Source organism: Hypanus sabinus, chromosome 17, assembly GCF_030144855.1.
Source record: "Hypanus sabinus isolate sHypSab1 chromosome 17, sHypSab1.hap1, whole genome shotgun sequence".
NCBI lineage: Eukaryota > Metazoa > Chordata > Chondrichthyes > Myliobatiformes > Dasyatidae > Hypanus > Hypanus sabinus.
In genome coordinates, this window is record NC_082722.1 from 886,001 (window position 1) to 989,868 (window position 103,868).

Sequence of the window (103,868 nt, forward strand, 5' to 3'; positions counted from 1 at the left end):
CCTAACTATAAAGTGCTCTATTAGTTCCGCCATCCTCTTCAGTTTCCTAACCTTCTGAGTAACAGAGCCAGACTCAGTGCCAGAACATAGCCACTGATGCTTCCCCCAGGTAGATCACACCCCCCCCCCCAACAAACAGCATTCAAAATGGAGTACTTGATGTTGAAGGGGACAGTCACAGAGGTCCAAAGGTCACCGAGCTGCAGCTCCAGTTCCATAATATGGTCTTTAAGGAGCTGCATATCGATCAACCTGGCACAGATGTGGCCATTGGGGAAGCTGGTATTCTCCCAGAAATCCCACTTCTGATACCCAGTACAGAACACTGGCCCTGTAGACATACCCCCTTTTCTCTCAAGAGTTATATAAGAAAAAGGAAAACAGAAATAAGGAATGAATTTACCTACTTACCTTGCCTCTATTTGCTCTTGCCTCTTAAGCCAAAGCCTTACTAGTCTGACTCAGACCACATCGATAATGACCATTCCACTAGACAGTACCCCTCTTTTATGAAAACTGAGTTACTAGAGTTCTTCACCAGATTTATGCGGGAATGCTCCTACTGCACCTGCACCATACTCCAATCAAATGATTTGGCCTCTACAGCCATCAGTGGCAAAGAATTCCACAGATTCACCACTCTCTGACTAAAGAAATTCCTCTTCACCTCCATTCTAAAAGGGTGCCTCTCTATTCTGAGGATGTACCCTCTGATCCAGACTCTCCCACCATAGGAAACAAACTCTCCACCCTATCAACGCATCTCAGCATTCAATAGGTTTCAATGAGGTCACCACTCATTCTTATAAATTGCATTGAGTACAGGCCCAGAGCAATCAAATGCTGTTCATATGACAAGCTTTCAAACCCAGAATCATTTCTGTCAACCTCCTTTGAATGCTGTTCAATGTCAGCACATCCTTTCTTAGATAAGGGGCCCAAAATGGCTCACAGTACCTCAAGTGAGGCCTCACCAGTGCTTTATAAAGCTCCCTTTATTCCCACTCTTTGCCTCCTGCCATTCAGCCACTACTTTATCCATGCTAATGTCTTTCCAATAATACCATGGGCAAAGTGTGGCACTTTGTCAAAAATCTTCTGAAAATCCAGGTGCACAGCATCTACCCATTCCCTTTTGTTTATCCTGCTTGTTACTTCTTAAAAGAATATTCCAACAGATTTGTTAGCAACAGTTTCCCTTGAGGAAAACATGCCAATTACAGCATATTTTATCATGTGCCTTTTGTAGTTGCTCCCTCTATTGTGTTATTTTTAAAGCTTCCCACTAATTTTTGTTATTATATGCTTTCTTTTTGGCTTTTGTGTTCACTTTGACTTCTTGTCAGTCACAGTTGTGCCATCTTGCCTTCAGAATACTTCTTCCTCTTTGGTACGTATATATCCTGAGCTTTCCAAATTCCTTCCAGAAGTTCCAGCCATTGCTGTCTGCCATCATCTGTCTTTTTCCACTCAGTTTTGGCCAGCTCTTCCCTCATGTCTCTGTAATTCCTTTTACTCCACTGTAATACTGATACATGTCTTTAGCTTCTCCTTCTCAGATCACCAGGTGAGTTCTATCATATTATGATCACTTGCCTCTAAGGGATCATTTACCTTATGCTCTCCAATCAATTACATTTCATTGCACAACACCCAATCCAGAATAGCTGATCCCCTTAGTGCAGGGGTCGGCAACCCGCGGCTCTTTCATCTCCGTGCTGCGGCTCCCAGTGGTTTGTTAGTTTTTGAAATGTAATTCAAAATTTGAAGATTATGGTGATCTTGTACAATCTATATAAAACGTTGTGGAGACCCCATTTCCTGGCACATCCGAACCAGCTCACAATTAGCCACCGTTCCGGCTAAGGGAGATAGCCTACGGGGGTTTGTGAGTACATGTCTTTTGGAGCATCCGCGCCCACGGGGACGGGTTGAGGGAGGCTTTAAAGCAAGGCTGTTTAGTTCGAATAAAGTTATCTTTGACTGCAGTGTCATTATTTTAGCGCTGCGTGTAGCACACCGCTACAACGTGTTTTTTTATCGCTATTGATATACATCACCACTGCCAATGCCTATGCCTGACACCCGCCAGTGCGCGCTTTCTTTTAATTCTTCGATCCAAGGTAGGCTAACTATGGAGTAACCTTCAACAAAACTTTTTTTCGGAGTTCAAAATGTTTTTGTTGCATGCAGAAATGTAATTTCGTTTTCTCTGCAGGAGTTCATCAATTTTATAAATGCAACACATTATAGTTTGTTTATACATAGCATAAAGGCAAAAAAAAACATTGTATGCAGTGTTATTTCATTTTAAATGTCAAACAGGTTTTGTGGCTCCCAGTGTTTTCTTTTCTGTGGGAAATGGGTCCACATTGGCTTTCAGTGGTAAACGTTGCCGACCCCTGCCTTAGTGGGTTCAACCATGAGCTGCTCTAAAAAGCCATCTTATAAGCATGTTAGAAATTCCTTCTTGTGATCTAGCACCAACCTCATTTTCCCAATCTACCTGAAATTGAAATCCCCAATTTCTAGCTCACGTTATATTTTTAGACTACATTCTTACTATTGCTTGGGTATACAACTCCCATCAAGATCTTTTTATCCTTGCAGTTCCCTAGCTCCACTCATAATGATTTAACATCTTCCAACCTTATGTCACTTCTAATGATTTGATTTCATTTTTTTTAACCAACAAAGCCACACCACTCCCTCTGCCTAACTGCCTGTTCTTGCTATACAATGTGTATCCTTGGACCTTAACCTCCCTGCTAAAATCTTTCAGCCACAGTTCAGTGTCCACATCATACACGGCCATCTGTAACTGCTACAAGTTCATCTATCTTATTCCATACACTGCACATTGTCCTGTATTCATTCTTTTTGTCTGCCTTCTACATTGCAACTCATCCTGTTGATTGCAATTTTGCCCAATCATCAGCCTCTCCTTGCTAGCAGTTTGTCAACCAACTACCTCATCCTCAGTACTAACACTCCAGTTCCCATCCCCCTGCCAAATTAGTTTAATCTCTCTGAAAACAACTCTAGTAAATCTGCCCACAAAGATATGTATCAATGCTCTGCCTAACTGATCAATATCTAGCTGTAGCTTCCTCACACTCACACCATTTTCATGTTTTACATCCAAACAAGAGTCTTAGCACTGATCCCGGTGCGGGACCATTGCTCACAGATTTCCAGACAGGATGGCATCCTTCCAATATACTCTGCCTCTTATCACTGAGCTAATCCTAGATCCAATTTGCTGGCTCACCTTAGACCTTGTGTGCCTTAACTTTCTGGATGAGCCAAACATGCAGGACCTTGCTGAACTCCACATATTTAAAATCCTGTCTTCAATATTGTTCGTTTGTTAAGTGCAATGACATGTGATCATGATCTTTCCATGACCATGATTGTTCTTAGCAAATTTTTGTACAGAAGTTGTTTGCCATTACCTTCTTCTGGATAGTACCTTTATAAGACAGATGGCCCCAGCCATTATCAATACTCTTCAGAGATTGTCTGCCTGTGTAATTGGTTGCACAACCAAGACTTTTGATAATGTACCAGCTGCTAATATGACCATCCACTACTTGCTCCCATAGCTTCACATGATTAGGGGGTGGGGGAGAAGCGCAGTTAAACAGGTGCTATACTTTGCCCAACAGTGACCTCCTGGCTAGCAGAGGGAAGGAATGCCTTTTGTAGAAATGTATCTCCACCCTGCCACCCCATATATTCTATAAATAAGTGAGACAGGATTTCTCATACACAAAGCCACACTGACTAACCCTGGTCAGTCCTATCTTTCCAAATGAACTTAACTCCTGTCCCTTAAGAACTTTCTTCCATAATAATCCAACCACTAAGACGTAGCTCACTGGCTAAATGTCTGAGTTATTCCTGTTATCCTTCTTAAATAAAGCTCACCCTTCAGTCTTCTGCTCCCTCATTTCTGGCTATAAAAGCTGCAAAAATCTCCATCAGGGCCCCAGCTATCATTATTATAGCATTCTGGGACAGATTTCATTGTACACTGGGCGGACTTTCTCTACCATTATATGTTCCAAAACCTTTGCAGACTCATTCCAGCCCATCCTATCAAAATAGCCATTCACTATCCTCCATGTCCTTTTGTTGGTGAAGATAAATGAGAAGTGTTTCTGGATTAACATTGTGTTTAACTTGAAACAAAAACTGAGGGTCACCTTCATTCTAATTCCTGCTGGTCTTGAGCCAACACTTAAAGGGAATTATGACAACTGTGAGGAAGTCATGCAGTAGTTGTTAAATGTGAGCCAGTGTTTAAGCTAAACCTTGTGATTGGCCAAAGTCCAGAGCCCACACTTCCAAAGACTGTTCACTTTATTAAGAAAATAGGAGATATTTGACTGAAGCATTCATAGAATTCTTATTCGAGTTCCATCTTGTTCCTGTGCCAAACCAACTACAAGTTGCAAATAACAAACAAGAGAAAGTACTACACCTGCCCCTGCACCCTCCTTCCTCACCCTGCACCCTCCTTCCGTTCAGGGTCCCAAACGGTCCTTCCAGGTGAGGCAACTCTTCATCTATGGGTCTGTTGCAGTCATATACTGTGTCTGGTGCTCCCGGTGAGTATATCAGTGAGTCCCAACATAGACATGAAGACTGCTTTGCCGAGCATCTACTCTCCATCTGCTAGAACAAGGAGGATCCCCCAGTGGCCACCCATTTTAATTCCACTTCCCATTCTGATGTGTCCATCCATGGCCTCTTCCACTGTTGGGATCATTTGCAGGAACAACGCCTTATACTCCATTTAGGTAGCCTTCAACCTGATGGCATGAACACCAAATTCTCAAACTTTGCTTCATCCCTCCCCCTCCAGTTTCACCTATCACCTGGCATTTCTCTCTTCCCTCCCCCCACCTTTCAAATCTACTCCTCAGCATTTTTTCTCCAGTCCTGCCAAAGAGTTTCGGCCTGAAACGTTAACTCTTTTTCCATAGGTGATACCTGGCCTGCTGAGTTCCTCCAGCATTTTGTGTGTGTTATACAAGTTGCAAGAGTCAAGAGGTGTGACTGAATCCTTCCAACCCTGTCTGTACAAATTCTCCCTTCAAAACGAAATGTGGTGATTGTTTCATGAATTCCAAGCAGCTGTTGTGCCAGTGTAGCTTCTGTTATTGGGATGAGGGGTGCAGTGATCAGACTCAGACCCTTCAGAGTGGAAGATCAGGCAAAAGTGAAGCTGATAAATTCTCAGTAGCATACATAGTGAACAAAGTGCTGAGCATATTCATAGCAAATACTTTGGAGAAAATCATGACATAGACCAGGAGGGAATGGGTGGCGCAGCAGTTAGCATAACGCTACTACAGCACCAACTGAAAGATTGGAGTTCAATTCCCACAACTGTCTATAAGAAGTTTGTACATTCTCCCTGTGACTGCATGTGTTTCCTTCAGGTGCTCCAGTTTTCCCCCATGTTCCCAAAGACATATGGTTAAAATTATTTAGTTGCAGGCATGCTATACTGTCGTTGGAAGCCAGGCGACATTTGCTGGCTTCCCACCACAATCCCCGGACTATGTTGGTCATTGACACAAAATGACACATTTCACTGTATTTTTCAATGTACGTGAGACAAATAAAGCTAATCTTTAAACCTAAATTGTGGAAACATCATGCCGATCCCTTTGTCATGGGAGACAAGTGGTGGAACTAGCAAGGCATTCACATTCTCTCCTCCAGCAGAAGAACAGTAAGGAATAAATGACCATTTATTTCCCCACCCCAATAAACCCCCAAATTAAGATCACAATAAACCTAATCTACTCGCAGTGAGACAATAATTTCTGTCTGACTGCATCAAGTCCAAAGCTTCACTGATTTGGTTGAGGTGAGAACAAAACCCAACAGTTCTGATGGATGGAAGAGATTCACCCTGATGGGTAGACATTCAGCAACGGATCCATCAAAGCCTTCTTTGAACACATCAGGCATCACTGAGAGTCTTGTTTGACAGCAGGATTTGTTCACCAGGCTTGAATGCAGGCATCCCCATGTATGGACAACTCGCACATCGAAATGCATCGCCCAGATAACACTGCAAAATCAAGTAACAATGTTAGAGCTCTCCTCTTTCCTAATGGACGGTGTATGCAAAGAACGCCACATGCAGTGAGGCCCTCGGGCAGCTCTCCCAGTGTAGAGTGCCCTCTTGCTTCAAATTAACCACCATTATCACTGTACCAAAAAAAGACCAAAGTAACAACTGGCATCCTGTCGCACTCACCTCAATAATAAGCAACTGCTTTTAAAGGCTGGTCAAGGATTACATCTGCAACTTGTTACCGTCCAAACTGGACCCCCTACAATTCGCCAAACGACACAACTGATCAACAGATGACGCAATAGCCAATGCTCTACATACCATCCTTATACATCTGGAGAAGAAGGATGTCTATGTGAGAATGCTGTTCTTGGACTACAGTTCAGCATTCAACGCCATGGTTCCATCCAGGCTTGATAAGCTCAGAGACTTTGGCCTTGATCCTGCCTTGTGCAGCTGGATCCTGGACCTCCTGTCAGATCGCCAGAAGGTTGTATGAGTGGGCTCTCTCATCTCCAACCCTCTGACTCTCAATACAGAAGCCTCTCAAGGCTGTGTACTGAGCCTCCTCCTTTACTCCCTACATACACACAGCTCCAATCTGCTAATTAAATTTGCCAAGGACACTACATTGATTGGCCTTATCTCAAACAATAACAAGGTGGCCTACAGGGAAGAAGTTATCTCTCTGACACAGTAGTGTCAAGAAAACAACTTCTCTCTCAATGTTGCAAAAACAAAAGAGCTGATTGTGGATGACAAGAGGAGTGGAGACGGGCTAACCCCTATTGACATCAATGGATCTGCGGTTGAGAGGGTAAACAGCTTCAAGTTCCTCGGCATCCACATCACGTGGTCTGTACACACTAGCTGTGTGGTGAAAAAGGCACAACAACACCTCTTTCATCTCAGACGGTTAAGGAAGTTTGGTATGGGCCCCCAAAATCCTAAGAACTTATGGGACCTGCTCCGACGGGATGGTTTGCACATGAACTGGAAGGGGACCAACATCCTTGCGGGTAGGTTAACTAGTGCTGCTCCAAGAGGTTTAAACTAGATTTGCAGGGGGAGGGGAACCAGAGTGTTAGAGCAGATGATGAGGTGGAGGAGGATAAAGGTCATGTGAGGACTGCTTGTGTGGACAGAAATCAAAGATTTGTATGTGATAGAAATGTTCCCAGATGCCAAACTGTACAGACTGGGGAAGAGGCATCTGGCTCTCAAATAGAGAAAGATAGGAGACAGCGTGAGGGAGGATAGGCAGGTGATAGAGAAGGGACACGCTCAGACCGAAGATTTGGGATGTCTCTATTTTAACGCAAGGAATGTTGTGAACAAAGCAAATGAGCTTAGAGCGTGGATCAGTATTTGGAGATGTGATGTGGTGGCCGTTACAGATACTTGGATGGCTCAGGGACAGGAATGGTTACTTCATGTGCTGGGTTTTATATATGTTTTAGAAAGGACAGGAACTGAGGCAAAAGAGGTGGGTGCGTGGCACTGTTGATCAGATATAGTGTCAAGGCTGCAGAAAAGATGGACATCATGGAAGGATTGTCTACGAGTCTCTTTGGGTGGAGATTAGGAACAGGAAGGGGTAAATAACTTTACTGGGTGTTTTTTTATAGGCCGCCCAATAGTAACAGGGATATCAAGGAGCAGATAGGAAAACAGATCCTGGAAAGGTGTAATAATACGAGTTGTCATGATGGGAGATAATAATTTCCCAAATATAGATTGGCATCTCCCTACAGCAAAGGGTTTAGATGGGGTGGAGTTTGTTAGGTGTGTTCAGGAAGGTTTCTTGACACAATATGTAGATAAGCCTACAAGAGGAGAGACTGTATTGAATTTGGTATAGGGAAATGAACCTGGTCAGGTGTCATATCTCTCAGTGGGAGAGCATTTTGGAGATAGTGATCATAATTCTATCTCCTTTACCATAGCATTGGAGAGAGATAGGAACAGTCAAGTTAGAAAAGCATTTAATTGGAGTAAGGGGAATTATGAAGCTATCAGGCAGGAAATTGGAAACTTAAGTTGGAAACAGATGTTCTCAAGGAAAAGTACTGAAGAAATGTGGCAAATGTTCATGGAATATTTGTGTGAATTTCTGCATAGGTACATTCCAATAAGACAGCAAAGTTATGGTAGGGTGCAGGAACTGTGGTGAACAAAGGCTGTAATAAATTTTGTCAAGGAAAAAAGCTTACAGAAGGTTCAGAGAGCTAGGTAATGTTAGAGATCTAGAAGATTATAAGGCTAACAGGAAGGAGCTTAAGAAGGAAATTAGGAGAGCCAGAAGGGGCAATGAAAAGGCCTTGGCAGGCAGGATTAAGGAAAACCCCAAGGCATTCTACAAGTATGTGAAGAGCAGGAGGATAGCCGTGAAAGAATAGGACCTATCAAATGTGATGGTGGGAAAGTGTGTATGGAACCAGAGGACATAGCAGAGGTACTTAATGAATACTTTACTTCAGTATTCATTATGGAAAAAGCTCTTGGTGATTGTGGTAATGACTTGCAGCAGATTCAAAAGCTTGAGCATGTAGATGTTAAGAAAGAGGATGTCCTGGAGCTTTTGGAAAGCATCAAGTTGGATAAGTCGCCGGGCCCGGAGAAGATGTATCCCAGGCTACTGTGGGAGGCGAGGGAGGAGATTGCCGAGCCTCCAGCGATAATCTTTGCATCATCAATATGGACGGGAGAGGTTCCAGAGGATTAGAGGGTTGCAAATGTTGTTCCTTTATTCAAGAATGGGAGTAGAGATAGACCAGGAAATTACAGACCAGTGAGTCTTACCTCAGTGGTGGGTAAGTTGATGGAGAAGATCCTGAGAAGCAGTCCTTATAAACATTTGGAGAGGTATAATATGATTAGGAATAGTGAGCATGGCTTTGTCAAGGGCAGGTCGCGCCTTATGAGGCTGATTGAATTTTTTGAGGATGTGACTAAACACATTGATGAAGGAAGAGCAGTAGACGTAGTGTATATGGATTTCAGCAAGGCATTTGATAGGGTACCCAATGCAAGGTTTATTGAGAAAATAAGGAGGCATGAGATCCAAGGGGACATTGCTTTGTGGATCCAGAACTGGCTTGCCCACAGAAGGCAAAGAGTGGTTGTAGACGGGTCATATTCTGCATGGAGGTTTGTCAGCAGTGGAGTGCCTCAGGGATCTGTTCTGGGACCCTTACTCTTCGTGATTTTTATAAATGACCTGGATGAGGAAGTGGAGGGATGGGTTAGTAAGTTTGCTGATGGCACTAAGGTTGGATGTGTGGATAGTGTGGATGGCTGTCAGTGGTTACAGCAGGACATTGATAGGATGCAAAACTGGGCTGAGAAGTGGTAGATGGAATTCAACCCAGATAAGTGTGAAGTGGTTCAGTTTGGTAGGTCAAATATGATGGCAGAATATAGTTTTAATGGTAAGACTCTTGGCAGTGTGGAGGATCAGAGGGATCTTGGGGTCCGAGTCCATAAGACACTCAAAGCAGCTGCGCAGGTTGACTCAGCAGTTAAGAAGACATATGGTGTACTGGCCTTCATCAATCGTGGAATTGAATTTAGGAGCCGAGAGGTAATGTTGCAGTATATAGGACCCTGGTTAGACCCCACTTGGAGTACTGTGCACAGTTTTGGTCACCTTACTACAGGAAGGATGTGGAAGCCATAGAAAGGGTGCAGGGGAGATTTACAAGGACGTTGCCTGGATTGGGGAGCATGTCTTATGAGGATAGGTTGAGTAAACTTGGCCTTCTCTCCTTGGTGCGATGTAAGATGAGAGGTGACCTGATAGAGATGTGTAAGATGCTGAGAGGCGTTGATCGTGTGGATAGTCAGAGGCTTTTTTCCGGGGCTGAAATGGTTGCCACAAGAGGACACAGGTTTAAGGTGCTATTGAGTAGGTACAGAGGAGATGTTAGGGTTAAGCTTTTTACTCAGAGAGTGGTGAGTGCGTGGAATGGGCTGCCGGCAAAGGTGGTGGAGGCGGGTCTTTTAAGAGACTTTTGGACAGGTACATGGAGCTTAGAAAAATAGAGGGCTATAGGTAAGCCTGGTAATTTCTAGGGTAGGGACATGTTCGGCACAACCTTGTGGGCTGAAAGGCCTGTATTGTACTGTAGGTTTTCTATGTTTCAACGTTTAACTTTCTACAGTGACACAACTGAGAGCATCCTGACTGGCTGCATTACTGCCTGGGATGGGAACTATTCCTCCCTTAATCACAAGTCTCTGCAGAGTGGTGCGGACTGCCCAGTGCATCTGTAGCTGTGAACTTCCCACAATTCAGGACATTTACAAGGACAGGTGTGTAAAAAGGGCCTGTAGGATCACTGGGAACCCAAGCCATCCCAACCACACACTATTCCAGCTGCTACTATTCCGGAAACAGTACCGTAACATAAAAGCCAGGACCAACAGGCTCCGGGACAGCTTCTTCCAACATGCCATCATACTGATGAACTAACACTGACTTGAGTGTACTCTATATTACATTGACTGTTCTATTTATTATAAATTACTATGATTGCACATTGCACATTTAGATGGCAACGTAAAGATTTTTACTCCTCATATATGGGTAGTATGTAAGAAACAAAATCAATTCAATTAATAAGAGTAGCAAGACCATACAGAGGAAGAAACATAAGGACAACTTTGGGAACAATGAGAAATTATCATTGGTAATGATAATTGGTAATGATCTTCCAAGAAATAATAGATTCTGGAATGGTTCCAGAGGACTGGAAAATTGCAAATATCACTGCTCTTTACGAAGAGAGAGAGGCAAAAAGAAGGGAAGTTATGGGCCAGTTACCCTTTAGAGGTGGTGAAATATTGGAAGTCCATTATTAAGATTGAGATTTCTGGGTACTTGGAGGTATGTGAAAAAAGTAGGCTGAAGTCAGCATGGTTATTTTGAGGGGAAATCTCGCCTGACAAATCTATTGGAATTCTTTGAGGAAATAACATAAAGAGATAAAGGCGAGTCAGTGGATGTTATTTACTTGGATTTTCACAAGGTCTTTCAGAAGGTGCTGCACATGTACAAAATAAGAGCCCATGTAATTACAGGAAAGATACCAGCATGGATATAAGATAGATTGATTGGCAGGAGGCAAAGAGTTGGAATAAAGGGGGCATATTTTGGTTGGATGCCAGTTACAAGTAGTGTTCTGCAGGTGTTGGTACTGGAACTGCTTCTTTTCATGTTATATGTCACCAATTTGGATAGTGGAATTGATGGCTGTGGCCAGGTTTGCAGATGATACAATGATAGGTGGCGGGGCAGTTAGTGTTGAGGAAGCAGGGAGTCTGCAGAAGGACTTGGAAAGATTGGGAGAATGGGAAAAGAAGAGGCAGATGGAATATTGTGTAAGTAAGTATATGGTTATGCACTTCAGTAGAAGGAATAAAGGCAAGGACTATTTTCAAAACGGGGGGAACATTTAAACATCAGAGATGCAAAGGGACTTGGAAGTCTTTGTGCAGGATTCTCTAAAGGTTAATTTACAAGTTGAGTTGGTGGTAAGGAAGGCAAATTCAGTGTTACCATTCATTTCAGGACTAGAATATAAGATCAATCATGTGATGCTGAGGATTTATAAGACATTGATCAGACTGCACCGTGTATTGCGAGAAGTTTTGGGCCCCTATCTAAAAGATCTGGTGGCATTGGAGCGGGTCTACAGGACATTCACAAGAATGATTCTTGGAATGAAAGGGTTAACATATGAATAGCATTTGATGGCTCTGGGCATGTACTCGGTGGAGCTTAAAGAATGAAGGGGAGATCTCAGTAAAATCTACTGAACATTGAAAGGCCCAAATAGAGCGGATGCGGACATGATATTTCCAACAGGAAATGTGCACGACAGTGAATAATGGGGGGCCATCAATTGTCACTCCCGCCAGCTGGGAAAAGACCTGTTTATTCCACCAGTAATGAAAAGCAAACTGCTGCAGGACCTCACTGACTATTCCTTTGTCTCCGTAGATCCTGCTTGACTCACTGAGTTGCTCCACCAGATTATGTATTGCTCCAAGTTCTAATGACAGCAGTCCCTTCAGTCTCTATTTATTCTCTCTGTCTTCTGTGTGATAAATCATCAACCATTAACACACTTTCCCCAAGTACTGTCAGCAGCTATCTTGTGCACCAGCTTTTAGGTGGCACTGGAAATCTAAATGCATGACAACTCTCCTCATTGCGCCCTCCAAGATTAGTTCTTAGGTAATTTTCCTCCTCTCCATCCTTATTCTTGATGCACCTATTTCTGGGACATTTCATGGAAAACACTAATATTACAGTATTTGAAGGGATAAGCACAGAACAAGATTGGGTACAGGATTGATTCTCGTTTCTTAATACTTCAGAGGGAAGGCTTGGGCACTAGTTCAAGCTCCTGCCATCTCTTTAGATAACTTGGTGAAACTCACACTTCCACATGCCGACTTCACCTGGAAAGTCTTCACATCTTTGAGTTCTTTCCCTCCTAACTCCTCTGCGAGGCCACACGTGCTGAAAAAAGAGCAAGTTACACAGTGTACATACAGGCTCCTTTGCTTTAACAAGACTTGCTACAGCAGGGTGATAGCGAAAGGCTCCAGTACATGTCCAGTGACCATATAGAGAATACGTTGGGAGTGGGAACATGGGTAGCTGTGGGGTGGTATAGGGAAGGACCATCAAATATTTGAAGACTATGTGTTGAGGGTAGAGTCAGAGTTGTACAACACAGAAAGAGATGCTTCAGTTCACCATGTTCATGCTGACTTTTTAGGTCCATCTACAGTTGTCCATATCCTTCTATGCCTTGCTTATTCAAATAACTGTCTAAATGCCACTTAAATGTAGTGATTGTATCTGATTCAACCACCTCCTCTTACCCTCATATCCTCTTAAAAACTCCTCCTCTTACCCTGAACCCATATCCTCTTGTTTTTAAAACTACTATGGGAAGATTCTGACCATCTGTGCTTCTCATGCATACCTCCAGCAGGTCAGTCCTTAGCCTCATTTGCTCCAGTCAAAAAATAAACACCGCCTACTCAATCTCTCCCCATAACTACAGCCCTCCAACCCACGGAACATCTTTATTAATCTCCTCTGCGCTCTCTCCAACTCAATCACACCTTCCCTACAGTGCAATGAGTAGAACTGAAGGCAAAACTTCAAGTGAGGCCTAACTAGTGTTTTGTAAAGTTTCAACATAATGCCCCAATAATTATATCCTGTGCTCTGATCTATGAAGGCATGCAAGGCATACGCTTTCTTCATCTTTCTATTGACCTGTGTTGCTACTTTCAAGAAACAATGGACTTAGAATCCTCTGTCTCTAGGTTCATTAACATTTCTTGGTGCTAAACTATTGACTGTATATGTCCTACTATATTTGACATTCCAAAATATACTTCACATTTGTCAGGATTGAATTCCATCTACCAATGCTCTGCCGAACTTTCTGTCTGATGTATATCCTACTGAAGTGTAACACAACCTCCTTGCTACCTATAACACCATCAAGAATCCTTAAAACCACAAGATATACCTTTGGAGCAGAACTATACCATTCTGCCCATTGAGACTGTGCCATCATTCAATAACAGTTGATATTTCTTCTCAAACCCATTTTCTCACCTTCATCATTCAATCTTTAACCACTTTACCAAACAAGAGCCTCTCAATCTCTGCTTTAAATACACCCAATAACAGATTCCACAACCCTCACAGGCAAAAATTTTCCACACATTCACCTTTGGGTGAAGAAATTTCTCTTCATCTCAGTTTAATAGACTTTCCCACTAGTTTATGGCTGAGGCAGTCATCATATAAGAAACACTTGGATAGGTACATGTTAAGGGCAGAGATTAGAGGAATATGAGCCAAACCCAAGAAACTGGGCACCTGGGTGGTATGGACTAATTGGGCACAGGGGCCTACAATTGTGTTGTGTTGCTTTATGACCCAATAATGGAAACATCTTCACTATACCCACTCTAGTCACCAGAACAAACTGATGGATTTAACACTCCAAATCTGGATCATACTACCCAAGATGACCATCCTACATTACCTCTCTCCTTCCTTAAGCAGTAGTGTCATAGTTGTAGTTTTCTAGTCCCCTGGAACACACCCTGAATTTCACTGTTTCTTGGAAGATCACTACGAATGCCTCCCCAATCTCTTCAGGTCCCTCTCTCAGAACTCTGGACTGTAGTCTTATCTAGTCCAGCTGACTTATCCAAATTCAGGCTTTGCAGCTTCCCCAGAACCTTCTGCAAAGCATTATGTTAACTGCTACACTACTGTGTTGTCTCTGACTTCCTTTATCAGCTATGGTGTCTTAGTGTGCTTCTTCTTGTGATGAAATTTTGCTGTCTCTTCAGAAATCCCTGCCACTGCTGCTTCATCATCTTTTCTGCTATAGTCCACTTCCAATCAACTCTGGCTCGCTCCTCCCTTATGTGACTATAGTTAACTTTACTTAACTCTAATAGTGTTACACCAAATTGCAGTTCCCTCAATCAATGTGAATTACATTATATTATGATCTCTGTCTCTTCAGGGTTCCTTCACCTTAAGCTCCCCAATTGTCTTCCTAACTACACAACACAGAATTCAGAATTGCTGCAAATCCCTGTGGTACACCACTGGTCACAGACTTCCAATCTAAAAAGCAGTCCTAGAAGTAATTGATTTAATATCAGAGCTAAAGAGCTCTGTTGTACTGTTTTATATTCCATCTCCCAATTACTATTGGGAGGCCTAGATTAAACTGATTGAACTTTCTCTTATTCCTAAATGCTACCTTTATGGACTCGTTGGACCCCTCCAGAATATCGCAAGACTTGTTATGTTCTTTCTAATCAAATGCGTGACTCCCCTTGTCACCTTTGAAATTTCTAAAACCTGGAACATTGAGATGCCAGTCAATGCCCTTCTCTCTACCGTGATTATAATAATATCATAAACCAAATTGCTGATCCAAGCTCATGAGACTTACCCATGAGATTGTTCATAAATGCTACAGAGCCTACTAGCTCTGAATGCTCTTCTTACCTGCAAGTTTGATCACAGGAATTCCCCTCTATATTCAGATCAATTTTGCCTTCTGCTATAATGCTTCCCTCCCACCTACCAAATCAGCTTAAACTCTCCCAAGTACCATAAACAAACCTCCTTAATAAGATATTGGCAATCCTCCTGTTTAGGTGCAACCAGTCTTCGTGCTTACCCAAGAAGTGAATCTACTGATGCTCAAATCTAAAGCCCTCCTTCTTGTACCAGATAAGTACGTGTTAATCTGTCCTATCCTCCTAATTACCATATGGCACAGGGAATAATCCTGAGGGTACGATCTTAGGCTACGTCCACACTAGACCGGATAATTTTGAAAATGCCAGTTTCGTGTAAAAACAATAGACGTCCACACCAAGTGCTTTTGAAAATACCTCCGTCCACATTAAAATGGGTACTTAGGCGAATTTCATCCTACTGGGCATGTGCAGGACGCATCTACAGAAAAAAAAGCAACATTTGGTGCCGAACCTCGCAGTGAAAGTCCACGTTTGTACAGTTACAGACTAGAAAAACTTAAAACAAAATTGCTAAACAACAGACAGCTTGTTGCCTCTTACACCAGAGAACTTAAAACTAAAAAAACAAATACTGGAGCGTATGGAGGTAACCAACAGGGAGTTCACGGACAGTATGACCTGGATGACGACAAACATTGAAAAACTGAATAACTCTGTTGCATTAATGAAGCACCTTGTTAAATGCATAAAACATGTCTGCATCAGTGTTATCTTGTATTTCCATACTATGTTACAGTAGGCTGTTGCACATCTATTGTCAGAGATTTGCATAAATAGGTAAACCACCTTCATACAAAGCAAGGACAGAAAACAGGGCAAAGTGAGTATGCTTATTTATTTAGTAAGTTATGGGTCAAAGTATTTGGTGCGTACATTTCTAACTCTTCTGGCTTCAGTCTCATTGCTGTCTGTTGTGTGGGGGTTGCGTTCAGGAAAACAATGAAATGCGGCCATCTGTTCCGGCATGTCATGACAGCGTTTCTAGAAATCTCTGCTTACCCCGTCCACACTACTCTTGCCCAAGCGGCATTTTCAAATTTAAACACTCCGGAGGGCGCTTTAGAAAAGTTCCGTTTTTGGGGGAGGAGAACACCGTTTCAGTGTGGACGGAGGGTCAAAACAAAGAGAAAAAGCTTTGGTTACGGATTTATCTGGTCTAGTGTGGACGTAGCCTTTAAGTTGCACTCTTTAACCTTCTACCCAACTCCTTAATTCACTCTGTAGGAACTCCTCTTCTTCAGAATGTTCTGTACCAGCTCTATAATAACCATATCCCTGGCACCAGTGAGCCAACATATCATCCTACAGACCCACACTTGACCACAGAAACATATAAAGCTGAGAGCTTTGGGGGTAAGAGGGCAGATGAGGAGTGGAAAGGTAATAAGGGAGTGAGGCACAATTATGGGTAGAAGTGCATTTCGTGAGCAGGTGTTTCAAGGGTTAGGGTTTTAATATGATGTGGTGGAAGTGAGACAGTGGCGGGGGGGGGGGGGGCGTGCAGGATGTGTAAAAAGATAGGGGTGGCCAGTGGCAGTGCACGTAAATAGGGATATTGCTAAAGGCCAATAGGTGTCAATTCCTTGGCCATGGAACAGGGAGTACAAGAGCAAAGGAGGGAGAAGAGCTTCCCATGGGTGAGGGCAAGGATTAAAAAGATTCTGAGGAGGTAGTAAGAGCACATTGGGTTGGAGAGGTAGGTACGTGAAAATGAAAACCAGAAGGTGCAATGTACATCAAGTAGATATGTCAGCAGGGAGGTTCTGGGCAGGGGTACAATTAGCTGGCATCACAGACTACCAGGCAGACAGTTCATATGGTCTCTGTACCACCTCAGGGTTTTGGGTGTGAGCTGAACACTGACCAGTTTTTACAGGCCCGCTTCTTTTTCTTGTTGTCTCCACAGCTCATAATACGGAGCGAGGCTGGGTCAGGCTTCTTCAAATCATTTTCATCCAGCAGCTCATCAGAGTCAATAAGATCCTGTGGAAGAAAAGGGAGGGGAGAACTGATGTCAATCCTCACAGTTCTTCAAGCTTCTTGGATATGCATAAACACCACCACTTCATAGTTTCTATGGTAAAGACATTAAAACCTTGAATGACATCACATGTCCACGGTAACAGAAGTTGTTCCAAAGGGCTGCCTGAGTGGGCAAAGTTAACAGGTTTCTCACCCTAATAAACATTAGTGAAGCAGATAAGATAGGGAGTGGGATGAGTGGGGCAGTGGGTAAGGGGCCAAGAGACAGGAGGAAGGGCCTCATCCTGTTTTCTACTTAAGACATTAGTAACAAAATGCAATGTGAACTCTGGCTGTTCTCCTTTCCCCTGAAAATATTCTACACTCAAAGTTCAAAGTAAATTTATCATCAAAGTACATATATGCCACAATACATAACCCTGAGATGCATTTTTTGCAGGCAATCACAGTAACTACAAGAAACACAACAGAATCAATGAAAGATGCACCCAACAGGATGGACAACAACCAATGTGCAAATCTAAAAAAACAAATAGTGCAAATACAAAAATAGAAATAACAATAATATTTTTAAGGTTATACTTTCATCAACAAAAACAGGATTCAGTACTCCACACAAGGATATGCAATTCTGATAAGTATAAGAGCACAACTCAAAAAAATAAACAAATTATCACTATTGAAGAAAATGTTAACTAATGGAAGAGATCCCCATGATCTGAGCAGACGAGATGTTGACAAGGAAGATGTTGACCTGGCTTAGAGTTGGAGACTTCTACCCAGAAACAGGATGCCTTGTGGCAATACAGGACCAGCTGGTTAACACAAAAACGATCAAAGGTACATAATAAAATACCACCAGATTCAAGATGATATATGCAGAAAATGCCACGAGAAACCAGAAACAATCTAGCTCGTTACATAGAAACATAGAAAACCTACAGCACAATACAGGCCCTTTGGCCCACAATGCTGTGCCGAACATGTCCTTAACTTAGAATTACCTTGGGTTACACATAGCCCTCTATTTCTGTAATCTCCATGTACCTATCCAGGAATCTCTTAAAAGAGCCTACTGTATCCACTCACCATTCTCTGCGTAAAAAACTTAACCCTGATATCTCCTCTGTACCTACTTCCAAGCACCTTAAAACTGTGCACTCTCATGTTAGCCATCTCAACCTTGGGAAAAAGCCCCCGACTATCCACATGATCAATGCCTCTCATCATCTTGTACACCTCTATCAGGTCACCTCTCATCCTCCGTCGCTCCAAGGAGAAAAGGCCGAGTTCACTCAACCCATTCTCATAAGGCATGCTCCCCAATCCAGGAAACATCCTTGTAAACAACACACACAAAATGCTGGTGGAACACAGCAGGCCAGGCAGCATCTATAAAGAGAAGCACTGTCGACGTTTCGGCCCGAGACCCTTCGTCAGGACTAACTGAAGAGAAAGATACTAAGAGATTTGAAAGTAGTGGGGGGGGGGGGGGGGGGGAATGCAAAACGATAGGAGAAGACCAGAGGGGGTGGGATGAAGACTGGGAGACCATTTCACTGAACACCTACGCTCGGTCCACCAGAGAAAGCAAGATCTCCCAGTGGCCACATATTTTAATTCCACGTCCCATTCCCATTCTGATATGTCTATCCATGGCCTCCTCTACTGTCAAGATGAAACCACACTCAGGTTGGAGGAACAACACCTTATATACCGGCTGGGTAGCCTCCACCCTGATGGCATGAACATTGACTTCTCTAACTTCTGTTAATGCCCCTCCTTCCCTTCTTACCCCATCCCTGATATATTTAGTGGTTTGTTTTTTCTCTCTTTCTGCCCATCACCCTGCCTGTTCTCCATCTCCCTCTGGTGCTCCACCCCCTCCTCCTTTCTTTCTCCCGAGGCCTCCCGTCCCATGATCCTTTCCTTTCTCCAGCTCTGTATCACTTTCTCCAATCACTTTTCCAGCTCTTAGCTTCATCCCACCCCCTCCGGTCTTCTCCTATCATTTCACATTTCCCCCCTCCCCCCACTACTTTCAAATCTTAGTTTCTTTCTCCTGACGAAGGGTCTCGGCCCAAACGTCAACAGTGCTTCTCCTTATAGATGCTGCCTGGCCTGCTGTGTTCCACCAGCATTTTGTGTGTGCTGTTTGAATTTCCAGCATCTGCAGATTTCCTCGTGTTTGCTCTTTAAACATCCTTGTAAATCTCTTCTGCACTCTTTTTGTAATGAGTGTAATTCTGTAATTACACATCCTTCCTGTAATGAGACAACCAGAACTGAGCACAGTACTCCAAGTGGGGTCTGACCAGGGTCCTATATAGCTGCAACATTACCTCTCAGCTTTTAAACCCAATCCCATGATTGATGAAGGCCAATACACCGTATGCCTTCTTAACCACAGAGTCAACCTACGCAGCACCTTTGAGTGTCCTATGGACTCGGACCTCAAGATTCCTCTGATCCTCCACGCTGCCAAGAGCCTTACCATTAATACTATTAATTCCATTAATTCTGCCATCATATTTGACCTACCAAAATTAACCACCTCACATTTATCTGTGTTGAACTCCATCTGTCATTTCTCAGCCCAGTTTTGCATCCTATCAATGTCCTGCTGTAACCTCTGACAACCCTCCACACTATCCACACCCCGCCCCCCCCCCCCCCAATCTTTGTGGGATCCTGTAGCAGTTTAACTTAATCTGATTAGTTATACAGGCACAATCAAGTGGCAAACATCATTCACCAAAACCTTGCTGAACCTTTATTACAAATAGGACAATTCATAATAACCATCCAAATATAATATTACAGGATAAACAAGCAAAAACAACTTACTTAATGGTTACAGCACTTCCAAACACACATACCATATAGTAATGAATAAGATGAAAAACACCAGAAATATGCTTATTTAAAAAAAGGAAATTGAAAGAGAATGGAACATGAACAGGGTATACATTGTTCCAATAGTAACATCTACAACTGGTATCATCTCAAAGTCACTACACATTAAGGCCTGCACACAATATTTATGTAAATCTTCAGAAAGCCACAACACTAAGCAGCACTAGAACAGTCTGAAAGTTTCTGGCAATTGAGAAATGTGTGCTTGGCTCTGCCTGTATCACGGGTTTTACCAGCTTGCGCTGAGGGAAAAAAAAAGCAATAAATGTCGAGATCATGAGATGAAGAGTCCTTGAAAGTGAGTCCATAAGTTGTAGTAACAGTTCAGTAATGGGATGAGTGAAACTATCCCCTCTAATTCAAGAGTTTGATGGCTGAGGGGCTGCTCCTGAACTTGCTGATGTGGGTCCTGAGGCTCCTGTACCTTCCTTCTGATAGTGAGAATAGAGCATGGTGGGGGTCCTTGATGAGGGATGCTGCTTTCCAGTGACAGTGTTCCATATAGGCGTTCTCAATTGCTGACACTGAAGTGAGAGGTTGTTCCTATTGCACCACTCAGCCAGATTTTCAATTTGTCTTTTATCTGCTGATTCATCAGCACCTTTGATTCGCCAACAATTGTGGTGTCATCATCAACCTAACACCAGAGTGACAACCTTTGAAATTCATACCTGCAGGTTGGACATGCAGCTCAAGCCTCTGGAGAACTAGACAATGATATCACTGCCCTCCTCTCCCAATTACCAGACATGTAGTTCCAGTCAGGACAAGGGCAGGAAGATCATCTATGTGCTTGCCCCAATGCTGATTAACAACCTGCGCAGTCACTAGAACTGAAAAGACACCCAAGCGGGAAAGCACTCAGAATGAAGGAGTTGAAGTTGGAGACTCAGATTCCACTCACGGTGAGGAGATGGGCAGCAGGAATATGTCCCTGTGGGGAAAAGAGAGGGTGGCATGAAGGTGCTGGGGAAAGAAGCAGCTGGGACAATGTATAAAAAGTAGAAGGATGAGGCAGCAGAGCATGTGGGGTGAAAGGGAGTGTGGAGTTATGGAGAGGGGAGGTGTTGTGAGAGGAGTGGGAGAGAGAGAGGGGACTACTATTTAAACTACTTGGAGACAACTATTTAAATAAAGTAGGGATGCATGATCAGGTAATGTGTTTGAGCTTGCATGATGTGGAACCACTGGGCTTCCTGCTGATCACATCTGCAGCAAATGTTGGCTGCTCCAGGAACTCAGGCTCAAAGTAGATGACCTGAAATCTGAGCTTCAAACTCTGCAATAGATCAGGGAGGGCAAGAGTTACCTGAGCACTGTTGCAAGAGGCAGTCACACCCATTAGGTTAACTGCTTCAGAGAAGGTCCATGGCCAGGGACAAGTGGGTACAATTGTGAGTGAGGCAGGTAGGGGAATCATGGAGAAACTTCAGCCCTTGAACTTGCCAACAGGTCTGAGATTGTTATTCCCTGCCAGTATGATAGGCTCTAGGAAAGATGAGCAGCTGAGCTGTGGCACTGTGGTTCAGGGAGCCATTCAAGAGTGGGGAGAGAAGAGAAATGTAGTTACAATTGGGGATAGTACAGTCAGAGGAATAGACACAATTCTCTATCACAAGGATTGAGAGTCCTGAAAGCAGTAATCTCTGCCAAATGTCCAGATTCAGGACATCTCATTTGACTTGCAGAGGAATGTGGAATGGGAGGGGAAACAATTAGTTGTAGTTCATGTGAGTAACAATGGCAATAGGGTTAACAAGGAAAGAGGTTCTATTGAGAGAATTTGAGCAGCTAAGGACCAAATTAAAATGCATAACCAAAATGGCAATAATGTTTGGACTGTTACCTAAATCACTTGGTAAAAGATCGGTCTGGGTTAAGTGGGTTTGAATTTGTGGGATAGTGGTGCCATTGTTGGAAGGCAGGAAGCTGTTCTGATGGGGTCCTGGTGAATTACATAACTAGGACTGTGGATAGGGATTTAGATTAAATAGTAGGGGTGGATTCAGAAGCTTGGAAAAGTGAGAGAGAGGTGGTGAGGAAGGCAAATGCAATGTTAGGATTCATTTCAAGACGTCTAGAATGCAAGAACAAGGATGTGATTCTGAGACTATAAGGCACTGGTGAGGCCTCACCTTGAGTATTGTGAAGTGTTCAACTCCTCATCTAAAAAAAAGATATGCTGGCATTGGAGAGGGTTCAGAGGAGGTTTACAAGGATGATCCTGGGAATGAAAGGGTTATCATTTGAGGAACATTTGATAGCTCTGGATCTGTACTCGCTGGAATTTAGAAGGATGAAGGGGGATCTTACTGAAATCTTTCGAATGTTGAAAGGCCGAGACAGAGTAGTTGTGGAAAGGATGTTTCCCATGGTGAGGGTGGCTAGGACTAGAGGGCACAGCTTCATGATAGAGGGGTGTCTATTTAAAACAGCAATGCAGAGAAATTTCTTTAGCCAGAGGGAGGCGAATTTGTGGAATTTGTTTCCACAGTCAGCTGTGGAGGCCAGGTTGTTGGGTGCAGTTAAGGCAGTGCTTGATAAGTTCTTGACTGGACATGGCATCAAAGATTACAGGGAGAAGGCCGGGGAGTGGGTTGAGGAGGGGAAAAAAGCATCAGCTATGATTGAATGGTGGAGCAGACTCAATGGGCCAAATGGCCTAACACTGCTCCTATGTTTTATGATCTTATGCTCTAACTGGGGAAAGGATGGAATCACCCATCCTTTCAGGACATCAGCTGAAGCCTGTGGCATCAGGAAATACATTTCACCTTTTAGTTATTAATACTGAGGTCAAGCAGCGATAATTGAAGAATACAGAAAGCAGGTTTTAATGATAGTGATTAACTTTGATCCAAATATTAACCCTATATCTCCCTTGACAGATAACCCTGACCTGCTTTCCAACATTTTATTCAATTAGATTCCTTTATTGTCACATATTGTACACCAATCTGCAATGAAATTCTTTGTTAGCAAAAAACTCAGAGTACACATAATGTAATAATAATAAATACAAAATAGAATGGTGCAAAGAATCAAACAGGGAAAGGTAGTGGGGACTGAGGAATCTCACCACATTGAACAGAGAAAGGTAGAGGGGACAGAGGGATCTCACCACATGAACAGGGAAAGGTAATAGGGCTGAGTGATCTCACCACATTGAACAGGGAAAATAATGGGGACAGAGGGATCTCACCACACTGAACAGGGAAAGGTAGTGGGGACAGACGGATCTCACAACATTCAACGATGAAAGGTAATAGGGACAGAGGAATCTCACCACATTGAACAGGGAAAAGTAAGGGGACAGAGCGACACACACAAAATGCTGGTGGAACACAGCAGGCCAGGCACCATCTATAAGGAGAAGTACCGTTGACGTTTTGGGCTGAGACCCTTCGTCAGGACTAACTGAAAAGAAAGATAGTAAGAGATTTGAAAGTAGGAGGGGGAGGGGAAAATGCAAAATGATAGAAGAACAGAGGGGGTGGGGTGAAGCTGAGAGCCGGAAAGGTGATTGGCAAAAAGAATACAGAGCTGGAGAAGGGAAAGGATCATGGGTCGAGAGGCCTAGGGAGAAAGAAAGGGGGAGAGGATTACAACAGGGAGATGGAGAACAGACAGAGTGATGGGCAGAAAGAGAGAGAAAAAAGGGGGGAAAAAACTAAATATATCAGGGATGAGGTAAGAAGGGGAGGAGGGGCATTAATGGAAGTTAGAGAAGTCGATGTTCATGCCATCAGGTTGGAGGCTACCCAACCGGTATATAAGGTGTTGTTCCTCCAACCTGAGTGTGGCTTCATCTTGACAGTAGAGGAGGCCATGGATAGACATATCAGAATGGGAATGGGACATGGAATTAAAATGTGTGGCCACTGGGAGATCCTGCTTTCTCTGGCGGACAGAGCGTAGGTGTTCAGCGAAATGGTCTCCCAGTCTGTGTTGGGTCTCACCAATATATAAAAGACCACACCAGGAGCACCGGACGCAGTATACCACACCAGCCAACTCACAGGTGAAGTGTTGCCTCACCTGGAAGGACTGTCTGGGGCCCTGAATGGTGGTGAGGGAGGAAATATAAGGGCAGGTGTAGCACTTGTTCCGCTTACAAGGATAAGTGCCAGGAGGGAGATCGGTGGGAAGGGTTGGGGGGGACGAATAGACAAGTGAGTTGCGTAGGGAGAGATCCCTGAGGAAAGCAGAGGCGGGGGGAGGAAAAGATGTGCTTGGTAAAGGTGGAGAGGACAGAGGGGCCTCACCACATTAAACAGGGAAAGGTAGTGGGGACAGAGGGATCTCACCACATTGTACAGGGAAAGGTGTAGGGAACAGAGGGATCTCACCACATTGAACAGGGAAAGTTAATGGGGACAGAGGGATCTCACCACATTAAACAGGGAAGGGTAGAGGGGACAGAGGGATCTCACCACATTGAACAGGGAAAGCTAATGGGGACAGAGGGATCTCACAACACTGTACAGGGAAAGGTTGAGGGACTGAAGGATCACACCACATTGCCTGGAGAAAAGTACTGGGAACAGAGGGATTTCACATTGTCTAGAAAGAGATAGTGGGGACTGAAGAAACACACCACATTGAACAGGTAAAAATAGAGAGTTCTGAGGAATCTCACCACATCGTCATCATTCATATCAGTAGCTGACAAGGTCCAGGCCTTTGCAGTATTGGGGTCCAACTGTGGCCTCTCTGGAATAGCAAATTCCATCAGTTAGTTCAACTGCCTGTGGATACTCTTCCTACCGTCTTTTGAAACAATAAAGCCAGACACAGTACCTTGCATATATACAAACTTCATGAACAGAAGAGGGAAGTCTAACCCACTGCTCTCACTTCTTCAGTGAGCACTCTTACTTTATCATTTTCACACTCACAGAACACCCTATGAAGTACCCCATTTGTGATAGGAGCTATACAGAATTGTAATTGTCCTATGGAGTACATTGTGACAGGTATAGCTGAATTTCACTTATTCTGCATGTTTCCGATCATGGTCCCAGCCTACACTGTGGGCTGCTAACTCTGCTCACGGATCAATCAGCCAACTAACGCAACAGTTCGAACATGGTTTAATGACTTTCAGTGGTGATCCTGTCCACCTTGCTATACCGTATATACTGTGTGATTAGATCAGTTCTTCCTCTTCAAACACTGTCAGTGCTATCTCAGCTCTCTGGCCTGTGCGAGCTCACTACCTTTCTCGACGTGCATCACAGTGGATCTAACGACAAGGAAACTGGGTGTCTGAGCCAAGCCGTAGTGAGTACAGTCAGAGGCTCTCACGAAAATTCCAAAACTAGGAATGAAACAGATGCAAACTCTTGAGCTTGTTCCTGTGCTGCACTATGATACATTTTAACTTCTGCCTTTTCTCAGTTACAGTGACAATTGAGAGTGCATGGACACAAACCTCTTTAAATGGACATGAAAGAGCCACATAGAAAAGGAACATCCGAAACATGCATTCACACAGGCAGAACCCTCAGCCAAGAAGGAGTTAGATGCATTAGTGCACAACTGAGATTGATTTGGCACAATTTCACTAGATTTCAGCATCTTGTATCACAACAAGAATGGCATTTGTTCTGTGAATGGATTTAAGATCAAACTTAATAAACTCTACTGTGGTTAACTCAAAGCATGAAAACATGACACTAGCAAACACCCAAACGACAGTGCAGAAGGAGAGATATCTCACAAACTGGGAACTGCATTCTGATCAAACCTGCGCTGGATTTAAACACAAGAGATTCTACATGTGGGAAAAATCCTGATGAGGGGTCTAGATACAAAATGTTGAACTGATTATTCCCTTCCATATATGCGGCCTGATCAGCCAAGCTCCTCCAATACAGGTTTCCCCCGCTATCCGAAGGTAAGGCATTCCTATGAAACAGTTTGTAAGTCAAAATGTTGTAAAGCGAAGAAGTAATTACTATTAATTTCTATGGGAAAAATTTTTGAGCGTTCCCGGACTCAAAAAATAACCTACCAAATCAAACCAATTAACACATAAAACCTACGGAGAGAAAAAATCAGGTATGAGCTCAGTCTAGCCAGGAATATAAAAGGGGATAGCAAAAGCTTTTTTAGCTATGTGAAGAGAAAGAAGATAGTTAAGAACAATGTTGGCCCCTTGAAGAATGAATTGGGAGAAATTGTTATGGGAAACAGGGAAATGGCAACAGAATTTAATGCGTACTTGAGATCTGTCTTCACCAGGGAGGACACAAGCAATCTCCCAGATGTATGGATGGGCCAGGGTCATAACATATCAGAGGAATTGAGACAGATTGACATTAGGAAAGAAACTGTGATGAGTAGACTGGTAGGACTGAAGGCTAATAAATCCCCGGGTCCAGATGGTCTGCATCCGAGGGTTTTAAAAGAGGTGGCTCAGGAAATTGCGGATGCATTGGTAATCATTTTCCAATGTTCCTTAGATTCAGGATCAGTTCCTGAAGATTGGAGAGAGGCTAATGTTATCCCACTTTTCAAGAAGGGAGAGAAGGAGAAAACGGAGAACTATCGCCCTGTTAGCCTAACGTCAGTCGTGGGGAAGATGCTTGAGTCCATTATTAAGGACGAAATAGTGGCACATCTTGATGGCAGAAATAGGATTAGGCCGAGCCAGCATGGATTTACCAAGGGCAAATCATGCTTGACTAATCTGTTGGAGTTTTTTGAGGGTGTAACAAGGATGTTAGATGAGGGTAAGCCAGTGGATGTTGTGTACCTAGATTTTCAGAAGGCATTCGATAAGGTGCCACATAGGAGATTGGTGAGTAAAATCAGAGCTCATGGCATTGGGGGCAGGGTTTCAACATGGATAGAAAACTGGTTGGCAGATAGAAAGCAAAGGGTAGCAGTGAATGGGTGTTTCTCGGACTGGCTGGAGGTGACTAGTGGGGTACCACAGGGCTCTGTATTGGGACCACAGCTCTTTACGATTTATGTCAATGATTTAGATGAGGGCATTGAAAACTATATCAGCAAGTTTGCTGACGATACTAAACTGGGTGGCAGTGTGACATGCGAAGAGGGCGTTAGGAGAATACAGGGAGACTTGGATAGGCTGGGTGAGTGGGCAGATACTTGGCAGATGTCATTCAATGTGAATAAATGTGAAGTTATTCACTTTGGAAGCAGGAACAAGAGGGCAGAGTATTGTCTGAACGATGTAGAGTTAGGTAAGGGAGAAATGCAAAGAGACCTAGGAGTCCTAGTTCACCAGTCAATGAAGGTGAATGAGCAAGTGCAACAGGCAGTGAAGAGGGCAAATGGAATGTTGGCCTTTGTTACAAGGGGAATTGAGTACAAGAGCAAGGATGTCCTTTTGCATTTGTACAGGGCCCTGGTGAGACCACACCTGGAATATTGTGTACAGTTTTGGTCTCCAGGTTTAAGGAAGGACATTCTGGCAATTGAGGAAGTGCAGCGTAGATTCACTAGGTTGATTCCTGGGATGGCAGGGCTGTCTTACGCAGAGAGATTGGAGAGATTGGGCTTGTACACGCTGGAATTGAGGAGATTGAGAGGGGATCTGATTGAAACGTTTAAGATAATTAAAGGATTTGATAGGATTGAGGCAGGAAATATGTTCCAGATGTTGGGAGAGTCCAGTACCAGAGGGCATGGATTGAGAATAAGAGGTCAGTTATTTAAAACAGAGTTGAGGAAGAGCTTCTTCTCCCAGAGAGTTGTGGAGGTGTGGAATGCACTGCCTCGGAAGACGGTGGAGGCCAATTCTCTGGATGCTTTCAAGAAGGAGCTAGATAGATATCTGATGGATAGGGGAATCAAGGGATATGGGGACAAGGCAGGGACTGGGTATTGATAGTGAATGATCAGCCATGATCTCAGAATGGCGGTGCAGACTCGAGGGGCCGAATGGTCTACTTCTGCACCTATTGTCTATTGTCTATTGTCTAAAATTACATGAACATATAGTAAAAGCAGGAATGATATGATAAACATACAGCCTATATAAAGTAGAAATATTGTATGTACGGTGTAGTTTCACTTAACAAAATCAGGAAGACAGCAAGCCAAAATCGATGTGGAGAAAAAGAATTGGCACGTACACGCAAGCACACGTACATGCATACGCACACAACTGCCCGCACTAGGCTTCATGGTCTTGGTAGTCTTTCTTGGGGTAAACACACGTATAAAGCAGGCATCTTTTTATCGTAAAAGCAAAAATCCTCTTTGGTTAGCGAAAACAGGTACTAATGTAGGTCTTTTGTACAGTGAGCTGTCGTAAAGCGAACCTTCGAAAAATGGGGGCCACCTGTATTTGTGTGTGTTGCTGCACCTATGCTGGCTGAACATTGACCCTTCATCTTACCAGTGCCATGACCGTTAGCCTCTCATAAACTTAAACATGTAAAATGATCCTTCCCCTGCCTGCTAACCGACACTCACCTGGTGCTGGGTTTATTTTCTTCACAAAGGACAGTGAGAGTTGAGAAGAAGATCCGATTTCAAAGTTTGGTTTCTCAGCCTTTACTGCCAGTTTTATGAGGTTGCCACCTGGAAAGCCAATGGCTTGGTTCATGGAGCTCAGCTGTTCAGCAGTTAAAGGCTCCTTCTCAATCTGTGTCAAAGAGGCAGAGGTATAGTCATGGCTGAACAGGATGCAGAGTGGAGCTAGAACAATCCATAACAAATGAACTAGTACTGAAGCCAAGGACCACTGCTATTGATTTAGTGAGCATGTGTACTTTGAGCACTAGCAACCAAGTGACATGGTTTTATTTCTGTAAGCCCCGCCCCTCCAAGTGCTTCTTAAATGATATTATTGTACTTACTTCAACACCTCCTTTGGTAGCTCCTTTCATATATTCATCATCCTCTGAGTGAAGAAGTTACCTCTCAGGTTCCACTTAAATCTCACCTCTCTCATTCTATGTCTATGCTCCCTAGTTTTGGACTCCTCCAAATAGGGGAAAGACTGTTACAATCCACCTTATCTATGCTTCACATTATTTTAAAGATTTCTATAAGGCCTTCCCTCAGTCTCCTGTGTTCCATGGAATAAAAACCTAGCCTGGCCAACTACTTCATAGAACTCAAGCCCTCTACTTCCAGTAATATCTTCATAAATCGTTTCTGCACTCTCCAAATTAACCACACCTTTTCCATTACAGGGTGACCAAAACCAAACACAATACTCCAAGTGCAACCTCACCAGGGGAGACATCCGAAAAATATTAAAAAAGTGAAAAGGAAAGGGCTCGTTAAAAACCAGGACTGTAACCCAAGCAAAGCCATGAATTTAACCCAAGTAAAATACCATACTAAACTTTCCAAAAGACTGGGCACAGATTCTGAAGTTAAGGAGCAAACCTGTGATGTACAAAATGTGACTTACATATATCATCTCCCCTTTCATCCAACCCCTCAGCGGCTTAAGGCCTCTCATTCACATACACCTCCACTTCTCATAATGCTTCCGTGGGAGCTCCCCTAGCTCCTCCCTCAGATCTTCCTCTCACTCAATAGTAACCCAGAACATCCCACCCTGAGCCATTTCACCCCACATCTCCTACATTGAACCTACTGCCCTTAGACACCCCAACCTTATACATTGTATGCCATCTCTCCCTATACGAGATAATGCTCTCTTCAATAATACTCCAAGCTCACACTTCTCGCCTCTGCACCTCCCAATTGCTCTTCAAAACTGCTCTCTTTTCAAAGACACCTCATTCCAAAATTCCTCCCCCCCACCCATGACATTGCTGGCTCTCCCCAGCATGGACCAAGATGCCAATTTTATCACTGACTAGACAAGTGATAGTACCTGGGCTCAGACGTACCTCACAGACCTCTGTAAAGCCAGCCAGTTTCAGCAGAGAGATGAGCTGTGATGCAGTCTTCAATCTGCCGTTGTCACCTAATATGAATGCAACAGTATATTGGGTCAGGGAGTGGTGCTGTCCACGTTAATGACTGTTATACTACTCCTAGGACCAGGTTATTAGTTTAACCCTTTTCTACCATGTGTTGATACTTGAAACACTTGGTGAGAGAATGACCACAGACTTACAAAAACAGAGTGAATACCCAACAACAGGAACCATGTTGAAAACTCAAATGTCCTGGCTCACTGTCCTGGCGTCCCTACACAACAATAGTATGGAGAGTCCAATGTGCATGATCGCAAGAGGATTGTAGATTCAGCCATCTCCATCAAGAGCATAGCTCTCTTCACCATCGGGGATATCTTCAAAATGCAGTACCTTAATTAGGGGGCGCCATCATTAAAGAGCTTCAGCATCCAGGACAATTGAGGAAGTCACATATTTAACATTTTAGGAATAGTTTCTTCTCTTCTGCCATCAGATTTTTGAATGATCCATGAATAGTATCTCTTTTGCACAATTAATTTAAGTTTTTGTAACTTCAACTATTCTTTATGTGCTGCACCATATTGCTGCTATAAAACAGCAAACTTTGCATCATAATCAGTGATTATAAACCTAATACTGATTCTGAAATATTGCTTGCTCTGACAGGAAGACTGTTAATTACAACATTAATCAGAATGTGATATCAACACTGTGCAACGCAGGTACACTGAAATAAACGTCAACATAGCAATCACTTTCCTTCCACACACATGGACACCTGGATCCTTTGTTTACAAAGAATCTCAACTTTCTACTGAAAATTAATCACCTTACATTTTTCAACATTATAATCTATCTAGAACTTCCTATTCATTCACCAAACTCTGTGAATATTCCTTTGCAGAACCCTTGGGTCCTCCTTAAAAGTTTACTTCCCCACCCCAGCTTTCCAAGTGTCAACATTAGGGGGACAGACAGGATATTCTGTGACTGTAAAAGAGATGTCAGGATGGTGACACCTGCGGGGTGCCAAGGTCAATGTCACCTCAGAGTGGCTGCAAAATATTCTCATGGGGACTCAACTCTCAGCACATCACGGAAACCAGCATTCCCCCATGGACTTTGTCTGCACTTTTTGGTATTTTAGTAAAACACCCAGCGTAATCAAAGCTCCCATCTACCCAAGACATTCTCTCTTCTCTCCTTTCCTATTAGACAGGAAGATACAAAAGCCTAAAAACACATATTACCAGGCTCAAGGACAGCTTCTATCCTGCTATTTTATAAAAATTAAATGGTTCCCACGTTTAATAAAATGGACTTGGTCTCACAATCAGCCAGATGTTGTGATACAGGTAGAAAGGGAGATGCTTTTTATCGACTACAGCTCAGCATTCAATACCATCATCCTTTCAAAACTAATCAATAAGCACCTAGACCTTGACTTCAATAACACCTTGTGCAATTAGATCCTCCATTTCTTCACTTGCAGACCCCAGTCAGTTTGGATTTGCAGCAACATCTCCTCCACAATCACTATCAGTACAGGTTCACTACAAGGCTCTATGCTTAGCCCCCTCCTCTACTCACTTTACACTTATGACTGTGTGGCTAAGTACAGTTCCAATGCCATATTCAAGTTCGCTCACAACACCACTGTCATAAGCTGAATCAAAGGTGGTGATGATACAGCATAAAGGAGGGTGACTGAAAATATGGCTGAGTGGTGCTATAACAACAACCTCTTATTCAAGGTCAGCAAGATCAAGGAGCTGATTATTGACTTCAGGAGAAAGAAATCAAAGTTTCATAAACCATCTACACTGGAAGATCAGAGGTGGAGAAGGTCAGCAATTTTAAATTCCTCGGTGTTATTATTTCAGGGGACCTGTCCTGGGCCCAGCATGCAAGTTCAATTACAAAGAAAGCACAGCAGTGCCTCTACTCCCTTAGGAGTTTGCAAAGATTCAGCATGACATCTAAAACTTTGACTAACTTCTATAGATGTGTAGTGAAAAGTATATTGATTGGCTGCATCACAGCCTGGTATAGAGACACCAATGCCCTTGAATGGAAAATCCTACAAAACTAGTAGATATGGCCTAGTCTATCAAAAGTAAAGCCCTTCCACTGAACACATCTACATGAAACATTATCGTTCAAAAGCAGCATCCATCTTCAGGGACCTCGAACACCCAGAAGATGTTTTCTCCTTGCAGCTGCCATCAGGCAGAGGTACCCATACCACCAGGTCAGGAACAGTTATTACGCCTAAACCATCAGGCTCTTGAACCAAAGGAAATAACTTCACTCCATCATTGAAATGTTCCCTCAACCTCTGGATTTATTTTTAAACACTCTTCATCTGATGTTCTTAATATTTTTGGCTTATTAATTATTTCTTTTTTTGTATTGGCACAGTTTTGTCTTTAGCACACTGGTTGAACACCCAAGTTGGTGTGGTCTTTCACTGATTCTGTTACGGTTATTATTCTATTATGGATTTATTGAATATGCTAGCATGAAAATGAATGTCAGTTGCATACAGAGACATATATGTACTTTGATAATAAATTTACTTTGAACTTGAACTTATGTTCAATGGTTAGTCCATTGAACTTAGTCAGCTGGAATGTTAAGGGTTTGAATCATCTGGTTAAAAGGGGAGAGTGTTCTCACATCTTAAATAGCTTAGAGCAGGGGTAGTCTTTTTACAAGAAACACATATTCGTCACTCAGATAATTCTTGTCTTATGGCACGATGGGCAGGACAACACTTTCACTCAACTTTTCAAGCCAAGGTGAGGGGTGTTTCAATTCTTATAAACAAAACTGTTTCTTTTGAGCTTCATAATATCGGATCCTAATAGTCATTTTACTATTATTTCGGGGAAACTTTATAATACGCGGGTGGTCTTAGCCAACCTTTACACTTCTAACTCGGATGATGTAGGGTCTTTTGACCGTTTTTTTTCTTCATTGCCAGAACTAAGTTCCTACTTTCTTATATTGGGTGGTGACTTTAACTGTTGGCTGGATCCAGTTTTGGACAGATCTTCTTCTATCCCTAGACAATTAAGTAAATCTGCTTTATTTATTCAATCTTTTCTTTCTAAGTATGGAATATCTGATATTTGGCATATTTTTCATCCACATGAAAGAGATTACTCCTTTTTCTCACAAGTTCACCATACATTTACTAGAATCGACTATTTTTAATTGATAATCAATTGATCCCATCCGTCCGTTCTTGTGACTATAGGAGTATATTGATTTCAGATCATGCCCCACTTACATTGTCCACAGTTCTCCCTAGCCTCTCTCAAGTAAATAAACACTGGCGTTTTAATCCGACCTTGTTGTCGGATAATGACTTTGTAAAATTTATGGAGGATCAGATAACTTCCTTTTTAAATACTAATGCACTACCTGAAGCCTCTAGTCAGGTGGTTTGGGACGCAATGAAAGCATATCTAAGAGGTCAAATAATTTCCTACACAGCAAATTTGAAAAGAAAGACTCACAAAGAACGTTTAGAACTGATCAATCAGATTAAAGCTATAGACCAATTATACACCCAGGTCAAGGATCCAGAGTTATATAAGAAAAGAATGGAACTTCAAACTAAATTTAATCTTATTTCTACTTATTCGATTGAACGCCAACTTTTGGGCAGTTGGAGTAAGTTCTATATTCACGGGGATAAATCTGGTAAGTCCTTAGCTAACCAACTTAGCAAAACAACACATCACTAAAATTTGAATGAGTAATGGGAATATTAGTGTGGATCAGTCTGAAATTAATGATACATTCAGGAACTTTTACTCTCAACTTTACACCTCTGAATCCTTTAATGGTAATACTACTGTTATGCAACTTTTAGATAGTTTAAATATTCCTAAACTTCCTTCTGATCTTAAACATAAATTGAATGAGCCATTATTCTTAGAGGAAATATCCTCTGCTATTTCTGCTTTGCAGCCTGGTAAATCTCCTGGTCCTGATGGGTTCTCTACAGAATTTTATAAATCATTTTCCTCATTGCTCTTATCCCAAATTAGTTTAATTTTTTCTGATTCTCTTAAACAAAATAAATTGCCTGCATCATTTGATGAGACTTGTATCATTCTTTTAGCGAAAAAAGGCAAGGATCCATTAAAACAACAACACACACAAAATGCTGGTAGAACACAGCAGGCTAGGCAGCATCTATAGGGAGAAGCGATGTCGATGTTTTGGGCCGAAACCCTTCCTGACAAAGGATCTCGGCCCGAAACGTTGACATTGCTTCTCCCTATAGATGCAGCCTAGCCTGCTGTGTTCTACCAGCATTTTGTGTTGTGTTGTTGTTTGAATTTCCAGCATCTGCAGATTTCCTCGTGTTTCCCCCAAGGATCCATTAGAATGTGCTTCATACAGGCCAATTTCTCTATTAAATGTAGATGCTAAAATTTTAACTGAAGTTTTGGCCCGTAGGCTGGAGACTATTTTACCCGTAATTATCTCTGAGGATCAATCTGGCTTTATTAAAAATCGCCTTCCCTTTTTCAATATTAGATGTCTTTTTAATATTCTATAATCATCTTCATCAGGGACCCCTGAACGTGTTATCTCTCTTGATGCTGAAAAGGCGTTTGATCAAGTGGAGTGGCACTGTTTATTTGCAGTTTTAGAAAAATTTGATTTTGGATATAATTTTATTAAGTGGATTAAGTTATTATATTCCCATCCAATTGCATCAGTTTTGATTAATTCCCAGCATTCTCAACTATTTGATCTTAAACATGGCACCCAACAGGGATACCCTTTAAGCCCTTTGTTATTTGATCTGGCTATCGAGCCATTGGCAATTGCGTTTCGCAGTTGTACTGAACTGAATGGTATCTGGAGGGGCGGTTTTGAGCACAAAGTCTCTCTATACGCCGATGATTTGTTACTTTTTATATCAAACCCGACCACCTCCTTACCTTTGTTGTTTTCACTTCTCAATAAATTTAGTCAAACTTAATCTACATAAGAGTGAACTTTTTCTGATAAATAAGGAAGCACAAGGATTAGAATTTCACAATCTCCCTTTTAAAGTAGTAAACAATTGTTTTAACAACACACACAAAATGCTGGATGAAGGGTCTCGGCCCAAAACGTCGACAGCGCTTCTCCCTATAGATGCTGCCTAGCCTGCTGTGTTCTACCAGCATTTTGTGTGTGTTGTTGTTTGAATTTCCAGCATCTGCAGATTTCCTCGTGTTTGCTCAAACAATTGTTTTACTTATCTTGGTGTTATCGTAACAAGGAACTATAATCAACTGTTCGATGAGAATTTCAATAATCTTTTAAATTTTACAAAACAGAGATTAGCACAGTGGTCACCTCTCTCCATGTCTTTAATTGGGCGAATTAATGTAATTAAAATGTATATTCTCCCTAAATTTTTATACTTATTTCAATCTTTACCTATATTTATTCCCAAAGTTTTTTTTGATTCTTTAGATTCTATTATCTCGTCATACCTATGGAAGAGTAAACAGCCCAGACTCAATAAAGCTCATCGCCAAAAGCCTAAAAGAGAAGGTGGCTTGGCGCCGCCTAATTTTCATTCATATTATTGGGCAGCCAATATTCGTAATATTATCTTTTGGTCCTACTTTTATAATCAGTCTGTTTGTCCAACATGGGTGGCAATGGAATTAAACGCTTAAAAGAAATTATCTATTCCAGCTTTACTTGGATTTGTTCTTCCTTGCCAACTGCCAAAATCTATTATTAATCCTGTAATCAGGCATACTCTGAGAATATGGGCTCAATTTAGAAAATACCATGGACTTTATAGTTTTTCCCTCTCCAGTCCTAGTCTATACAATCATTTATTTCAACCGTCTATGCAGGATTCCACATTTCAAGACTGGTGTAGGAGAGGTATCAGGTGTTTTGAAAATCTTTTTATAGACAATCGGTTTGCGTCTTTTGAACAGTTGTCTATAAAGTTTAATTTACCGAATACTCATTTTTTTTTTAGATACCTTCAAATTAGACATTTTATTAGTCCTTTAATACCACATTTTCCTGAACAACCTGATAAAACTGTTGTAGACTTGCTTCTTCAAATGAACCCCTTGGGCAAAGGTGTAATTTCTACTATTCGTGTTAAATTTATGATTCTCAGATGAGCCATTTGTGATAAAATTAAAATTGCTTGGGAGCATGACATAGGTTTTTCTATGTCCGACAAGGTTTGGGATTCAATTCTTAAATCCGTCAATTCAATCTCTTTATGTGCTCGTCATTGTCTCCTGCAGTTTAAAGTCGTCCACAGGGGTCATATGTCCAAGACCAAATTGGCGAAGTTCTATCCTGATATTAGTCCCTGGTGCGACAAATGCAAAGGAGGTGAGGCCTCCCTTTTCCATTTGTATTGAGTCCATCCTACTCTGGAAAAATTTTGGAAAGATGTTTTTAAAATTTTATCTTCTATATTAAATTGTCATTTGGAACCTGATCCTTTGATCCCTCTTTTTGGTATTCTTCGAGACCCTGACAAGCATTTGACCCTGGCTAAACAACAAACATTGTCTTTTGCCTCTCTTTTAGCCAGACAAGCAGTACTCCTTAAATGGAGAGATGTAGTTCCCCCTACCCATGCTCAATGGCTTAGGGATATTATGTCTTGTTTAAATCTCGAAAAGATTCACTACTCACTTTCTAATTCAGACATAAAAGTTCCACAGGGTGTGGGGATCTTTTCTCGAATATTTTCATAACTCTCACCTAGATTGACAGGTGTTTGTTCTTTCTTCCCTTGATAATCGGACCCTACATTTACAGCTTTTTCTTGACTTTTTTTTATGAATCAGGTAGCAGGCTGCCCCCTCCTTTTTTTTATTACAATATATAGTTCTGGGGTAATAGAAGTGTTTCTCATATAATGGTTGGCTTGGAGTTGGATAGGTGATGGATTGGGTGCTTTTCTTTCTTTTTCTCTTTTTTTTCCCTTTTTTACTATGGGTGAATTGCTCATTTGTTAAGACATGTATTATTGTTATTTTTGTTATTTTCTTTTTCTTTTCTTTTCTTCATTGTAGTTTGTAGAAAATTATAAATAAAATATTTTAAAAAAGAACTTGAACTTTGATGTCATAGAGAGATAAAAGCCCCAATCTGATTTTATTTGACAATTCATAATTTTTATCAGAAATCCAAATATCCTGCATAAGCTGGGTATCCCTCATCACTCTCCCTCTGATAACTGTTCTTGTAAACAGTTTCATTATTTTAAACCCAGTTTGACCTTTTAGTTTCCTGTTGTTTCCTCTCTAATAGTGAAAAGTATGAGTGTTACATTTTTACTGTCACAAAACATACAGCAAAAGGTTAATCTGCCTCTCTGAGGAGAGGCATTGAGTTGCCCTGAAGACTACCATTCGCAACTCAGTCCTAATGGACTGGCACCAATACTAGTACAAGCCACATGATGGCATTGGGGCTTTTTCCATCGGCTTACCAGTTTTGATTTAGGTGCTGGAGCACAGATGTTCATTGTAAAATTTCACACTTTAATACAAAACTGGAGCCTACAAACTACTTTTCCAACAATACCCTTTCACTGCTGATAGGTCCCTCTGCTATGTCTCTGCCATTTCCCCATATTCTGCTTTCATCCTTCCCTGCATCTTGGACCTACAATGGAACCACAAAAGGACCCAGATCTCATATTGTGATCTCCTTGCTTTATGTACAACAGACCAAACCCTGTCTTTTACACCATCCATTACCACACCACTCCTTACCATTACCAAGCGTACTTGATATCATTGGCAATGACCCTGCTATCCTATCTACCTCCTTCGTCACCATGTGACTTGCTGCCTCCGTTTACCTTGCACAATCATTCCCCATCATTTAATGCCCTTCCAGCCAAGTGCAGTGCTCCTCTCCCTGCCTCTATATTCACTGAAATATTTCCCGGTTCCATTGTAAGGTCATTGACAATGTTAACTCTGTTTCGCTGTCCACAGATGCTCTCTAACCCGAGCATGTCCATATTTTGTACATTTGCTTTTTCCGCTTTGTATAGTTCTCATTCTTATCAGTGTCTGCATTTTACCACTTCTCCATTCTATAAATATTGCACCTGAACTTATGCTGTAGTGGATTACAAAAATCCAAAGTAAAATGCCACCTGATATACACACGGGTTCCTTGAAGTAAAATCTTCCTCCAGGTTTCAGAATTCGAGCTATTTCAGCAAAGGTGTCAAAAGTGTGTTGACTTGCAGAGCCTGGCACGACACTAGAGAGCACAATGTCAAAGCTGGACTTCTTGTGAGCAGCTGGAAAGAGAGAACAGTAATTAATTCACACTGACAGGAACCTACAGGGTGCAGTTGGGAAGCAGCCACTATATAATCAAGAGATCCTCAGCACAGTGACCCAGCATCAAAAGCAACTTACTTATCAGAGCATGTAAATATAAACAAACACAAGAATCTTATGTTAGGCAGAGAAGTTTGTGGGCTGTGGAATATGCCACCAGTTAGGGATCACATAGAAGTTTGAGGACTATGCTGGTGAGGAAGGGATGTGGATCATGGCAGGAAATCATGAATAGAGTACTCATGTAGAGGATATTGATTGAATTTATAAAATTTCTTTTGCTGTTTTTCCACAATATTGGCAGCAGATCAGCAGAATAGTGAAACTGCACGAAGTAAGAGTTAAAGGGAGATAACGCATAGAAAAATGCCAGCAGCCCATTGTTATTTGTGAAGCTACCTGATTTCAACCAGGTACAGACCCAGTACTGGGTGAGTATCAAAGCAAGAATCTATGAACAGCTTAGACCATAAGACCATAATACCTAAGAGCAGAATTAGGCCATTTGGCTCAGCTAGTCTGCTCCGCCATTCAATCATGGCTGACCCCTTTTCTTTCTCCTCCTCAACCCCAGTTCCCAGCCTTCTCCCTGTAACCTTTGATGCTATGTCCAATCAAGAACCTTTCAATCTCTGCCTTAAATACACACAACAACCTGGCCTCCACAGCTGCAAGTGGCAACAAATTCCACAAATTCACCACCCTTTGGCTAAAGAAATTTCTCTGCATCTCTGTTTTGAGAGGGCACCCCTCAATCCTGAGGCTGTGCCCTCTTGTCCTAGACTCTTATCCTTTCCACATCTATCCTGTCTAGGCCTTTCAACATTCGAAAGGTTTCAATGAGATCCCCCCTCATCCTTCTGAATTCCAGTGAGTACAGACCCAGAGCCATCAAATGTTCCTTGTATGTTAATCCTTTCATTCCTAGATTCATCCTTGTGAACCTCCTCTGGACTCCCTCCAATGCCAGCACATCTTTTCTAAGACGAGGGGCCCAAAACTGTTCACAATACTCAAGGTGAGGCTTCACCAATGCCTTATAAAGCTTCAGCATCATATTCCTACTCTTGTATTTTAGACCTCTTGAAATGAATGCTAACATGGCATTTGCCTTCCTCACCACCAACTCAACCTGCAAGTTAACCTTCAGGGTGTTCTGCACAAGAACTCCCAAGTCCCTTTGCATCTCAGATTTTTGAATATTCTCCCCATTTAGAAAATAGTCCACACATTTATTTCTACTACCAAAGTGGTTGACCATGAATTTTCCAACATTGTGTTTCATTTGCCACTTTCTTGCCCATTCGCTTAATCTGTCTGAGTCTTTCTGCATCCTACCCGTTTCCTGAACACCCGTCCTTCCACCAATCTTCGTATTATCTGCAAACTTGGCAACAAAGCCATCCATTCCATCTTCCAAATCATTTGTATACAGCCTAAGAAGAAGTGATCCCAACACCGACCCCTGTGGAACACCAGTAGTCACTGGCCGCCAACCAGAAAAGCATCCTTTTATTCCCACTTCTTGCCTCCTACCAATCAGCCACTGCTCTAACCATGTTAGTAATTTTCTTGTAATACAATGGGCTCATAATTTGGTAAGCAGCCTCATGTATGGTATTTTGTCAAAGGCCTTCTTAAAGTCCAAATACAGTCAGTCCACCTTATCTGCGGGGGATTGGTTCCGGGACACCCGCGGATACCAAAATTCGCGGATGCTCAAGTCTCTTATTTAACATGTATCAGTGTGGTGGTCTTTAGGACTCAGCAGAACCTCGGACTTTATTTAACGTCTCCATGCGGTGGACATTAGGACCTGGCGGCGCAGCTCTGAATCTGCAGTGTTTCTGTTCACGAAAATAATGATTGAAAATAAGGTGGAAGTAATAACACGATCAGAAAGTGGTGAAACGCCATCGGTCATTGGAAAAGCGTAAGGGTAGTCGGTCAACGATCTGAACAATTTTAATGGAGAATGTGAAAGGCCCTGCCCCAATGAAAGCTACAATTATTACTAAGCAACGCAGTGGTTAAATTATTCAAATACGTATGTTTCTTAAGTGTTTTATATGCATAGAAAGGCAAAATATGTACTATATACCGAGAAAAACGTTTGACTAACTGATGCTAAATAATACCGGATATACCTGTTCCGCCTTCAAATCCGACTTAAAGACAGACTCAGGAATGGAACTAGTTCATAACCTGGGGACTGCCTGTACTTTTAAGTCATTTCTAGATTACTTATTATACCTATTATACTTATTATACAATGTAAATACTATGTAAATAGTTGTTATACTGTATTGTTTAGGGAATAATGTCAAGAAAAAATAGTCTGTACATGCTCAAGCAACGAGTGCTGGAGACAGAACTTCTGGGTTGTCCCGATCCGCGGTTGGTTGAATCCGCGGATATGGAGGGTCGATTGCATACAAAATAACTTTGTCAGGAAGAAGATGGAAGCAAGTTGTTCAGGGCCAAACTATGGGATTTGAAACCATGAACTTTAGATTCAAAGGTGAGTATGTCATCACTGAGGCACAGCCATCTTTGATTTGTGGACATTGCACACACATACCTGGCTCCAATTACTCAATAATAAACAGTGATTGATGGTAATGCTGTCTGGTCATGAACCAAGATCAGCAGAGACCTAATGGGCATAAGACAGCAGAGTGGTGCAGCTAGTAGAACCACCGCTTCACAGCACCAGAAAGTTGGGCTTGATTTTTGGATGCTATTGGTCTGGAGCTTGTATATTTTCCCTGTATCACATGGATTTCCCCTGGTTGCTCTGTTTTCCTCCTACATCCCAAAGATTCACCAATGGGCCATTGTAAATTACACTGTGTATATAGTGGGAAATTCTGGGAGAGTTGATGGGAACGTGGGGAGAATACCAAATGGGATTAATATGGGTGTAAATGGGTGATTGGTGTAAATGAGGCAGTGTTAGAGATTATTGAAGTATTAGCAATGATCTTTCAAAAATCATTGGACTCTGGCATGGTGCCAGAGGACTGAAAAGCTGCAAATGTCACTCCTCTCTTTAAGAAAGGAGGAAGGCAGCATAAAGGAAATTGGCCTGACCTCAGTGGTTGGTAAGATGCCGGAGTCAATTGTTAAAGATTAGTAACAGAGGACAGGGGTCACCAACCGTTTTTGCACTGCGGATCAGTTTAATATTGACAATATTCTTGTGGACCAGCCGACAGTGGGGGGGGGGGGGGGGGGGTGGTGTTAATCACAACCGGAATATAGGTGATAAGTCAACTATAAGTCACTTATAAGTGGCTAATACGCTCAATTTTGTTTCTAAAAGGGTTTATCTAACGAATTTAATATTAAAAACACAGCGCATATTTTCCTCGCATGAACATAGTAATAAGCCAATTATAACTCACTTATAAGTCAATAGCATCATAACATTTCAAGTAACATTTAGATATTAAACACAGTGCATAGATTCCTCGCATGAACTTATAAAATTATTGCAACACATCAGTCAGAGGACAAGATAAGGGCCGGAGGTCCCTGTACCGGGGCCGCAGCGACTGCAGTCCAGAGAGAGCGAACGACCAAGCACGTGCCCGCGCCCCCTTGTAGGTAGGTAGGATCTATCAGCCGACAAAAGTTTGGCTCGAGGGATGACTTTCAGTAGATCGCAGTGAGGGAGCTGCTCTGCTATTTACGAAACCCTGAGCCCGAATTAGGTCGTCTGCGAATATTTTAGCACCAGGTTCCCCACGAACATTCGGTGTGCTAAACAGGTTGAGAGGCGGCGCCCATCTGTCTGTGCTCCAAGCCAGTAGCAATGGCACTTCTCATCAGCCGCACAAGGCAGCCAGTTACCCGAGGCTACCAGTGATCCCTGGCACGAGGGTATCACTGCGTTTAGGCAACTGATGACCTCGCATGCGTTCAAGTTCAACAGTGGGCATGACAGGGAATGAGGAAAGGTGCAGCTGACTCATATTGTTTCATATTGCCAAATCATATCATTGCCTCATGGCCCAGTAGCACGCGCTTTGTGGACTGGTACCAGTTTGTGGCCCGGTGGTCGGGGACCACTGACATAGGATGCAGAGGATGTTATATATTTGGACTTTCAGAAGGCCTTTGACAAGGTGCCAAACATGAGGCTGCTTACCAAGTTAAGAGCCCATAGTATTACAGGAAAGTTACTAACATGGTTTTTGCATTGGCTGATTGGTAGAAGGCAGCAAGTGGGAATAAAAGGATCCTTGTCTGCTTGCCTGCCAGTGACTAGCGATGTTCCACAGGGGTCGACGTTGCAACATTTCTTTCAATGTTGGATATCTTTCTTTTTCAATCTTTTTATTATTATTAATATCAACATAAGATTAATACATAGATAGTGGGATTACAAACTTACAAATTTAAACTGAACATGAAAGGATACACATGCAATAGTTACAACATAGTTAAGTCTTCCCAAATCATGAATGATATAAATATCATATAAACAAAGCAAAACTAAGTATATCATGTATATGTAAAAAAAGAGAAGAAAAAAAAATTAACCCTAAGTAAAACTAATCTAAGAACCTAATAACTAATAAAGAGAAAAAAAAGGAAGAGAAAAAGAAAAAAATATAATGAATAATAGGCTGTTTATAATATCTATAAAAAAAATACAAAATCATCAGTGTCGCCAACTCCGATCCTCTCAACATATGTATAATCAAAACTGGAAAAACAAATAGGTTTGGAACAGGGTCAAATTACATCATATGAAAATATTGAATAAATGGTCTCCATGTCTTTTCAAATTTAATAGAAGGGTCAAATACAACACTTCTAATTTTCTCCAAATTTAGACATAACATAGTTTGAGAAAGCCAATGAAATACAGTAGGGGGAATTAATTTCTTTCCAATTCAACAAAATAGATCTTCTAGCCATTAATGTAAGAAATGCAATCATTTGACAAGCAGAAGATAAATGGATTGACTCCATCATTAGTAAACCAAAAATTGCAGTAATAGGATGAGATTGTAAATCAATGTTCAATACCGTGGAAATAATATCGAAAATGTCCTTCCAATATTTTTTCAAAAGCGGACATGACCAAAACATATGAGTTAAAGATGCTATCTCAGAATGACATCTGTCACATATAGGATTTATATAGGAATAAAAATGAGCCAATTTATCCTTGGACATATGAGCCCTATGCACAACTTTAAACTGTATTAATGAATGTTTAGAACATATAGATGATAAATTGACTAATTGAAGAATTTTATCCCAATTCTCAATAGGGATAGTAAGGTTAAGTTCTCTTTCCCAATCATTTTTAGTCTTATAAAAGGGCTCTGAACATACCTTCATAATTATATTGTAATGTTTTGATATTAGCCCTTTCTGAAAAGGATTTAGTTCAAATTCTCCAAAATACCTGAAGACACAAAATTTGGAAAAGTAGGAAGTACAGTATTTAATAAATTCCTAATCTGTAAATATCTAAAAAAATGAAATCTAGGCAAATTATATTTATTAGATAATTGCTAAAAAGACATAAAACAATTATCCAAAAATAAATTGGAAAATCGTAGTAATCCTTTAGTCTTCCAAGCTGAATAAGCTTGGTCTATAATAGGATAAAAAAAAGCAATTGGATAAAATAGGAATATTTAAAACAAACTGAGTCAACCCAAAAAATTTCCGAAATTGAAACCATATACATAAAGTATGTTTAACTATCGGGTTGTCAATTCGTTTCGGCAATTTAGTAAGAGCAAAGGGAAGAGAAGTCCCTAAAATAGAACCCAATGCAAATCCTTGTACAGATTTAATTTCCAGGTTCACCCAATGAGGGCTAAAAGATATATCCCAATCCTTTAACCAACATAACAAATATCGGATATTAACTGCCCAATAATAAAATCTAAAATTAGGCAATGCCAATCCACCTTCCTTCCTTGCCTTCTGTAAATATATTTTACCTAACCTAGGATTTTTATTCTGCCATATATATGAGGAAATTTTTGAATCAACATTAGCAAAAAAAGATTTCGGAATAAAAATTGGTACCGCTTGAAATATATATAAAAACTTGGGTAAAATAACCATCTTAATAGCATTAATCCGACCTATCAGAGATAAAGATAGTGGTGACCACTTAGTAAACAAACATTTAATCTGATCGATTAAGGGTAAAAAATTAACCTTAAATAAGTCTTTATAGTTTTTCATGATTTTAATCCCTAAGTAAATAAAAGAGTCATTAACTAATTTAAAAGGTAAATTTCCATAAATTGGAACCTGTCTATTTAAAGGAAACAATTCACTCTTATTAAGATTTAATTTATACCCGGAAAAATCACTAAATTGAGCCAACAATGATAAAACTGCAGGAATGGATTTCTCAGGATCAGAAATAAATAATAATAAATCATCTGCATATAATGATAACTTATGTATATCTGTCCCACGATTAATGCCAAAAATGTTCGGTGATACTCTGATAGCAATTGCCAAGGGTTCTAAAGCAATATCAAATAATAATGGACTAAGAGGACAGCCTTGTCTAGTACCCCGAAATAAACAAAAAAAGTGAGATCTTTGATTGTTAGTAAGCACCGTGGCTACTGGAGTATGATATATCAGTTTAATCCAGGAAATGAATGTCGGACTAAAATTAAACTTCTCAAGCACATTAAATAGGTATGGCCATTCAACTCTATCAAAAGCTTTCTCCGCATCTAATGAAATAACACATTCTGAAGTGCTATGTGAAGGAGTATAAACAATATTCAATAATCTCCTAACATTGAAAAAAGAATAGCCATTTTTAACAAAACCGGTTTGATCTTCCGAAATAATTTGGGGTAATACCTTCTCCAGCCTGGATGCCAGTAACTTGGAAAAGATCTTGGAATCTACAATCAATAAAGATATTGGTCTATAAGATGCACAGTCAGTAGGGTCTTCATCTTTCTTCAATATTAAAGAAATGGAAGCTCTATAAAAAGATTGTGGCAGATTGCCCAATCTAATTGCTTCTTCAAAAACCCTGCATAACCAAGGAGAAAGAGTAGCGGAAAAACATTTAAAAAATTCTACTGTATACCCATCTGGACCTGGTGCTTTCCCAGAATTCATAGAGGAAATAACCCCTTTAATTTCTGCATCCGTAATAGGAGTTTCTAATATTGAAAGATCATCTGATGATAATTTTGGAAAATTCAATTTCTCAAGAAAATCATGCATGGTATTATGATCATGAGGGAATTCAGAATGATACAGGGAGGTATAAAAATCTTGAAAAGATTAGTTTATCTCATCATGGTTAACTGTCAATTCACCATTCTGTTGACGAATCCTAATAATTTGACGTTTAACCAAAGCATTCTTCGATTGATTAGCTAACAGTTTACCTGATTTATCACTATGTATATAAAAATCAGATCTGGTTTTCATTGATTGATTTTCAGTCGAAGATGTAAGTAATAAACTGTGTTCCATTTGAAGTCCAACCCTTTGTTTGTAAAGCTCCTTACTAGGAGCAGTCGAACTGTCAAATATTTGTCAATTTCTTTAACTTTATCAACCAATAAAAGAGTTTCCTTCTTAATGCGTTTTCTCAGACCAACAGAGTAGGAGATAATCTGTCCACATATATATGCTTTAAAAGTGTCCCAAAGTGTTTTGCAAGAAATTTCATCCGTGGAATTAGTTGAAAAGAAGAAATCGATCTGTTCCTTCATAAATTTAATGAAATCCGGATCTTGCAGTAAGGTAGAATCAAATCGCCATTGCCTAATACTAGAAGCTGTATCCATTAACGTAATAGAAAGTTTCAATGGAGCATGATCAGAGATGGCTATAATGTCATAATTACAACCAATTACCGATGGAATAAAACGAGTCAATGAAAAAAGTCAATTCTCGAGTAAGAATGATAAACATGTGAGAAAACTGAAAACTCTTTGTCCTTAGAATGCCGAAATCTCCAAATATCGAAAATTCCATTATCAGTCGAAAAAGAATTAATGTAAGTGGCCGACTTATTAGGTAAAATCTGAGTGGATATAGATCTGTCCAGCAAAGGATTTAAACAGCAATTAACATATATTCATTTAGATTAGGTAGAGAAGTAAATAAGGACTTAAAAAAATCATGATAATCCACATTTGGAGCATAAACATTAACCACAGCAATCTTTTTGTTAAAAAGTAACCCAGTAATTAACAAAAATCTGCCATTCGGATCCGAAATAATATCTTGTTGGATAAATGTAATAGAGGAGTCAATAAAAATTGAAACTCCCTTTACTTTGGCATTTGAATTCGAATGGTACTGTTGACCCTTCCAAAACCTAAAAAAACATTCATTGTCCTCTTTCTTCACATGAGTTTCTTGTACAAAAATAATATGTGCATTCAGTCTTTGGAATACTTTGAAAATCTTTTTCCGTTTAATCTATTGGTTTAAGCCATTAGTGTTCCAAGAGACAAAATTAATGGTCTGAGCCATATTTCTAAAATCAACCCTTTGGTATATAAAGAGTTAACCAAATTATGAACTCATGCATCCGGAAGAGGAACAAAAATAAGGGGCAGACCCGGAAATGACGACACTGCGGACATTTTAGTAGTTTAAAATCAGCCCAAATGAAAAAACTAAAAAAAACTAGTAAAAAGAGCAATAGAGTTAGAAAGGAATCTCCCAACCACCACCCATGAAAAAAAAGCCCTTCCTGAGCCTGAAGGAGGCCAGGAAAAAAAAAGGAATGATACTAAATCTACCCCCGTATCACCAGAAGGCAACTCCAAATATATAAAGGAGGGAAAAAAGAGATCCACCCAAACTCCAAAAAAGTAATTAACACTATACTAAAACAAACTTCTTAATATAATTGCTAGTAAAAAAACCCAAAAAGAATATAAACACTAGTAACTTATAAATCCGGTTAAAACCCAAACAAATAAAAGTTAAAATGTGATAAGAAATGCATTATGGGAAGAAGACGAGAGAAAAAAAATGGTGAAATCAAAAAAAAAGGAATATTTTAGAGAAGAAACCGCCATCTTAGTCACACAAAAATTGAAAAGGATATCATATAACCATATAACAATCACAGCACGGAAACAGGCCATCTTGGCCCTCCTAGTCCGTGCCGAACCCTTAATCTCACCTAGTCCCACCTACCCGCACTCAGCCCATAACCCTCCACTCCTTTCCTGTCCATACACCTATCCAATTTTACCTTAAATGACACAACTGAACTGGCCTCTACTACTTCTACAGGAAGCTCATTCCACACAGCTATCACTCTTTGAGTAAAGAAATACCCCCTCGTGTTTCCCTTAAACTTCTGCCCCCTAACCCTCAAATCATGTCCTCTAGTTTGAATCTCCCCTACTCTCAATGGAAACAGCCTGTTCACGTCAACTCTATCTATCCCTCTCAAAATTTTAAATACCTCGATCAAATCCCCCCTCAACCTTCTACGCTCCAATGAATAGAGACCTAACTTGTTCAACCTTTCTCTGTAACTTAATTGCTGAAACCCAGGTAACATCCTAGTAAATTGTCTCTGCACTCTCTCTAATTTATTGATATCTTTCCTATAATTCGGTGACCAGAACTGCACACAATATTCCAAATTTGGCCTTACCAATGCCTTGTACAACTTTAGCATTACATCCCAACTTCTGTACTCAATGCTTTGATTTATAAAGGCCAGCGTTCCAAAAGCCCTCTTCACCACCCTATCTACATGAGACTCCACTTTCAGGGAACTATGCACAGTTATTCCTAGATCTCTCTGTTCCTCTGCATTCCTCAATGCCCTACCATTTACTCTGTATGTTCTATTTGGATTATTCCTGCCAAAATGTAGAACCTCACACTTCTCAGCATTAAACTCCATCTGCCAACGTTCAGCCCATTCTTCTAACCGGCATAAATCTCCCTGCAAGCTTTGAAAACCCACCTCATTATCCACAACACCTCCTATCTTAGTATCATCGGCATACTTACTAATCCAATTTACCACCCCATCATCCAGATCATTTATGTATATTACAAACAACATTGGGCCCAAAACAGATCCCTGAGGCACCCTGCTAGTCACCGGCCTCCATCCCGATAAACAATTATCCACCACTACTCTCTGGCATCTCCCATCTAGCCACTGTTGAATCCATTTTATTACTCCAGCATTAATACCTAACGACTGAACCTTCTTAACTAACCTTCCATGTGGAACTTTGTCAAAGGCTTTGCTGAAGTCCATATAGACTACATCCACTGCCTTACCCTCGTCAACATTCCTCGTAACTTCTTCAAAAGATTCAATAAGGTTTGTCAAACATGACCTTCCACGCACAAATCCATGCTGGCTACTTCTAATCAGATCCCGTCTATCCAGATAATTATAAATACTATCTCTAAGAATACTTTCCATTAATTTACCCACCACTGATGTCAAACTGACAGGTCTATAATTGCTAGGCTTCCTTCTAGAACCCTTTTTAAACAATGGAACCACATGAGCAATACACCAATCCTCCGGCACAATCCCCGTTTCTAATGACATATTAAAGATCTCCGTCAGAGCTCCTGCTATTTCTACACAAACTTCCCTCAAGGTCCTGGGAAATATCCTGTCAGGACCCGGAGATTTATCCACTTTTAAATTTCTTAAAAGCGCCAGTACCTCCACCTCTTTAATTGTCATAGGTTCCATAACTTCCTTACTTGTTTCCCACACCTTAGACAATTCAATATCCTTCTCCTTAGTTAATACCGAAGAGAAGAAATCATTCAAAATCTCTCCCATCTCCTTCGGTTCCACACATAGCTGACCACTCTGATTCTCTAAGGGGCCAATTTTATCCCTCACTATCCTCTTGCTTTTAATATAACTGTAGAAACCTTTCGGATTTACTTTCACCTTATTTGCCAAACCAACCTCGTAACTTCTTTTAGCTTTTCTAATCTCTTTCTTAAGATTCCTTTTACATTCTTTATATTCCTCGAGCAATTCCTTTACTCCTTGCTGCCTATATCTATTGTAGACATCCCTCTTTCTCTGAACCAAATTTCTAATATCCCTTGAAAACCATGGTGCTCTCAAACCTTTAACCTTTCCTTTCACCCTAACAGGAACATAAAGATTCTGTACCCTCATAATTTCACCCTTAAATGACCTCCATTTCTCTATTACATCCTTCCCATAAAACAACTTGACCCAATCCACTCTCTCTAAATCCCTTCGCATCCCCTCAAAGTTACCCTTTCTCCAATCAAAAATCTCAACTCTAGGTCCAGTCCTGTCCTCCATAATTATATTGAAGCTAATGCTATTGTGATCACTGGACCCGAAGTGCTCCCCAACACATACATCTGTCAGCTGACCTATCGTATTCCCTAACAGGAGATCCAACACTGCCCCATCTCTAGTCGGTACTTCTATGTATTGTTGCAAAAAACTATCCTGCACACATTTCACAAACTCTAAACCATCCAGCCCTTTTACAGAATGAGCTTCCCAGTCTACGTGTGGAAAATTAAAATCTCCCACAATCACCACCTTGTGTTTACTACAAATATCTGCTATCTCCTTACACATTTGCTCTTCCAACTCACGCGCCCCATTAGGTGGCCTATAATACACTCCTATCAGTGTTACTGCACCTTTCCCATTCTTCAATTCCACCCAAATGGCCTCCCTAGAGGAGCTCTCTAATCTATCCTTCCAAAGCACCGCCATAAGATTTTCTCGGACAAGCAATGCAACACCTCCTCCTCTGGCCCCTCCTACTCTATCACACCTGAAGCAACTAAATCCAGGAATATTTAGTTGCCAATCACACCCTTCCTGCAACCATGTTTCACTAATAGCTACAACATCATAATTCCAGGTATCAATCCACGCTTTAAGCTCATCCACCTTTCTTACAATGCTCCTTGCATTAAAATAGATACATTTAAGATACTCTCCATCTCCTCCTCTCTTTCCATCCCTAACAATGCATTCAAATTTATTATCCTTTTCTTTCTTCTCCCCTACATCTTCGGGCTGAGCGCATCCCTTCTCCATCACCTGCCTTTCCTCCCTCACACACTGTCTATTTACTTGCTCCACTGGTGAACTAACCTCCTCTCCCATAGTCTCCTCAAATAGTCTCCCGCCCCCCCATCTTACTAGTTTAAAGTCCGCCCTGTAGCCCTAGCAAACCACCCCGCTAGGATATTGGTCCCCCCACGATTCAAGTGTAACCCGTCCTTCTTGAACAGGTCACTCCTGCCCCAGAAGAGGTCCCAATGATCCAGAAACTTGAATCCCTGCCCCCTGCTCCAACCCCACAGCCACGCATTCATCCTCCACCTAATTCTATTCCTACTCTCACTGTCGCGTGGCACAGGCAGAAATCCCGAGATTACTACCTTTGCGGTCCTTCTTCTTAACTGCCTTCCTAACTCCCTATACTCTCGTTTCAGGACCTCTTCCCCTTTCCTTCCTATGTCATTGGTACCTACATGTACCACGACCTCTGGCTCTTCACCCTCCCACTTCAGGATATCTTGGACGCGATCAGAAACGTCCCGAACCCTGGCACCAGGGAGGCAAATTACCATCCGGGACTCCCGGTCACCTCCACAGAAACGCCTGTCTGAGCCCCTGACTATTGAGTCCCCTATTACTATGGACCTCTTTCTTCTAACCCTACCCTTCTGAGCTACAGGGCCGTCCTCTGTGCCGGAGGCTCGGCCACTGTCACTCCCACCAGGTAGGCTGTCCCCCCCAACAGTACTCAAACATGAGTTCTTATTGTCAAGGGGTACAGCCACTGGGGTACTCTCTAGTACCTGCCTCTTCCCCTTCCTGACTGTAACCCACCTATCTGCCTCCCGTGGTCCCGGAGTGACCACCTGCCTGTAACTCCTCTCTATCACCTCCTCACTCTCCCTGACCAGGCGAAGGTCATCGAGCTGCAGCTCCAGTTCCCTAACTCGGTCCCTCAGGAGCTGCAGCTCGGCGCACCTGGCGCAGATCTGGACGTCCGGGAGGCTCGGAGACTCCAGGATCTCCCACATCCGACACCGAGAACAACAAGCTGCCCTCACACTCATACCTCCCAAATAACTGAAAATACAAGAACTAAAAGATAAGCCTACTGTGCACTCTTCCGCCTAAGCCCTCTGAGCCCAAGCCCTACACTCTGCGCCCGGCTCACTCCGCTGCCCGCTCCTATCAAACCATTAAAAAAAATTCACCTTCAAAGGATTAATAATAATGACCAAAAATAAAGTTCAATGGTTAAAGTAAATTAAAAAGATTAGTACATCAAAAAAAACTTTAATTAGAATATAAAATGTAGAATAAACCTACACCAATAGCCAGAAACAAAATCTGGTTTTGGAAACAAAAATTATCTTGTAACGATCAAAATCACTCATTTATTAGAAACGAGAGTCCAAAGCAGTAGGATAATTCTCATCCAGAAAACTTTGAGCTTCAGATGTGGAGAGAAAAACACGCTGTGATGCATTCAGAGGCGAGATTCTAAGTTTCACAGGGTATAAAAGCGTTGGTTTTAGATTTTTCTCATAACATTCAGACATCAGAGGTTTAAAAAGGAGCCTTGCCTTCATTACTTCTGGGCTAAAATCCTCCACTAATCGGAATTGGAAATCTTTAAGTTTAACCATCCCTAAACGCCAAGCCACATGAATAAGTTGCTCTTTGACATGCACATTATGAAATCAAACAATTACAACAGGTGGTTTAGATGAAGAACTTGGTGATCGGCATATAATTCCGTGGGCGCGATCAAGTAACGGAGGACTGTCTGGGAATACAGAAGGGAACGCATCCTTTAAAAGTTGAGCAAAATACTTCGAGGGGTCCCCTTGTTCGATACCTTCCGGGAGACTAAGTATGCGCAAGTTCTGTCTTCTGGACCGATTTTCAAAGTCGACATTCTTGGCTTTAAGTGTTTCCACCTGTTTTAATCGTCGAAGATAATTTCTGTTCCAGTTTTCTGATTATCAAGTCTCACTTCCGAGCGTCCTCTTGCAAAGTTGTGATTAGAGTTTGCTGCTGTTTAACTATGAAATTAGTCTTATCCATAGAATCCTGGAAAGCCTTTAGATCTTGTTTATAAGTTTGTCGTTGTTCTTCAAATTTTTCATTTAAGAGCTCCAATAACATACCATAAGTCAATTCAGTACGCTTAGGATCAGTCTTTTTTTTCTTTCCGTTGCTGTTAGGATCTTTCCCAGGGTCTCGCCCTTTAGATCTTAAAGCCATTTCTGTACTCATTTCTTCAAAATTCACAGTACACGCTTAAAGATAAGTCCAAAAAAGTAGCAAGAATCTTTTGGTGTAGGTAAAAGTAAGTTAAATAATGGTGATCATAGGTTAAAAAAAGTAAAGGTTATGGAGCGAATCTGAAACAGTACTCACTCCATGAGCGTCTCCTGGTGACTCCTCTATGTTGTATATCAATGATGGAATAGATGGCTTTGTTGCAAAGTTTGTGGATGATACAAAGAATGGTGGAGGGGCAGGTAGCATTGAGGAAACAGGTAGGATGCAGAAAGACAGGCAGATAAGGAGAAAGGGCAAGAAAGTGGGAAATGAAGCACAATGTTGGACAATACATGGTCATGCACTTTGGTAGTAGAAATAAATGCGCAGACTATTTTCTAAACGGATAAAATGCAAATATCTGAGATGCAAAGGGACTTAAGAACACGCTAAAGGTTAACTTGCAAGTTGAGTCAGTGGTGAGGAAAGCAAATGCAATTTTAGCATTCATTTCATGAGGTCATGAATATAACAGCAGGGATGTGATACTGAGGCTTTATACGGTACAGTTGAGACCTCACCATGAGTATCATGACAGCTTTGGGCTCGTCATCTAAGAAAAGATGATCTGACATTGGTGAGGGTCCAGAGGCAATTCACAAGGATGATTCCAGGAATGAAACAGTTATCATATGAGGAACTTTTAATGGCTCTGGGCCTGTACTCACTGAAATTGAAAAGTATGAGTGTGGGAGGAAATCTCATTGAAACTTTTGAATGTTGCAAGGGCTAGACAGAGTAGATGTGGAAAGGATGTTTCCTATAGTGGGGGAGTCTAGCACAAGAGCCTCAGAATAGAGGTGCACCCATTTAAAACAGATGCTGAGAAATTTCTTTAGCAGACAGCCGTGAATTTATTACCACAGGCAGCTGCGGTAGGTGCATTTAAGGCAGAGCTTGATAGGCTCTTGATTAGAAATGGCAACAATGTTTACAGTGAGAAGTCCAAGGGATGGGGTTGAGGACGAGAAAAAAGGACCAGCCATGAGTGAATGGCGGAGCAGACTCGAAGGGTCAAATAGCCTAATTCTGCTCCTATGTCTCACAGTCTTATAGTCCGCACTATTGTTCTTTTTACCAAAATACATTATCATAAATTTCCAAACACTGTATTTCATCTGCCACTTTTTACCCATTCTTCCAATTTGTCTAAATCCTGCTGCAGTTGTGTTGTTTCCTCAGCACTACCTACCCCTCCACCTATCTTTGTAACATGTACAAACTTTGCCACAAAGCCATCAATTCCTTTTTATAAATCATTGATATACAATGTGAAGAGCAGCGGTCCCAATACTGACCTCTAAGGAACACCATTAGTCATCTGCAGCCAACCAGAAAAGGCCAGTTTCATTCCCACTCGCTGCCTCCTGTCTATCAGCCATTTCACTATCCACGTCAGTATCTTCCCTGTAACGCCATATAATCTTATCTTGTTAAGCAGCCTCATGTGTGAGACCTTATGAGATGCCTTCCGAAAATGCAAGTAAATGACATCTACTGGCACCCCTTTGTCTACCCTGCTTGTTACTTCCGTGAAGAACTCCAACAGATTTGTCAAGCTAGATTTCCCTTAACGGAAACCATGTTGACTTTGACTAATACACACAAACTGCTGGAGGAACGCAGCAGGCCAGGGAACATCTATGGAAAAAGGTACAGTTGACATTTTGGGCTGAAACTCTTTGGCGGGACTGGAGAAAAAAAAAGCTGAGGAGTAGATTTAAAAGGTGGGGGGAGAGGAGAGAGAAACACCAGGTGATAGGTGAAACTTGGAGGGGGAGTGATGAAGCTAGGAAGTCGATTGGTGAAAGTGACAGAAGGCCATGGAAGAAAGAAGAAAGGGCGGGGGAGGAGCACCAGAGGGAGGCAATGGGCAGGCAAGGAGATAACATGAGAAAGGGACAAGGGGATGGGAAATAGCGAAGGGCGGGAGGTGGATGGAGACATTACTGGAAATATGAGAAAATAATTTCATACCAGCAGTTTGGTGGCTACCAAAACAGAATATAAGATGTTGTTCCTGCAAACTAAGTGTGACCTTATCCCAACAGTGGAGGAGGCCATGGATGGACATATTGGAATGGGACAAGTGGAATTAAAATGGGTGGCCACTGGTAGATCCTGCTTGTTCTGGCGGATGGAACGTAGATGCTCGGTGAAGCAGTCTCCCTATCTACATCAGGTCTCACTGATAAAATAGAGGCCACACTGGGATCACCAGACACAGTTAATGACCACAAAAGACTCACAGGTGAAGTGTCGCCTCACCTGGAAGGACCGTCTAGGGCCCTGAATGGTAGTGAGGGAGGAAATTCACCTAGTCCATTTCTGACACGTCCCTTCCCAATCTCGATCTCACTGTCTCTATCTCCAGAGACAGCTTACCCACTGATGTCTATTATAAACCAACAGACTCTCACACTAACATGGACTAAACCTTATCCCACCCTTATACCTGTAAAAACGCCTTCTTTAAACTCCTACGTCTCCGTCACATCTGCTCTCAGAATGAGGCTTTTCATTCTAGAATGAAGGAGACGCTCTCCTTTTTCAAAGAAAGGGGCTTCCCTTCCTCCAACATCAATGCTGCCCTCATCCGCATCCCTTCCACTTCATGCACGTCTGCTCTTACCCCATCTTCCCACCACGCTACCAGGGTTAGGGTTCCTCTTAAACACAAAATACACTGCAGATGCTGGGGTCAAAGCAACACGTACAACAAGCTGAAGGAACTCAGCATCCATGGAAATGAACAGTCAACGTTTCAGGCCGAGACTCTTCATCAGGACTGAAGAGGGAGGGGACAGGGGCCCTATAAAGAAGGTGGGGGGAGAGTGGGAAGAAGAACGCTAGTAGGGTGCCAGGTGAAAAACCAGTAAGAGAGAAGATCAAGGGGTGGGGGAGGGGAAGCAGGGAGGGGATAGGCAGGAAAGGTGAAGAAGGAATGTAAGGGGAAAGCACTATGGGACTATGGGTAGTAGAAGAAGGCGGAATCATGAGAGAGGTGATAGGCAGCTGGAGGAGGAGTCAGAGTGAAACTGGGATGGGGGAAGGGAGAGGGAGGGCATTACCGGAAGTTGGAGAATTCAATGTTCATGCCAAGGGGCTGGAGACTACCCAGATGGTATATGAGGTGCTGCTCCTCCAACCTGAAAACACAAAAATACAACTGCAGATGCTGTGGATCAAAGAATATGTACAATGCTGGAAGAACTCAGCAGGTCAGGCAGCATCCGTGAGAAAAGAGTAGCCAACGTTTCGGGAGCAGATGCGGCAGAGACGGAGGAACTAATCTGTCTCTTTACCTCTAACTTTCAGCCCTTAAATTCACTTGGTCCATCTCGGACACTTCTCTCCCTTTTTTGATCTCTCGGTCTCCATCTCTGGAGACAGACTATCCACTGACAAACCCACTGACTCCCATAACTATCTTGACTATACCTCTTCCCACCCTGCCCAATGCAAAAATGCCATTCCCTATTCCCAGTTCCTCCGTCTCTGCCCCCACCAGCCTCCGGATCCAACATATTATCCTCTGCAACTTCTGCCACCTTCAACGAGACCCCACCACCAAGCACATCTTTCCCTCCCTACCCCTCTCAGCTTTTCGCAGGGATTGTTTCCTCCGCGACTACCTGGTCCACACGTCCCTCCCCACAGAACTCCCACCTGGCATTTATCCCTGCAAGCGCAAATGCTACACCTGTCCCCACACCTCCCCCCTTACCACCATTCCAGGCCCCAGACAGTCCTTCCAGGTGAAGCAACACTTCACCTGCGAGTCTGCTAGAGTTGTCTATTGCATCCAGTGCTCCCGGTGCAGCCTCCCCTACACCGGCGAGACCCGACGCAGATTGGGGGACCGCTTCATTGACCACCTACAATAGACAGGACCTCACGGTTGCCACCCACTTCAACTCTGCCTCTCATTCCCATCTAGATATGTCCATACATGGCCTCCTCTACTGCCATGATGAGGCCAAACTCAGGTTGGAGGAGCACACCTCATCTACCGTCTGGGTAGCCTCCAGCCTGGTGGTATGAACATTGAATTCTCCAATTTCCTGTAATTCCCTCCCCCTTCCCCTATCCCAGGTCCCTCTCTGCCTCTCTCCCCTTTCAACTTTCTGCTTCTTTATCTCTACAGTTCTTTCATGCTTATCCCCTCCCCCTCCCTCTTTATCTGATTGGTTTTCCACCTGGCACCTCTAGGTCCTTTCCTTCCCCTATCTCTATTACTGGGCTTCGGCCCTCTCTTCCCCCCCATTCCTGTTGAAGGGTCTTGGCCCAAAACATTGGCTACTCTTTTCTCACGGATTCTCCAACCTGAGTTTGGCCTCATCATGGCAGTAGAGGAGGCCATGTATGGACATATCCGAATGGGAATGTGAAGCAGAGTTGAAGTAGGTGGCAACCGGGAGATCCTGTCTGTTGTGGCGGACGGAGCGGAGGTGCTCGATGAAGCAGTCCCCCAATCTGTGTTGGGTTTCGCCTTGCCCTCTTGTCCTCACCTACCACCCCACCAGCCTCCTCATCCAATACATAATTCTCCGAAACTTCCACAATCACCAACTAGATCCCACCACCAAACACCTCTTTCCCTCACTCCCACTTGCCGCTCCCTACGCAACTACCTTGTCCATTCGTCCCTCCACACTGATCTCCCTCCTGGTACTTATCCCTGTAAGCAGAACAAGTGCTTCACCTGCCCTACACCTCCTCCCTCACTGCCATTCAGGAACCCAAACAGTCCTTCCAGGTGAGGAAAAACTTCATCTGTGAGTCTGCTGGGATCATATACTGAGTTTGGTGCTCCTGGTGTGGCCTCTTATCTATCCGTGAGACCCAATGTAGATTGGGAGACCACTTCACTGACCATCTACACTCCGTTTGCCAGAATAAGCGGGATCTTCCAGTGGCCAAGCATTTTAATTCCACTTGCCATTCCCATTCCGATATGTCCACCCATGGTCTCCTCAAGTGATAAGGCCACACTCAGGTTATAAAAACAACATCTTATTTTCCATTTGGGTAGCCTCAATCTGATGTCATGAACACTGATTTCTTAAACTTCCAGTAATGCCTCCACCCCTCCCTTCACTATTTCTCATCATCTTGTCCCTCTCTCATGTTATCTCCCTGCATGCCCATCACCTCCCTTATTCCCCCCTTCATCTTTCTTCCATGGGCTTCTGTCTCTTTCACCAATCAAATTCCTAGCTCTTTGCTTCATCTTTCCCACTCCATTTTACCTATCGTCTGGCATTTCTCTGTCCCTTTCCCTCACATTTCATAATTTATTTTTTTTTTATTGAAGTTCATCATCAAACATTTCCATAAGATGTATTTCAGACATTGGACATATATATTATATAATCACTTATATAACAAATCTCCATAAAGTGTTTATCTGGGGTATACACTTATAGAAAAGAGTGGAAAGAAAAAACAAGCAAAAGGAAAGAACTATGTACAAGTAGGGAGTGATCTTTTTTTTACAACAGAATCATTGATTTGTGAGAATAAAATCAGGCCTATGAGGCATTATGTAGTTAAACCATTTTCCCAGTACGAATCCCAGTATATTGCAGCTTATGATTAACAGATGCTGTTATCTTCTCCATTCTGTAAATATCCATTGTAATTTCCACCCACGTATTTAAAGTTGGGCTCTCCTGTGATAACCATTTCCTAGCTATTCTTCTCCAGTCCTGCCAAAGGATTTCAGCCCAGAACATCGACTATACTTTTTTTTTCCATAGATGCTGCCTGGCCTGCTGAGTTCCTCCAGCAATTTGTGTGCGTTGCTTGGATTTCGAGCACCTGAAGACTCTTTCTTGTTTCTGACTTGGACTATTTATCATTAGTCTCCAAGTACCTCAAAACCTCATCCTTAACAGACTCCAACACTTTCCCAATCATTGAAGTTCAGCTAACTGATTTATAGTTTCCTTTCTTTTGCCATCCTCTCTTCTTAAATAGTGGAGTAACATTTGCAATCTTCCAGTCCTCCAGGACCATCCCAAAATCAAATAATTCTTGAAAAATCATTACTAATGTATCCATTATCTCTTGAACCTCTCTGAGGACTCTGGGATGACATCCATCTGGCCCACGTGACTTATCCACCTGAAGACCCTTGAGTTTGCAAAGCATTTTTTCCTTTATAATAACAATGACACTCACTCCTGCGCCCTGATACTCACAAACTTCCAGCACACTGCTAGAGTATTCCACAGTGAAGACAGGTGCAAAGTACCCATTCAATTCATCTGCCGTTTCTTTGTCCCCCATTACTACCTCACCATCATCATTTTCCAGTGGTCCAATATCAACTCTCACCTCCATTTAAATCTTTATAGAACTGAATAAACTTTTGGTATCCTGCTTTATATTCTTGGCTAGTCTACCCTCATATTTCATCTTTTGCCTTCTTATAGCTTTTTTAGTTGCCTTTTGCTGGATTTTAAAAGCTTTTAACTTCCCACTCACTTTTGCTACCTTATATGCCCTTTACTTGGCCTACCAAGGCCAAATAAGTACCTTATTTGCAAACTTCTTCGTCTGCGCCTTGTGAACTATCCCTAGTAACTTCACCCATCACTGCTCTGACATCATCCTTGCCAATATCCTCCTCCAATCCACCTGGGCAAGCTCCTCTCTCATGCCTCTGTAATTCTTTTTATTCCATTATGATACTGATACATGTGAGTTATGCTTCTCCATCTCAATTTGCAGTATGAATTCAATGATATTATGATCACTGCCTCCTAATGGTTCCTTCATGTTGAGTTCCTGAATAAGATCTGGTTTATTACTGAACACCCAATCCAAGAAAGGCTTTCCCCGAGTAGGCTCAAGCACACGCTGCTCTCAACAAATTCCCTCTCTGGTGATCCAACACCAACCTGATTTTACCAATCCCTTGCATACTGAAGTCCCCCATTACAACTGTCAGTACCCTTATTAAATGCCTTTTCCAGCTCCCTTTGCAATTTCAACTCCACATCTTGGCTACTGTTTGGAGGCCTATATACGATTCCCATAATGTTTTTTGCATCCTTGTAATTTCTTAACTCCACCCATGAAGATTCAACATTCTCTGTCCCTATGTCACTCTTTCTAAAGATGTAATTCCATCTCTTACCAACAGAGACACATCAACGCCTATGCCTCCCTGTCTGCCCTCTCAATACAAAGTATATCCTTCGATACTAAGCTACCAGCTATAGCTTTCTTTTGGCCCATTCAGTCTGCTCCGCCATTTCATTATGGCTGATCCAATTTCCTTCTCAGCCCTAATCTCCTGACTTCTCACTGTATTCCTTCATGCCTTGACCAATCAAGAATCGATCAACATCTGCCTCAAATATACACAAAGACTTGGCTTTGTAGTCACCCGTGACAAAGAATTCCACAGATTTGCCATTCTCTGGCTGAAGAAATTCCTTCTCAACTTTCTAAATTGACGTCCCTCTATTCTGAGGCTGTATCTTATGGTCTTAGACTGTGCACTTGTAATGCTAATGTGATACTGTAATTTCCTCAGGGATCAATAAAATATCTATCTATTTATCATAGGAAACATCCTCACCACATCTACTCTATCAAGGCCTTTCACCATTTGATAGGTTTAATAAGGTCACCCCTCATTCTTCTTAATACTAGTGAATACACAGGCCCAGAGCCATCAAAAGCTATTCAATCCGGGAATCATTTCCATAAATCTCTTTGAACCCTCTCCAGTTTCAGCACATCCTTTCTAACATAAGCGGTTCAAATCTGCACACAATACTGCAATTGAGGCCTTACCAGTGCTTTATGTACAATGTCCTGTGTACGTTACTCAAAATGGCCTCTTTGGTTTGTTACAAGTAGGAATGCTTCTTTGTCGGATAAGTGTTTCTCTCGCCGTTGTTTCACTTTAAAATGGCTGATATGGTAATTGTATTCACTTGTTAATCAATGGGGAATGTTATTGTGTCTTGTGATGCTGGGAGCTTGGGGGAGGGGTTTTCGCGGGTTTTTTGGTGGGAGGAGAGTGCGGGAGGAAGACGTCGAGGAAGGTGGATGTGCACTGCACTGCTCGGAAGACCCCCAGGCGTGGTCCTAGGTGCGAAGACGTGGAGGTCGGAGGCAAGCGACAAGGGGTCGAATGGTTCGTTGATTGAGCTCCAACGAGTGCACTAAACAGACTGAACTTTGATAAGTTGGCGCCTTTTGTTTTTTTCCTTGTGTATGTGTATATGTATATATATATATATTGTATTGCCTACTACTCTTTTAATTTTAGTAAACTCTTTAAAGTGTATGTCATAACGGTATTTGTTGTGAGTTTGATACTGTTGGCAGGCGCGAGGCATAAAACTCGATTCTCACAGCACCTGCGTGTACGGGAGGTGGGTTGGTGAGTGGCTGGATCTTTTTCCCCTAGACATATACCAGCCTGTTGGGTAAGTGTTACATTTATAAAGTTTCAACATTACATCCTTGCTTTTATATTCTAGTCCTCTTGAAATGAATGCTAAAATTGCATTTGCCTTCCTTACCACAGACTCAACCTTTAAATCAACCTTTAGGAAATCCTGTCTAAGGACTCCCAAGCCCTTGCATCTCAATTTTTTGTGTTTTCTCTCCATTTAGAAAATAGAGTACACTTTCATTTCTTCTACTAAATGCTTAACCATACAACTTCCCTGCACTAAATTCCATCTGCCATTTCTTTGGCCATTCTCCTAATCTAAGTCCTTCTGTAGCCTCTCTGTTTCTTCAAAACTACCTGCCCCTCCACCTGTCTTCATATCATCTGCAAACTTTACAGCAAAGCCATCAATTCCATCATCCAAATCATTGACACTTAACGTAAAAAGAATCGGTACCATTATAGACCCCTACGGAACACCACTAGTCACCAGCAGCCAGTCAGAAAAGGCTCCCTTTATTCCCACTCTTCGCCTCATGCCAATCAGCCACCGCTTTATCCATGCAAGAATCTTTCCTGTAATACCCCGAGCTTGTTTGTCTTGATGAATAAAGACTTTCATGTCTACCAAACTTCTCCAGTGACTTGGTCACAATCACAATTATTATTTCTTCTGAAGAGTGAACAAATGAATTAAGCTGGTGTTGATGGATAGGTTTGAGGGAATAAGTAACAGGGTTAGAGGGGAACAGGGAAAGGGAGGAATTGGAATGATGGGATTGCTCTGCTTGGAACCAGTATGGGTCAAAGATAAAGATTAGCTTTAATTATTACACATACATCTAAACATCAACATATACAGTGAAATGCTTCATTTCCATCAACCACCAACACAGTCCAAGGTTATGCCAGAAGGTTGTGCCTTCAAGTGTCACCATGTTTCTGGTGCCAACATAGCATACCCAAAACTCACTAACTATACATCTTTGGAATGTAGGAGGAAATCCATGTGGTTACAGGAAGAATATACAAATTCTTTACAGAAAACAGCAGGAATTGAACTCTTATCTGTGATCAATTGTGCTGTAAAGCACTGCGTTAACTGCCATGTTACAATGCTGTCCAAAGAAAAGTTATGGTCAGGCCATGAAAAGTCTCCCCAAGAGCCTAGCTGCATACTCAAAGGTATGGAAAGGTAAACAACAAACAATCCTTGTGCTAAATACCTACATATCTGCAACCTCTCAATGTTCTCCATTGCCACGTGTGTTGAAGAGCCAGTAACTGTCCGAATATCCTGCACCAGCTTGGAGTTAGATTCAGCTGTGGTCACATTGTCCCAGATCACTGCCACATTGTCTCCTGGTTTGATATCAAACAAATCCATTGCAAACCTGCTTTGGAACAGATAGTAAACGTTAGAACAAATACGAGGAAATCTGCAGATGCTGGAAATTCAAACAACAACACACAAAATGCTGGTAGGACACAGCAGGCCAGGCAACATCTATAGGGAGAAGCGCTGTCAACGTTTCAGGCCGAGACCCTGTGTCCCACCAGCATTTTGTGTAAACGTTAGAATGCTGCCTGGGAGTAGAATTTACAAGATCATTCACCACAAGAGGTAGAATACTGAAGGTGGCGTAAAGATTGTGCTGAGTTCAGCTGGGTTCAGGGAAAGGAGGGAGGAAGCTGTAGAGGTGGCAAGGTAGAACACAGGTGGTTGGGGTGAGATGGAAAAATTTCCTCTGCAATAAGAATAGCTTCAGCTTCTTCCAGTCTTTCCACACAGCTAAACTTCACCCTCAGTAATGTTGTAAACCCCTTCTGTACCTCCTTTTAAGTCTCAACATCTTCAATGTCCCAAATAGAACATAATGCTGCAGTCGTCAATACCAGTTTTATATGGAGGTATGATCAGCCTTGCACCAATTTACTTACTTTCATTGCCAATTTCACAATCATCCACACACACTATATATTGTCTCTAACAGCCCATGATATCATCTCTGCTTTTTCAGAGGAGCCTCACTCCTCTGAACAAAATCATTTTGGTATCTTTGTACATTTGTTGTAGTTGACAAGCTAAAACATGACATTTGAAGGCAAGTTATCCAATAATATAAAAGAGAATACCAAAAGATTTTTCATTTATATAAACGAGAAGCAAGAGTGGTTAGTGGACCACTGAAGACCAAGGGGGACAAAGAAATGTGCAACGGGCATAATAAGTAATTTGTGCCAGTCTTTATTGTGTAAGACATTAGAAGTATTCAAGAAATCTGAGTGTCAGGAGGCAGCAATGAGTGTTGCTATTACTAAGGAGAAGGTGCTTGGGAAGCTGAAAGGCCCAAGTCACCTGGGCCAAATGGACTACACCCCAGGGTTCTGAAAAAGGTAGTGGAAGAGCATTAGTAGTTATCTTTCAAGAATCACCAGATTCTGGAATAGTTCTGGAGGACTGGAAAATTGCAAGTGCCATGCCATTCTTTAAGAGAGAGACAAACCATCATAAGTACAGCCCTCCCCACTATTGAGAACATCTACACAGAGCACTGTCTGGGGAAAGCAGAATCCATCATCAGGGACCCCCAACACCCAGGGCATGTTCTTTTCTCACTGCTGCCATCAAGAAGGTATAGGAGCCTCAGCACCCACACCACCAGGTTCAGGAATAATTATTTCCCGTCAACCATCAGGCACTTGAACAGGAGATGATAACTTCACTCACCCCAACACTGAACTGCTTTTGCATTTGCAGATTGTTGCCTTTTGCACATTGGAAGTCTTGTGTGTGGTTTTCATTAATTTACTGTGTTTTTGTATTTACTGTGAATTCTCGAAAGTATATGAATCTTAAGGTAATATATGGTGACAAATGTGCACTTTGACAAAGAATTTATTTTGCACCCCCACGTTGTGCGGTAGACTAGCACCAAACTCTCCTCAAACACCATCTCACTCAGTGAGCCCACCCTCACCTCAACACCACACAACCTCTAGATTCCACATCTCTACCATTCCCAAACCCCAACCCTACTTCCATACACTGTACTTCTCAGTACCGTTCTACATAAAACATTCCACTCACTCGCGGGCTCAATCCCGGGCCTTCTCCTTGATCTATCGAAGACGGTCGAACGCAAACGAGCCAGCGAAGTGCGCAAGCGGACGAGAGCGCGCTGATGACGTCAGTAAGCGGACGAGAGCGCGCTGATGACGTTAGTAACCCGGACGAGAGCGCGCTGGTGACGTCAGTAAGCGGACGAGAGCGCGCTGATGACGCCAATGAGCGGGGAGGCGGACTATGATGGCGCTTCGGTGGAGGTCCGTTCAGCGGCTGCTGTATCGAGTGATCGCTGGCGGTTGGTCGGCTCCGGGATGGGCACCGCATCATCTTGCTGAAGGCGGGCGAGGGTTAGAGTTCGAGGGTACGACGGTGTTCAAAGAGGGAGTCGGAGCTAGGGGATATGAGTGAATGTGAGGTGATGAGGGTCTGTCAGGTGTGTGCGGGAGGTGGTAGTGGAGGGTGTGAAAGATATTTGGGTATGTTCGAGAGGTGAGTATTGGGGTGGGGCGAGAATGGACCAGGAGGCAAAGAGAGGAGGGGAATTCTTTGGCGAAAATGGCTTAGGAGAGGATGGTATACAATGCAAGGAGCTGAGCTGAACCCCCTAACCGTTTGATAGAATTGGGTGTTCTGGACCTCTGGCTTGATGCCAAGGTACAGTGATTGTCATATCCCAGTGATGTTTGGAGAATTTCTTTTTGTGCGTAACCCGGTCAGTACCTTATCTGAGGAGTCTGCAGAATTGATTGTATCTAATCTCTGATGTTCCTGTGCTGTGCTTGATGTGAATGGTACGTTTTGTCTTCCTTATTGACTGGAGAGGACTGAAGACCTTTCTCTCTCCTGCCAGCTGGATTTTGTTTCCAGAACAGACTGTACAGGGGTCTTCTGCATACATCGGTACAATTAAGAATGGTTAGTGAGGAACACCCCCACAACATCCAGACAGACAGTGAGCATCAAGACTTCCACTCCAGGTAAGCTCAACTGCTCCAGTTCCACACGGTAAAATCATAGCAGGATTGTAGGTTCTGTGGTTTTAACAGCTGCATCCTGTGAAGGAGACCAAGGAAAAGTTAGTAAGTTTTTTTTTTGTCAAGTGTGGATTGTAAAATTTGTGTCAGAAAACAATGTTAATTGGAGTTGATTGTTCAGGGATTTGTGATTTGTGAAATGGTCTACAAATAGTGCAAGTTATTGCTGTCAAAAATGAATGTTCATATAAACTGGATCCATTGTCAGGAAAATGTAGAAAGTTCAGGAAATAGAACTGACTGCATTATTCTTTCAAAAAAAATGAAACCTCAGAATATAAACAAGAGAAAATCTGCAGATGCTGGAAATCTGAGCAAAACACACAAAATGCTGGAGGAACTCAGCAGGCCAGGCAGCATCTATAGTCCCGTCAAAAGGTTTTGGCCCAAAACATCGGCAGTGCTTTTTTCCATAGATGCTAACTCTTCCTGAGTTGTGGATTGCTGAACTATTCATTCAGATGTGTATGGAAATATGAAGATAAATGGATTGTCTTTTGTTACAGCAGATAATTGAATGGGAGTCTTTAAATTTTGTTAACCTAGAAAAAGTATGCATCTGCTGACTGTTTACAGAGTTAAAAGAACCATCACCATTGAAGTTTGCTTACAGCTGCAGAGACATGGATTCAGTCCTGACCTTGTATTTTTCTCTGCATCAAGTGAGCATGTTATTATGACCTTGAAGGTTTCTCCCTGGGTATTTGCAAAGTTGTACTAGTAGGTTGATCAGCAGCTTTGAATTGCCCACAGTGCGTAAGTAAGTGTAAATTCTGGGGAAGTTGATTGGGGTGCATTTGGGTATTTTCTGATTACCATGAACTGTCAGCTGAAGAGCTTTTTTCCATGTGGGATCTCTACAAATGTAACAGACAGAGAAGTTATGAAAATGTATAATTACTAGGTTGAATGATTGAAACAGGGACAATGTCAACATTTTAAGAATTATTTATATACCTGATACAGTTGATTGAAGGAAAGGCTGACGATGAAACTGGGAGCATCAGATGACTAATCTCAGAGAGTAAACCCAGCTTGGGTGTTTGGGCTGTTTAGGTACTATGGTTTTAATATCCTACTGATTCCCTCTGCTGTTTTGACTATACCTACCTCTTCCCACCCTGTCTCCCATAAAAGTGCTATTCCCTTTTCTCAGTTCCCTTGTCTCTACTACATCTGTTCTCAGGATGAGGCTCTCCTTTCCAGGATGTCAGAGATGCCCCCCTTCAAAGAAAGGGGTTTCTCTTTCTTCACTATTGATGCTGCCTCATTCAGTTCTCCTCCACTTCTCGAATATCTGTGCTCACTCTATCTTCCTGGCCCCTTAATAGTGTTGGAGTTCCTTTTGCCCTTAACACCCCATGAACTTTTACATCCAACACATCATTTAACGCAACTTCCACGATCTCCAAAAAGATCCTATCACCAAACATGTCTTTTCTCCCCCCTCTTTCTGCAAGGATCAGTCCCTCTGTGACTCCTTTCTCCATTTGTCTCTTCCTACAAATCTCTCTGCCAGCACTTATCCCTGCAAGTGGCCAAAGAGCTACACCTCCTTCCTCACCACCGTTCAGTGAGGCAAGACTTTACCTATGATTCTGCTAGGGCCATCCATTATGTCCAGTGCTCCCAGTGTTGCCTCCTCTGCATTGGTGAGACCTGTCATAAATTAGGGGACTAATTTGTTGAGTACCACTGCCCCATCCGCCAAAAGTAGAACTTCCTAATGGCCAAACTTTTAAAATCCCATTCCCATTCTTGTTCCTGTTCAGATATGTCGATCCATGGCCTCCTCTTGTGGCATGATGAGGACTCCCTCAGGGTGGAGGAGTAACACCTTATATTCCGTCTGGGTAGTCTCCACCCTGAGGAATGAAAAGAGAGTTCTCCTTCTGTTTTAAAAATAAAATTCCCTCCCCTCCCCTCTTCTTCTATTCCCACTCTGGCTTCTTGCCTCTTCTCAGCTACTTGTCGCCTCTTCCTGGTGCTCCTCCTCCTCTCCTTTCTCCTATGGTTCACTTTCCTCTCCTATCAGATTCCTTCTTCTCCAGCCCTTTACCTTTCCTACCCACCTGGATTCACTTATCACCTTCTAACTAGCCCCCTTCTCGCCGCCCCCCTTTGATTCTGAAGCAGGATTCTTGACCTGGAGCATCAACTATTTGTTCATTTCCATGAATGCTGCCTGACCTGCTGAGTCCTCCAGCATTTTATGTGTGTTGCTTTGGATTTCCAGTATCTGGAGATTTTCTGTGTTTAATTTCCTTTGTTTCCTGGGTTGACTGCTGTGGACTGAAGAATGGATGGTGAGTTGGCTGGCGTTTATGAATGTCAATTTTCTTGATAAACTACAGATTAGATGAGGAAGGAGCAGCACATGGTGTGTGTTTGGTCTTTGAGAGGCCCATACAGGATGGTAGTGAACAAAGTTAGAGCTTCGTAGAACAAGGTTGCGGGGGTAAGAGGTTGCACTGTGGTTTGGTTGATGGACATAATAGGAATAAATGCCTCATTTTCAGGTTTGGAGGCTGTGAATGCCATGGAATATATTGCCAGGAGTGCAGATCTGATAACGCACTTGAACACAATTCTGGTGAGACTACACCTGGAATTTGTATAGGTCTCGTCTCTTGACCCAAAGAAAGTTATACTGACAATAGTGGAAAAGTAGTAAAGATTGTGTCTAATCTTTGAGCTTGAAAAAAATGAGTTGAAATCCTTAGACTGTACAAAGTTCTTCTGGAACATGGCAATGCCAGTGTATCTTTCTCGAGCTGGTGAGTATGGAACTAAACAAAATGCTACTAATTTTGGACAGATGAGAACTTCGTTCACCCAGAGGTCAGCAAATCTTTTAGAATTTTCTTCCTGAGAGGGTCGTGAATGCTGAGTTTATGTCTATAATAAGAATGGGTGGACAGATGTCTGGGTGTTCAAGGATTTAAGGGATGTAGGGTAAATGCAGGAATGTGAAATGTAGGGCAATGATCTAATTAAATGGTATAGAAGACACAAGTGGTGGAACAGCCTCCTGAGTTGGGGTCTCTGGGCTCCACTGTACTAGCCAATATCACCTTCAGGTATCTGTTTACTGGCATCCCCACATGTAATGAGTGTCAGTGTGCGAGTTGTGAAGTGGAAACCAGTGTGATGAATAAGTGTTGTGTGCCCCATTTCACTGGGCCTAGGTTTTTCTTAGTGTGGCTCCTGCCTGCACTTACTGTTCAATTTCCCCTTTCACTGCACTATCCCTTAACCCAGACTAGCTGAGTACAAATATCCCAGACCTGATTGGAAAGGTTCTGCAAGTAGTTGACATTTGAGGATCATAAGTCCCACTCAGAGGCCAACTTGAATGGTTTAGTAGGTATGAGAGGTATCTAACGTTGAAAATGGAATATCAGAAATTGTTAACCAAAAACTGCAGAGATGGTGGTTTTGTTATTTGTAATCTACCAAAATTCCCTGTAAGCTGTCAGGGTCCCAGAAGTTTTGAAAACTACGAATTCAAGGAGGGAACAGAGAACAAGAATCTGCAAAAACAAGGGAAATAGAAACCACTGAACAAGTCTGGAGAGCTGAGTGGTGCCTTTAAGTTAGCCAGTCCTGGAAGAGAAGTGGCAGTGAATTCAGTTCATAAACCAGAAAGGTTTTATTGGTAGGAAGAGAAAGAGTTACCATTACAGGTTTGCAGTTCTTTTGATTTTCATTAGTGCAGGAATTTGTAGGCTGATTATGTCATTGGCAAATTTTTGAAGACACTATAGCTGGAAAATCATGAAAGAAAAAAGCAGAATAATTGTGGTTTTATAAAAGAGGGATTTTTCTTAAAAATTGTCTGGAAAGAAGGCTATAGGTCTCGTTTGGCTCAACAGTCAGTGACTAGTCAGAGGGATCAGAGTTGGGACCTCAGTTGTTAATGCTGTAGCCAAATTGCAGTGAGCGTGATTGGTAAAGGTATGGTTGAACCTTTGCCTCACCTGCAAGGGCTTTTTAGTTCCCTGGATGGTGGTGAGGGGGGAGGTGTCACACCTACCATGAGGGCAGTGGATGGTGGGATATGGAGTGGTGAAGTGGATGAGGAAGGTTTTGCAGATGGAGTGTGATATGGGAAATTGTGAGATTATATACTTTGTGTAAATAATTTTCTCTCTCATTCTTTCCAAAGTGAGATGATAAAGTGTTCTTGGGGCTTCTAACACTTGAAGCACAAAAGAAAATGCACAGGACATGCAGGAATTAAATAAAGGCAAAGGCATTGACTGCCTTTATTGCAGTGGGTATGCAGTGTAAAAATAGTGAGATTTTGATTCAACTTTACAAGGTACTGTGGGGACAACACCTGGAGTATTGATCACAGTTTTGATCTCTGAGTTTAATGAGAGATGGGTCTGCATAGGAGGTAGCACAGAGGTTTACAGTGTTGGTTCCTGAGATGAAGGGGGATGTATATAAAGAGTTAGTCCAGTTTGGACCTGTACTTACTGGAACTTAGAAGAATGAGATGATCATGTTGAAATATGAACACTTCTGAGAGAATTTGGTAGGGTGGATGCTAAGACGATAAACTCCTGGGAATTGGTGGGGGAATAATTTAAAGATGTGCCTTCTGCCCTTCCTCACAACTCTAGACTTTCTGTTGAATTAAAGAGCTGGTGGATGCATCACAGCACAGAGTTTGTGTTTAGGAAGGTCCACAACAGCAATTTTTTGTGGCTTTTACTAAAAAGTATCAGCACAATGACAACTGGGAGTGGTAGGGCTCACTCAATTGAATTTGCTGTTAAGTTAGATATACATGGCACAGGCATTGGGTGCATTTCTTACAGTTCAATTTCCCTTTCCACTGCAGTTATTCAGATCAGAGTGCAGAGAAGGGAGAGGGCTTCGAGTCTGAGGATCAGCTGCGGCAGCAGCTCTTTTCAGCGGCACTGAAATTTGTTCCTAAGTATGGCTGGTCAGTGGAGGCCATTGCAGAAGGAGCCAAGGTAAAAGCTGTTAAAAGTTGTGACACTTTAAGAACAAATATCTGCATGACCACATTCTACTGTTCTTGCTGGCTTCTCATTGTTTACATTTGGTTCATTCTGAGCTCTGACACCCTCACTTATAGTGCAAGATGCATTTGTAACACTATAACCATCCTCTCGCACTGTGAATGCATTTCATATGTGCCTCTATGCTGTCTGATAAGAGTCATAATGCACAGAAACAGGCCTTTTGATTATGCATAGCTGTGTTGACTATCAAGTACATATCTACACTCATCCCATTCACCATTACTTGGTCCTTAGCCGACTATACCTTTGTGATTCACAAGCTCATCTGGATACAATTAAATATACTGGAGCCTCTACCTCGATCACCTTATCAGGCAGTGCTCCAGATTTCAGCCTCTGGCTGAAGAAGTTTTCCTCCAACCTTTTCGACCAACTTCTACATGGGACCTTGTCAAAGGCTTTACTGAAGCTCATGTAGACATCAACTGCAGTGACTTTATCAGTATAATTTCTTACTACATCAACAAAACTGAACCAGATCAGCTGAACAGTATCTCCACCAGAATCTATGGCATCACTACCTTATCAGTTGAAGATTAATGCTGTATCTTAGAACTACTTTTCCAGTAACTTCACTACCACAGATGTTCAACTCACTTGTCTGATCCTTGTTTTCCTTCTTGAATAAAGGAACCACATTTGCTATCCTCCAGTCATCTGGCACCTCACCTTTGGTCAGTAAGAATTTAAAAAACTCCATCAGGGCCTCAGCAATCTCCTCCCTTCCCTCCTTTTACATCCTGGGACACATTTCATCAGGCCCAGGGAAGTTATACACCTTAGATTTGTTGTTTTTCAATGTTAACACAGTCTGAATATCCTCATTCCCTTCAAGTAATTGTGCAAAGACAATATCCTTTTCCTTTGTGTGTACAAATTCAAGATTCAAAAACTTTATTGTCATTCCAACCATACATCAGCTCTGCAGGGCAGAATGAGACAGCGTTTCCCAGGGACAAGTGCAATCATAACATAACAAACGCAACAATAAATAGTAAAACACAACAGCCACATGTTGGTTAAAATCGAGTTCTAAGTGTCCAGTGCAAGTTAAAAGTGCCCAAAGCAGAGTCAGGTAGAGCAGCTATTTAGCAGTCTGACTGCCTGTGGGAGGAAGCTGTTTAGTAGCCTTGTGGTTTTTGTTTTGATGCTCCTGTAATGTTTGCATGATGGCCGAAGAACAAACTGTTTATGGAGAGGGTATGAGGGATCTTTAATGATGTACTGTGTCTTCTGGAGGCATCAACTCTGAAAGAGGTCTTGTACAGAAGGTAGAAAGACCCCAATAACCTTCTTGTTTAAAACCTCATCAACATCTGGCTGCAAGCACATGTTGCCCTTTGGTCTCTTACTGGCCCTTTTCTTTCCATGGTTATCATTTTACTCTTTAATGTAATTATAAAATGCTTTGTTTTTATTTAACTCTTACCTGCCAGTGATATTTTTTGCCCTCTTTTCCCTCCTTATTGCTTTTAAGTGTTCCAATAAGGAAACTTGCTGCAGATTAGAGAATATAATGTACCCTTGCTTTGGAAGTTGTGTTCTTCCTCAAGTGTTGACCCCAGCACTGCTTTCAAAGAGTTAACACAATGCTGAGTCACTGTTATTCATTCTGTTGTTTCAGTTAAAATGTTGGAAGTGTAGGCGCAGCTCCTTTTGTGCAGAAGTAGAGTTTATGATCAGAATCGCTTTCCAGGAGTTTATCCTCACTCTCCTCAGGAATTTTGCTCACTCTTTCTATTTAGAATGGACTTTGGCCAGTGGGGAAAAGTAGAGAAAATGCTATTCCTGATATAGGTTAAGTACATAAGAAATCAAAGCAGTAGGCTGAGATAAGAATCTAGCTGAATGTTCCCCCAAAGGCCAGATTCCCTCCCAATCCACACACTTGTTTGGAGATCCACTCAATCAATGGGTTTCATTAAATAACCTTCATGGTTGAGCCTTTTGAGGTAGACCATACTCACCTCTTCATTGTGCAGACTCCCAGCGATAGGAAATAGCCCTTCATCATCTGCTATAGAATGTTGCATATTAATGATATTATACAAATTCAGCCATTTTTACTGAGTCTCTCTTCAAAGTTATCTCTCATCAATCAGAATTAATGACTATGAGGCCAAGTTTGTGAATGATACAAAGATAGGTGAAGGGGCAGGTAATGTTGAAGGAAGCAGCAAATCTACAGAAGGGCAGATTACGAAAACGGGCGAAGAAGTGCCAGATGGAATTTAGTGCAGGAAAGTGTATGCTCATGCACTTTGGTAGAGGAATAAAGGCGTAGACTATTTTCTAAATGGGGAGCAAATTCAGAAGTCAGACGTGCAAAGGGATTTTAGAGTCCTCATGCAGGATTCCCTAAAAGTTAACTTGCAAGTTGAGTCGGTATTAAGGAAGACTATTACAGTATTAGCAATCATTTCAAAAGGATTATAATATAAAAGCAAGGATGTAATGCTGAGACCACATTTGGAGTATTCTGAGCAGTTTTGGGTACAATATCTAAAAAAGAATGTAAGACCATGAGACCTAGAAGCAGATTTAGGTTATTCAGCCCATTGAGTCTGCTCTGCCATTCCATTATGGCTGATCTCAGATACCACTCACTCCCAAACACCTGCCTTTTCGCCATAGCTATTGATGCCCTGACTGATCAGGAAACTATCAACATCCACCTTAAATATACGCACAGACTTGGCCTCCACCGTAGTCTGTGGCAAAGCATCCATAGATTCACTACCCTCTGGCTAACAAAAAATCCTCCTTACCTCTGTTCTAAAAGGTTGCCCCTCAATTTTGAGGCTGCGCCCTCTAGTTCTGGATACCCCCACCATAGGAACGATCCTCTCCACATCCACCTTATGTAGTCCTTTCAACATTCGTTAGGTTTCAATGAGATCTCCAAGCATACTTCTAAATTCCAGTGAGTTCAGGCTCAAAGCTACCAAACACTCCTCAGATCAAGTCAAGTCACTTTTTATTGTCATTTCGACCATAACTGCTGGTACAGTACATAGTAAAAATGAGACAACGTTTTTCAGGACCATGGTGTTACATGACACAGTACAACTAGACTGAACTATGTAAAAAAGCAACCCAAAAAAGAAACTACACTAGACTATAGACCTACCCAGGACTGCATAAAGTGCACAGAACAGTGCAGGCGTTACAATAAATAATAACACGACAACAGGCCAGTAAGGTGTCAGTCCAGGCTCTGGGTATTGAGGAGTCTGATAGCTTGGGGGAAGAAACTGTTACATAGTCTGGTCATGAGAGCCCGAATGCTTCGGTGCCTTTTCCCAGATGGCAAGAGGGAGAAGAGTTTGTGTGAGGGGTGCATGGGGTCCTTCATAATACTGTTTGCTTTGCAGATGCAGCGTGTAGTGTAAATGTTCGTAATGGCAGGAAGAGAAACCCTTTCATTCCTGGAATCAACCTTGTGAACCTCCTCTGGACGTTCTCCATTGACAACACGTCCTTTCTGAGATATGGTGCTCAAAACTGTTGACAATACTCCAACTCCGGCCTGACTAGTGTCTTATAAAGACTCAGCATTATGTCCTTAATTTTATATTCTATTCCCCTTGATATAAATGCGAACATTGCATATACCTTCTTTACCACAGACTCAACCTGTAAATTAACCTTCTGGGAGTCTTGCATGAGGACTCCTAAGTCCCTCTGCACTTCTGATGTTTGAACCTTCTCCCCATTTAGATAATAGTCTGCACTGTTGTTCCTTTTACCAAAATGTATTATCAGATATTTCCCAATATTGTGTTCCATCTGCCACCACTAGTCACTGGAAGCCAATCAGTAAAGGCCCCCTTTATTCCCACTCGCTGCCTCCTGCCTGTCGGCCATTCCTCTATCCACGCAGTAGCTTTCCTGTAATGCCATAGGAGTTTATCTTGTTGATCAGCCTCGCGTGTGACACCTTATCAAATGCCTTCTAAATATCCAAGTCAATGACATCCACTACCTCTCTTTTGTCCACCTGGCTTATTATTTCCCCGAAGAACTCTAACAGATTTGTCAAGCAAGATTTCCCTCAACAGAAACGATGCTGACTTTGACTTATTTTATCATTAGACACCAAGTTCTCCAACACCTCATCCTTAATAATAAACTCCAACACTTTCCCAACCAATGAGGTTTGGCTAACTGGCCTATAATTTCCTTTTGTTTGCCTTCATCCCTTCTTAAAAAGTGGAGCGACATTTGCGATCTTCTAGTCCTCCGAGAGAGACCATGCCAGAATCGAGTGATTCTTGAAAGATCATGACCAATGCATTCGTCATCTCTTCAGCAACCTCTCCCAAGACTCTGGAATGTATTCCATCTGGCCCAGGTGACTTATCCACCTTAAGACCTTTGTGCGTGCCTGGCAATTTTTCCTTTTTAATAGCAATGGCACTCTCTCCTGCTTCCTGACACTCACAGACTTCTGGCACACTGCTAGTGTCTTCCACAATGAATACTGATGCAAAGTACCCAAGTTCATCTCCCATTTATTTGTTCCCCATTACCACTTCATCAGCATCATTTTCAAGTGGTCCAATATCAACTCTCACCTCCCTTTTACTCTTTATGGTATGTGCTAGAGGGTCGAGAGAAAGTTTATGAGAATAATCCAGGAATGAAAGGGTTAATGTATGAGGAGTGTTTTATTGCTCTGGGTCTGTACTCGCTAGAGTTGGAAGAATGTGGGGGAGGGGTGAGAATCTCATTGAAGTCTATTAAATATTGAATTGCCTAAATAGTGTGGACGTGATGAGGATGTTTCCAGTAGTGGGAGAATGCAGGACAAGAGGATACAGCCTCAGCATAGAAGGATGTTCCTTTAGAACAGAGTTGAAGAGGAATTTCTTTAGCCAGAGAGTGTGGTGAATCTGTGGAATTCATTGCCTTGTATGGTTATAGAGGTGAAGTTATTGGGTATATTTAAAGTAGAGATTGATAGGTTCTTGATTGAAGAGTCCCAAAGATACAGTATGCACACAGTTCTCCAGGTTTGGAATTTTTTAAAGTTCTGTACAAGTTCAGCAATGTTTTACTTCATGCGTGCTCTGAGGGAAACACACTTCTTCAATTGCACAGTGCACTGTTCCATGTCTCTCAAATCGTAAGCATGGACTTTAGACAACAGGTGCAGGAGTAGGCCATTTGGCCCTTTGAGCCAGCACCACCATTCCCTGTGATCATGGCTGATCATCCACAATCAGTACCCTGTTCCGGTCTTCTCCCCATATCCCTTGATTCTGCTATCTTTAAGAGCTCTATCTAACTTTTTCTTGAAAGCATCCAGAGAATTGGCCTCCACTGCCTTCTGAGGCAGAGAATTCCATACATCTACAACTTTCTGGGTGAAAAAGTTTTTCCTCAACTCTGTTCTAAATGGCCTACCCCTTATTCTTAAACTGTGGCCTCTGGTTCTGGACTCCCCCAACATTGGGAACATGTTTCCCATGTTTCCTGCCTTTAGCGTGTCCAACCCCTTAATAATCTTATATGTTTCAATCAGATCCCCTCTCATCCTTCTAAATTCCAGTGTATACAAGCCCAGTCGCTCCAATCTTTCAACATATGACAGTCCAGCCATCCCAGGAATTAATCTTGTGAACCTATGTTGCACTCCCTCAATAGCAAGAATGTCCTTCCTCAAATTTGGAGACCAAACCTGAACACAATACTCCAGGTGTGGTCTCACCAGGGCCCTGTACAATTGCAGAAGGACCTCTTTGCTCCTATACTCAACTCCCCTTGTTATGAAGGCCAACATGCCATTAGCTTTCTTCACTGCCTGTTGTACCTGCATGCTTACTTTCAGTGACTGATGAACAAGGACACCTATATCTCATTTTACTTCCCCTTTTCCTAACTTGACACCATTCAGATAGTAATCTGCCTTCCTGTTCTTGCCACCAAAGTGAATAACCTCAGAGTTATCCACATTAAACTGCATCTACTGTGCATCTGCCCACTCACCCAATCTGTCCAAGCCACCCTTCATTCTCATAATATCCTCCTCACATTTCACACTGCCACCCATCATCTGCAAATTTGCTAATGTTACTTTTAATCCCTTCATCTAAATCATTAATGTATATTGTTAATAGCTGCAGCCCCTGCACCGAGCCTTGTGATACCCCACTAGTCACTGCCTGCCAATCTGAAAGGGACCTATTAATCCCTACTCTTTGTTTCCTGTATGCCAACCAATTTTCTATCCATGTCAAGTACCCTACCCCCAATACCATGTGCTCTAATTTTGCGCACTAATCTCCTATGTTGGACCTTATCAAAGCTCTCTGAAATTCCAGGTACACTACATCTCCTGGCTCTCCCTTGTCCATTTTCATAGTTACTGTTACGATCCAGCAACAATGAATATATAATTGAGACAGGTTTTTTATAACAAATAAAACATTTATTAAACCCTGCTAAAACAAAAACCCAAAAGTAAACAAAGGACTAACTTAACTGGAAGTAGGCTGCTAAACGGCAGCTCGAACAGTTCTTAAAGCGAGAAATGTGAACTCAGTTCTTTAAAGTAGTATTGCAAAAAGTCCAAAATGATTTACAGTCAATCAGGAGAGAATTTCCTTGAAGTAATAAATTCTCTTTCGTGACATTACTGCTGAACCCAGCCGAAGTATGCATTGCCCGAAGGATTTACGATGAAGGAAATAAAATGGCTTAAAGGCACTGACCTTTCCTTGGCAAATAACTCACTGCCCCAGTCCTTTCTGCTCTTAAAGCAGGGACTAACGTGGGTGCAGGTTTCTAATTCCTTCTGAATGAAGATCAAATAAGGTCAAACCTGTTTCACTGCTGACAACATCAACTTTCCTGGATTCTTCAGCTTCCCAAACTTCGATAATTCTTCACTTTCTGACTGGACTTTAACTGGCAGTGATTTTCAGAACTGCCAGCACAATAATTCTTACAGTAGAAATTAAAACAAAACTGCGTCATAAAATCAAATACGCAGCAGAACGGAGTTACTGACAGCTTAAGCCACGAACTGACCTGCGTCACAGGGAGGAGTCGTCCTTTTATACCCTGTTCAAACAAGCCATGACATGACCTCTCACTGGCGGGAAAATTACATCACTCTACCGTCACAAGACCAGTACATCATGCCCAGCAGAGCCTCAATTACATCATGGTCATGTGACAGTCACAAGATACCCACGGGGTATGTAACAGTTACATCCTCAAAAAATTCCAGAAGATTAGTCAAGCATGATTTCCCCTTTGTAAATCTATGCTGACTCGGACCAATCCTGTTACTGCTATCTAAATGTGCCGCTATTTCATCTTTTATGATTGACTCCAGCATCTTCCCCACCACTGATGTCAGGTTAACTGGTCTATAATTCCCAGTTTTCTCTCTCCCTCCTTTCTTAAAAAGTGGGATAACATTAGCTACCCTTGGAAACTGGCTCTTCAGCGATATGAGTCCATATCGACCACCCAATTACATTCATCCTGTGTTAATTCAATTTTCCTTGCAACTCCTCCAAGATTCTATTGCTCACTAGCACACCAGCTTTGATTTAGCATTAAACATGGAGACATTGTTATGTGTGTTTATCTGAGTGATGTAACTAACTAAGTATTAAGGTCAGGTCCTGTGGCTTCCTACTATCATGACAGCCTGCCAGACTGCATACTACACTTGTTTTATGTTTAGTTATTTAACCATTTCGTATCCTTTAATTTATGTACTTTTGGCGTGATGGGCATTGTGCTAATAGTGTTGCAATGTAGTGAATGAGATTATGCAGGATTAGTGTATACACATCATAGTCATGCTGCATGAAAACAGACCCTTCAATCCAACTCATCCATGCCAATGAAGATTCCCATCTAAGTAAATCCCATTTTCTCACATTTGACCCATATCCTTCTAAACCTTTCCTATCCATGTACCATCCAAGAACCTTTTAAATGTTTATAATGTCTCTGCCTCAACTATGGTTCATTTAAAAGGATTCACCCTCCTTGGAAGTTTTCATACTTCTTAGTTTTACAGCATTGAATCACAGTAGATTTTATTTGGCATTTTTTACACTGATCAATGGAAAAAGACTCATTTGAAAGTGAAAACAGATCTCTACAAAGTGATTTAAATTAATTACAAATATAAAAACACAATATTGGATAAGTTTTAAACCCCCTTTTGCAATTTGGTGACACACCAAATCATCACTTGTGCAGCTAAGTGGTTTTAGAAATCTCATATTTAGTCAAATGGAGATCTGTTTTTGGAGACCTGTGTGCAGTCAAGGTGTGAAAATTGCTGTAGTGAAAGTACACCTGTATCTTGGAAGATCCAGCTGCTGGTGAGGTTGTTGTTGTGGCATCCGTCGGTCTCGAGAGACCGTGGATCTGCGCCTGGAGTTTCCAGGGCGCAGGCCTGGGCAGGGTTGTATGGGAGATCGGCAGTTGCCCAAGCTGCAGGCCTTCCCCTCTCCACACCGGTGTCATCGCAGAGCAATGTGTTGTTAAGTGCCTTGCTCAAGGACACAAACACGTTGCCTCAGCTGAGGCCCAAACCAGTGACCTTCAGGTTACTAGTCTGATGCCTTGCCCACTAGGCCACGCTGGTGAAGTAACATCCTGGCAAAAACTATACCATGAAGACATAAGAACAATCCAAGCAACTCCTTGAAAAGGTTATGGAAAGCTCAATTCAGGAGATGGATGCAAGAAATTTTCCAAGTCACTGAATATTAGGTCAATCTTCAAGAAATGGAAAAAATATGGCACAGCTGTAAATTTGCCTAGAGCAGGCCTTCCTCAGAAACTGAGTGACCTTGTAAGAAGGGGACTAGTGAGAGAGGCCATCAAGAGACCTGTGACAACTCTGGAGGAGTTACAAGCTTCAGTGTCTGAGATGGGGTCAACAACTGTTGCCCAGGTGCTTCACCAGTTGCAGCTTTATGGGAGAATGACAAAGAGAAAGCCACTGTTAGGGGAAAAAAACTCACAGGAAATCTCAGCTAGAGTTTGCCAGAAGGCATGTGGGAGACTCTGAAGTCAACTGGAAGATGGTTCTATGGTCTGATGAAACTATAGTTGAGCTTTTTGGCCATCAGACTAAGCACTAGTGTAAGCCAAACACTGCACATAATCAAAAATATATCATCCTTACTGTGAGGCTTGGTGCTGTGGCGATGCTTCACTGCAGCAGGCCCTGGAAGACTTGTGAAGGTAGAGGGTAAAATGAATGCAGGAAAATCCTGGAGAAAAACCTGATGCAGTCTGCAAGAGAATTGAGACTTGGGAGATTTGTTTTACAAGACAGTGACCCCAAATATAAAGCCAAAGCTACACAAAACTGGCTGAAAAACAACAAAGTTCATGTCTTGGAGTGGCCAAGTAACAGTCCCAACCTAAATCCAATTGAGAATTTGTGGGCAGACTTAAAAGGCTGTTCATTCACGATCTCCGTACAATCTGACAGAGCTTGAACAGTTTTGTAAAGAAGAATAGGGAAAAATTTCAGTGTCCAGATGTGCAAAGCTAGTAGAGACCTATCCACACTGATTCAAGGCTGTAATTGCTGCCAGTAGTGCATCTATTAAATTCTGACTTGAAGGGGGTGAATACTTATGCAATCAATTATTTTGTGTTTTATATTTGTAATTAATTTAGATCATTTTGTAGAGATTTGTTTTCACTTTGACACGGAAGAGTCTTTTTCTGTTAATCATTGTAAAAAAAAGCCAGATTAATTCCACTGTGATTCAATGTTGTAAAACAATAAAACATAGAAACTTCCAAGGGAAGATTCCAGAGCTTTGCTGAGAACAGATTAGAGTAGCTTTATCTGTCACATGTACATTAAAGCACACAGTAAAATGCACTGTTTGCACTTTTTATAGGCACAATATGTACTTCCTCAGGCAATTCAATCCAAATACTGATCACCATTTGGGTTAAAAAGTTGCCCCTAAGATGCTTATCAAATCACTCCTCTATAACCTTAAACATATGTTTTCTCGTCCTTGATTCCACTATCCTGGGGAAAAAGACTGTATATATTCCCCCTATATTTTTCATTCATGATTATATGCACCTGTATCAAAATCAACCTTGTACACTTCAGTGAAAAAAAAGTCAATCTTCCCAATTCTGCATAAATCAGTCCCTGGAATACCAGCAACATTTTCTAAATTTCCTCTGCACTTTTTCTAGCATACTAGTATATTTCTGAAACAAAACTGAACACAAATGGGTGACAGCCCATGGGTGACAGTCAGGAGAGGCAGGGGGAGCAGACAGAGAGAGAAGAGCACCCCTGTGGCCGTTCCCATCAAAAATAAGTAGACCATTTTGGATACTGTTGGTGGGGATGACCTACCAGGAACAAGCTGCAGTGGTCCTGTCTCTGGCACTGAGTTTGGACCCTTGACTAGGAAGGGGAGGAGGGAAGAGAAGAGAGCGGTATTGATAGGGGATTCTGTAGTCAGGGGGGCAGATAGGAGATTTTGTGGGGAAGATCGGGGGTCTCGGATGGTATGTTGCTTCCCTGGTGCCGGGGTCCGAGACATCTCAGATCGGGTGCAGGTTATTCTCGAGTGGGAGGGCAAGAATCCAGATGTTATGGTCCATGTAGGGACCAATGACGTGGGTAGGATGAGTGAGGGGGTCCTGCGTAGGGAGTTCAGGGAGTTAGGTGCGAAGCTGAAGAGCAGGACCTCCAGGGTAACAATCTCAGGATTGCTACCTGTGCCACGTGCGAGTGAGGCAAGGAACAGAAAGATTATAAAGATTAATATGTGGCTGAGAGGATGGTGCAGGAGGGAAGGCTTCAGGTTTGTAGATAATTGGGCTTTGTTCCAGGGAAGGTGGGATCTGTTCCGAAGGGACGGTTTACGAACTGGAGCGGTACTAACATTCTTGCAGGGAAGTTTGCTAGTGCTTCTTGGGGGGGGGGGGGGGGTTTAAACTAAATTTGCAGGGGTCGGGGATCCAGAATGTGAGGGAGGATAGCGAGAGGAAGAATAAATGACAGGTGGGGACTACACGGGTTCCGGAATATTAAGTGTGTAGTAGAGGAAGGTGGGGCAAAACTAGTGATAAGGAGGACATGTACAGAGGGATGGTCTGACGGAACATGGAGTTAGATGTGTTGAAAGAATAAGTAAATTTAGGAAGGACAACAAAATTCTAGGGGTGTATAGCCCGATGGGAGTTCGAGGAGCTGGGTTAAGCACAATAGGCAGTGATTCAAACAGAGAGAGGAGAAATGAGTTAAAAGTTCTATATCTGAATGCTCGAAGTGTCAGAAATAAGGCGGATGAGCTTGAAGCCCAGGTGTGAATGGGTAACTATGATGTTGTTGGGATAATGGAGACATGGCTGCAGGGAGATCAGACCTGGGAAATGAATGTTCAAGGGTATACGTGCTATCGTAGGGACAGAAATGTGGGCAGAGGGGGTGGGGTGGCCCTGTTGGTGAGGAATGAGATTCAGTCCTTTGCAAGGGCGGACATAGGGTCAGGAGAAGTAGAATCTGTGTGGATAGAACTGAGGAACAGTAAGGGCAAAAGGACCCAAATGTGAGTTGTCTGCAGGCCACCAAACAGTAGCATGGATATTGGGTGCAAGTTGAATAGGGAGTTAACATTGGCATGTGGCAAAGGTATTGTTGCAGTAGTTATGAGGGATTTCAACATGCAGGTGAACTGGGAGAATCAGGTTGGTGCTGGACCACAGGATAGGGAGTTTGTAGAGTGCCTACGGGATGCATTCTTGGAACAGCTTGTACGAGAGCCGACCAGGAACAAGACGATTCTGCATTTAGTGTTATGTAATGAACAGGATTTGATAAGCGATCTCACAGTAAAGGAGCTATTAGGAGGTAGTGATCACAATATGATAAGCTTTTATCTGCAATTTGAGAAGGATAAGGGCAGCTCGGAGGTGTCAGTGTTGCAGATGAACAAGGGAAACTATAGAGCCATGAGGGAGGAGCTGGCCAAAGTTGACTGGACGGATAGCCTAGCAGAAAAGACAGTGGAACAGCAATGGCAGGTATTCTTGGGAATAATGCACAAGGTGCAAAATCAGTTCAACCCCCGGAGAAGGAAGGATTCAAAGGGGGGAAAGGGGCCACAGTGGTTGACAAAGGAAGTCAGAGATTGCATAGCATTAAAAAAAAGGAAATATGATAGAGCTAAGGTGAGTGGGAGGACAGATGATTGGGAAGTTTTTAAGGAACAACAGAACTTAACTAAAAAGACAATACGGGGAGAAAAAAATTAGGTACGAATGCAAGCTAGCCAGGAATATAAAGGAAGATAGCAAAAGCTTTTTTCGGTATGTGAAGAGAAAGAAGATAGTTAAGAACAATGTTGGGCCCTTGAAGAATGAATTGGGTGAAATTATTATGGGAAACAGAGAAATGGCAGAAGAATTTAATGAGTACTTTAGATCTGTTTTCACTAAGGAAGACACAAGCAATCTCCCAGATGTATGGATGGGCCAAGGACATAGGGTAACAGAGGAAATGAAACAGATTGACATTCGGAAGTCTTAACATATCTTGCCCCTGGTGGTTGAATTGTAGAGCCGAATGGCGTTGGGGAGTAATGATCTCTTCATCTTGTCTGAGGAGCATTGCATTGACAGCAACCTGCCGCTGAAGCTGCTTCTCCCTTCCTGAAGTCAATGCTCAGCTCTTTTGATTTGCTGTCATTGAGAGAAAGGTTGTTGTCATGACACCATGTTATAAAATCTCTGCCTCCTTCCTTTACTCCAAGTCATTATTGTTTGACATTGGCCTACTGTGGTGGGTGTCATCTGCAAACTTTTACATCGACCTAGAGCAGAACCTGGCTGCACAGTTGTGAGTGAATAGGGAGTAGAGTAGGCTGCTGAGGAAGCAACCTTGCTGAATGTGGTCTCTAGGCCAGGAAGTTAAGGATCCAGTTGCAAAGGAAGGTTTTGAGTTGCAGGACTAGGAATTTAGAATTATACTGTTTAGGCTAGAGCTACAGTCAATAAACACTAGGCTAACATGAGTGTCTTTACTGTCCAGATGCTTGAGAGGAGAGTGTAGGGCCAGTGAGATGGAAGCACTTGGACCCCAACCATTCATAGTGTCTGTACCTGATTTGGCTGAGAAGATCAAATGCAATAGTTCCCAGTTTGGTGATAGCACAAACTAACATGAGGAGTGCTGAAGGAAGATGGAGCCTGCTAGGTCACCAGTCTCTTGAAGAGGGAGAGATGACCCCGATTGAAGTATATAGAGTTCAAAGGGATTTCCAGCAGAGCAGCATAGATTCCCTAGGGTCACAGAATCCATACAACAGTTAGGTCATTTAGGATTGAGTTAAGGTGAATATTTGGAGTTTTCTACCCTAAAAGCTGTGGGCGTTTGGTAACTAACTTAATGCTGAACAGATATTGTTGGATTCTCAGTAATTATCACAAGGGTGGTGCAGGAAAATTACATTGAAGTAAAATTTAACCCATTACGTAGCAGAGTTATTCTCTTACCAACCCATCCCTACCGGCCGGAATCAGTGGTTGGGACTGCAACACATGGATTAATGTGACCTCTTTCTGTGTTCTTGTTTGAGGTGTTGGAGCTGTCGCCAGCTGTTATTGGGATGTTTAGACATGGTCCAGGTGATTTAGTGCTGCACTTCGTCACCCAGAGCAACAAGCAGCTCTCACAAGTACTCGCCAAGCAACACAAGCTGGTTGAGCTGGGGCAGGAGGAGTAAGTACCCTTGAGTGGAACGCTGTCTTTTACAATAGTGATAGTGTCTAGCCACTGATTCAGGGAATCCAATCCAGACTGAGAGGCTAGTTCTGGTAATAAACTGCTGATGACAGCAAAAGGCAGTGAAACTAATGGATTGTCATAAAACATCTGGTGGTTTCACTGATGTCCTTGGGAAAGAATCTTCCCTTGCACAGGAATAATTTGCTACCTGTTGCCACTACACACACTGCTTTGAGGGTCTGGCTCATGCTATCTCTAGCTCCAAATGCTAATGACAATGAGGGTCATGGTCAACTGACTTTGGAGGTGTGTTGATTGCATCTTGCTGACTTTTGGGTGGGGAAGGTCAGTCAGCCAACATCAGCAGGGAGACTGCTGAGAAGGGGGTGGAGTGTGTTGTTTTTCAAACCCGCAAACCTGGCCTGCTGTTCACCAAAATCATGGCTGAAATTGACATTTTTGAGCACTGTCCCCGTACCCATAAATCCATAAGACATAGGAGCAGAATTAGGCCATTTGTCGTATCGAGTCTGTTCTGTCATTCAATCATGGCTGATCCGTATCTTCCCCCTCCTCAGCCCCACTCCCCGGCCTTCTCCCTGTAACCTTTGATGATGTGGCCAATTAGAATCTATCAATCTCTGCCTTAAGTATACTCAATGACTTGGCCTCCACAGCTGCCTGTAGTAACAAGTTCCACAAATTGTCCACACTGGAGACAGATAAGTGGATAACAGTCAGAAGAGGGAAGGACAGGAGTCAGATACTAGAGAATACCCCTGTGGCTGTCCCCCTTAACAATAAGTACTCCTGTTTGAGTACTGTTGGGGGGTACGGCCTACCTGGGGAAACAACAGGTAGCAGAGTGATAGGGCTTTGGCTCAATGGGACAAAGCGGGGTAGGTTTAACTTTGTTAATTGTGGAAAGGAAGTATGTGTGTAAGGCCAGTTTTCTGTGCTCGGTGATAGATGTGGGAGGTCCTGGAGTCTCCCAGCCTCCCGGACGGCCATATCTGCACCCGGTGTGTCAAGCTGCAGCTCCTAAGGGACCGAGTTAGGGAACTGGAGATGCAGCTCAATGACCTTTGCTGGTCAGGGGGAGCGAGGAGGTGATAGGAGTTATAGGCAGATGGTCACACTAGAGCCACGGAAGACAGACAAGTGGGTCACAGTTAAGAGTGGGAAAGGGAAGAGTCAGGTACTAGAGGATACCCCTGTGGCTGCACCTCTTGACAATATGTACTTCTGTTTGAGTACTGTTGGTTGGGGGGGGGGAGACAGCCTAACTGGGAGAAGCGACAGTGGCCATGCCTCTGGCACAGAGTCTGGCCCTGTGGCTCAGAAGTATAGGGAAAGGAAGAGGTAGGCAGTACTGATAGGGGACTCTATAGTTAGTGGGTCAGACAGGCGATTCTGTGAATGCAAGAAAGAAACACGGATGGTAGTTTGTCTCACAGGTGCCAGGGTCCGGGATGTTTCAGATCATGTCCAAGATATCCTGCTATGGGAGGGATAACAGCCAGAGGTCGTGGTACATATTGGTACCAATGATATAGGTAGGAAAAGGGAAGAGGTCCTGAAAAAAGACTACAGGGAGTTAGGAAGAAAGTTGAGAAGCAGGACCTCAAAGGTAGTAATCTCGGGATTACTGCCTGTGCCACGTGACAGTGAGAATAGGAATAGAATGTGTGGCTGAGGGATTGGAGCAGAGGTCAGAGCTGATTCAGATTTCTGGATCATTGGGACCTCTTGGAGCAGGTGTGACCTGTACAAAAAAAGGATGGGTTGCACTTGAATCTCGGGGGACCAATATCCTGGCAGGGAGGTTTGCTATGGCTGCTGGGGAGAGTTTAAACTAGAATTGTTGGGGGGTGGGAACTGAACTGAAGAGACTGGGGAAGAGGAGGTTAGCTCACAAATAGAGAAAGCTTGTAGACAATGTGAGAGGGAGGATAGGCAGGTGGTAGAGAAGGGATGCACTCAGACCACAAGGAGTGTTATGAACAAAGCCGATGAGGTCAGAGCATGGATCAGTACTTGGAGATATGATGTGGTGGCCATTACAGAGACTTGAATGGCTCAGGGACAGGAATGGTTACTTCAAGTGCTGGGTTTTAGATGTTTCAGAAAGGACAGGGAGGAAGGCAAAAGAGGTGGGGGCATAGCACTGTTGATCAGAGATAGTGTCGTGGCTGCAGAAAAGCTATAGAGGGATTGTCTGCAGAGTCTCTGTGGGTGGAGGTTAAGAACAGGAAGGGGTCAATAACTTTACTGGGTGTTTTTTTACAAGCTGCCTAATAGTAACAGGGATATCGAGGAGCAGATAGGGAAATAGATCCTGGAAAGGTGAAATAATACCATAGTTGTCGTGATGGGAGATTTTAATTTTCCAAATATCGTTTGCCATCTCCCTAAAGCAAGGGGTTTAGATGGGGTGGAGTTTGTTAGGTGTGTTCAGGAAGGTTTCTTGACACAATATGTAGATAAGCCTACAAGAGGAGAGTCTGTACTTGATTTCGTATTGGGAAATGAACTTGGTCAAGTGTCAGATCTCTCAGTGAGAGAACATTTTGGAGATAGTGATCATAATTCTATCTCCTTTGCAATAGCATTGGAGAGATAGGAACAGACAAGTTAGAAAAGCGTTTAATTGGAGTAAGAGGAATTATGAGGCTATCAGGCAGGAAACTGGAAGCTTAAATTGGAAACAGATGTTCTCGGAAAAGTACAGATGAAATGTGACAAATGTTCAGGGGATATTTGTGTGGAGTTCTGCATAGGTATGGAAGTTATTGTAGGGTACAGCAACCATTGTGTACAAAGGCTTTAATAAATATAGTCAAGAAGAAAAGCTTACAAAAGGTTCAGGGAGCTCGGTAATATGAGAGATGTAGAAGATTATAAGGCTAACAGGAAGGAGCTTAGGAAGAAAATTAGGAGAGCCAGAAGGGGTCATGAGAAGGCCTTGGCAGGCAGGATTAAGGAAAATCCCAAGGCATTCTACAAGAATGTGAAGAGCAAGAGGATAAGATATGAAAGAATAGGACCTATCAAGTGTGACAGTGAGAAAGTATGTATGGTACTGGAGGAAATAGCGGAGGTTCTTAATGAATACTTCAGTATTCACTATGGAAAAGGATCTTGGTGATTGTAGTGCTGACTTGCAGCGGACTGAAAAACTTGAGCATGTAGATATTAAGAAAGAGGATGTGCTGGAGCTTTCGGAAAGCATCAAGTTGGATAAGTTGCCGGGACCAGATGAGATGTACCCCAGACTACTCTGGGAGGCGAGAGAGGAGAATGCTGAGCCTCTGGCGATGATCTTTACATCATCAACAGGGACAGGAGAGGTTCTGGAGGGTTGCGGGTATTGTTCCTTTATTCAAGGAAGGGAGTAGAGAGAGCCCAGGAAATTACAGACCAGTGAGTGAGTCTTACCTCAGTGGCTGGTAGGTTAATGGAGAAGATCCTGAGGCAGGATCTATGAACATTCGGAAAAGTATAATATCATTAGGAATAGTCAGCATGGCTTTGCCAAGGGCAGGTCGTGCCTAACGAGCCTGATTGAATTTTTTGAGGATGTGACTAAACATTGATGAAGAAGGAACAGTAAATGTAGTGTATATGGATTTCAGCAAGGCATTTGATAAGGTACCCCATGCAAGACTTATTGAGAAAGCAAGGAGGCATGGGACCTAAGGGGACATTGTTTTGTGGATCCAGAACTGGCACCCGCAGAAGACAAAAAGTGGTTGTAGACGGGTCATATTCTGCATGGAGGTTGGTCACCAGTGGGGTGCCTCAGGGATCTGTTCTGGCTCCCTTACTCTTCATGATTTTTATAAATAACCTGGATGAGGAAGTGGAGAGATGGGTTAGTTTATGTTTATGCATTATTTCTACTTCTGGGTTGCGGGGTTTTAATTCCGGTCTTTTCTGCCCCCCCCCACCCCCCGTGCACGTGCGTGTAACTAATTGATTTGGGGTCGATCTCACCTTTCACTAAGGCCAAAGTAGGGGATCTTGGGCTTAAAAAGGTTGGTGATCACTAATCTAGAAGATTATAAAGCTAGCAGGAAGGGGCTTAAGAATGAAATTAGGAGAGCCAGAAGGGGCCATGAGAAGGTCTTGGCAAGCAAGATTAAAGAAAATCCCAGGGCATTCTAGAAGTATGTGAAGAGCAAGAGGATAAGACATGAGAGAATAGGACCAATCAAGCGTGACAGTGAAAAAATGTGTATGGAACCAGAGGAGATAGCTGAGGTACTTAATGACTACTTTGCTTCGGTATTCACTATGGAAAAGGATCTTGGTGATTATCTGGTTGACTTACAGTGGATTGAAAACTTGAGCATATGGACATTAAGAAAGAGGATGTGCTGAAGCTTTTGGAAAGCATCAAGTTGGATATGTCTCTGGGACCGGATGAGATGTACCCCAGGCTATTGTGGGAAGCGAGAGAGGAGATTGCTGAGCCTCTGGCAATGATCTTTGCATCATCAATGGGGTTGGGGGAGGCTCCAGAAGATTGGAGGGTTGCAGATGTTGTTCCCTTATTCAAGAAAGGGAGTAGAGATAGCCCAGGAAATTATAGACCAGTGAGTCTTACCTCAGTGGTTGGTAAGTTGATGGAGAAGATCCTGAGAGGCAGGATTTATGAACATTTGGAGAGGCATAATGCAATTGGGAATAGTTAGCATGGCTTTGTCAAAGGCAGGTCGTAACTTTCAAGCCTGATTGAATTTTTTGAGGATGTGACTGAACATATTGATGAAGGTAGAGCAGTAGATGTAGTGTATATGGAAGGCATTTGAAAGGTACCCATGCAAGGCTTATTCAGAAAGTAGGGAGGCTGCGATCCAAGGGGACCTTGCTTTGTGGATCCAGAATTGGCTTGCCCACGGACGAGTCATATTCTGCATGGAGGTCGGTGACCAGTGGTGTGCCTCAGGGATCTGTTCTGGGACCCTTCCTCTTCGTGATTTTTATAAACAACCGGGATGAGGAAGTGGAGGGGTGGATTAGTAAATTTGCTGATGACACAAAGGTTGGGGTGTTGTGGATAGTGTGGAAGGCTGTCAGAGGTTACAGTGGGAGATCGATAGGATGCAAAATGGGCTGTGAAGTTTCAAATGGAGTTCAACCCAGATAAGCGTGAGGTGATTCATTTTAGTAGGTCAGATCTGATGGCAGAATATAATAATGGTAAAACACTTGGCAGTGTGGAGCGTCAGAGGGATCTTGTGGTTTGAGTCCATAGGATGCTCAAAGCTGCAGCGCAAGTTGACTCTGTGGTTAAGAAGGCTTACGGTGCATTGGCTTTCATCAACCATGGGATTGAGTTTAAAAGCTGAGGTAATGTTACAGCTCTTTAGGACCCTGGTCAGACCCCACTTGGAGTACTGGGCTGAGTTCTGGACACCTCATTACAGGAAGGATGTGGAAACTATAGAAAGGGTCCAGAGGAGATTTACAAGGATGTTGCCTGGATTGGGGAGCATGTCTTACAAGACTAGGTGAGTGCACTTGGCCTTTTCTTCTTGGAGCGACGGAGGATGAGAGGTGACCTGATAGAGGTGTATAAGATGATGAGAGGCATTGATTGTCTGGATAGTCAGAGGCATTTTCCCCGAGCTGAAATGGCTATCACGAGAGGGAACAGTTTTAAGGTGGCATTTTAAGGCATTGTAGGCCGAAGGGCCTGTATTGTGCATTAATTTTTCTGTTTCTAAAGAAATTTCTCCATCTTTTTTAAATGGACTCCTTTCTATCCTGAAGCTGTGCTGTCTTATCCTAGACTCCCATAATATAGGAAACATCCTTTCCACATCTACTCTGTCTAGGCCTTTCATATGATAACTCATTCATTCCAGAGTCATTCTTGGGAACTTCCTCTGGACCCTCTCCAATACCAGCACATCTTTTCTTAAATAAGGAGCCCAAAACCGTTCGCAATACTCAAAGTGAGACCTCGGCAGGGCCTTATAAAGCCTTAGCATCATATCCCTGCTCTTATATTCTAGATCTATTGAAATGAATGCGAACATTGCATTTGCCTTACTCACCACCAATACAATCTGTAAGTTAACCTTTAGGGTGTTCTGCATAAGGACTACCAACTCTCTTTGCATCTCAGATTTGCATTTTCTCCCCGTTTAGAAAATTGTCTGCACATTTCTTTCTTCCAGCAAAGTGCATGACCATGCATTTTCCAACATTGTATTCCATTTGCCACTCTCTTGTCCATTCTGCTAATTTTCTAAATCTTTCTGCAGCCTTCCTGTTTCCTCAACACTACCTGTCACTCCATCAAACTTTATATCATCTGCAAACTTGGCAACAATGCCATCCACTTCATCATCTAATTTGATATTTAACATAAAAAGAAGTGGTCCCAACACCGACCCCTGGGGAACACCACTAGTCACTGGCAGTCAACCAGACAAGGATCCTTTAATTTCCACTCATTGCCTCCTACCAATCAGCCAGTGTTTTAACCATGTTAGTAACTTTACAGTAATTCCATGGGCTCTTCACTTGGCAAGTAGCCTCAGGTGTGGCACTCTATCAAAGGCCTTCTGAAAATTCAAGTATACAACATCCACTGCATCCCCTTTACTTATCCAATTTGTAATCTTTTGAAAGAATTGCAACAAGTACAACAGGTACAGATTTTCCCTTAAGAAAACCATCTTGGCCTGTGTCACCAAGGACTCCATAACCTCATTCTTAACAATTGACTCCAGCATCTTCCAGCACTGAGGTCAGGCTAACTAATCTATAATTTCCTTTCTGCTGCCTTCCTCCTTTCTTAAAGAGTGGAGTGACTTTTGCAATTTTCCAGTCCTTTGGAACCATGCCAGAGTCTAATGATTCTTGAAAGATCATTACTAATGCATCCACAATTTCTATTGCTGACTCTTTCCGAGCCCTAGGGTTTAGTTCATCTGGTCCAGGTGACTTGCGTACTTTAGGTCCTTCAGCTTTTTGAGCGCTTCTCCCTCGTAATAGCAACTACACTAACTTCTCTTCCCTCACACCCTTCAACACCTGGCACACTGCTGGTGTCTTCCACAGTGAAGACTGATGCAAAATAATTGTCTATTTCATCTGCCATTCCATGTTCCCCATTAATACTTCTCCGTCTATATTTTCTAGTAGTCCTATATCCACTCCCATCTCTCTTTTATCTTTTATATATTTGGAAAAAGCTTTTTCTACTTTGATATTGTTTGCTAGCTGGCTTTCATATTTCTTTTCCCTCTTAATGATTCTTGTAGTTGCTTTCTGTAGGCTTTTAGACACTACCCAATCCTCTATCTTCCGGCTAAGTTTTGCTTTGTTGTATACCCTTCCTTTTGCTTTTACATCAGCTTTGACTTCACTGTCAGCTATCATTGTACTATATTGGCATTTGAGTATTCCTTCACTTTTGGAATACACCTATCCTGCACCTTCCCCATTTTTCCAGAACCCCTAGCTATTGCTGCTCTGCTGTCATCCTTGCCAGCATCTCCTTCCAATTTGCTTTAGTGAACTTCTCTCGCACATCACTGTAACTTTCTTCACTCCACTGAAATACTGCTAGGTCAAACTTTACTTTCTCCCTATCAAACTTCTAGCTAAACTCAGTCATATTGTGATCACTGTCTCCTAAGGGTTCCTTTACCTCCAGCTCCCTAATTGCCTCTGGTTCATTACACAACACCCAATCCGGTATAGCTGATCCCCTAGTAGGTTGCTCTAAAAAGCCATCTCATAAGTATTCAAAAAATTCACTCTCTATCCATTACCGACCTGATTTTCCCACTCTATTTACCATTGTAATCTGTAGTTCACATCCCAGCTACTGTTAGGAGGGCTGTATGTAAATGCAATCAGGGTACTTTTACCCTTGCAGTTTCTTAACTCAAGCCACAAATATTTCTAACGATTTGATGCCATTCTTTACCAGCAGAGCCATGCCAACCCCTCTACCTACCTTCCTGTCCTTCTATATAATGTGTAACCTTGGTCATTCAGTTCCCAACTACAACCATCCTTCAGCCAAGATTCATTGATGGCCACAAAATCATACCTGACGATCTGTAGAGGTACAACAAGATCATTCACCTTATACTCTGTGCATTGAGATATAACAAGTTTAGTACTGTAGTTACTGAATAGATCCTGACCCGGATCTGGGCCGTACCTTCCAAATATCTGGACCTGACTTGCACTACCTTACTTTCCCTTTTCTATTTTCTAATTATGATTTATAATTTAAATTTTTATCATATTTAATTCGATTTGTACTTCAGGGAGCGTGAAGCGCAGAATCAAATATCGCTGTGATGATTGTACGCTCTAGTATCAATTGTTTGGTGACAATAAAGTAAAGTATTTGCTACCCTTTTTGATTCTGCATCACTAATGCACTGATACTTACCCTGCTGGCTAAAATTTTGTTCTATAATCTGTCTGCCCTTCCTGACAGTCTGACTGCATCTATCTTTGCTTTTTTTTTACCATCCATCGTATCCTGGCTCCCTTCAATCTGGTTCCCATCCCCCTGCCAAATCAGTTCAAACCATCCCCAACAGCTCTAACAAACCTGCCCGTGAGTTCCCCTAGAGTTCAGGTGCAACCCATCCCTTTTGTACAGATCATACCCCACCCCCCAGAACAGATCCCAATGATCCAAAAACCTGAAGATCTGCCCACTGCACCAGCTTCTCAGCCACTTATTTATCTGGCAAATCATCCGGTTTCTACCCTCATTAGTTCGAGGCACAGGTAGCAATCCAGGAATTACTATCCTGTAGGTAATTGCTTTTCAGTTTTCTCTCTAACTCTCTAAATTCTCTCTTCAGGACCTCTTTGCTTTTTCTTCCGAGGCCATTGGTACAAATATGTACCAAGACATCTGGTTGCTCTCCCTCCCACTCCAAAATGCTGTGGACACAATCTGAAATGTCCCTGACCCTGACACACTGATTCCTTTTGTACTCAGTGACCGTTACATGTCTGTTTAAATGCACTCAGTGACTTGAGTTCCAACATTCCCTGCAATATAAAATTTCAAAGACTCACCACCTTCCGGCATCAGTTTGTTTAATTTGTAAGCAGACCCACCTTACTCGGAGATTACGATCCTAGCTCTGGGCTCCTAAGCCTGGGGAAACGCCCTCCCTGGCTATGGCCTGTCGAGCCCCATAGGAATTGTGTATGTTTCAAGTTCTCCTCCCCATCTTCTAAACTCCAGAGATGCAAGAGTCCTACAACATTCAACAGGCCCTTCAGACCAACTTACCCATGCCAACCACAGTGCTTGTCCTATTTGCCCTCTTTTCACCTGTCTCTGTGAATTACCCCTATACACATCTAATTGTCTTTTAAATAACTTTATGAAATATTATCCAGTCCCTCATTCCTGGTGTATGCAGCAGTGCCAATAAAATGTTGGAAACACATTTCTTTTCCAGACTTATTGCAATGTTATTCGTTTTTTCTTGGGCCACAGATTGAAGAAGACGGATGTATTCATCAAGGATGCTGTGGAGGCCCGTCTACGTATGGTAATCCCTTACATCGACAGCTGGCCACAGGTGAGAGTACACCGGTCACTCCACCTCTACAGTAGGATGAAGGATGGATTCCAAGGGAGAGGGCTGGAACCCTGAGGAGACGGGGCATAAACAAATGATGGGACAAGAACATTACGCCTTGTAAATTTATCTGGTCACTGGGTGCACCAGGGCAGAGATGTGTCTGAGGGAGCAGATCCTCCAACCTCTGATGGCATCAAAGGGAATATTCTCCCTGAATCTCAATCTGAGAGAGTTCAAGGGAACCCTCCACTCACGCAGGGAATGGGAATGGATCCCCCCCCCCCCTCACACCTTCTACCCAAAGGGAACAGACCCTTCCTGACACTTACTGAGGGGGTCAGTCTCCTTCACCACCCCCCCAACCCCCATCCAGACAATCCAAGGATATGGGCCCCTCCGAACCCCTCTCAGAGTCTGAGAGGATGGGGTGCAAGTGTAAGGCTGAGGTTGACCTTCCCCTTAATAAGCCCCTGCTCCTTGATGGATGCTGGCAAAGGTGGAGCAAGACCCTGACTCCTCTGTCACACAGTGACAGTGCAGTTGGTTGGCCGGCGGACTCACCAACAAGCACCCTTTTTTCTGACAGGCGATGAGTCTTCTGCTGATGCCGGAGAATGTGGCTGACAGTCTGAGGATACTGACGGAGATGGTGGATGAGATCTGGTTCTACGCAGGAGATAAGTCAACTGATGTGAGTAATGGAGGGGGTGTCTGGTGTGGATGCAGAAGAGCTCAGCTGGGAGCGGGTTCTGGTTAGAAGACACTGGGGAGGAGGGAGAGAGTGGCTGCTAAGGAGGGCAGTGGGAAAGGTGTCAGGTTGGTGGAACTGCTGCCTCACCACTCAGCAGACTTAGGCTCTTTCTCTGTCACTGTCTGATGCTCTTTCTGTGACCATGTGGGTCTTCCCATCTCTGAGTGCTATGGTTCCTTCCCCTATCCCAAGGACATGTGGCACAGGTGATTGGGCTAATTGACTGCTGCCTGGTGTATGTTTGGGGAGAGGGAGACTCGGGGCAGAGTGCTGGGCAAGTGAGAGGAAGGGCACTGGGGCTGAGTGAATAGCCAACAGCATGCAGCTGGGAAAGGAAGTGAGCAGATGGAGTTAGGAGGGGGGTGGTTTGGTGGAGAGTGTGGACCAGGACAACTTTGGTTCCTGATCTGGGTGGGGCAGGAGATCAGCCAAGGTGTGGGGTTCCTCTTGGCTGAGTGTCTTGGTGAGGTGAACGGTGCTTGGGCATTCGGGAGCTGCAGTTCACAGATCTTCCCTGAGTTGGCAAGAGGATATCCTAACTGTCATACAGCTACAGAATGACAGGTTATCCCTCTGCTTGTCATACAGTGACACTATCATCTCTGCCTGTCCTGTGTCATGCAATGATGCAGCCTCTCTGCATCTGGGGCTGTGACAGTGACACCAGTGGTCTGTACAGGGTCTGTGACTGACTGGGTGAACTCTGGAGTCATTCACCATGGTCAGTTAACTCCTCTCTCTTCCCACCACACTTGTGGCTCCTAGCAGCAGGAGGACAGTCACCAAAGTGAGTCTGATGCTCGTATCATCCACTGACAGTAACAATTTCTCTTTCTCGGCCTGTGAACAGTCCAACTGGTACACAAAGAGAGCAGTCCTGACTGGAATCTACAACACCACGGAGCTGGTACTAGTGCAGGACTCGTCCCCTGACTATGAGAACACGTGGACCTTCCTGCAGCACCGTGTCAATGACGTGGTCAGCATAGCTCAATCCGCCAAGCAGGTGAGTCCTACCAATGGGGAGGGAGCTGTTGCCGGTGCAACTGAGCTGTAACATACTTCACACTCAGCCTGCACAGGGTAACTGCACCCACTGCCCAGTCACTCACACAGGGATACTCACAAACACTCTCTCCCACTCTGAATCCGAGCAGTGACATAGAAACAAACTGGTCACTGAGTGCATGCTTACATCCATCTACATCAATCCGACACTCCCTCCTCACTTTCCTGTAAACACCAACCCCTCCCATCCTGATTCTTGCATTCCCCACGTGCAGCAGAGGCAACCAATTAACTGACTGACCTGCACGACTTGGAAAGTGGGAGGAATTCTGAGCACCCGGGGGAATCCCATACAGAGGGAGAATGTGCAAAGTCCATACAGGCAGCACCAGGGTTGTTAGAGTTGTGAGACAGCAGTTCTACCACTGTGCTGCCCTCAGACTAACCATGGTTGTATTTCTTTGTAGGCCCAGTTGACAGGGAAGGCTGTTTTGCAAGGACTGATGGGAGCTGCGGTTACTGTAAGTGTCACACCCAGAATCCAGGCTGTGTAACAACCCATTTCAGTTGTTGCTGAGTCCCAAAGGCCCATCCCTGGCTGGTGACTGACTCCAGCTGGTAGAGAAAACAAGCTTGATCTTGTCCCCTTTCTTTCCTCATTCTTCACATTGATTCGGACCATTGTCTGTGCTCCTGATAGAATATAGAACACTTCATCATAGGAGTAGGCTCTTCGGCCCACTATGTTGTGTCAAACTAATTAAATTAGTGGTCAAATGCCCAACTTAAGTAATCTGTTGTTGTTAGCCCTTCACCCCTACTGGAGCATAGGCTGCTGACAGCAGTTGCTAGAGTCCTATCTTGGGCCAGTGTTTCCAGTTGCCCCCATGTATAGCCCATCTTCTTGGTGTCTTCTAGACAAAGATCCTTCCTTCCCCCAGGGATGAGGTCTTTGGAATTTCTGTAGCACTGGGTTTTTATGGGATGGAGTTGCTAGCCCCAAGCCAAATCTTCTTCCTTTCACAGCAGGGATTGGGATCGTCTATGATGAAATTAAACTATTCTCTGCTACCTGCATAATGTCCATATCCTTCCATTTCATGCACATTCATGTGTATATCTAATAGCCTCTTGAATGCCTGTCATATTTGCCTCCAACACCATCCCATGGAGTGCATTACACGTACCCACTACTCTTCATTGGGGAAAATCTTGCCCTATGCGTCTTCTTTGAACTTGGCTCCTCTCATCGTAAATCTATTCCCTTTGGGCATGATCTCAGCAGTAAGAGTGTGTGATGGAATGGGCAGTACTGAGATCCATTTTGCAGCTTGGGAGTATCTTAGCATGATAATTTGTGACTGAGAGGATATTTTATGCAAAGTATGGATCGGGAACAGTCATCAACTGTCCTCTGCTCCCTTCCCTTGCATGGCTGTACTCTTCCTGCTGTAATGTTTTTTCTCTTGTTCTCGTGACATAGGTGAAGAACCTAACTGGGATTGCCCAGAGTCGGTGAGCTCTGCCTGTGGATATCGAGACAGGCGGAATCTGGGAGTGTGTGTATGTGTGTGTGAGGGCTTGAGGGCTGTGTCACCTCCATTCTACTGTTCATAGCATCCAAATATAAATAATGTAGTGAAAATAAAAAATAAAATAATCAATAGCAAATTACTGTGTGAACTGATCATTTTAGGTGGTCCATTGTGGTGTGAGCTGGAGTCCAAGTTGTGGCCAGTGATTTAACTTTCCTATAGCAAAAATGCATGGGTAATGGTTTTTTTTGGAGTGTGCAGGAGAACTTTGATTACACTGGACAGCAATTTTTTTCCAAAGTGCTGCTTCAGAATTTTTTTCTGACATGATAGACCACTTGAAGCTGAACACAAATAAATTCAGACCACTTGAATCATGTAGAAATTTAGAGAAACAAGAAATTAACTTTTATTAAATATAATGTATTTGATTGCATAATGGTGCTGATGCTTGTCAATAGTTCAACTATTTGTTTGTACTCAAGCAAGAAGCCTCAGACACTGTGTCCAACAATAGTCAGCCAACATTGATGGATTCCAGTTGCGCTGATATATTTCTCCATGACTACAATGTTCCAGTGAAACCTTTCACCATGCTTGTCACTGACAGTGCCAAGATTTTCAGGGACCAAGTCTAAATAGGAATGCAGAAAATGAATCTTTAGTGACATGTTCCACTTCATGGTTTTGTATGCTTGAAGCATGTTGTCAACCAGCTGCATGTAGTTTGGAGCTCCAGTTGCCAAGAAAACGAGACCTACGATTAAGGGAGATACAGTTCCCATTCCAGGCAGTGATGCAGCCAGTCAGGATGCTCTCAATTGTGCCCCTGTAGAAAGTTCTTAGGAGTCATGATAGAGGTATACAAGATATTAAGAGGAATAGATAGAGTGGACAGCCAGCATCTCTTCCCCAGGGCACCACTGCTCAATACAACAGGAGGACACATACAAAATGCTGGTGGAACACAGCAGGCCAGGCAGCATCAATAGGGAGAAGCACTGTTGACATTTCGGGCCAAGACCCTTCGTCAGGACTAACCGAAAGGAAAGATAGTAAGAGATTTGAAAGTAGTGGGGGGAGGGGAAATGCGAAATGATAGGAGAAGACCGGAGGGGGTGGGATGAATCTAAGAGCTGGAAAGGTGATTGGCGAAAGTGATACAGAGCTGGAGAAGGGAAAGGATCATGGGATGGGAGGCCTCAGGAGAAAGAAAGGAGGTGGGGGGGAGAGCACCAGAGGGAGATGGAGAACAGGCAAACAACTAAATATGTCAGCACTAGGGTAAGAAGGAGAGGAGGGGTATTAACGGAAGTTAGAGAAGTCAATGTTCATGCCATTAGGTTGGAGGCTACCCAGCCGGTGTATAAGGTGTTGTTCATCTGGAAAATGAATCCAAACTCAGGTTGGAGGAACAACAATCTTCCTGCATCTAGCCTGTCCAATCCCTTTAGAATTTTATACATTTCAATAAGATCCCCCCCTCAATCTTCTAAATTCCAGCGAGTATAAGCCTAGTTGATCCAGTCTTTCTTCATATGAAAGTCCTGCCATCCCAGGAATCAATCTGGTGAACCTTCTCTGTACTCCCTCTATGGCAAGAATGTCTTTCCTCGGATTAGGTGCCCAATACTCTAGGTGTGGTCTCACCAAGGCCTTGTACAACTGCAGTAGAACTTCCCTGCTCCTGTACTCGAATCCTCTTGCTATGAATGCCAACATACCATTTGCCTGTACCTGCATGCCCACTTTCAATGACTGGTGTACAATGACACCCAAGTCTTGTTGCACCTCCCCTTTTCCTAATTGGCCACCATTCAGATAATAATCTGTTTTCCTGTTCTTGAAACCAAAGTGGATAACCTCACATTTATCCACATTAAATTGTATCTGCCATGAATTTGCCCACTCACCTAACCTATCCAAGAGACAGGGCATGTGACAGAAGTTTGTGTACAGGAACACTTTGTATCCAATGAGCACAATGCTGTTAGTTTCAACGTAAGTATGGAAAGAGATAGGGCTAGTCCGCGGGTTGAGATTCTAAATTGGGGAAAGGTCATTTTGATGTTATCAGAAATGACCTGGCAAGTGTGGATTGGGAGAGACTGGCAAAGGTGTACTTGGAAAGTGGGAGGACTTCAAATTTTGAGAGTATGTGCCTGTCAGAATAAAAGGTAAAGGTAACAAGTGTAGGGAACCTTGGTTTTCAAGTTACATTGGGGCTAAGAGGAAAAATGTGGTGTATAGTAGGTATATGCAAATAGGAACAAATAAGTACAAGTAATACAAGAGAACACTTTAAGAAAGAAATCAGGAAGGCTAAAAGAAGGCATGAAGTTGATCTAGCAGACAAGGTGAAGGAGAATCCAAAGGAATTCTACAGATATGTTAAGAGCAAAAAGATTGCTAGGGACAAAATTGGTCTACTGGAAGACCAGAATGATAACCTATGTGGGGAGCCAAATCAGATAGGGAGATCTTAAATGCATTCTTTGCATCTGTATTTACATGGACGATGGATACAGAGTCTATAAACCTGTGGCAAAGTGGCATCAACTTCATGGATCCTGTACAGTTTACAGAGTAGGAGGTGTTTGTTACCCTGAAGCAAATCAGGGTGGATAAAACCCCAGGCCCGGACAAGGTGTAAGACATTGGACCCTATGGGAGGCAAGTGCAGAAATTGCCATGGCCCTAGCAGAGATAATTAAAACATCCTTAGCAACAGAAAAGGTATCAGAGGATTACCGAATAGCCAATCTTGTTCCACTGTTTATAAAAGGTTCCACACAGAAACCGGGAAATTATAGGCTGGTGAGTCTGACAGCAGTTGTGGGAAAGTTATTGGAAGATATTTTAAGGGACCGGATTTACAGGTATTTGGATAGATATGTAACAATAAAGGATAGTCAAAATAGGTTTGTGCATGGTACGTTATGTCTAATAAATCTTAAGAGTTTCTCGAGGAAGTTACCAGGAAAGTGGATGAAGGCAAAGTGGATGTTGGACTTTAGTAAGGTATTTGACAAGGTCTTCCATGGGAGGATGGTCAAGAAGGTTCATTTGCTTGATATTCAGCTGGAGTGCTGGGCAGCAGCTGAGGAGCTGAAGTGAGTGCTCAGAAGCAGCTGAGTGAGTGTGTTTTAAAAGGAGTGTGGAGGGCAACTGAAGGGTTAAACAGAGTTTTGATTAGTTGATTAGAGGGAGTGAGTACTTCAGATAGTTGGCAGGGACAAATAAAAGGAGGGGTAACTGAAGAGGAATGACCAGTATGTGAGTGGCTCAGGGTAGGAGTGGAGCATTGAGGCTTTGGCAAGCAGAGGCTGAGGACGAGCTTGCTCCCAGTGAGATAAGGCTGGTAAGTTCCTTTAACTAATTTAATTAAATTTGGAGTAGGTAATGGAGGCCCCAGCTGCAGCTCCTGGCAAATCGAAGTTAGGGAACTTGAGCTGGATGAACTTTGGATCATTTGTGAGGCAGAGGCAGAAATAGCCAGGAGTTTCTGGGAGACTGGACCCTCAGCTCAGAAGGGAAGGAGGGAAAAGAGGAGAGCAGTAGTGATAGGGGATTTGATCGTTAAGGGGACAGATAAGAGATTCTATGGGAAAGACTGAAAATCTCAGATGATCTGTTGCCTCCCTGGTTCCAGGGTCTGTGATATCCCGGATTGAGTTCTTCGTACTCTCAGAAGGGAGGGTGAGCAGCCAGACATTATCCATGTAGGAACCAATGATGTGGATAGGAAGGAGGAGTAGGTTCTGTAAAGGGAGCTGGGAGGAAAGTTGAAGGACAGGACCTCCAGGGTTACAATCTCAGGATTGCTACCCGTGCCATGTGCTAGTGAGGCTAGAAATAGGAAGATAATGCAGCTAAATACATGGCTAAGGAGATGCTACAGGAGGGAGGGCTTCATGTTTCTGGACAATTGGACCTTGTTCCAGGGAAGGTGGGACCTGTTCTGATGAGACAGTTTGCACCTGAACTGGAGGGGGACCAACATCCTTGTGGGTAGGTTTGCTACAGCTGCTCTGGGGGGGGCGTGGTTTAAACTAGATTTGCAGTGGCAGGGTGACCAGAGTGTTAGAACAGATAGGAGGATAAAGGTCATGTGGGGACTGCATGTAGACAGGAATCAAAAGTTTGTTCGTGATGGAAATGTTCTCAAGTGCATCTATTTCAATGCAAGGAGTATTGTAGGTAAGGCAAATGAGCTTAGGGTGTGGATTAGCATGTGGGATTATGACATTATTGCTATTAGTGAGACTTGGTTGCAGGAGGGGCAGGACTGACAGAATGTTCCAGGGTTCTGTAGCTTCAGTCGTGATAGAGGGGGAGGGATGAAAGAGGGAGGAGTGGCATTACTAGGCAGGGAAAATATCACAGCTGTGCGTAGGCAGGACAGCCTGGAGGGCTTGTCTACAAAGGCCATCTGGGTGGAACTGAGGAACGGGAAAGGTGTGACCACACTAATAGGGTTGTATTATAGACCACCCAATAGTCAGAGAATTGGAGGAGCAAATCTGTAGAGAGAGAGCAGACCAATGTAAGAAACAGAAAGTTGCAATTGTAGGGGATTTTAACTTTCCACATATTGACTGGGACTCCCACACTGTGAAAGGGCTAGATGGCTTGGAGTCTGTCAAATGTGTTCAGGAAAGTTTTCTAAATCAATATATAGAGGTACTTAGAGGATGTAATACTTGATCTCCTGTTAGGGAACCAGACAGGTCAGGTGACAGAAGTATGTGTAGGTGAACAATTTGGATCCAGTGATCATAATGTCACTAGTTTCAACTTAATAATGGATAAGTCTGGTCCTCAAGTTGAGGTTCTAAATTGGAGAAGGGGCCAATTTTGTGGAAATGAGAAAGGATCTAGGAAGAGTGGATTGGGATAAGTTGTTTTCTGGCAAGTAAGTATTCAGTAAGTTCACTTTTGTCAATCACCTTTCCAGCTCTTAGCTGCATCTCACCCCCTCCGGTCTTCTATCATTTCGCATTTCCCCCTCCCCCCACTACTTTCAAATCTTTTGCTATCTTTCCTTTCAGTTAGTCCTGACGAAGCGTCTCGGCCCGAAACATCGACAGCGCTTCTCCCTATAGATGCTGCCTGGCCTGCTGTGTTCCACCAGCATTCTGTGTGTGTTGTTGTTTGAATTTCCAGCATCTGCAGATTTCCTCATGTTTGTACAACAAGAGGACGTGGCTTTAAGGTAAGGGGTGGGTGCTTCAAGGCGGATATTAGAGGAAGGTTTTTTTACTCAGAGAGTGGTTGGTGCATGGAATACTTTGCCTGAGTCAGTGGTGGAGGCAGATATACTAGTGAATTTTAAGAGATTACTAGACAGGTATATGGAGGAATTTAAGGTGGGGGTTATATGGGAGGCAGGGTTTAAGGGTCGGCACAACATTGTGGGCTGAAGGGCCTGTTTTCAATTATATCTTGAATGCCTTCTATATGAACTTCTTTGGTCCCACTAGACGTTCATTGAATTGCCTGTCATTGATGAGTTTTTTGATTTGTGGACCAACAAAAATGCCTTCCTTAATCTTGACATCAGTTTTTCTGACATGAATTATGAATTTAAATAACAAATGTAGGCCAGTTTTTTTTAAAAAAAGCAGTGCATGATAGGGAAATCGCATTGTGATTTTCATGATCAGCAGCCCAAATCCATAAGATACACCCAAAAGTATTCAGGAAACAAAATCTGTTTTGTGCCTGTGTTATTGGTAAAAGTTCAGATCCAGTGAGGAAGATGGCAACCTGGATGTGAAAAGTGGGCGAGTTATCAGAGGGGATGCAAATAGTAAATGTCAGTCATAATTTCCATTCCAAACTATGATATTGAAATTGATGTAAACCTCTCCAGGTTGAAATAGGGTATTGGAGAAAGGTTGCTCTTGGTCTGAGGACAGATGTAGTTTGAGAAAATTGATATCAAAGATAGCATGCAATTCTGTTTTTGAAGAACAGTGGCCCTTATGGCTCTGGTTCAGTACAGTCTTGGTACATCCCAAGAGGGAGGGAAGTAGGAATATTGGATTAATGTTCCCAAAATGACTAAAATTTTGGACATGATGAGCAACAAAGGAAATGGAAAGCTGCTAGGTAACTAAAAAAATTAGTTAAATAAATTTAAAGAAAGGTACAAAGAAAGAGGCAATGAGAAAAGAGTGCAAGCTCTGAAAGGAATCCAGGAATATTGCATAGGCACAAAAACACAAAAAGCATTGCAATCAAAGCTGTGATCAGATACTAAAGAGGAAACAATTTAAGCTGAGGGCATAACAGGTATGAGGGAAAGCAGTAGTCTCCTTTATACTGGACCTCAAGGAAGGGGGCAGTAGCAGCAAAGGATGTTCCAGTTAACATTGGGTCTGCTGAAAATTGAATAGAAGCCGATAGTTGAGGGGCCAGTAAGTGAATTAATTCTCTAGTCCAGGGGTGGTGCTGGGTTTGGAAATCTGTCTTGATTAGCTGTCTTGCAGGGATAACCCAGTAAGTACAGATAGTTGTGTGAATTGTAGAAACCATTACCAGGGACAGGAACTAAAGATCAGCATGGTGACCAGGCACCTGGGATAGAATTTCTGAACCCTGCTGATTCATAAAGACTTCCGAATGGAATTTGATAAATTGCCATCTGGTCTTCAAGATAACTGGCCATGCAATAAAAAAGGGAGCAAGCAGAAAAATGGTTGAGACTAGGAGGGGTTGAGCGTGTTTTTACAACTATAGAAATTGTATATTGCAGATCGCAGGGGACAGAACTGAACGTTTACGAATAAGAGAATCTGTAGATGCGGAAATCGTATTGTCTTGGTGATAGGTTATGGATACGAGACGAGAGGGTATAGGATTGGGCACTAACAGTGAAGGGAACTCGGACCCTGGGACAACAGGTCGGGACAGACAGCGTGGAGGGTACG

At 42.7% G+C, this 103,868-nt stretch overlaps 2 protein-coding genes across 3 annotated transcripts; one reads left to right on the forward strand and one right to left on the reverse strand.

The window, feature by feature from the left end:
- Positions 1-5,742: 5,742 nt before the first annotated feature.
- ciapin1 (cytokine induced apoptosis inhibitor 1) lies at positions 5,743-64,369 on the reverse strand. Of its 2 annotated transcripts, none has more exons than XM_059992453.1 (9): positions 64,221-64,369; positions 62,360-62,523; positions 38,162-38,311; positions 29,953-30,029; positions 28,556-28,727; positions 24,744-24,817; positions 17,070-17,188; positions 12,545-12,626; positions 5,743-6,091 (listed from the first exon to the last, which is right to left on the reverse strand). In XM_059992453.1, the coding sequence occupies exons 2-9, from the start codon at positions 62,514-62,516 to the stop codon at positions 5,981-5,983; spliced, it is 942 nt and encodes a 313-aa protein (XP_059848436.1). In that variant the 5' UTR covers positions 62,517-62,523; positions 64,221-64,369; the 3' UTR covers positions 5,743-5,980. The 2 variants fall into 2 exon arrangements, with proteins under 2 accessions (XP_059848436.1, XP_059848437.1); XM_059992454.1 differs by having other exon boundaries at positions 62,360-62,526; positions 64,221-64,363.
- Positions 64,370-64,395: 26 nt separating this feature from the next.
- coq9 (coenzyme Q9 homolog (S. cerevisiae)) lies at positions 64,396-97,063 on the forward strand. The gene is made up of 9 exons (XM_059992452.1): positions 64,396-64,560; positions 65,050-65,176; positions 70,086-70,221; positions 83,901-84,043; positions 93,552-93,636; positions 94,226-94,330; positions 95,241-95,396; positions 95,866-95,919; positions 96,882-97,063. Exons 1-9 carry the CDS (start codon positions 64,437-64,439, stop codon positions 96,915-96,917), a joined length of 966 nt encoding a protein of 321 aa, XP_059848435.1. The 5' UTR covers positions 64,396-64,436; the 3' UTR covers positions 96,918-97,063.
- The last annotated feature ends 6,805 nt before the right edge of the window (positions 97,064-103,868 follow it).

Coding starts and splice junctions, on each gene's coding strand:
- coq9 (XM_059992452.1), top strand. CDS start 64,437: ATGATGGCGCTTCGGTGGAGGTCCGTTCAGCGGCTGCTGTATCGAGTG. Junction 70,222..83,900: donor CCATTGCAGAAGGAGCCAAG/GTAAAAGCTGTT, acceptor TTCTTGTTTGAG/GTGTTGGAGCTGTCGCCAGC. Junction 84,044..93,551: donor GTTGAGCTGGGGCAGGAGGA/GTAAGTACCCTT, acceptor CTTGGGCCACAG/ATTGAAGAAGACGGATGTAT.
- ciapin1 (XM_059992453.1), bottom strand. CDS start 62,516: ATGGATTTGTTTGATATCAAACCAGGAGACAATGTGGCAGTGATCTGG. Junction 28,728..29,952: donor GCTTTACAGAGGTCTGTGAG/GTACGTCTGAGC, acceptor TCTTTGACACAG/ATTGAGAAGGAGCCTTTAAC. Junction 24,818..28,555: donor GAAAATAAACCCAGCACCAG/GTGAGTGTCGGT, acceptor TTGCTATTCCAG/AGAGGCCACAGTTGGACCCC.